This window comes from Leiobunum rupestre, chromosome 3, assembly GCF_980474605.1.
Source record: "Leiobunum rupestre chromosome 3, qqLeiRupe1.1.hap1, whole genome shotgun sequence".
Taxonomy (NCBI): Eukaryota; Metazoa; Arthropoda; class Arachnida; order Opiliones; family Sclerosomatidae; genus Leiobunum; species Leiobunum rupestre.
Window position 1 is genome coordinate 32613011 of NC_143386.1, and position 144179 is coordinate 32757189.

The following is a 144179-nucleotide window of genomic DNA, read 5'->3' on the forward strand; positions in this document are numbered from 1 at the left end:
ATAAGGCTCGCTTTTAAAGAAGAGATTTTCCGGTAATAGAGTGAGGTTAAGCGAGCCTTCATTTACGTGGCATATCGTTAACCTTTTACAAAGCATTTTCTAAAGCTTAATAACTTCTAACTGAGCACCTGTTAGGCTTAAGAGACGTTTTAGGGTAGAAGATAATATGTCGCTTCTTTTTTCAGGATATCCGGAAGTTATTCTCCCCCTATACTCCCATACTTATCGGGAGAAGATTACACGAGGAACAGTGGGTGGGCGTGGTTTTTCTTCGAGGAATCACGAGGCTAAAAGGTGCTGTTTAACTTCTTGTGGTTAATCTTAATTAAGAATGTATTTATTTAAATTTTGAGATAATGACCTTGTTGAGATGATTTTAGCGTAACTTCCAACCCGTTCCCCCTAAAACGATTCAAATCATTGGTTCTCCTTAACTGACGACTTCCAACGCGTTTGAAGCACGCGCTGGTAGAGCTTCCACATTTTATATCGAAAATTTCAATTTTACAATAATTTCATTAAACTAAAAATCCAATTTTTCCCTTTTTTGACTTGGAAATTCCCATTTTTTTCCCTCGCTACATTTTGTAGCTTTTAATATTAATTTATATGAATATTCAGATTAATTCTGAATAAAATTCGAAAAATAAAGTTTTTTTATTACAAAATTACTTATTTTTGCTAAATTATTCAAATGTATATCCTCAAATGTCGCAAATAGATATTTACTATCAAAATGACAAGCATCTTAGGATCGTATTAAAAATATTTTGTGACTCATAACATATCCATATATTAAGTATACAAATAGACCAGGCAATGTGACCAGAAAAGCTAAAAAATCCCTTTCTTCCCGTGCAAAGACCACTTTTCCCTCATTTCCCTTCGCGAAAGGTCGTTTTCCCTCTTAAAGTCATTATTCCCTTTTAGCATTTAGAAAGGTGGAAAAATCCCGTAAAAGGGAGACATTCCCCACATGTGGAAGCACTGCACGTCGGTGTCTGGAAAACCAGACCATGGAACTCTGGGAGAGTCACAGCCAGGGACGTCATTTGGGTGGGGCAAGGGGGGGGGATAGGACCCCCCTGAATTTTTATGGGCTAAAAAAGTTTCTGAATTTTTCTAATACCAACTCAGAATCGGATGAAGTACAAGGAATATCTTGGGAAAATAATTCGTTCTGTCTAATATCAAGAAAATCACTAGCAATTATGCAATAGCTATTTCGATTAAAAATTAAAAAAATTAAATTTCACTCGTTTTTGCCCTTTAAAGAAACTGTTTTCCGGAGCTCAAGTTCTGCCCCATCCTAGAAAATCCTCAAATGACCTCCCTGGTCACAGCATAATCCTATACGTTCTTGGTTTGACGTTTTGGTCTAGACGTTCTTCGTCGTGCTGAACCCCCGCAATTCGTTCTGAGAACGATTCTTTTATGGTGTGTGGAATGCGCGGCAGATGGTTCTACGATGACGCTGATTTAGTCAACCCTCCCGCTTCGTTCGAATACATTTTCTCTCCAATTCAAACGGGACTATTTGTAGTTAGGCTCGCTAGAAACCCGATAGTGTGTTTGGGGAAGACCGGGAAACTGGTGGTTGAACGCTATGACTAAAAGGCGGGACTGATACAATCCTCCCTCGCACTCCCAAATCGTGTCGCCAATTTTGCGGTTTGAATTTTATAAAATAGAAATATACAGGGACCCTCATTTCTTTGGAATTGTAATGAGAACCTGGCTCAGAGAACCAAAGTTTCTTTCAAGCAACAAAAACGTCTTGGAAATAATTGTAGTAAAATGAAATTAATTTAAATTGTTTGAACTAGTTTATTTATGGAAAAAAATTAACTCGATGATCTTCGGGAAAAGTTGATTTATTAAAATAATAGAGCTCAATAATCCTTGGGATCAGTTGATTTGTTAAAATAATAGAGCTCAGTGATCCTTGGGACCAGTTGATTTGTTAAAAAATATTGAACTCAGTGATCCTTGAGACCAGTTGATTTACTAAAATAATAGAGCTCAGTGATCCTTGGGACCAGTTGATTTGTTAAAAAATATTGAACTCAGTGATCCTTGAGACCAGTTGATTTGTTAAGATAAATAAGATGTTTTCCGACTGGCAAAATTTTTATTGTCACTTATACTTTTCCCAGAACTCCACTCCTGGTACCACTCTCAGCCCCTAATTAATTTGTTAGAGCCATAAATGGCCGTGCGACCCATCTTCCTGTGTTCCAAGAAAACTATTCGAAGGACCTCGGTACTCAGGGTGAGAGGTGTGATCCCCGCCCCGGGTCACCGATTGGGCAGAACTAAGGTCAGCCCCTTGTTGCTAGCCTCCTAGGAAATTTTTCCAAAAAATTAAAAAATTTTAAAATGCAAAAAAATTAAATTGATAAAATTTTCCAAGAAATTTTCAAAATCCCATGTTGTTTTCGGCAAGGAATTTTCCATTTTCTGTTGTCAAAAACATTCTCGGTTGCCATGGCAAAACCAATGCCCGTTTTTTCCTTTTGGGAGTTTTCATGATTCATTAAGGCCTACTTAACCCCCGAGTTTGAACAAAATCGGTGTGTTACACCTCGTGTAGTCTCCTTGTGAGTTGGTCGGGTACCGAGTGGGCTACGAACACTCATAAATGTTGAGAGTGTAAATTGTGTGAATTGAGTGTTTTGTAAGTATGTTGTTATTAGGTGTGTTGTTTTGTTTAAAAATTTGTTGGCAATTAAAAGGTGGCAATCCTCATTATATTTAGTAGTATCTGTAAATTTAAGCCCATAAACTCCAGTCACTACCCCAATGGTGAACCCGGGATGTTTTATAAATTGCAGCAGCCTCAAGTTAAGTCGGCAATGGTTTCTAAACAGGGCCGGACTTAGAGATCCTGGGCCCATAGGTAGATAAGTAGTCTGACCCCCTTTTCACGCGCTGCATTTACTCTTATCCGTGGAACTAGGCTGTGCCTGAATTTCCCTGATTCAGCGTAGAAGTCTGAGCTCTACGGTTATTTTTTATTTTTATTTTTTTTAGAAGCTCTTTATGAGCGATTGTGACGGGTGGGACAATTCAGTCCGCTCGTCCATTTGATTAATCAGGTGCGAGATATGTGTTACGGCCACGCCAACGCGGGGATACTTGGGGATGGGGCTGGGACACCCGTGGCTGAAGTATAACAACCACCCGTTGGGGGATTAGTGGTCGTCCTCACACGGCCATCCACAAACTGTGCCTCCCAGACGCTTGGGATTACAGGAGTACGCCACTACTCCCGGCTCTACGGTTATATTACTAAGTAAAAGCTCTTAACAATCGTCGACTAATAATAATAATTATGCAACATTTCGATTTAAGGCTGCGTCCGTAAACTTCCAGGCAGAAATTTTGGTAATTTTAAAACCAAATCTTCTACCTAGGAATTTCTCCAATATAAATTACGATTGATATTATAGATTTATGCCTTCGAATACAGTAATTACGGTCACTGGAGGGCCCCTTCCAACGATGGGCCCCTAGGCCACGGCCTAGGTTGGCCTAGGCGGAAATACGGCACTGTTTCTAAAACGCCAATTAAAACGCGTTGATTTGTTAAAACAAAATAGAACTCAATGATCCTTAAGATCAGTTGATTTATTTAAAACCATACTCAATGATTCTTGGGACGATTTGATTTGTGAAAAATATTGAACTCAGTGATCCTTGGGACAAGTTGATTTATTATAAAATATAGAACTATGTGATCCTTGCAACTAGGTTTTAAGAAATTGGACTCGCTGATCTTTGGAACTAGGTTTTAAGAAATTGGACTCGCTGATCAATGGAACTAGGTTTTTAGAAATTGGACTCACTGATCAATGGAACTAGGTTTTTAGAAATTGGACTCACTGATCAATGGAACTATGTTTTTAGAAATTGGACTCGCTGATCAATGGAACTAGGTTTTTAGAAATGGGACTCACTGATCAATGGAACTAGGTTTTAAGAAATTGGACTGATTGATCATTGGAACTTGGTTTTAAGAAATTGGACTCGCTGATCATTGGGACCAGCTCTGTTGCTCAGCTGTAGAAGCAATGTCTTTCGTTCCTCAACGGTATAATGCAGTCATCACAAGCGAACAATGACTCAAACATTAATTCACATGTTTTTAAAAACCGTTAACTGATTGATTACGATAAATAATAAAAAATATTTACAAAATGTTCTATAAATGATTTGTTTCTGTAGGAATTTTAACAAAATTTCACGTGACAAATAAAAAGGGTTCAGTAGGATCCTACGTCACGTTGAGCAATTGCCTTTCATGAAGCGGTATGTTCTGAACGCAGGCCAAGGGTTACTTGTTCTTCTTTAAAACATCGGCCGAGACACCGAAAAACATCAATATCTAAAATACAGTTCAAGGTTTCTTGTTATAAATTAATTTAATTTAGAGATGTAAATCGTGAATTAAAAAACAGTTTCTGTAGTTATTTCCAATTTAAATCAAACTACTAATAAATTAAAAGTGCTAATTAAATTTATGTCAGTTTAAATTAAATTTCAACATGCACTTTTTAAAAATAATTAATAAAATAAATCAATTTAAAAAAACCTCCTATTTTAATAAAAAAAATACTGGTATGATTTTTATCAGTCAATAATTCAATCGTTTCAAAAGGGCGCTGTTCCACTACACCGCTATTTCAAAACTGAAAGCAAAATCATTTTTTTAATCACATTATCTTTACAAGAACTGTATACGATGAATGTATGTATAAGCCTTCTGCTAAACCTTTTTAAGGCTATTTTCAATATAGTAGATTTATATTAAATTAAACGGATATGTCAACTTAATGCAGATAAAAAACCAACCAAGACAGTACCCTATATTTATAAAGTTAATTTTTTTAAGAACCCCAAAACGATAAGTTGTTTTGGCACAATTGATATTTCAAAAAAAAAAATATTTACAAAAACATTGTCATTTAATTTATTCAATCGCCATGTTTTCTATATCGGCTTTGGCAGTTGCATTTCAAATGGATGAAATATGACGCGAATCGCGTTTGAAACGACCATCACTGCGAATAAATAATCTTCAATAAATGAAATCTGTGAATCGGCAAGCGGCGAAAAAGACTAACTAGCAACCAAGTCACGTAAGCGCTTTATGTAATCGGAGTCTAGCTTTAATGTATGCGCTCTCGACAACAATTGGCAAACAAGGGATATTTGTTGCTCCTAAAACGCCAAACGGTCCTTAAGTGTTCACGGTATAAACCGCTAAGAAATACTTCTGACGATTATAAATGGTTATAATATATTTTCTACCTTACACAATATCAAGAATTTATATGGTGGAAAAGAGAATGTGCAACTGCAACTATAACCTTTTTTTTCATGATTCCCGGTAGATTTTCTCCGCCTACACGGAGAGCGAGTGCACGATCATAGCGGAGTGTCTTCCCCCTTACCGTGGAAAAGGGGTTCCATTTACTACGAAGAAAGAAGAAGGGCGTGGTTTTTCTTCCGGATTTCACGAGGCGAACATGGTGCTGGCTACATATCCTCCGTGCACTTGAATACATCCTTGTTAATATTTATCTTTTCATATATTTTATTGTATTACCGTATACTTTGCCAAGAATATATGGAAATTGTAAGTGTTTTTTGACGGTATTTTTCCTCGTTAAGTGTTATAAAGGCTAAATTATTTATAATTTTATTATTGTTTTTATATAAGGACTCAGGGATAATTGGTTGAATACGGCGATCTTATGGGCGTTCGCCATAGAGACGATAATGTCATGTGATTAAGATTTTTGGGTGTTTAAATTAAAATAATCTGCAATTAATGTTAATTCTTAATTCCTTTTATAATTCCATCAAGGTAATGTCAAATTTCGTTAAGTTAAGCTTAAAATACAGAATATTACAGGGTTTAAATAAATGTTTGCAATAGGAACCATAGGATTCTGAATTTAAATAAAGGTTTAGAATAGAAACCATAGGATTTAGGATTTAAACCATGGTTTAAAATAAAAACCATTGGATTTAGGATTTAAACCATGATTTACAATATAAACAATAAGATTTTGAATTTAAATCATGGTTTAAAATAGAAACCACAGTATTTTGATTTATTGGAAAAAAATGTGTTTTTCTAACAAAAAATAAAACTAAATATTTTCATACAGAAATTTTTTTATTATTTTAATTTACGCACATAAGTTTTGTACTTTTTATACTTCAATTAAAGTTTCGGTTAATTGCGATGGATTATTTACAGTTAAACATCACTTTCAGAAACGACAATAAGTTTAAATTAATTAAAATCAGTACTTGAAATGGAACCAGGTTTAAACCGAAAATCTCTTGTTTCGGTTTTTTTTGTTGAACAAACCAGATTTTCCCCGCAACCCTGGAAATCGAAAATTTTCAAGCTTAACAAATTGGAGAGGAAATAGTTCTTTTTATAAAATAAACTTGGCCATCTTGTTGAAATGTTGCCTCCCCGCTTCAGCTGTGGATCCGTTTTCTCTCCCACTAAAGAGCTTATGAACTCATTCTTAGGCATTAGCTGAACTATTCCAGGGCAACATTTCAACAAGTTGGGCAAGCGTAAAGACATTTTATAAAATCAACTATTATGATTATTTGCTCTAAATTAGCGCCATACTCGTTTAAATTAAATGGCGCCTAGGCCTTGTATAATTAAAGCAAAGTGTGTACGACTATTACAAGGACAGTCATTTTTGATAAACCAGGGTACACGAAGACCAAATGTGTGTTTAGACATCACTCACGCCAATTCTTACGTCACGGTTTAGTACTGTGTTTCATCAAAAATCCCGAAATGTAATAAAATTTTATTGAAAGTAAGCTTAACCTATTTTAAAGAATGTTTATGTACTTTGTCGTTCAGACTTCTAGAGCGCATCGCTTACATTGCCTTGATTTCATCAAATAGACTTGGAAGCGCTGTCGAAGCCTTATCAATTTTCCATTAAAACGTAAAGAAGGTTTGGCTTAATAGTGTAAATATTATTTCATCAAACAATACAATTTTTTCCAAATTGTTATCTATAATTCGAAACGGGTACCGAGTCATTTTTAGTAATCTTGGAGAATTATTCAAACAAAATTGTAATTCTTTTTGTATTCAGAATAAATACAAGGGCAAGGAGAAATTTTAAAATGCACAAAATCGTTGAAATAAAACAAAAATTCACAATTTATTCCAAAAAAACAATTTCCTACAAAAAAACATAACAATCCACAAAATCGAAAAAACAATTTCACAAATTTCTAAGAATCTTACAAAAATCCTGCAAAAACCGAAAAATCCACGAAATCATAAAAAATACAAATTCCTACCAAAGACATAAATATTCACAAAATCGTACAAAAAAATTTACAAATTCCTAAAAATCTGACAAAAACACTAAAATCCACGAAACCATAAGAAAAATAAATTCCTACCAAAGACATATATATTCACAAATTCTTAAAACCATAGAAAAATAACACAAAAATACACAAAATTATTTCTATTTAATTTAATCGAATAAAAAATCCACAAATACCAGGAGAAATTAGAAAGGTAAGAAAAGTAAAAAAAGTCGAAGATAAAATAAAATCCAGTTAAGTTTTTTTTAAATACTCTGGCGCTCCTTTAAGTAAAAATCTCAGTTTTCTATCGTAACGGTATGCCGTTACTAAAAGCTCAGTTGATTCCTTTATGGTAACATCTGGGAAAGGGCTGCACTAGACCCCTATTTTGTAGGGCCAGAGGGTTTGGTATGAATCGCCGCTATAGAAGAATCAAATAATAAACAAAGGCTGCGAGCGAACCCCGCGAAGTTACGTGAGAGAAATTAATAATCAACCCGTTCTTCGAGAGCGGCTTTGGCATCCTCTGCACGCCCGCTTTGAGACCCACTTTTCGCTCCTTACATTCTCTATCCATGAACTTTCACTATCAAAAGTGATTCTCTTAATAGATAAGATCGACTTTTTTTTTAAAAAGTCTTCGTACATTAAGAAAAAATTGGTCTTTAACCCGCTTAAAACTTAAATCCACCTTTTTTCTTTATTGAACTGGGTCAGATTTTGGTAAAAAGAAGTATTTTATTAGGCGCGCGATGCTGTTCCCCTTGATATCAAATGCGTAAAAAGAATTATTATTATTTTTTGATAAGAGGATAGTTTAGTAGTCGAGCACCTGTGTAGGGGTTCTTGGTGGGTTCTGGTTTTTTGGGCTTGTTTACGTTCTCGGTTTTTCTAAGAATACTCCGCGCCTGTGTCACTCGTGTAAAATATGTGGTATAGAGATTTCTCTCGGATGGTGTAGGCGAATTATTTGGAAGGAAATGGAATACGAAGGAATTTCAATGGGAATTTTCATGTGGGAGGTTAAAATTCAATGATTGGATAATATTAAAAATCTAGCGCCTACATTAAAAACATACTACATATATATTTATATATACTAATCGTATATAGCTAAGGTGACCTACATGAAGAGAGTATTTTTCAAAATATAGCATTATTATAAATGGAATATTTAGATAAATGTAAGCGATATCGTTAGTGTGGTGCATACAAGTGTTTGTCTAAAAGTGTTCCCGATAAATGATAAGGGGTTCAAACTTATATCTACATATTTAATATCGAACCAAACCTTTGCCCCTGCATTCTCAAAAGGGGTAAAGCACTCTAGCGAAAGAATGTGGGAATATATGATAAATTTTCCAAAATCAGCACCTACAATAACTGCTAATTGATTGGGAATGGTGGCCAAAGTGAGGGGAAGTATGGCACCCACGTTATAGGGTAATGATTAATGTTTTTGGTTTTATATAGGGGTTATATTTTTAGTGATATGGCTATGGGCTTAATGGCAAAAATAAAATAATTATTTAGTTGAATTTTTATAAAAAGGTTTTATTTTCTATCATTAACTATCTAGTAACTATTTGGAAATTAATTTTTAATGAAATTACTAAATATACGATTTAAATTAAACAATCTAAATAATTAACACATCAACTAGTAAATACTTCAAACATACTCCAAGTCTAAATATACTAGGCAAACAGAATATATTTCTGACAAAAAAAATGATTTTGATTTATAAGTTCTAAAGAAAAGAGTAATTTATAAATATCCTAACCGGATCACATTAAAATTAATTTAATTATTTACGCCGTTAGTGCATTCCGTTCCACATACCATTAATTCTTTCCGTCGTAACATTTGCCCCTTTGAAGTACACGTTAATTGAAAAAATAGTTCACTTAATCTTTAAAATTCTTCGGTAAATTGATATCAATATTCCTTATAAGGAAAAAAATGCAGTTTGAATTCGAAGTAGAAGCTAGATCTTCTACTTACTCGTTACCTCATTTTCAACTTAATCCGTTCAAGTCAGTCGTTATAGAAACCGAAAGAAAGTCAAGTTAACGTGGTAGCTAGCTGGTGAGGCGGCGCCGGTTCTGGTAGCAGTAATAACCGGTTATTTTTTTGAATCACGAGAGTTACTTTTTGGAAAGCGAAAGTGGGTTTTCCGGTCAGTGGAACGGACTCGCTAAAGTCTTAGAATCTCGGCTTATTCGCCGAAGGGGGTAACGGAAAAAAATATAAACCCGAAAAAATATATATTATTTACCGAGTATTTTGATGGCTTTTAGGTGGAGGGGGATTAGACGGGGGAACCGAATTTTCAGGGACATTTAGTTTATATGACGCCGTATATTCATGTCGAAAATGTTTACTTTTTCTGGGTCGAATGTCTCGAGCGGGCATGCACTGATTAGAAAATTATTCTTAGTAGCCGACCAATGTGTGTAATATCTCAGTTAATTATTTGATAATTAAAGATATGGTTTTTAGTGCGCGTGCCAAATTAACTCGAATAAAATGGTCAAACGTACATACAAATTCAAAAGGTCATACTATTCCAAAAATGGAGGACAAGAGTTGCCTTTAAAGCAAAAGCAAAAAGGTCATACCCATTCCAAAAATGGAGGACTAGTGTTGCGTTTAAAGCAAAAGCAGGGCCCCCAGAAGTTCTATAATTCCTATAAAAACCTATATTTTTAGCAAAATTCCCAAAAGGTCCTATAAAATCCTATGATTTTGATATTTTGCAAATTTTGAATCCCGCCACTCACAGTCAGTTAAATTGCTAAATTTAGCTATAGGATACATTCCTGTACAAAGTCATTCTAGTCTGATAATACTTTTTTATTGTTAACATGGTTAGCTACTAGTATATTTTTGTGATAAAATAGTTAAATAGTTTCTATTTTTTTAAATGAAAATCAAAGATTTATTTCACTAAATATAGATTTGGTTTTTAAATGCAAAAAGTTAATAAATGAAATAGCATATATAGTCCGATAAAATCCTTTAATATTGAAAAAAAATTGGTCCTATAAAGTCCTATATTTTTAGAAATATATTCCTATTTTTCCTATAAAAAATTTAAGATTTGAGTGGGGGCCCTGCAAAAGTCAAAAGGTCATACTATTCCAAAAATGGAGGACTAGAGTAGCGCTCAAAGCTTATTTTGAAGCTAAGGTTATACCGTTAATCTTATAACGGGCTGGAGATAAATTAATATACATTATAATAAATTATTTTACATTTTTTAATCAATTTGGAATCAAATTTCAACAGCCTCGCTGGCTACCAATTTTTGCAAATTTATACGCGCCTCTTTTTGCCAAGAACTTACCTATTTTTAAAACCTATAGCTAATTAAATGTACCAATACGATGATATTTTGATCAATGGTCTCCAATTTTTGCTTAACCTTACTAAAACCAAATAATATATTTAGAAAATAATTTTGTGCTTTGTAGATTTAACATTTTATACTTCAAACATTTGCACGAACATAAATATCAATTTCTTAAAGGTGTGTTATAGTATTAAGTTGTCTTTTGCGCCTAGAATTCTAGTTAAATCTAATAAAATGTATAGTCGCCTACTCCAAAGTTGGTAGTTTTACAATTTCTAGTAATTTAAACACCAAATAATCCTCAGTTAAGTGATAAATATGTTTAAAACGCTCAAGGGATTCCGCCTCTGGAATTTTCGTCTGGAAAATTAAGTAATTTCCAATAAATTACCAACTTAACACTGAACTTTCATCTTTTTTTCGGAAGAAATCCTACTAACCTTAATCGCGATGCGCGTGGATATACCAAGAACACCCTCACAAAAAAGACATTATCAAATACAATCCCACAAGCGTCCCAGAAACCCTCAGGTACAATAAATATTAGTTAAAAATGTCCCTTTTCCCGTTAAAAAGACAATAAACCGACAGGAAGGGGTCGTTTTTATTCGGATAATGTATCTGTCACTCGTTTTACGTAAGAGATTGTACGTAGCAACCGGGGAGAATCTTGCAACTAATGGTTCAGCCTCTTGTCTTTGGAGGAAAGGTATTGCTCGTAGGGTCTTCAACCGGCCTTGGTCCACTCTCCATTGGAAGATTCGGTCAATACGGAGATCGCCCTGAGCTGGTGTTGATTGTGGGTAGGAAGCTCTTTTTTCCTATTCGTTGCGAAAGTCTTCCACATTTAGATTTAGATAAAGCCAACATCGCCACGCACGCGCCTGCCTCGAAGGAAATCGACGCTCCCCTAAAAGCAGAATGTCGTAACTCGCAAAAATTCATTTTGTGGGTTTTTTTAACTGTGAAATTCTATAGTAGGTTTTTCTATGTTGCAAAGACTACTCTGAATTTGGCTTAACTTTTAATTGCTATTTTTATAAAACATATTGCCGTATAAGTAATGTAATTCAGCGTAAGCCAAGAACGAGCCCGGGCTCCGATAAAACAATAGTTTAAGGATCAATAGATCCCAGGTAATTGGTTCTTCTCCTATCTCTCAACGGTCTGACCAATAGAAAAACAACTTTTATACTTGTTAATCAACCGTTCTACTTACGATATAAGTATGTTACTTTTGGTTATATACAAATGCACTTATTTGGTTGAACGCACTTAAAATCTAGTTTATCTTGGTTTGAATGCCAGTTTTGACCAATTAAATTTAAATTAACTCCTCATGAAAACTGGTTTCACGCAACGTGTTTCTCGTACAATGAAGAACCATTTTATCAGATTTTTATCAAATTTGATATGATCAATATTTTACTAAATTTTATACGATCAATATTTTATATAATTTTATATGATCAATATTTTTTCAAATTTTAGATGATCAAAATTATATAAAATTTTAGATGATCAATATTTTTTAAAATTTTACATTAGGGCTCGGCGTTCGGATAAGAAATTTTCCGTTCATTTCTTTTGTATCCATATCCGAAAGTTATTCGAATAAAAACTTATTTGTTGCATATTAAATCGTATAACCGTCGCCAGTAATATCCATAAATAAACAGTTAATCGAATTTTTTATGATTAATTGATATTTTGGCGGTGAATTTATCCGTTTCCCCGAGCTCTATTTTTGATGATCAATATTTTATCAAATTTCATATGATCAATATTTTATCAGAGTTCAGAGCTCGAATAATAATTGATTAAAATTAATCTGATAAAAATGTGGTCCATTACGTTTTATAAATTTATAAATTAGGTTTCTCTTAAAATAACAAAAAACCAGACGATTTTTATTGAAAGTTGCTCATTTTATGAATTCAAACTTCTCACATTAAATTGCAAAAAACCAATACCATCATATGCCATAGCTTCCTTAATTGCAGGCTTATTTCGACTTTCAAGAACACCAATAAATAAAAAAAATCGCCTTTTCAATGAGAAGTTCAATTAACAGCAAAATTTGGATCGTTTTTAATCCCAGCAGCTTAGTGAACTTCTCGAATTGACCACCAGTGGATCCTATATTAACTAAAATGGCTAATTCTCAAACAAAGTCGAAACGCTTTAGTGTCAAAATTGAGTTAAATCAAAGTTACGGCATTCTAGCACCAATGCCAGCAAATAATGTTTTTATTTTAGCGAAGCGGGGCGTAAAATCAACCCCATCTCAACACCCCCTTGTACGATCAAAGCCCGTAAACTATACCACGCGCGTCGGCCTCGAAGGTGGCATCGGGTAACGGTTTCCCTCTGGCAGAGGTGAAGGGGGTGCGTTGGTTCCGAAAATCCGCATGAGTGAAAGTTGTCGAGTCGGGCTGTAGCCATGACCCACAATTCTATTCGGCAAAATATAAAAAGGGTATTAATCATTATTTGCCCGGGCCGCGCTGGCCTCAACCTCAATTGCCGACGAGAACTCTTTTCTATTAGTCGGTCACCATTTTTGGGATTGCCCCCCCCCCGCCCTGCCCCCCACACCGCCAAAAAGATCACTTATCAAACTGCGCGGCTCGTTTCACTTTATTTCTTTCGACTCGCTCCGGGCCACACTTTCCCTCCATTTTATTATATCTAATCTAAGATCGGTAATTGGGGAGTGTTATTTGAATATTAATTTCATATCCCTCCATTTCCTATCCCCCTTTTTCCACCGGCGAAGGTGGGGTTTATCCTAAGAATAAAAAAAAATAGCGTTTGACTTTGGTACCATCATCTCATACTTCGTAGCGAAAATTCGTCTGCTTATTTTCTCATACCACATAGTTACATACAGATTTAAAAGTAGACGGAGTTTCGCTACGAAATACGCCGAAGAGGAATTTAAATCCTATTTACATCTATCATAAGTCGGTAATTATAAGTGTGCCAATTGATCGAAAGGAATTACTGAACATTCAGCAATTTAGTGGCTTTCTCGCGTTTGGCGCTAGGTAGCTCACTGTTAACCGAAAAAGGCTAACTACCACTTCCATAAGTATCTCATTATAGTCCATAAGTTTGCCTGCTAGTAAGGAATTACTGAAAATTCAGCAGTTTAGTTTGTTTCTCGCGTTAACTGAAAAAGGCTAATTACGACTACCTTAAAACTGTAATTATACGCCTTAAATGTGTTAGGTAGTAAGGAATTACTGATAGCGATGTGTGGAGTGACGTAGAATCGACGTCGTACCCAAAAAGATAAGCGCCTCTATCGAGAGAAATACGCAACTTTAAGTCTATTGTCCATTAAAAAGTTACGGTCAATCTAGAAATGGCTCTAAGTAAAAATATGGAAGATATAGTAAAGTGAAACACGTACGCGAACCGTATTGATAAACGTATGTTCTAACGTGATGCTATTAAGTTGCGTTTCCAATTGCAACGTTCACGGGGGAGATTGTTCTGATATTATGAGCAGATATTTTTTTCGAAGTTGTTTTCATTTTGGCCACTGTCGGTTGTATTGATTTTTATTTATTTATAGAAAAAGTAATTTGTACATCATCAAAGAACATTGATTTAAAGATTTATGTGTGGGTATTTTGATAAATTAAGTTTTTAATCAACAGGTTTTTTATGCCTTTCTGCCCGCCACCCAAAAATTCAATTTACATACTGAAAATGCTTGCATATCTACCTATTCAAAAACGTTTTAGTAAGAGATGGAAGTTTTCAAAAATTAAATATTTTTAATAAAATGTATTTCTATACGACGCCAGTGAATCCGCTCGTCGCCATTGTACCAACATAATTATTTAATTATCAAGCTGAGTAGTTACCGAATTTCGAACTATGATGTTTCCGTCCGCGGTTTGTCGCAAAATTTTTGTTCATTGGAACTTGTGTTTTATACACTTCAGAATGATTTTCTTGAAAGGGTTTTTTATAGAATATTCTAAAAGAAATAAAACTCTATTAAGTGTATATAGAACAGTATAGGCTACTTTAGAATATCTGTAGAAAGGTTTTTGCTACGGTCGATTTCCATATTTAGTCGTATTCGCTCAAGAATCGGGAATTATTTGGGCGCAGTGCAACCAGGATTTCCTTTCGACGCGTAATTGAAATTCCCAACTTCGCAGAACTAAATAACAAATTATATTCCCCAATATTAATATCTACCGGTGTAGTGCACATCTTATAAAGCACCGAAAAAAAAAGCATCTCCATCCACTGAAACCCACTTCTGAAGAAAAATTTCAAATTCCCATACTAACCCTTTTTATTCATATCGCACTTATAACTTTTCCCAGATTCTCAATTCACCCGTAACCATGGACAGGGTGTTTAGTGGATACATAACTTTGTTGGCCTAGTGAAAAGGTTTTTACATTTTTGTGACTGCTTTCTTGTTTCTAAAATTGAGAATGAATTAATTTACAACTGGCGTTAGGGTCTAAAATTGAGGATTATTTAATTTACAACTGGCTTTAGGGTCTAACATTGAGAATGAATTAAATTACAACTGGCTTTATGTTCTAACATTGATGATTATTTAATTTACAACTGGCTTTAGGGTCTAACATTAAGGACAAATTAAATTACAACTGTCTTTATGTTCTAACATTGATGATTATTTAATTTACAACTGGCTTTAGGGTCTAACATTAAGGATGAATTAATTTACAACTGCTCACAGTATCTAAAATTGAAGATTAACTTATAACTGGCCTTAGGATCAAATTAACTTTAAAAATTCAAAATTGTAATTTCCATAATATTTTCCCATAATTTTCAAATCTAGCCCTCCGAGCATGCGGTCAAAATTCTAGTCAACTGTGACAAAAACCGTTTTTCATATTTACGAAGCGCTGCTTTTCTTGAATTCTTACAACACATCTTGTGGTAATGATACGCATAAATAGTTTAAAGGGCGTATTTTTTAATATGAAAAATTAGTCGCTAACAAACAATACAAGTAGTTTTTTTTAACGTAACTACTACTAGCTGCCAAAAACGATAAATTAAGTGATTCATCATAAAAATGCAACTTCATATTTACTTTAATAATAGCTTAAACGCTTTCGAGTAGTATTTAATTTAATTCAATATCTCTGAATTTATTCTGTGATTTATCTGAGTTTTTTCTCTGATTTTTCTGAATTATTTCTGTGATTTCTCTGAATATATTCTCTGATTTATCTCAATTTATTTTGCAATCTCTCTGAATTTTTTCTGTGATTTCTCCGAATTGTTTCTGTGATTTCCTTGAACTTATTCTGTTATTTCTCTGAATTTATTATCTGATTTATCTCAATTTATTTTGTGATTTCTCTGAATTTATTATAAGATTCATCTCAATTTATTTTGTGATTTCTCTGAGTTTATTATAAGATTTCTCTGAATTTATTATAAGATTTCTTTGAAATTATTATCTGATTTATCTCAATTTATTTTGTGATTTATCTCAATTTATTTTGTGATTTCTCTGAATTTAATCTGTGAACTTTCTGATTATATTCTGTGATTATTTATTCTGTGATTATTTATTCTGTGATTTATTTAATTTAATACATTAAATTATTTATGTACAGAAAACTGTAAATCAAATTATTTTGTTAGACTTTTGTCCATATAAGTTTTGCAATTAAACATTTTTAAAAATTAATTCTGAATATATATAGCCCTCTAAAATGATTTCCCTCGAACAAATGGCGACACCCTGTATGTATGTATTTGTGCCGCTCTCATACATAGAAATTACACCATTGGCGGAAACCCATGAATATAAACATTAGCCGCCCGTTCAAAAACAAAACTGTAAAAATATGGAATGAATCACACGAGCCAGTTCCGTATTCATTACCACAAAATGGCTTTTTGCCATCGGGGCTTAAACACCGGAAGAGCCAAATGAGTGGCCTATTAATTCCATTCTTTATTCAATTAATTAAAGGTGGTAAACCAATGTAGAGAGAATTCGTTTGTCCTTGTGCCCGTAAACACACTTCGCAGTCATGAAACCCCATTGTCACCGCCAAAGAATCACCGCTGAAGAAAATCAACTTGGTTCTTAACTCCGGGTAATGATATTGGTCAATATCCTCCAATTCTCGTATTTTTTATTATCCATTGAGACAAGTTATTGTTAAAGTATTAGTGTCGTGACGTTTGTCTGTTTGATGTTCGACTGGTTGGTTTGACGATGACAATATTTTATTTTAGTCAGCCTTTCTAAACAAGACATTTTGCACGTAGACGTTTCAGACACCTTTATTTTGTATTTTACCGTCTTAATTATAAGACAGTGATTTCAGAGATGGCATCAGTCTTGGTCATTTATGCCTAAGGAATCTAATTGCAAAAACCCTGGCGTATATGTGGATATTATTTTCGGAAATTTTCCCCTAAACCCTGGGGATAGTCACTAATTACCGATTTTCTAATATCATTCTGTAATATTTCCGGTGATTTATCAGAATGATTTCTGTGATTTCGTAAAATTGATCGAGTGATTTATTTCAATTTATTATGGGATTTCTCTCAATTTATTCTGTGATTTCTCTCAATTTATTATGGGATTTCTCACAATTTTTTATGGAATTTCTTGCAATTTATTCTGTGATTTCTCTCAATTTATTCTGTGATTTCTCTCAATTTATTCTGTGATTTCTCTCAATTTATTCTGTGATTTCTCTCAATTTATTATGGGATTTCTCGCAATTTATTATGGGATTTCTCGCAATTTTTTATGGAATTTCTTACAATTTATTCTGTGATTTCTCTCAATTTATTCTGTGATTTCTCTCAATTTATTCTGTGATTTCTCTCAAATTATTCTGTGATTTCTCTCAATTTATTCTGTGATTTCTCTCAATTTATTATGGGATTTCTCGCAATTTTTTATGGAATTTCTTGCAATTTATTCTGTGATTTCTCTCAATTTATTCTGTGATTTCTCTCAAATTATTCTGTGATTTCTCTCAATTTATTCTGTGATTTCTCTCAATTTATTATGGGATTTCTCGCAATTTTTTATGGAATTTCTTGCAATTTATTCTGTGATTTCTCTCAATTTATTCTGTGATTTCTCTCAATTTATTCTGTGATTTCTCTCAATTTATTCTGTGATTTCTCTCAATTTATTCTGTGATTTATCTCAATTTATTATGGGATTTCTCGCAATTTTTTATGGAATTTCTTGCAATTTATTCTGTGATTTCTCTCAATTTATTCTGTGATTTCTCTCAATTTATTCTGTGATATCTCTCAATTTATTCTGTGATTTCTCTCAATTTATTCTGTGATTTCTCTCAATTTATTCTGTGATTTCTCTCAATTTATTATGGGATTTCTCGCAATTTTTTATGGAATTTCTTGCAATTTATTCTGTGATTTCTCACAATTTATTCTGTGATTTCTTTGAATTTATTTCGTGATTTCTATGAATTTATTTCGTGATTCCTCTCAATTTATTCGGTGATTTCTCCACAATTTTTACATTAATTTATCATAAATGTTACAGTGACTACCCACAATTCTTAGAGTGATTTATTACAATATTTGAGTTATTTCTCACAATTATTAGTGATTTTTCATCACTGTATACAGGGATTTCCCTAATACTTGATGTCTTTAATTTTTTTTCATTGACTTTTCTCAATTTTTGCAGTGATTGATCTTAGTTTCTACAGTGTTTTCTGACAATTCTTAAAGTGATCTCTCACAATTATCACAATGGTTTTTCTAAATTTTATAGTGATTTATAACACATGTTTACGTGAATAGTCAGAATACTTACAGTTATTTCGTCAGTGATTTTTCGTTCATTTTGTTAATTGATTTCCCGTGATTACGTACGATTTGTAAGTGATTAGCTATAATAAATATCAGCTAGGCTAATACCCAAGGCACCACCTTAGGCCCAAGTCGGTAATTCTTCTGGTATCGATTTTCGTGAAGCTTTGATACACCATCAATGTTTGGGTTTTGAGATTAAAAAGCACACGAACTTCATATTTTTTTTATTTTTTTTTAGAAGCTCGTTATGAGCGATTGTAACGGGTGGGACAATTCAGTCCGCTCGTCCATTTGATTAATCAGGTGCGAGATATGTGTTACGGCCACTGGCCAACGGTGGGATACTTGGGGATAGGGTTGGGACACCCGTGGCGGAAGTATGACAACCACCCGTTGGGGGATTAGTGGTCGTCCTCACACGGCCATCCACAAATTCTGCCTCCCGGACGTCTGGGATTACAGGAGTGAGCCACTACTCCCGGCACTTCATATTATTCCAATTCTGTGATTGCCATTAAATAGATTATGTCTGGATCAGCAGACTGTTTTATTAGTTTAGTCTCATTTTTAGGAGGAGTAAAAAGGGTAGTCCCCATACTCTGAACTTGACGAAAGGTTTTTTCCAGTTAGGTTAATACCCTTTGGCCCAAGTCATCTAGCGACTTTTAAAGACATTAATTCAGGTGGCCGGGTTACAATCCGTAGGAGGGTGGTGGCAAGCCCTTCAAGCCACGCGAGCCAACAGCTCCCTGCACTAACTATTACCGTTAACCTCGACAAGACGTTCTCGTGGGGTCCTCTTTTTACATAACCACCGTTGATCTGTTTAAACAAAAAATTGGAGGGGTAAAAACCAAACTTATTAGTATAAGCATAAGTAACATAATAACATAAGTATGGCACTGAACGATTCGGAAATCGCGTAACCGAAAACTCGCCGAATTAGTTTGATGGCTACATATATGAACTAAAACGCGTTCAAGTCTCAAATTTGAAAATAACTAATTAATATAATTGTAAATTCAATAGTCAGTATCTATGTCAGTCCTTAACCACATAATGATTTATATGGTCTTTTTCGAAACAGACTATCATTAAAGAAGTTAACGTTGGGAGAATAGGAAGATTAGATTTATAGGCGAAATAATATTCTAATTCCATTGATGGGCTGCTGCAGTGACGTATTGATTTGGGTACATTTGTTCAAATTTCATTCGTCCGAACGGAGCAGTGGTACAATTGTCCGAATGATCATTTGTCCGAATGCCGGAAAACAGGATCGTATGTCCGAAAACGTATTTCATTTGCCCGAAAAATTTATCACAACTTTTGTTGGTGATTTAGTCGTTCAATTTATGTTAACTTTACTGGCGAATTTCATTTGTTCGAATAATCGTTTGTCCGTTTTTTCGAACATTAGGAATGGGTTGTTTTTTTTTTTAAATATTGTTAATATAAGAAAATAGTAACATTAACGTGAACCTAACCTAACCTAACCTAAAATATCCACAACATCCAACGCAATTCCCACTTACTATATCGGCTAATTAAAAATAGAAATACTAATTTAGCGACAGAATTAAGACGAATGACACAAACAAGTTGTCCAATTCGAACAATTGAAACATTTGTTATTTCGGCGGTTCGGACGAATGAAATTCGAACATTTATTCCACCGTTCGGACGATTGAAATTCAAACAAATGTACCTACCCCGACGTATTAAGGTTTAGAATATCATTTGTGTGTTGTTCGTCTTGTTCGTTTTTGTAAGTGAAAAGAGCGTAAGTTTCGTGTTAGTGGGAAGCACGCCTACTTCGCCTTTATCGCCGCTGACTGGAATTTCAGAGGATGTCCATTCAAATACAATGGCCGGATTGACTCCCGCACCTCCGTCTCTCTCCCAACAATGTGTATTGTCTCTATCTGCCCCATTCGGAAGCAATCCTTTCTCTTTTTAACAACGCATTGTTTTTGCGCGCGCTACTGCCTTTCTGTTCGACGGCGGTCAAAGATGTATCGATTGTCATTATCAACGCTAATAAATAAATGTCAAGGCGAGGTTACACCCCCCCCCCCCCCTAGTACCACTCCACACTTGGACGGATGTATCGCGCAATCGGACACAGCCTAATTACGACGGGGTGATTGTCACCGTTTCTGTCTATCGGTCTCCATGGAAACCGAGTCTACTTTTTTATTTTCCTTTATTACGCCACATTTTATTTAATTATTTTAATTTGCTAAACTGTTGTTGCTGTTTATTTTTTAAATTCTTAAATTCTTGTTGTCTTATTTCTAAATTATTTATCATTTTGGGTTGTGCAGTTTTTGTAACCACCTCAAATAGGCTTTGCAACAGTGTAATAAATCTTATAACCAATTATTAATAATTAATCAATATTCTATTAATAATTATTATCAAATAATAAATATTCTAATAATAATTATTACCAATTAATAAGTATTCTAATGATAATTATTATCAAATAATAAATATTCTAATAATAATACTTATCAAATAATAAATATTCTAATAATAATTTTTATCAAATAAATATTATAATAATAATTATTATTAATAACTAAATATTCTAATAATTATTATTATTGATGCATAAATATTATAATAATTATTATTAATCCATAAGTATTATAATTATTATTTTTAATCCATAAATATTATAATTATTATTATTGATCCATAAATATTAATAATTATTATTATTAATCCAAAATATTATAATTCTTATTAATCCATAAAAATTATAATTATTTTCATTCATTTTTGAACTATTTAGGTCAATTATTTTAATTATCAAATGTTAATGAACTTTGTTTGATAGAAAAATCTATTTCTGTCGCGTCTCTTATGGGAATCGATTCCGAGGTATTTCTTTTTAAGGCTGTTGAATTCGAAATTATAGTGGAGAGTGTCCAATAGGATTTAAACATTCGTAAATCGCAGATTTAATTTAGGTGCTAGGATGTAATTTGTCTGTTTGTGTTTCCTTATACTCTTTTAGTTATATTTTGACCTTACCTGATACCAAGTGATTTTTCCTCCCAAGAATATACGACTATGGTATTTCGTGTCATCTAATCTCAAATAACGGTTTAGTTTATTATAAGAAAATTTTTAACGTTAAATTTAAATTTTCCTCATTTATTCAAATGTTATATAACATAAGTGCAAAAATATGATCGCAGAATTTAAGAAATATTGTCAAAGACATCTTAATTTTTGTTTGAAATATTTCTCTACTATTCCAAATATATATCTAAATATATTTGTAATTTACAATTTTTATTTTGATAATAACAAACATTTTACAATCTAAATTGTAAAGAATGCGATAACGCGACACGGCTTTTAATTTTGCACAATGAAAAATATCCATTTTAAAATTAACGCTAGCAGGAAATGCCGCATTTATAAGAATGTTTGAATACGATAAACACAGTCCAGTAGAAAGTGTACTGTAATGAAAATGTTTGTGGCCAAAACATTTTCGATAATAATACAAATCTCGCCCTTATAAGCTAAATTTAAACTAAGGTGTAAACATTTTTCGGTATATACCATAACAAAATCTATCAGGCCTCTCGGCGGAGAGACCTTCTCAATGTGACACTTTTCCCTGAATTCCACGCAAGGGTGCCTTCCCAAAACAGACACGGATGGCGAACTCTTGTTCACAGCCGTTTTTCCATAAGCTTTCTTATACAATTTTTTCACTTTTTCTGTTATGCCACTTTCGAATGACATCGTTGGTTGACTTTAAATCGTACTGACTTTACCTTCAACGAGGGTTTCCCGTATACCGCCATTTAATGGTCGGTTTGATATTGTATTTAATTAGATAAATGCCAATTTTTTCGAGTTTTTTCTTAAATTTTGACGGTGGACATTGGGGATAATGTGGAGGTTATGTATAAGCCCTATTAATTTGGTCCGCTTGACGGTGATTGGAAGCCTTGACTTCGTTTAGTGACTGGCACTTTGATTAGTGGATAAATATATAAGTATTAATTTTAAGGGTATTTTTGGGATAACATCGACTAGATTTTTTATTTATTTTGTCGTTTGGAATTCTCTTTATTAATTTATTTCGTCTAACTATTCAATGTTTGGTACATTTGTTACATTTTTTATTGTATTTGCGAATTATTCGATGGTGTTTCGGAGTTAATATATGGAATAATAAAGGATGAAAAAATTAGCGAATAAGTAGATAGACTAATCTACTTATTCGCTAATTTTTTCATCCTTTTCAATGCGGTCCATAGGTGGTTCCTCTTAACTTAACTATGGAATAATATATCAGTTTATTTAATTTTAATTTTAATTATTATTCATTTTATTATATATCAATATTTTGATTATTTTTTATTTAAGTTAATGATAATTTGGATGCAGCGGTGTTATAAACTAATATTGAAACTAATATTAATGTATTTCAAATAGTAAATATTTTTCACCAATTTGGGAATGTTACAGCATTAAATTTAATTAGTAAAGCAACCATTTTAATGCGTTTTCAAAAATATATTGACTTTTTAAGTCATTTGATATAAACTTAAACTTATTAACAGCACCATATTTTCATATACCATCTACTCATATATATTTCGTATCTTTAGCTGTGGTGTGAAAATTTTTTCATAATAAATTTAAGACGAAATAACGATCTTTTAGAAAGAATTATTTTCGATTATCCTTGTTGGCATAAATTCTTTGATTTATGGAGTATAGTTTAGCGAGACACAGCTGCAGTTTCAGTTGACATTTGTGTGCATTTCCTAGAATTCGTGGAAGCATACGCTCTTTTACAAGATTGTATACATTTTTATCTGGATCGTATGAATGACTTTAATTTTGATTTTGTCAGTTAAAAACTACCGATTTCTTTAATTTTCTTATGAAATTGTCTATAATTAAGAATATTTTGAACTTCGTAAAATTGTTTGTATGATAAAGTTAACTGCGTTCGGCCGTGGAAATTAGATGCTTGGACTCATGCTTGGACCAGTTTATTTCTTCAAAAACTAAGAGACCCTGGGACCAGTTTATTAATTAAAAATGTATGAGTCCCTGAAACCAGTTTATTATATCAGTTTATTAATTTCTTGAACCAGTGTATTTAATCAAAGTATATAGTCCCCGTTACTAAGTTACTAATACAAAAACGGCAGGGCTTTAGCATCATTTCACTATATACTAATACTGGTGGGCCTTGAATCTATTTTTCTAATTCAGAAACTGGAGGTTCTTGGGACTATTTGTTTAATTAGGAAACTGGAGATGCTTGGGACTATTTGTTTAATTAAGAAACTGGAGGATCTTGGGACTATTTGTTTAATTAAGAAACTCCAGGTTCTTGGGACTATTTTCCAAATTCGGAACTGGAGGTTCTTGGGACTATTTTTGTAATTCAGAAACTTTAGGTTTTTGGAACTACTTTTCTAACTCAGAAACTGGAGATTCTTACGAACTATTTATTTAATTCAGAAACTGGAGGTTCTTGGGTCTATTTTTCTAATTATAAAATTGAAGTTCTATAGAGTTTCTGTAGAAACCAAAACTAAAATATTTGGGTTTTTTCAATGTCTATAATGTTTTACAGCTTCAATATAATTTTTGGGTAATTTATATTACTATTTTATAGAATTTCTATAGAATAAAACCACGAAATTTTTATTATAAGAGCATCCTATATATTCTATAGAAATATAGGTAATTTTGCTAACAATTATATAGTATTTATACAGACAAAATCTTGATATTTCTAGGTTTTTTCAATAACGGTAGGAAATTTAAGTACCCTATAGATTCTATAGCAATTAGGTATGTATTCTATAAAATTTCTATATACCAGTTTTGTACAGATATAATCTCTCTATAATTACCCTCTAACAAAATCGCAGCCAGTCAGGCACTTTTCATTTTGAAAACTCCATTAGAATATCAAAACTGCAAAATATCACTTAATCTTAATGGACACATTTAAATAAAAAGTTAATAAAATATAGCCATTGATAGTCCATCCAAATAAAGCTCATTTTAACCACTTATAAAATCATAAATTTAACTTTAATAGAAAAAACAACTTTTATCATTTTATCGTTAAAAAATTTCTAGTTTTATAATAGTACGAGCATTGATGTTCTGAGAATCTGTAACCTTGAATATCACCAGCCAGAATTTAGAACGCTAATTGACGCGGTAGCGATAATGGGCCATTGTGAATGTATACATAAGATTTTTTCCATCTTTTTTCTTCAAATTTAAAACGCGCTTAATTACGCGAGGCTTAGCGTAGGACGACAGTTAACGGCCGGGAATTGGGTACGGGATACGAGGTTTTACCCTTGCTTTAAACATGTGGTTTTTCACTCGTGAGAGATTTCACGGTAACGTACTATACGCCCTATCTCGTAAACATTTTTCATGGTCAAGGTCAGAGTCCCACCCTACAATGAAAATGTACTGTAAGCTTTCGCGCCTAAGGCTAGTATGCTGGAAACGCCGCTTTGAACCGATGCCAAATTATGCCTACCTTCGCGCGTTTTTACATTTTTATTAAAGCGAGGATCCATATTTTTCTGACTTGTCATAATTTGCCACTACATTTGGCGAAAACGGAATATTCGTGCTTCAGAAATTTTCCATTTTGAAGCTCGTCTCTACTAATGGCATTTTAAGACAAACTTATTTCCGGGTTAACATATTGACGCTTTTACTTTTGTTTTGACGGTGATAAGGCTGCTTCAGTATGTTAATTATTTGCTAGTTTATCGTTGAAAAAATAAGACCAAACAGGATGAGAGGTGTCGTCAATATGCTGTACACTAAATTTCGAAACGCGATTCCAGAAATTGGTTTGGAAAATATCGAAAACAATGCTACAATTATCGATTTAGCTCTGCATAATCGAGAATGTGGCTACAAAAATCAGAATCGAGACAACAAACATCGAAATAAAGGCTACAAATATCGAAAACATGGCTACAATCATCGAAATAGAGGATACAAATATCCAAAACGGGACTATAAACATTGAAATAGAGGCTACAAATATCCAAAACGGGACTATAAACATTGAAATAGAGGCTACAAATATCTAAATAGAGGATACAAATATTGAAGTTGAGGCTACAAATATTGAAGTTGAGGCTACAAATATCGGAAACATGGCTACAATCATCGAAATAGAGGATACAAATATTGAAGTTGAGGCTACAAATATCGAAAACATGGCTACAATCATCGAAATAGAGGATACAAATATCCAAAACGGGACTATAAACATTGAAATAGAGGCTACAAATATCTAAATAGAGGATACAAATATTGAAGTTGAGGCTACAAATATCGGAAACATGGCTACAATCATCGAAATAGAGGATACAAATATCCAAAACGGGACTATAAACATTGAAATAGAGGCTACAAATATCTAAATAGAGGATACAAATATTGAAGTTGAGGCTACAAATATCGGAAACATGGCTACAATCATCGAAATAGAGGATATAAATATTGAAGTTGAGGCTACAAATATCGAAAACATGGCTACAATCATCGAAATAGAGGCTACAAATATCTAAATAGAGGATACAAATATTGAAGTTGAGGCTACAAATATCGGAAACATGGCTACAATCATCGAAATAGAGGATACAAATATTGAAGTTGAGGCTACAAATATCGAAAACATGGCTACAATCATCGAAATAGAGGATACAAATATCCAAAACGGGACTATAAACATTGAAATAGAGGCTACAAATATCTAAATAGAGGATACAAATATTGAAGTTGAGGCTACAAATATCGGAAACATGGCTACAATCATCGAAATAGAGGATACAAATATTGAAGTTGAGGCTACAAATATCGAAAACATGGCTACAATTATCGATTTAGCTCTGCATAATCGAGAATGTGGCTACAAAAATCAGAATCGAGACAAAAAACATCGAAATAAAGGCTACAAATATCGAAAACATGGCTACAATCATCGAAATAGAGGATACAAATATTGAAGTTGAGGCTACAAATATCGAAAACATGGCTACAATCATCGAAATAGAGGATACAAATATTGAAGTTGAGGCTACAAATATCGAAAACATGGCTACAATTATCGATTTAGCTCTGCATAATCGAGAATGTGGCTACAAAAATCAGAATCGAGACAACAAACATCGAAATAAAGGCTACAAATATCGAAAACATGGCTACAATCATCGAAATAGAGGATACAAATATCCAAAACGGGACTATAAACATTGAAATAGAGGCTACAAATATCTAAATAGAGGATACAAATATTGAAGTTGAGGCTACAAATATCGGAAACATGGCTACAATCATCGAAATAGAGGATACAAATATTGAAGTTGAGGCTACAAATATCGAAAACATGGCTACAATCATCGAAATAGAGGATAGAAATATCCAAAACGGGACTATAAACATTGAAATAGAGGCTACAAATATCTAAATAGAGGATACAAATATTGAAGTTGAGGCTACAAATATCGGAAACATGGCTACAATCATCGTAATAGAGGATACAAATATTGAAGTTGAGGCTACAAATATCGAAAACATGGCTACAATCATCGAAATAGAGGATACAAATATCCAAAACGGGACTATAAACATTGAAATAGAGGCTACAAATATCTAAATAGATCATACAAATATTGAAGTTGAGGCTACAAATATCGGAAACATGGCTACAATCATTGAAAGAGAGGATACAAATATCCAAAACGGGGCTAGAAACATTGAAATAGAAGCTTCAAATATTGAAATAGAGGCTACAAATATAAATAATAATAATAATAATAATAATAATAATAAGCTAGGCCTAAATCATCAAGCGACTTTTAAAGCCATTAATTCAGGTAGCCGGGTTACAATGCGTAGGAGGGTGGTGGCAAGCCCTTCATGCCACGCGAGCCAACAGCTCCCTATCGAAAACAAGGCTACAAACATCGGAAACATGACTACAATTATCGAAATAGAGGCTACAAATATCGAAAACGGGGCTACAAATATCGGAAACATAGCTACAAACATTGAAATAGAGGCTACAAATATCGAAAACCAAACTACAAACATCGAAATTGAGGCTACAATTATCGAAAACAGGGCTACAAACATTGAAATAGAATCATCAAATATTGAAATAGAGGCTACAAATATAAATAATAATAATAATAATAATAAGCTAGGCCTAAATCATCAAGCGACTTTTAAAGCCATTAATTCAGGTAGCCGGGTTACAATGCGTAGGAGGGTGGTGGCAAGCCCTTCATGCCACGGGAGCCAACAGCTCCCTATCGAAAACAAGGCTACAAACATCGGAAACATGACTACAATTATCGAAATAGAGGCTACAAATATCGAAAACGGGGCTACAAATATCGAAAACCGAACTACAAACATCGAAATTGAGGCTACAATTATCGAAAACAGGGCTACAAACATTGAAATAGAGGCTAAAATTATCGAAAGCAGGGCTACCAAAATCAAAATAGAGGCTACAAATATCGAAATAAACATCGAAATAGTGGCCACATAAATCAGAATCGAGGCTCTAAGGATCGAATTTTGCGGTAATTATCGAAATGAATATTTTGAAATAGAAATATATTTAAATCGGGGGCTTCAGATTTAACAATCAAGGCCAAAATACCTCTAAAATTGGTTTTAAATAAAAATAAAATAATTATAATCCTCGAAAATCTCAAAATATATTTGTTTAATTAGGATTGAGGCTCAGATCTTTCAATTTGAGCACCTGTACGATAATTTATTAATTAATTAATAGGACCTCACGTATATGCATGCGTTGACACCTAACATAAACCGTTAATTATTAAAAATCCCACTTTTTCGTAAATTGTGTTTAAGAGAAATTGGGGATAATAATAAATTACCATATCTAATTGAAGTGTTAATAATTACATTAATAATAAAATCAACATCGACATTTGACACGTTTTAAACAAGTTTTATTTTTTTCAAATTAACTTCCTTAAACTGAATTTAATTTTAAACACCCAAGTGTGAAAATCCTTGATAGGTGTAAGTGAAACAAATCAAATTTACGATTATACCTCAAACATATTATTTATGTCGATTTTTCCTACACACACACACCTTTAAACACATTGTAATGTTAATGTCAAGAATTTATTTATTTGAACAGATAATATAATAATATAATCAGCTATCCTAATTAAGTTTTTCACTCGAAGAACTGTTTGGTTCGAGTTTCGCGTATTTTTGTTCGCTCGAAGACCTATCGGTACGAGCTATTTGTAAGTTTTTTAATTTCCTCAAATTTGTTTCGGGTTTAGCTTTTTATCCCTTTTCATTATGGACTAATCTACTTATTCGCGTATTTTATTTAGGCTAATACGCAAGACACCACCTTAGGTCCAAGTCATCGAGCGACTTATAATGCCTTTTAAACTGGTGACCCGGTTACAATGCGTAGGAGGGTGGTGACAAGCCCGTCATGCCACGCGAGCCAACAGCTCCCTACACTAACTATTACCGTTAACCTCTACACTTTTTATAGGAAAGGGAAACCGAAGGACTGGTATATTCCCGTTGGATAGAATCCTATTGGGTCGAATTCCCAATGGATCGAATCAAAAATATACTTTCCCAATTGATCGAATTCTAATTTTGCAATCCCATTGGGTCGAATCCCATTTATTCGAAAAAGTTTATAGAATATTTTTAGCAATCCAAATCGAAGTAAAAAACAATACCCGAACTGAGAGAAAATAATAATATCTGTTTATTTCGTTAGGTTAGGTTAGGTTAGGTTATTTAAGGTTAGGTTAGGTTAGGTTAGGTTAGGTTAGGTTAGGTAAGGTTAGTTTAGGGTAGGTTAGGTTAGGTTAAGTTAGGTTAGGTTAGGCTAGGTTAGGCTAGGTTAGGCTAGGTTTCATGCTTTCACTTGAGAGCTAACAAAATGTTGGTCGAATGGGATTCGGTTGAATGAGAATCGACCCAATGGGACAAATGCGAAGGACTCGGGGGAAAAACACTTTAAGCAGTGGGGAGTTAAAAAAACGTCAAAAGGTCCTACAAGAGAGGGGGGATGTCGGTACAAATAACCGGGGCCCTTGTAGCCTCGTGGGCCCGATTTGGAACGACCGAGGTTTATTCTTCTCAATTAAAACGTATAGCTATCTCCGGCTCTAATGGGGCCCGAAATTAATGTTCTACCTTTCAATAGCGTCGGTTGAAGTAAGTTTTAAGGGTCGAATGAGATACCACTTTGAACGAATAATTACTTGACCCGAAACCAAATGGCGCGCTTGGTGCTTTTACGGCAGCGCCGCTGTAGGGCCGTAGTGTCAAGTATTGAAAAGATTTCTATCCAAATACTAAACTAAACACGTGCCCAAGATTAGTGGACGACGCTAGGCCTAGCGTTCTTAACTCGTCACTGTCGTCAAAGCTTACACCATAGTCCATGCTTACACCTTTATTTCCATTTTGACTAGGCATTATTAAATTTATGATCTATTTAAACCTTCACACAAACTATATATGCAAAACCATTAAAGCGAACTTCCTATTAATTAAATTATTACTCTTTCATTTTTGTTCCAATACAATTATTACTGAATAATCTAAAGCCTATTAAAATTCCAAAAGCCTCACTTCTATTAAAAACAGCGGAGCAGACGACTCAATGCGGGTCATCTGACATTTTTACGCACGAGGTTTGTATTTGGATATAAATATTTCGCGATTCTCTCGGTAGGAGCGCTGCCAGGCGATGCAAATTGTGGAACCGGCGATTTGGCTTATGTTTCGAGTCCAGTAGTTATTCGTCCAAGATACCACGCTGATATGATTTGGGGGGGGGGGGGGGGCTTACTGTTAGAGCATGAGGATTATTGGGAATAAGGCTGAAAATCGTTTCAACAGAGTCTTTGTCCTTAGGTATATATAGATAAATTTTTACTAAAAGTAAAGAAAAAATCGATATCGTTCGGTTTAAATGCCAGTGTAGTTTTATCTTCAAATCGTATAATTTTCCACGCAATAGAAAACAATATACCGTATATAAAACCAGACGTCAGACAGTACAAAAATCTATACTTCTATCCTTGGAATTATTTACCGTGCTTTTAAATATTCTATTCGCAGTCTTGTAGCATTTCCTTGTTCAGTCGGCGGAACCATTTTAAAGAGCAAAATCAAAAATTCACTTCGCTGAGGTTCCTTTCTAAAACTCTGGAACCTTTCTTTATTTATTGCTTTATTTATTATACAATTCGAAACGGTGTAATGCCGCGATTCCATTTTTGGAAAATCCCAAGGAAACTTTTCGAATTCCATTTAATTGATTCGTCGACCTACCTGCTTTTATTATTATTCATTTCTGACGGTCTATCATCTTATACAGGATAGGTTTTGTTTTCTTTACCCACACACCGAAATTAAAACTATATAAGGTCCATAGTTATTTTAGCCCAATCTTCGTAGGTCAAAGTCTACGATTCGTGGAATAGGCTTTTCTATGGAATAGGCTTTTCTATAAAATAGGCTACGCTTGTTGAACTTTTTTATGTAGCTCATTCGTCACGAAATACGTGGAAGTTCAGTTCAGTCTATGCTTAAAAACTGGGTACCTCATCGAATCTACTCTGATGTCCAGGGCTTTTCGTAGTAAAACGTCATCGATACGTCACCCGTGACGCAGCAGCAACATCAAAACAAGAAGTAAATTTTTACTTTGAAGAAAGACCTATATTCCAGACGATCGGCTTAAGCCACTCCTCGAAAACGTGTATTTTAAACTTGTAGGTTTGAAAGACGTAGCTTTATCTACCCTCAGCTACAAGTTCTCCTTACACGTTTTTGTATGCTGTATCAAAATATCGCACGTTAAATGGCGAATTTAAATTAATCGTATAATTCATATAAAGAATGCTACTGTGGTTACAAAATAATTCAATTTATATAACAGAGGTGTCAAATGTCATTAGCTTGTAACATGTACTTGGGGAGGCTCTCCCTATTTTTAAAAGCAAAAATAGTGCTGGGAGAAATATTGTAAAATTTTGAACGATAAAATATAGGTTAGTAGTAGGTAAATACCTCTACGCAATGTTCTTTTTACCGTACATTAGTTGCAGTAATTATATCTTATGTTGGGCGGGAAATTATCGCCTATTGGAATCTGTTAAAATAAAGTTAACTTTACTCTCCATTCGAAATCTGATTTCCATATTTGATCGAAAAATATGTGATCGACAGTCGATCATTATACGTTGCAATTGATCGAAATTCCATTTGATCGAATCCCATTTGTCATTTGTTTCATAAGATCGAACCTTCAAATGATCGAATACTATTTGATCGAATTCAAAAGTATTTATAGTACCAGTTGGTATGCTTTTATTTTACCGAATGTCAATATGAAGTGCAAAAGGAATAATGATGGAATAATTCATTGCTTAAGTGCAGAAGGAATAATGATGGAATAATTCATTGCTTTAACTGTATTAAGCCACAAAGATGAAGAGATTTTTGCTTTATACACTAAATGATGGAATTTTTTATGACATCGACGATAACGGGCCGTTGTTTTTGATATATTTAAATAGGGTCAGGTTAGGTAAGGTTAGGTTAGGTTAGGTTGATGTACGCGCGCCGTAGGCGCGTATGCACCGTTGTATACGAGGGGTCTGACCACGTTCACGGCCCTTCTATTGCTAAAAATTAGGTACAGAGTTCGTTTTTTTAATAGGTCTTTCTATTAATTATGTCCGAGATAATATTTTGTTTTCTACGTCACGGCGCTCAGGTTTTTTTTTTCTGTATTAGAGTCTACTGTATCTCATTCTGACTAGATGTTGCCTTTTCGATTTACTCCCAAAAACTAGTAGTTTTACCCTACAGTAGCTTTCAATCAAATTTCGTTCGATCAAATGCCATTCGATCAAATGGAAATTCGATCAAATGGGACCCGTTCGATCATTTGGGAATCGATCAAATAGGCTCAAACCGTAAATTAGCATATTTTTAAGCGACATTTCAAACCTTTATTAATAATTAAGGAAATTTTATATCAACTTAATTTTAATTTAAATGTAATGACATTTAACGGTGGGGGTATGAAATAAATATGAATTCATAATTTATTAATAATTATATTCTAATTATAACGACTCTATTATTCAATTGTGCTTATTCGCGACGGCAGAGGCTTTTTTAAATACTAGAATATTTTTTGAAAACACTAGAATAATTTTGAAAACACTAGAATATTTTTTGAAAACACTAGAATAATTTTGAAAACACTAGAATATTTTTTGAAAACACTAGAATAACTTGGAAAACACTAGAATAATTTTGAAAACACTAAAATAACTTGGAGAACACTAGAATAATTTTGAAAACACTAGAATATTTTTGGAGAACGTACACTAGAATAATTTTGGAGAACACTAAGATAATTTTGGAGAACGTACACTAGAATAATTTTGGAGAACACTAAGATAATTTTGGAGAACATAAACTAGAATAATTTTGGAGAACACTAAGATAATTTTGGAGAACGTACACTAGAATAATTTTGGAGAACACTAAGATAATTTTGGAGAACGTACACTAGAATAACTTTGGAGAACACTTAGATAATTTTGGAGAACGTACGCTAGAATAATTTAGAAATAACTAGAATATTGCAAACACAAGAATAATTTTGAAAAACTCGGTTTGTGACTCATGTTGACAAACAAAGATGGACTAATATATTACTTAGTAAAGTAAAAATTTAACTTCATAAAGGAAATTAGAAGGTCTACTATGAGATACCGACTGTTTGCAAATATCTGTAATTGTTAATGATAAGAACACGGTTTTTAACTTCCCGCTGACCATTAGTTTAAAATAAACCCTGCTATCATTTTCTTATGAAGTATATTAAAAATAACACCACGAAATTTCCTATAATTAAAACATTTCTAAAATCGTCAACTCCGCTAAGCGTTGAATCGGAACCACAAATCTGGTATGTATAAGTCGCTTCGTTCACAAGATTTGAATTCTGAAAATAGGTCCTACTTGTACGGAATAATTGCTCCCAGCCTTCGAATGATGTCTCTTCTTAATGAAGCGTTGATGAGGGGCCAATTTCATTTTTACCTTCGATGGCCTCGCTTGGCCACACTTGGATGTAAATAGCTTTTTAATCACCCGCGGTAATCGAGGCTTGTTTGGGGAAGAACAGCACTTTCTGTCGCACCTGTCTCGAGGAGGAGGTGGCACCTCGCGTGGCTTTCCTGAGTGAGAAATAGAAATGAAAGGAAATGAAATGCTTTACCGTTTGCCCCTTTTTGGTATTGAAATTGAAATGGTCGGCTGATACGAAACTGATTTCCTGTTAAATTAACATTTCAAACCTTTTATTCAAAACTAAGGAAACTGTATATCAACCCAAGTATAGTTTAAAGAAACGACATCTGACGGTGGTGGAATGAACTAAATATTAATTACTTTATATCCTGATTATACCAACTCTATTATTCATTTGAGTATTTTTTTAAATACCAGAATATTGTTTTTAAAAAACACTAGAATAATTGAATTGTGAGCAACAGACTAGAAGAATTGTGAGCAACACCCTGGAATAATTGTGAGCAACACAGTAGAAGAATTGTGAGCAACACAGTATGAGAATTGTGAGCAATTACTAGAATAATTGTGAGCAACACAGTATGAGAATTGTGAGCAATTACTAGAATAATTGTGAGCAATTACTAGAATAATTGTGAGCAATTACTAGAATAATATTGAGCAATTACTAGAATAATTTTGAACAATTACTAGAATAATTTTGAGCAACACCGTGGAATAATTGAAAGCAACACCCTGGAATAATTGAAAGCAACACCCTGGAATAATTGTAAGCCACACAGTAGAATAATTGTAAGCAACGCAGTAGAAAAATTGTAAGCAGCACAGTAGAATAATTTTAAGCAACCCAGTAGAAGATTGTGAGCAACCCCTGGAAAAATTTTGAGCAACAGAGTAGAATAATTGTGAGCAATTACTAGAAGAATATTGAGCAACACCATGGAATAATTTTAAGCAACACAGTAGAATATTTGTAAGCATTACAGTGGAAAAATCATGAGCAACGCCCTGGAATAATTTGAGCAACACCCTGGAATAATTGTAAGCAAAACAGTAGAAGAATTGTGAGCCATTACTATAAGATTTGTGAGCAACACTCTGGGATAATTGTGAGCAACACAGTAGAATAACTGTGAGCCAAACAGTAGAATAATTGTGAGCCAAACAGTAGAATTATTGTAAGCAAAACCCTAAAATTATTTTCAGAAGAAAACTAGTATAAATTTGAAAATGAACGCTAGAATAATTTAAAAAATAATAGATCAATTTTCCTAGAAATGAATTTATAAACACGAGTCATTGTAATCTTAGCAACCATTGATCCATTTCTATTGAAAACAATAAAGGTTGAGTCAGGCTGAACAAGTATTGGTTAAATAAACCAATTAACAAAATGCTTAAAGGGAAACAAACATATAGAGCGAAGCCCTTAGATGTTCAATTTTAATGCTTTTATATATACTAGATGGCGCCAGTTTAAAATATATGATGGGAAGGGAATAAATTCTTACCAATTTATTAGCAAAACACTATTATAAAAGATGTTTTATGTAAAAAACATAAACAAAAGTTCAATTCAACATAAAACGATACACGAAAATATTATTGTTCACGGTTTACAAATAATTTAAAATTTATACAAATCAGACCATATGTAACAGAATCGCTCATAAGTATGCCATTTTGCTTGCATGATAACCATTTCAATAGCCCAAAGATAATCAGAATTTACCTTTTTTGGGTTCATTTATTGTATGTGTGAAACAAGGTCTCAATGAATTTTTTCTATGGAAATGTTGTACTTACGAGCGATCATGTCAAATGTTCAGACTTATGGAGCGGCCCACGAGGGGTCGGAGTGTGCAATAACTGGTGGCTTTACCGGGGAGTCGGGGTCCGGCTCTTGTTACCCAGCACGGGCGGTGGCGCACTGGGAGATGTTAGCTCCGTCCAAATGGTCCTATCTCCACCTCCGACTTCGTTTCGGTGTGGGCTGGTAACTGGGCTTCGGCCCAGCCTAACGGAGAGGGACCGGGCACACTGGCCGTCTCGGCGGATTGAGTTGCCTGCTGTGGGGCTGCGGGCCTCCGTATGAGGGCACGGCGCCCATCTCCCAGCCTTTTGGGGTTCCACCGGGATATCCGGTGCCAGCTGTGCCGGGTTATGCAGTCTGCTGTGTGCCCGCCATTCCCCTTTAGGCGCTCTTTCTAAAAGGGCTTGGCTCTCTACCTTTCTAGGTAGGGTGTCGGCTCTTTGGAAGGAGCCGAGCCGGGTCTGGCTCTTGAGCCGACGTTGGCTCCCAGATTTTTAAGGAGCCGGAGACGGAGCCGGAGCCAGCCCTAACAGCCGGAGTTGGAGCCGAAGAGCCGGCTCTATTCTGTTAAAAAAAAAACAATTGAATGGTTTTGAATTTTTAATGGAGTGTAGCTTCTCCGAATGCATTTGTACATTTTTCTTCTATAAACATTGGCGGGAAAAGACTGAAATTTAAACACAGTTGAGGTTCTATAAGCTTTATATGCTTTTAAAATTATAATTTGAGCCTTGCGAAGATTTCAACTGACCAAAACGTTGGAGGGGGCAATAAAATTTGTTGCCCCTTCCAGTAAAATTCTAGGGAGGGGCATTGCCCCCCTTGCCCCCTGGTTCCTACGCCCCTAGCCACAACACAGATTCACAGTTACAGAATAGACTATCAAGTATCAACTTCAGTAACTCGGTACTTCCTCATATTTTTTGCAAAATAATTGTTTATATTTTCATTTTGTAGAAAAGAACATTCCAAGTTTATTGAAAAAGTTGTCGGACAAATGTCCAATGACCCCCCTAAGATTTTGAAAAGTTATCGGACATTTGCAAAATTTATCGGACAATGTCCAGTGTCTTGTACTTATTTCATGCCCTGACTAAATGTAGTAAATATAAACCAAATAACAACACACTACAGCAATTTTAGATTGAAACCGTTTACCAGTCCATTCTGAAATTTTAGACAAATGCACGTCAGTTTCATTTACAATAATGGTGAAAGCATACCGCTAATAGTAGACGACTACTACAAAACATTTCCACTATTTGATGCAAAAAGGGAAAGAGCCGGCTCCTGAGCTGGCTCTATAGAAATTGAGCCGGCTCCTGGAGCCGATCTAAAACTAAGGGAGCCGGAGCCATGGCTCCAGATCCAGCTCCCAAAAACACGGAGCCGGAGCCGAACAGAGCCGGAGTCGGAGCCGTTTCGATCGGAGCCGGAGCCATTATTGAGCCAGCAACGACTCCTGCTCCGGCTCCCGGAGCCGGAGCCGTGCGGAGCACTAGTCGAAGGTGCGACCATCAGTAGTAGGGTTCTGCTACCCATGCTGGTTTTGTCACCTGTCCGGGCGTGTGGACGCTGGTGTAGGGCATTTGATGATGGACCTCCGGTGGTGTGGTTTCAATCTTACCGGTACACCGGGCTATAAATCTGATGCATGTCCAGACTGATGGAGCCATCTAGGACTTTGGTTATTTAAAAATATGCCTCTAATGTCGTTACCCCACTGTGAAATTATCTTCACTTTTGTCAAATGTATATCGGTCTATCAAAAACGATTTCATTTCCAACAAACCCCAAGTTAAAACATTTGTTTGAAATTTCCACCCACGCGATTGAAACCTTCGCCTTGTTATATAATTTTTCAACGAAGGACTCGCGAGAAAAAAGAATCGAAATGGTTTCCAAATAAAACTACCTCATAACAAATCCCTTTGTTTTGATTTTAGATAAGCATTAACCTAAATTCAAGGATTTTAACTTGAACGTAATCGAGTGCTTCGCTTATATAGATAACTATTTAAATTGCTATGAGCGATTTGATAAACGTATAATAATAGTAAGTGAGTAGAAATTTCATCTAATGCAATTTTAACAAAAAACTGATACTACGAAACGATAGGTCATAAACGACAAATAAAAACCATTATCAGGAAAAAAAAACTTGTGACAAAAAGTTTTGTCGCGTTGGATATGCCTATCAATTTCAATAGTGCATTTCAAACTTCGCCCGGTTATAATCTTATGATTTTTATCATTCAATTAATACTGGATCTATCCGGAATTTCTGTTCTATCTTGTTCCGTTTTTGCGATAAAAAGGGGTATTTTTTGAATACGTGTTAAAATGTGGAACTGACTTCGCTAAAGGGGAGGCGGATCTGTCTTTATATATAAGCTAATATTATTATTATTTTGTTCAAAAGCTCTGACGTCTATTTCTTGGAAAATGTCTTGGCTTTCGGGAACTGGTTCCTGGTGTTTGAGAGAGTCTTTCGTAGCCATTATAGATCGAATTATCTCGGCCGATTAACAGTCAATTGGAGTTAGCCAATTTGCGTCAGAAGCAATGTTTCGTCTAGTTTTACGTAATGTGTTTTTCTCATTTCGTGCAAAGTTGGAGGGTGTTATTGGGTTGGGTATTTGGCCGTTTTCGATAAGGTTGGTCTTGAATCACGCTACTTTTCACTGGAATTCCATGATCCGATGTTTGTTGATTCATAACTCTTGCGTTTTAGATAGTAATTGACCTATATTTAATATTTATTGGTTACGTTTTATAAAAGTCTACAGTGGAAATATTTCCGGAATAAATATTTTTAATCTATTACTTTTTTGTTTGTAAAGTGGCTTAAAAACCAATGAATGTTTTTTTTTCTATTTAAAGGGAAAATAAATATCCGTATTTCTGCCCCTGGGTGTAACATATGTAAAGGGTAATTGGCGCTAGTTACGTTATAAAGTAGTGGCATTTGTTAACTGACGATTTATCGATTTGGTATATTACATTTACCATGAACAAATTTGAAAGTAATTATTCTTAGGCTACAAAATTCGTTTGCTACAAAACTGAAATATTCTTGGCAAGAAGTTATATATAAACATACTTGGAATGTTTAAGAAATACTATGATGGTAATAATGAAGGGCGTGGTTTAAAACCGAGATTTTCACTCGCGACGTCGGCCAGCCAATGATTTTAAAAATACGCGCAACGTAATAATAATCAGCTAGTCTAGGCTAATACCCAAGGCACCACCTTAGGCCTAAGTCATCAAGCGATTTTTAAAGCCATTATTTCAGGTGGCCGGGTTACAATGCGTAGGAGACTGGTGACAAAACCCTTAATGCCACCAAAGCCAACAGCTCCCTACACCAACTATTTTCGTTAGATTCAACAATTATTTTATGGAAAGTGGAAACCGAAGAACTCGGTGGTAAACCCCTTTAATTAGTGCGAAAATAACATACAAACTTAACCCGGCTCTTCGTGCTGCGAAGCGAAAGTGCTAACCACTCCGCCACCCCACACTCATATGTAAAGTTAAAACGCTTAAATTTAAACCGGTTGAGCCTGAAGCATAGAGCTAACTTTTCTTTGGTGTTGAAAGAAAATAAAAACAATAAAATAATTTTGAAAACACTAAAATAATTTGGAAAACATTCGAATAATTTCGAAAACACTAGAATAACTTGGAAAACACTAGAATAATTTTGAAAACACTAGAATAATTTTGAAAACACTAGAATAACTTGGAAAACACTAGAATAATTTTGAAAACACTAGAATAACTTGGAAAACACTAGAATAATTTTGAAAACACTAGAATAACTTGGAAAACACTAGAATAATTTTGGAGAACACTAATTTAATTTTGGAGGACGTATTGTACACTAGAATAATTTTGGAGGACGTACGCTAGAATAATTTAGAAATAACTAGAATAATATTGCAAACACAAGAATAATTATGATAAGGTCAATTGGAAAAATTTACATTTTCCACACAAAGTCAATTTGTGTTTAAAAAAAGTTTCTCCAAGTTGATAAAATCTGGTCATAGACTCAACAGGGCAATTTTCACTCCAAATATCTCGTGAATATCTTTTATCTTATATCTTACATAATTATATAAATCAGGTTAAATTATATTATCAGTATGCTTTGCGCATTTCTTATCCAGTACGACGACTACATATTTTCATTAATCTCGATATTACACTTTGATTTTAGGTCTGACAAGGTCAGATATTTCATTTCACACCTTTATGACACGGACACTGTTTAGGTCAGATTGTAGAAAGGAGTATTTAAATTTGGACGGATTGTCTTTGAGAAATAGCTTTTAAAACAGAACCTCATTTGAGTCGCTGGTATAAAAGCCTCGCTTCAATTAAGATTTAAATATTTTGAGATAAGCCTTAGCATAAGAGTATAATAGTGTTCCATAAGTGTGACACTTCCTATTCTTCACAGGCAAAAGTTATTCGCAAGACAGACTGCATTACGGGCTTCGTCGCCGTTTTGCATTGCTCCCGCGTCATACGTAGCCTTTGACAGCGCCTCGCCAGGGGGAGATTTTCATCTTGTGATGGCGTCACTTCATTACTAACTCTCTCTTAATACTTTTTAGTTCCACATCGAGATATATATATCGAAGTGGGACTATTGCTATGGACGGATTGTCGTTAAGTGTTGTTGTTTGTGTGTGTTTGTTGTGGAAAAGCGACGACACGGTAGATGGAGCTGTGAAAAATAATTTATTAATATATTTTATATTGTTGGCCTGGCCGGGGCTCGAACACAGACAGCCGCTCGCCGCGTAATCTCCAAAAAACCCCACGGCCTACCAACCTAGCCACGCCGTCTTCAATATACATTCGCTTGAAATTTTACCTTTGAACAGTTTTTTCCTTCCATTGGGGGCGGGACGAAATTTTGCGTTTACTCAAAAGCGGGGCAAGTAGATTGTGAACTAGTAGTGCCCGTAAAGGCAGGAGAGCGCTGACGGTGCAGTCTGCGGATCGGACTGAGGATTTGCGGACAGCCATATTCCGTTCTCTTTTCGAATCACATAGGCTTTTTCGCCCGTCAATTTTCTCCCTCGCCCCTGAATCGCGAGGCCCCGCTGACGGTGCGGTCTGCGGGTCGGACTGGGGATTTGCGGACAACCATATTCCGTTCTCTTTTCGTATCACATAGGCTTTTTCGCCCGTCAATTTTCTCCCTCGCCCCTGAATCGCGAGGCCCCGCTGACGGTGCGGTCTGCGGGTCGGACTGGGGATAATAAGTGTGGCACTTTCTTATCGAAACCGTGTTTGGTCAAAAGTAAGAAGTGTGGCACTTTCTTATCGAAACCGTGTATGGTCAGAAGTAATAAATAAGTGTGGCACTTTCTATAGCGGTACAAGTAGATTGTTAACTAGTAGTGCCCGTAAAGGCAGGAGAGATAGATCCGTTAGACATTGCAGCAGAGAGCATATAATATTATATAATAATAATAAGTGTGGCACTTTCTTATCGAAACCGTGTTTGGTCAGAAGTAATAAATGTGGCACTTTCTTATCGAAACCGTGTATGGTCAGAAGTAATAAATAAGTGTGTCACTTTCTTATCGAAACCGTGTATGGTCAGAAGTAATAAATAAGTGTGGCACTTTCTTATGGAAACCGTGTATGGTTAGAAGTAATAAATAAGTGTGGCACTTTCTCATCGAAACCGTGTATGGTCAGAAGAAATAAATAAGTGTGGCACTTTCTTATCGAAACCGTGTATGGTCAGAAGTAATAAATGTGGCACTTTCTTATCGAAACCGTGTATGGTCAGAAGTAATAAATAAGTGTGTCACTTTCTTATCGAAACCGTGTATGGTCAGAAGTAATAAGTGTGGCACTTTCTTATGGAAACCGTGTATGGTCAGAAGTAATAAATAAGTGTGGCACTTTCTTATGGAAACCGTGTATGGTCAGAATTAAAAAATAAGTGTGGCACTTTCTTATCGAAACCGTGTATGGTCAGAAGTAATAAATAAGTGTGGCACTTTCTTATTAAAGGGAGAGTGACCGAAAAAAAACAGTTGGTCTCATTCGATAGAACCCTTTAACGCGCACGCAGTGCCGTTAATTTCCGCCCCCTCCGACCAACCCCCTTAAAGGGAGAGTTACCGGGAAAAAAAGTTGATTTCATGAGGGTGGGCGGTGGCCACTCTTTAACATAGGATGGTGAATTTTATTTCAAACAATAGGAAATCACATGGGCCCAACAGATTTTTTATTAGTTTGCCCACCCGGGTCAGCTGATGGTGGGCGGCATCCACTCTTTAACTTAGGGTGGCAATTTATTTATAAAAAGACAATAAATCACGTAGCCTCATTAGCTTTTGTATTAGTTTGCCTACCTGTGTCTACTAAGGGTGTATATATTTGTCCACTCTAATACACTATGTGGAACTAATATTACGGCCTGGGCCGACTTGTTTACAATAAAAGCGGTATGTTAATTGTTTACTGAGATCGATTTCAAGAATGACCACAAATTTTTGGTGGATTTTAAACTATTACATTAACTGTGATAGAGTGCTGGGAGGCGTAGGACCGATTCGTGAAAAATTGTTCCTTTAGTTAAGTATTTTTATCGCTAGACACACCAATTAGGTATGACGTCAATTCTCCACATATCAGTAGTTGTCTAGACTAACTTACGCACTTGTGGATTTTATTATAAACGGATGGTACTACTTTATAGATATAACTCCGTGAAAGTGCAAATGAAACTTAAACTTGGAATGAAAGTGGAATTTTAGGCGAGACGGTGCAGTCTTCTTAAATCAATTAACATTCCTCGTACCGCCTTCGTATCTAATTCACTGAATGCATACATATTATCGTCTCCAATTTGCCGATAAAGTTTTTGTTTCGCAGTGTTCAATTTCCCAGAAATTTTGTCTGCCAAAAGTTTTATCACTCTTTTATGTCTCTCTATTTCCTGCATTTTTATAGAGTTTGTTTCGCGAAAAATACCGGAGGTTGACATTTTATGTTGCCGCCCGCCATTACACCTTGCTTTTAGTAGATTTAATAGATTCTTCCTACCAATCCTTCTATTACGAAATATGGATAAATAAATCTATTTAGCCGGGTCCTACTACAGGCATTTTACTAGAATAAATTTTTTTGTATTTGAATTCCCAGTTTTAAAATTTTGATAAAACTGTATTTGAATTCCCAGTTTTTAAAATTTGGATAAAACTGTATTTGAATTCCCAGTTTTAAAATTTTGATAAAACTGTATTTGAATTCCCAGTTTTAAAATTTGGATAAAACTGTATTTGAATTCCCAGTTTTAAAATTTGGATAAAACTGTATTTGAATTCCCAGTTTTAAAATTTTGATAAAACTGTATTTGAATTCCCAGTTTTAAAATTTTGATAAAACTGCATTTGAATTCCCAGTTTTAAAATTTTGATAAAACTGCATTTGAATTACCAGTTTTAAAATTTTGATAAAACTGTATTTGAATTCCCAGTTTTAAAATTTGTATAAAACTGTATTTGAATTCCCAGTTTTAAAATTTTGATAAAACTGTATTTGAATTCCCAGTTTTAAAATTTTGATAAAACTGTATTTGAATTCCCAGTTTTAAAATTTTTATAAAACTGCATTTGAATTACCAGTTTTAAAATTTGGATAAAACTGTATTTGAATTCACAGTTTTAAAATTTGGATAAAACTGTATTTGAATTCCCAGTTTTAAAATTTGGATAAAACTGTATTTGAATTCCCAGTTTTAAAATTTGGATAAAACTGTATTTGAATTACCAGTTTTAAAATTTGGATAAAACTGCATTTGAATTCCCAGTTTTAAAATTTTGATAAAATGGAGCGGCAATAATGAAACCATCATCATGGAATTTTTTTTACCAAAATTTTACGTCACTTAATTTAAGTTTCAATAACTTATAACGTTAATAAATTACTCAATCTAGACAAACCCGACTAGAGAACGAAGCCCGTGTATACTGCTGGGCCCCAGGTTGTAACTTTTCTCAATGTATCCCCAAAACGAGGGGCTGATCACTCCGCGTAATCGGTGTACAGAGCCGTACCTTTGACTGTACTAATGGGATTACGCGTAATCTTTGAAGTCCCTGCCTTTGGCAGTGCTAATCTAAGCGTAATCCGGCGTAATCGGTTTACAAAATTTAAAGAAGTGGTTAGCCCCTCGCCCCAAAAACGTATATTTAGTAGTAACGGCTCTATTAGGGCCAAAATTTATGGTTTTATTTGGGCCCGGGTCCGAGCAGTTTAGGAGCCCGGGTTCCTACCGTTCTACAAGTATCTTCCTGAAAATAGTTATCTATATAATAGCCGTTCTCCTGAGGCCAGGATTTATTATCTTACCATGGCCTGGGCCCACTCTCTACGGCCATAAGTCTATATCAACACTGTTGACAACCTCCTCCTGCGTTGTCACTCGATCTTTTACTTCTATGATCTGCCTTTTCATCTAGAGAAATTTCATCCCATATAAAAATCAGCAGGATATTTCCTAGAAGGTTTCATAGTAGGTGAAGTGTTGCCAAGCCGCGGATAATCAAAAGTTTATACACGATCTCTTTCCAAGGAAAAACACGGCTGCCAAAAATTATGAATAAATAAAAAAAAAAGTAATAGCTCCCGGCGTGTCTCCCAAAACCCTTTTGACGTCGATTTTACGTCATTAAATATTTTTGGCCCGGGACTCGAATCCTAACCTAGTGTTCGCCCATCACCACTTGACGCTTAACAGCAGCGTAATTCGTCGTCAACTCTACCCCAAACCCTAGCCCTCGAGTGCAGTATCGAGTGAGGTTGAACTAAAATGTACATCCTACTCCTTCTCAAACCGCGGGATGTTCCTTATAACTCTTTTTTTATTGCTTGTTGCTAGCTCACGATAGCGAATTTTGAGGGCATCCTGGTGTTGGAGCTTTCGTTTCAAATTAAACTCGGTTGCTGTTACAACAAAATTTATTTCTCGATTGTTTTCAAAGGGTTGATCATCATTTTTAGGTGCTTTTAATTTTTAGAACGGTAGACGCCTTTGAACTTCCTCGAATTGAGGTCTTCTTTTAGGTTTGTACCTTTTTATTTTATGGCAAATCATTGAATCATCACGTTTTTATCTTCCACGTGATCCTATCGCGTTATTTTGTATCTAAATCGCTGGATGGTTCTCACTGCCATCTACAGTAACTTAAATGAAACAAAATCATCCTCCCAGGAAATCGCCAAGAAGTAATATTTCCGAGAGCCAGGACCCGCAAGGTATTGTTTATAAAAAGCTTGTGGAAATATGGAAACACAACGTCGTATTTTTGCCAAGCCTTAATATGTCGAAAAAGGTAACTGGTTAAAAGGGAACGCCATGGGGAACGCTTGCTGCTGCCGTAATGTTGTAAAATTTCCATTATTTAACAAGCACTATATAAACAGTGACTCGCAGGTCCTGGATCTCGGAAATATTACTTCTTGGCGATTTCTTGGGAGGATGATTTATTGAAGCGTCTATTCGTAGCTTGCTCGTGGGTTGTCATGGTAACGCTTTTATGTCAACCATGACACTAAGACGCCTATGGTACTCGCGTTATTATTTGCTAAAGAGGATCGTGTGGTATTTGGCCTCGTGATCAGTTACGTAGAATAATGTCATAGTGGCTGTTTTAACAAATGTCTACGACACTACGAGCAAGCACCAAATAATTACTTTCATCAACTGAATAGTCTCTTCAAACTACGTTTGTAAATCAACCTTTAATGTCAGAATATTAGTTAACTTTATTATTACCCAAAGTATGTAGTATATGAAACATGAACCTTTGCAGTCTTCCATTGATTTTATAAATATTTTTCATATATTGATTTTCTAATACTATTTCACCGTTAATTTCGCAGTGTAATTTTTTACATTTATTATCTTTAAGCCAAGTAATAGAATCGGTAATTTTGAGCTGTGATGCGGTGTATACGTCGAGCTGCATACTTATCAAGTAACACTTAAATTATAAACTTCTGTTATTACTTATTCCTAATCATTCATAATTGGAAAAAATCATTTTGAAGCGTTTGTGGAGTCATTGTTTTTTGAAAGAACTATTATTACACTCTTTTCATAGCTTTTATTGTGCGCCGCCATATTTCCGTCCGCCATTTTTATACAGCAAAACGTGGAGCGCATTAGAAAAACGCTTTAGTCCCATTCGACTGAAGGCGGTTTTTGAGGTGTCCCATTCGACCGAATTCCGCCGAAACGTGCGGTTTTTATGTGTCCCATTCGACCGAACGCTGCTATATAAATTGGCTTTAGCTATGCCATTTTAATATCTTTGTACTATGCATTTATTTGAAAATAAAATGGAATGAGCATGAATTATATTTTTATCTTCACCTAGTCAAGAAAAGTAACTGAACCAAAACTGAAATAGTAAACTTAACCAACTCTAACCTAACCTAACCTAACCTAACCTAACCTAACCTAACCTAACCTAAACATGGATCTTCGATAGTACATACCTTATAAATAAAATACCAAATCACCCCGCCAATTGGGCTACATTTTAAAATTCCATTTCACCAAAAGTAGTTCTGTATCCCCTACCCTAAGTTCAGTAAGACGTCCTCAGTGGTGATTAATGAAATTAAAAACGACTTCGTTATATTTGCATATTTAATAAAATATCATAAATATTTTAGTAAATATGCAAATATAACGAAGTCGTTTTTAATTTCATTAATCATCAACTACGCATATTGAACTTGCAAACCTCCTAAGCCTTAGTCCTCAGTGGTGTAATAATTTTAAAAGCGTGTGATGGTGATACTTTGCTTTGTTTGCTATGGGACGCAAAAATTACTTTATAAATATTGTGCAATTTGCTGACTTTCCTCTTAATGAACAAAAAATTGTCAATTTGGTCGTTCTAGGGCAAAGCTAGGGGCGGATGCCTATAACGAAACCAACAGATCCAGTTTTCGAAATATATATATTAGATGGTACAGCACTCAGCAAGAGAGAATTTTGATCCCGTGGAGAAAATTTCCTTTGATAGCCTCAAGCGAACCACGGACCAAAAGCATATACGGCCCATGAGAACCAAGTTCGTGTGTTAGGTTGAATGGGTCGAACGCCCATGCACAAATAGTGCAATTCGCTTCCTTGGACCATTAAGAACAACGGGGCGAGGTTTGGGTGCCCTAGGTGGAACGGGGCGGTCACTTATCGCGAGACAGACAAACAGACAGACCGACATTCAGAAATAAATAGTAAATGTCATGATAAATTTATAAAATATGTCCCGAAAATTTATAAAATATGTCCCGATAAATTTATAAAATATGTCCCGATAAATTTATAAAATATGTCCCGATAAATTTATAAAATATGTCCCGATAAATTTATAAAATATGTCCTGATAAATTTCTAAAATATGTCCTGATCAATTTATAAAATATGTCCTGATAAATGTATAAAATATGTCCCGATAAATTTATAAAATATGTCCCGATAAATTTATAAAATATGTTCTGAAAATTTATTAAATATGTCCTGATAAATTTATAAAATATGTCCCGATAAATTTATAAAATATGTCCTGATAAATTTATAAAATATGTCCTGATTACTTTATAAAATATGTCCTGATAAATTTATAAAATATGTCCTGATAAATTTATAAAATATGTCCCGATAAATTTATAAAATATGTCCTGATAAATTTATAAAATATGTCCCGATAAATTTATAAAATATGTCCCGATAAATTTATAAAATGTCCCGTTAAATTTATAAAATATGTTCTGAAAATTTATAAAATATGTCCTGATAAATTTATAAAATATGTCCCGATAAATTTATAAAATATGTCCCGATAAATTTATAAAATATGTCCTGATAAATTTATAAAATATGTCCTGATAAATTTATAAAATATGTCCTGATAAATTTATAAAATATGTCCTGATAAATTTATAAAACATGTCCCGAAAAATTTATAAAATATGTCCCGATAAATTTCTAAAATATGTCCTGATAAATTTCTAAAATATGTCCTGATAAATTTATAAAACATGTCCCGAAAAATTTATAAAATATGTCCCGATAAATTTATAAAATATGTCCTGATAAATTTATAAAATATGTCCTGATAAATTTATAAAATATGTTCTGAAAATTTATAAAATATGTCCCGATAAATTTATAAAATATGTCCCGATAAATTTATAAAATATGTCCTGATAAATTTATAAAATATGTCCTGATAAATTTATAAAATATATCCTGATAAATTTATAAAATATGTCCTGATAAATTTATAAAATATGTCCTGATAAATTTATAAAACATGTCCCGAAAAATTTATAAAATATGTCCCGATAAATTTATAAAATATGTCCCGATAAATTTATAAAATATGTCCCGATAAATTTCTAAAATATGTCCTGATCAATTTATAAAATATGTCCTGATAAATGTATAAAATATGTCCCGATAAATTTATAAAATATGTCCCGATAAATTTATAAAATATGTTCTGAAAATTTATTAAATATGTCCTGATAAATTTATAAAATATGTCCCGATAAATTTATAAAATATGTCCTGATAAATTTATAAAATATGTCCTGATTACTTTATAAAATATGTCCTGATAAATTTGTAAAATATTTCCTGATAAATTTATAAAATATGTCCCGATAAATTTATAAAATATGTCCTGATAAATTTATAAAATATGTCCCGATAAATTTATAAAATATGTCCCCATAAATTTATAAAATGTCCCGTTAAATTTATAAAATATGTTCTGAAAATTTATAAAATATGTCCTGATAAATTTATAAAATATGTCCCGATAAATTTATAAAATATGTCCCGATAAATTTATAAAATATGTCCTGATAAATTTATAAAATATGTCCTGATAAATTTATAAAATATGTCCTGATAAATTTATAAAATATGTCCTGATAAATTTATAAAACATGTCCCGAAAAATTTCTAAAATATGTCCCGATAAATTTCTAAAATATGTCCTGATAAATTTCTAAAATATGTCCTGATAAATTTATAAAACATGTCCCGAAAAATTTATAAAATATGTCCCGATAAATTTATAAAATATGTCCTGATAAATTTATAAAATATGTCCTGATAAATTTATAAAATATGTTCTGAAAATTTATAAAATATGTCCCGATAAATTTATAAAATATGTCCCGATAAATTTATAAAATATGTCCTGATAAATTTATAAAATATGTCCTGATAAATTTATAAAATATATCCTGATAAATTTATAAAATATGTCCTGATAAATTTATAAAATATGTCCCGATAAATTTATAAAATATGTCCCGATAAATTTATAAAATATTTCCTGATAAATTTATAAAATATGTCCCGATAAATTTATAAAATATGTCCTGATAAATTTATAAAATATGTCCCGATAAATTTATAAAATATATCCTGATAAATTTATAAAATATGTCCTGATAAATTTATAAAATAAGTCCCGATAAATTTATAAAATATGTCCCGATAAATTTATAAAATGTCCCGTTAAATTTATAAAATATGTCCTGATAAATTTATAAAATATTTCCTGATAAATTTATAAAATATGTCCCGATAAATTTATAAAATATGTCCTGATAAATTTATAAAATATGTCCCGATAAATTTATAAAATATGTCCCCATAAATTTATAAAATGTCCCGTTAAATTTATAAAATATGTCCCGATAAATTTATAAAATATGTCCTGATAAATTTATAAAATATGTCCTGATAAATTTATAAAATATGTCCTGATAAATTTATAAAATATGTCCTGATAAATTTATAAAATATGTCCCGATAAATTTATAAAATATGTCCTGATAAATTTATAAAATATGTCCCGATAAATTTATAAAATATGTCCCGATAAATTTATAAAATGTCCCGTTAAATTTATAAAATATGTTCTGAAAATTTATAAAATATGTCCTGATAAATTTATAAAATATGTCCCGATAAATTTATAAAATATGTCCCGATAAATTTATAAAATATGTCCTGATAAATTTATAAAATATGTCCTGATAAATTTATAAAATATGTCCTGATAAATTTATAAAACATGTCCCGAAAAATTTATAAAATATGTCCCGATAAATTTATAAAATATGTCCTGATAAATTTATAAAATATGTCCTGATAAATTTATAAAATATGTCCTGATAAATTTATAAAATATGTCCTGATAAATTTATAAAATATGTCCTGATAAATTTATAAAACATGTCCCGAAAAATTTATAAAATATGTCCCGATAAATTTATAAAATATGTCCCGATAAATTTATAAAATATGTCCTGATAAATTTATAAAATATGTCCTGATAAATTTATAAAATATGTCCTGATAAATTTATAAAACATGTCCCGAAAAATTTATAAAATATGTCCCGATAAATTTATAAAATATGTCCCGATAAATTTATAAAATATGTCCTGATAAATTTATAAAATATGTCCTGATAAATTTATAAAATATGTCCTGATAAATTTATAAAATATATCCTGATAAATTTATAAAATATATCCTGATAAATTTATAAAATATGTCCCGATAAATTTATAAAATATATCCTGATAAATTTATAAAATATGTCCTGATAAATTTATAAAATATGTCCTGATAAATTTATAAAACATGTCCCGAAAAATTTATAAAATATGTCCCGATAAATTTATAAAATATGTCCTGATAAATTTATAAAATATGTCCTGATAAATTTATAAAATATGTCCTGATAAATTTATAAAATATGTCCTGATAAATTTATAAAATATGTCCTGATAAATTTATAAAACATGTCCCGAAAAATTTATAAAATATGTCCCGATAAATTTATAAAATATGTCCCGATAAATTTATAAAATATGTCCTGATAAATTTATAAAATATGTCCTGATAAATTTATAAAATATGTCCTGATAAATTTATAAAACATGTCCCGAAAAATTTATAAAATATGTCCCGATAAATTTATAAAATATGTCCTGATAAATTTATAAAATATGTCCTGATAAATTTATAAAATATGTCCTGATAAATTTATAAAATATGTCCTGATAAATTTATAAAACATGTCCCGAAAAATTTATAAAATATGTCCCGATAAATTTATAAAATATGTCCCGATAAATTTATAAAATATGTCCTGATAAATTTATAAAATATGTCCTGATAAATTTATAAAATATGTCCTGATAAATTTATAAAATATGTCCTGATAAATTTATAAAATATGTCCTGATAAATTTATAAAATATGTCCTGATAAATTTATAAAATATGTCCTGATAAATTTATAAAATATGTCCTGATAAATTTATAAAACATGTCCCGAAAAATTTATAAAATATGTCCCGATAAATTTATAAAATATGTCCCGATAAATTTATAAAATATGTCCTGATAAATTTATAAAATATGTCCTGATAAATTTATAAAATATGTCCTGATAAATTTATAAAACATGTCCCGAAAAATTTATAAAATATGTCCTGATAAATTTATAAAATATGTAACGACAAATTTATGTGATGACAGTTTTATGATTTATTTCGTTAATAATGTTATAAAGTAATTAACGGATATTTTCAGAAAATAATTAATATATTAATAAAAATCACTCAAAAACAACGTTTTTTCATACACTAGTTTTATAGTGTACGAAAAAACGTTGTTTTTGAGTGATTTTTATTAATATCATATACACTAGTTTGGAGTATCAAGTTATAATTAATATATGCTTTTCATAAAATACCTAAGATCATAGATAGAATTTTGAAAATCGGGCTTCGTCGAGACCTAGTACCTGGGTAGATCTAGGTACGGGCAATCGGTGGATGTTTACTATGGCTACGGCGATGACAAACATCCTATAATTTGATACGAAAACTTATCTTGCATTTCCGGGGCCAAATCCGTCAGCTGTATAGCGGAAAACGTTAACGCACCCGGCCCTTGTAGCGTTATTTTCTTTCGTGGCCCAAGCATTGTAACGCGCGCTCAAACCGCATTCCATTCGGTTGGGCCTTGTATCGAGACAAGTTCCGTTGAGACGTGCTAAAGAGCTCTCAGCGATCGACAGAAGGCCGAGCCGCGCGCGCTGGTTGATTGGCTGGAAACGTTATGTCATTCGCGCGCGAGAAAGAGTTATTTCATAAAATATCGCGAGAGAGGGGCTTTGACTCTATTTATCCTTGGCTGTTATGTTTTCCCGCTAATCGAGGCCCGAATCTGCGACAACCTTCGCCAAAATATGGAAAATCCCTCTTGATGCAACATACCGTTTTATCAGTCGTCTCGATCGAAATTGCTCTTTCTACATGGTCAAGGCTCAGACGCGAGATGAAATTAGAGTCGTTTAATCTTTTAAACGAGTTAGTTGTGGTGCGGGATTTTCCTAATGAGACGTTTTTTACTTACGAATTAGATTCACGGATTCTTTGTTGAAGTGTCAGGGTTTGATGATGCTTCCCTGCTTTCAAATACCATCTGTTTTCTAGATTCGCTTTCTTTTGAAATTATAAAATAATTTAGATTTCATTATAAAATAATTAGTTGACATTTTAATAAAATAAGAAATTTTTACATTTATAAAATAATTAATTTTTACATTTATAAAATAATTAATTTTTACATTTATAAAATAATTCAGTTTTACATTTGAAAAGAATTAATTTTTACATTTAAAAATAATTAATTTTTACATTTAAAAATAATTAATTTTTACATTTAAAAATAATTAATTTTTACATTTAAAAATAATTAATTTTTACATTTAAAAATAATTAATTTTTACATTTAAAAATAATTATATATATTAAACTTATTATTTACCATGGTGAATATTAGTAGAAATTATGTTTAATTCAGAGAAAACGGCATGGTATTAGAAGATAAAACTTATTTTATACAAGACGTTTCGAGCCGAGGCTCTTCTTCAGTCGTTCGTTAGTTTTAATTTGATTTAAAATTTTACCACGCGCCATATTCAAGTTCTAATATCACGCGAGCAGAAGGTCAGCGTGTTAAAAAATAAACAAAAGTTTTACTGATTTTAACAATTTACGTGTGTAATAGAATCAATGTAACCGATAAATCCAAAGTATATGTAAGTCAGTGTGAATTATTAAAATATAAATATAAAATAAAATAAAATTTTAGATCACAATATTACCCCAATTAGTTACTTCTTGACATCCTTTATCTAAATTTAAATTACCTAGTTTACGAATATACAATCCTTCATAGAATTTTCTTTTGTACCAATTGGTTTCCCGTTTTAAAATTTTGTAATCATCCCATTTAATAGAGTGGTTTAACGTAGACCAAATATGTTTTGAAATTCCGTTATTCATATCGCCCTTAGCCACGCAGGATTTATGTTCACGTATCCTGTCTAAAATGGAACGTTTTGTTTCACCAATATACGTTTTTCCACATGAGCAAGGGATTTCATAAATAACGCCTCGAATGGCGGAATCTTCTATTTTAGGTTTTAAATGAGAAATTTGATTTTTTAGTATATTAGTGGTTTTTGATACTAAGTTTATTTTATAATTTTTCAAAATACGTTTAAGTTTCTCTGTGGTTTTAGGTATATAGGGTAAAACTAAAACCTCCTCTTTAGGTTTACTTTTCATATCAGAAGGCATGCTGATTAAGTTTCTGTCAAATATGGTTTCTATAAGTGTTTTTGGATAATCTGATTCAATTAACTGATTTTTAATTTTTAATTTATCCGCAATTGGGTTATCAGATATGGATTCAATATGGTGTTTTAAACCTTTTACGACTGATGTTTTTACATATTGAATCCATATCTGATAACCCAATTGCGGATAAATTAAAAATTAAAAATCAGTTAATTGAATCAGATTATCCAAAAACACTTATAGAAACCATATTTGACAGAAACTTAATCAGCATGCCTTCTGATATGAAAAGTAAACCTAAAGAGGAGGTTTTAGTTTTACCCTATATACCTAAAACCACAGAGAAACTTAAACGTATTTTGAAAAATTATAAAATAAACTTAGTATCAAAAACCACTAATATACTAAAAAATCAAATTTCTCATTTAAAACCTAAAATAGAAGATTCCGCCATTCGAGGCGTTATTTATGAAATCCCTTGCTCATGTGGAAAAACGTATATTGGTGAAACAAAACGTTCCATTTTAGACAGGATACGTGAACATAAATCCTGCGTGGCTAAGGGCGATATGAATAACGGAATTTCAAAACATATTTGGTCTACGTTAAACCACTCTATTAAATGGGATGATTACAAAATTTTAAAACGGGAAACCAATTGGTACAAAAGAAAATTCTATGAAGGATTGTATATTCGTAAACTAGGTAATTTAAATTTAGATAAAGGATGTCAAGAAGTAACTAATTGGGGTAATATTGTGATTTAAAATTTTATTTTATTTTATATTTATATTTTAATAATTCACACTGACTTACATATACTTTGGATTTATCGGTTACATTGATTCTATTACACACGTAAATTGTTAAAATCAGTAAAACTTTTGTTTATTTTTTAACACGCTGACCTTCTGCTCGCGTGATATTAGAACTTGAATATGGCGCGTGGTAAAATTTTAAATCAAATTAAAACTAACGAACGACTGAAGAAGAGCCTCGGCTCGAAACGTCTTGTATAAAATAAGTTTTATCTTCTAATACCATGCCGTTTTCTCTGAATTAAACATAATTTCTACTAAAAATAATTAATTTTTACATTTAAAAATAATTAATTTTTACATTTAAAAATAATTAATTTTTACATTTAAAAATAATTAATTTTTACATTTAAAAATAATTAATTTTTACATTTAAAAATAATTAATTTTTACATTTAAAAATAATTAATTTTTACATTTAAAAATAATTAATTTTTACATTTAAAAATAATTAATTTTTACATTTAAAAATAATTAATTTTTACATTTAAAAATAATTAATTTTTACATTTAAAAATAATTAATTTTTACATTTAAAAATAATTAATATTTGCATTTATAAAATAATTAATTTTTACATTTAAAAATAATTTATTTTTACATTTATAAAATAATTATCTTGTAATTTAAAAAATAATTATCTTATAACTTAAAAAATAATTATCTTATAATTTTACAAATAATTATCTTATAATTTTAAAAATAATTATCTTATAATTTAAAAAATAATTATCTTATAATTTTGTAAATTTTTTTATGATGGTTTTGTTAAACATTTTATGATGATTTTGTTAAATATTTTAAAATGATTTTATTTTGATTTTTGATATTTTTATAAATTATTTCTCTGATTATTATTTGCTTATATTGCTATGTACTAGAAGTAGTAATAATTAATAAATTTTCATACAAAATTATCAGATATGTTTTTAAGTTTTTGTGTAAAATCATTTCCTAAATTCACCACCAGCAAAATATCTCAGGCTTTCGGGATTGATGACATTTTCGCAAATTACATAAGCTTCCCCTAACACCCGGATCATCATGAAAACTAAATTGTTCGCCGCTCCCTTTTTCATAACTCATTCTACGCTAATGGATGGCGGACCAGCCCGTGCTTCTCCGCAACACGCCAGTGCATTGAGGGGGAAAGAATATTCAAGGCTCAAAGTGGGAGGCAGTATTAGGTCTTATATAACGTCGCCATTTTTACACCTAATAGCAAAAGTGTATGACATTTATCTTACTAGAGAAGTATCTAGCTATGTCAAAAGAGAAACATGTATTACATTCGCTGTTTAAAGGGGGAAGAATACAGTAAAAGCCTCTTTTTAGTTCAAGCTGAACGTTTCTGTTTTAACAATTACATCATTGAATTATATTTTTATTATTATTCTGAACCTTCCTCTAGTGCTTAAAATAATTTTGATAATTATAATATTAATAGTTAACGAGATATAAGGTCCTAACTAAAGAGTAGTTTGGGCACTGGCCCAACTTGTTTAGCTTCGGGGGTCCGAATTAAAACGTAATAACTTAATTACTTTTAAATTTTAAATTGTCAAAATTATTTTAAGCACTAAACAAGAGGCTGTTCTACACTGAAATATTAATTTTATGAGTTAAAATACAAAATTAAATGAGTTCAGCGCAGTGGCGTAGATAAGGCCCCCGCAGACCCCGCGGTGCGGGGGGGGCCCGGAGCTTTAGGGGCCCCCTAATTTAATATCAAAGTATATACTAGATACCGGATAAAATTCCAAATATTGTTTTGCGGGGGGGCCTCGCGGGTCTTAGCTACGCCACTGGTTCAGCGTGAAAGAAGACAATGGCCACTGTAGTCTTCGGCAATTTTTAATGAGCTCTATTTTTCCTGCAAACCGTGTAAACGCACACATAAGGATGTAAAATGTAAATTTTACTTTGTGTAAGTAGACCATATAATAGTTTAGAAGATCTTACTACGTAATAAAACCAAGTTTAAGTTGGTTTGAAGGTCAATTTTGATCAATAAAATACGGAAACTTATCTCCTAAGAAATATAGTATGTACTTCTGCTTACAGCTATGAATTTGATACTATATAAACGATAATAGTTTCCTGATATTTTTTTTTCATCATAGACTGACTTTATTTTCGGGAAAACCCTATATTATGTGAAACAAACCATCGTTAAATAAAATGATGAATAGATTATAATCGTTTCGAATTAAGAGCAACAAATCCACAAAAATATAAATTTAGCTTGCCCAATTTTTCTGTTGTAAAAAGCACGACCTTATTTCATTTCATTTCCCACTCAGAAATACAGGCAATAAATGCTCATTCACTTTTGAAAAAGATAAAACTACTTTTGAAACCCGGCTGTGGCCAATTGCTCACTTCTCTTCGTAACGTCTCCGTCCTAGCTTCCACAAGCCTTTGCTTCGTAACGGAGACAATGCCTTGTGGAAGGCAGGACGGATACGAAACGGAGAGCCAGTGGGCGCCTAGCCTGTATCGTAATGATGCCCAACACGCAGGGACTTATTTTGAAGCTTATTTTACTCCACGTGATTGAAAGGTTAGTGATTCTCCATACGTCTAAGAAGCACTGTTAAAGCCTAGACGTTCACGTTTCATATTCTCATATGCTTATTCTTTTTATTACGAGGAAACTCTTGTTTAAAAATTTAGAATTAAGAAAAATTCACAAATTCCCAAAAGCTTCAAAAAGAAATCCACGGATAAATTCCGCAGATAAATCTAAAATTTAAGAATGATTTTTTAGTTTTTTTTTAAACCACGAATTTTTAACAATTCAGGAAAATCACTAAAAAAAGATTTCAAAAACCTCAAATCCATAAACCCCTCCCAAAAAAATTACCAATTCACAAAACTTTAACAAAAAAATTCACAAATCTACAAATTACTCTAAAAACTTACCAAACTCCCCAAAAACAGTCCACGGGATCGTTTTGAAAATTCTGCTCAATTTTTGTGTACTTTACAAATCCTGGACTAATCCTAAAATTGTCCTAAATAAATCTAAAAAATCCCGAAAATAATTCAAATTCTATGAAATTGTAAAAATACTGTTGAATTTTTGAAAGCCACAGATCCTCCAAAAGAAAAGTACCAAATACAATGTAAGAAAAAATTAGAAAAATCAACTGGATTTGCAAATGTCGTGCATTTGTTTGTCTAAGCGTTCTCACTACACGTTATATGATACGTGCTTAACCTCTCTATGGTCGTACAGTTAAAGTAACTTTGAATTATTATTTATAATCCAGAACAGTGAAACAAATACGAATATTCGTGCAACCATTTGTGCAGTACGGTAACTATCTTCGTACAACTCTTCCTATAAAGGTGCCTCTTACCTAGTACTTGATTTTAAATTATTATAGGGGGTACCGTTTGCGTGGATCATAGTTGCACCGCGCCTATAAATTGTCATTGTATAATCGATTACTATAAGGTATTGTAATGGAGAGGTATTTGGGGAAACTTTCTGTGGGAACCTATCAAAGTTTTATGACAAAAGAGCTTTACATTTTCTACCGTATTTATACTCTATTGACTTGTCACGAGAGATTAACATTACTAACAACATAAGTGGTTATACCTTAAGATTGATCCGTGAATAACTTTAGATTAAGTATGCGCAATTCAGTTTTTCCGTGAAAAAGGTAATGATAATAAGTACTAATCATAATAGTAAAATAATAATAATCAGTTAAGCTAATACCCAAGGAACCACACCGGCCTAAGTCAACTAGTGTTTGGAATCCAATTACCGGTGACCGTATTTAATAGTGTAGGAGGGTATAGTGGCAAGCCCTTCAAACAGCGCGAGCTAACACTAACTATTACCGTTAACCTCAGCAAGTTTTAAGGAAAGTGGAAACCGAAGAGCTCGTGGGAAAACCCTTCTAACTAGCAGGGAGAGAACTTACAAACTCAACCAAGAAGGAGGTTTCAGTCAGTGCTAACCTCTTCGCCACCCCACCTTCGAAAGTATTATTAAGCTTCCAACTAACGTCAGACATAATGGCCAAATGTCTGTTATTATAGATTTTGAACTCGCTTAGAACTCTTTATTGTAGTTTTCTAGTGCCTATTTCTCCAGTTTGCAGATTTTAATAACAGAATGCCTAAAACAAGAATAGAAACGTCCATTTCGACAATCAAAATGTTTAAACATTAAGAAACACCCATTTGTTTAGTACGTTTTAAACTAACAAGTTATCTCCATGTTTTCTAGCTCGGTTTAACCTGTCTAAAATTAATTGAAATAATTTTAGTTTTAATGTTTTAGATTTCAGATTGTTTCGTTGTAAATATTGATTTTTTGAACCATCCATGAAAATCAGATCAAGTAATGAATGCGCGATATATATAATAATAATCGGCTAAGCTAATACCCAAGGCACCACCTAAGTCTTAAGTCGTCAAGCGACCTTTAAAGCCATTAGTTCAGGTGGCCGGGTTACAATGCGTAGGAGGGTGGAGGCAAGCCCTGCATGCCACGCGAGCCAACAGCTCCCTACACTAACTATTACCGTTAACCTCAACAAGTTTTTATGGAAGGGGAAACCGAAGAGCTCGGGGGAAAACCCCTTAAACCAGTGTAGAAAGAACTTGCAAACTCAACGCGGAAGAAGTTGTTCCGAGTTTTCACCCAGTGCCACAAGCTTAGATCGAACCCGGCTCCACTTGCTGCGAGGCGAAAGTGCTCACCACTCCGCCACCCCACTATTTGAAACTTTATTTTAAATTTTTTAAATTTCTTCGTTGTATTGGCGATTTTGCACGGCTGAATATTCCCATTGATGACCATAACCTTGAGACGGTGTGCATACAGGCAGGACCACCAAAATGGTTCGTTTTTAATAGTCTCTCACCTAAACCGGTATGTCCCATTTCTGTTTTATTTCGTGGCACCTGTGGATTTCCTCCCATTTTGTCGGCCTAGAAATTGATTTCCCACTGCACCCCCATTCACTTATCTCAGGGGGGTTTCCGAATATTCAATTTCTAGGCTACCAGCAGCACCGACTCTAACAAGCTATCATTAGTCAGATTTACGGGTTAGATTTGGGATAAAAACAACTTTCTACCTCCAGTTCGTGGCTCGGTTGGGCTGCCGACAAGGAAGTTTGATCGGTAGTAATTCCTTTGGACTGCATCCACGTCGATTGTTTATTCGACGCTTTCTCGATTAAGGTCAGCGTTAGATTTCTCCCCTTTCAATTTTATAGAAAGTGCTAAATATTCCCCAAGATTGTTTCCGAAAACAATGCGACAAATAATGCGCCTTTATAACCGCTTTTGAATTAATACTGTTTTAAAATCGCTGTAGCCGAGGCGCATTGAGGGATAAATATTTTTTTTATTTTTAATCTTTTAATCGCGCCAAACAGGGTTGCCACAGGTCACTGAATAGTCGGGGAATTTCAAAATAGACATAAAAAGTCATGGAATATCAAAATAGACGTAAAGAGTCAGTGAGTTTCCAAATAGAGTTTAAATTCAGGGAATTTTAAAACATACATAATAATTCACGGAATTTCAAAATAGACATAAAAAGTCATGGAATTTCAAACTAAACATAAAAGGTCTTGGAATTTCAAAATAGACATAAAAAGTCATGGAATATCACAATAGACATAAAAAGTCATATAATTTCATAAAAGACATAAAAAGTCACGGAATATCAAAATAGATATAAAAAGTAATGTCATGAAATTTCAAAATAGGCATAAAAAGTCATGGAATATCAAAATAGACATAAAAAGTCATTCAATATAAAAATAGACATAAAAAGTCATTAAATATCAAAATAGATATAAAAAGTAATGTCATGGAATATCAAAATACACATAAAAAGTCATGGAATATCAAAATAGACCTAAAAGTCACGGAATATAAAAATAGACATAAAAAGTCACGGAATATCAAAATAGATATAAAAAGTAATGGAATATCAAAATAGACATAAAAAGTCATATAATTTCATAAAAGACATAAAAAGTCACGGAATATCAAAATAGATATACAAAGTAATGTCATGAAATTTCAAAATAGACATAAAAAGTCATGGAATATCAAAATAGACATAAAAAGTCATTCAATATAAAAATAGACATAAAAAGTTATTAAATATCAAAATAGATATAAAAAGTAATGTCATGGAATATCAAAATACACATAAAAAGTCATGGAATATCAAAATAGACCTAAAAGTCACGGAATATAAAAATAGACATAAAAAGTCACGGAATATCAAAATAGATATAAAAAGTAATGGAATATCAAAATAGACATAAAAAGTCATATAATTTCATAAAAGACATAAAAAGTCACGGAATATCAAAATAGACATAAAAAGTCATTCAATATAAAAATAGACATAAAAAGTCACGGAATATCAAAATAGATATAAAAAGTAATGGAATATCAAAATAGACCTAAAAGTCACGGAATATAAAAATAGACATAAAAAGTCATATAATTTCATAAAAGACATAAAAAGTCATGTAATATCAAAATTGACATAAAATGACATGGAATATCAAAATAGACACTATAGTTCGGAATAAGCTCATTTTCTGCAAAAGTTAAGTAACATATCAATTGTGTTACCTTTCTCTGCAATACTGTTTTCGTGTAATTATGCAACGTATACTTTTTTTAAGAACGTAAATTAACTAGGTTGTCTCTCTTGAGACCCTATACTGAAGCGAAGTAAGCTAATTTGTAACCTGGATAAACAATTTAAATTGTCCTGTTATTAACCTATGAATTGTCGAGCACAGGAACTGAGGAAAATAAAAGAACCAAGTAACAAGGTAGTACAACGAAAGTTAATATAATCCAATTTCAATTTATTTTCTGGCACGCGGAATTAATAGAATTCACATCGTTTATGAAAACAATTTTTAAACGTGAATATTTGAATTAATCGAGTTTTTACATAAAATCTCGTTAAAGTTTTGAATGTATTTAATGCGCGCCTAAGCTTTTCCATTGGGAATCAAACAACCATTTATACTAAAACCATTTAAAAAATGAAATGTGTGTCCTCACCTTTGCTTTACTTAAATTCCTGAAATTAAACTTCTTTAAAGAAGCTGAAAAATTTAAATTTAATACAAAATTTGTTATAACTCAACAGTTTGCCATTTTTTCCCCCGAGTTTTAATTCTTGAAAGTTAATGAAACCTTGCTGTTGCCTAGGCAACTGGGTCAAGATTCGAAATAACCTAGATACCAGATTTCCGAATTAAAATGCAAGAATTGAATTGGACATTTATAATAACGTAGGCAACGGTGCTATAAACGTCTACCTCAAATATCTCGCAAAAAATATAAAAATTTTAATTTTAATTCCTCAGGACCTAGCTATGGCCAAAATTTCATTCAAACCGATTCACTTAATTATGAAAAATTAAATTATTACATAGTAATTACATTTAATTAAGATTAAATTTAGGTGAAATAGCTGATTGTAGGTGTAGTGCCCATCGATTGGACAGAATAGGTGCTTCTATAAAATTCTATAAAATACGGGAGGTCACGTGTGTATGGTTTTTCTACGTCACTAGCTATAGTCATTCAAGATAGAGAGCACGCGCTGCAATCGATCAAGATTTTGGAATTTGAAGTCCACGTGCGAAACGCGCGTGCCAATAAAGTACTAAAAATTTTAAGCTCGTGACGCGGACAAAAACATTTCATACTTTCATTTATTTATTGTTTTATTTTATGGAAACATCTATTGAAGATATTGTTTATAAATGATTAAATTCAATGAAATAAAAAATTAGAATTTAATTTAAAAAAAATTAAAAAAGTGGTCACCCTAGTTCACTAATCGCCTCTATTAGAGCTCGTTCAATCCATTTATTTTCTGGTTCCGTTCTTCATGGCGTCCATAACGAATATTGGCTGCCAGCCACGTGAGCTACATCACCTGGAAACCCCGATTTGGCTCTTTCCTAGAAGAGTACGCGCCGAGTGTCTTGTCCCCCCTTTCGGGGCGCCCGGCTGCCGCGTCGATGCCTTGCTAATAATGAAAAGACACCTCGTCTCGAAGTCCCCATTCCGAAGAAAAAAGTTAGAATAAGTTGGCCACAGACATAAGCTAGCTTCACCCAAAGTATTGGTTTTGAAGTCTTCGCGCCGCATGGTATGGGGCTGGTCGGAAATCGAAAATTAAAGGTTTTTAAAGGAAGTTGGAGGTGGTAATTGTGTGGCTAGCCAAATCTGCACTCTTGTGTATTACGATAGGTTTTTTCCCCAAGTTTACGCGATGAGTGTTTTGGCAGAATCTTCGGTGGAAAGCCCACAGGATAGGCGCTCGTGTTCAAATTTTACATAAGGTGGCAGCAGGAAGCCATACCTCTACTTGGAATGCTTATCGCGGCAGATTTTCGTCTCGATGTGGCTGACGGTTTTTTTGACGTCACTATGTGAACTTAACAAACAACAACGTGAGAGGGGGGGGGGGGGGCGCGCAGAGGGGATTTTTTCTCTCGTAGACCGGGCCAAAGCCGTAGAGTGATCTTACCATACGCGATACGGATAAGCATTCCAAGTAGAGGAATGGATTCCTGGTGGCAGATATAGAAGCTCAGATCTTTCATCCTAAAACCAATCAACAGCGCCTCCAGCGGCAAAAAACGTGAGATTCGTTGATTCACCATTGAAAGTATAAGCTTCTCTCCCTTTAAAGGAATATATCATCTAGTATTTCTGTCGTTCCAAATGGTTCCAATATTTGCCACTCCCTCCTTCGGCTTTTGATTAGCGGATGTTGCCATGGTAATCCCTAAAATTGTTGGTTTCTACCGTAGTATATTTTCTCTATAAAATGAGGTATTTGAAGGGGAAATGAAACTTAAAAACTAATAAGATATGAAACTTAAATACAACTGCCACTATAGTAAGATAATTTTAAATTTACGCTACTACCACAACTCCAACAACTACACCATATTAATAAGCTTCTATCTGGTATCTTCTTAGCCTTTAAATATGTGGGGAAGGGGGGGGGGGTAAAACATGAATCAATTTTTCCGTCGTTGCCTTCCTCCCTCATTTTAAATTCCAGTTTCTGCCTGTTTCGTCCGAACAGGGAAGAAAATGGAAAGTGTTTTTTCTCTTCAAGGAACGGGGAATTTATCTCTGCATTGCGCCTTGTCGGATCGAGAGTAAAACTCACGCTACTGTTTGTTCCACTTTTCTTTCGGCGTAGAGTTCGCCCGAACGCCGGTAAATCACACAAGACCCCAAATTTCACTTTCTAATATTTTTTGCGGCATATATAAATAATTTTTAATGCATGGGTGGGTTCCATTTTGTAGTAAAGTGGTTTAAATTAACGGTAAAATGGTTTTGAAGACTGTACTTTTTAAAAATAAAATTGCGGTACTTTAGAAGAATGCCATCTATGGCACTTTTTGATAGTAGATACCAGGAAATTATATATATATATATATATATACTTGGAATGCTACCATTCCGTCTACCAAAACGGGCGGGGCTTAAACTACGTCAAAAGTAAGACGTTGCGCGTATTTTTAAAATCATTGGCTGGCCGACGTCGCGAGTGAAAATCTCGGTTTTAAACCACGCCCTTTTTTATGAAAATCATTATTACCATCATAGATTTTCTTAAACAATCCAAGTATTTATATATAATTTCCTGCAAAGAATATTTCAGTTTTGTAGCTACGACAGAATAGGAAATTACACAATAAGAATGTATCTTTTCTGATGTTAGATGGCGCTGTGAGTCACTGTACAGTGATACATTGGGATAAGGGTAATGGTGCACATTTACGCTTTCCGATGAGGCTTATAAAACGGGGTTTCGCAGGGCTTAGTGGCAGCTAGGAGCAACAAACACAACACCCCACACAAGGGGAACGCAACCCGTCAAAAGTCGTGGATTTTCTTGCGTACGTTTTTCATTGGTTAGATGCTTTAGCGCCTGCTGCCGTCGGAAGGAGGAAATTCGGAAATTGTCTTCCCCCGTCCGTAAAACATTCAGCGTAAAGGCTTGTCCAATGAAAATTGTACACAATACTGCGTTAGCGTGTTTAAAGGCTAGCTGCGTTCTCCTTGTGTTTGTTGCTCCTAGGTGTAACTAAGTTTAACTTTTCTTTCACATTTCAGTAAAACCCGGTGAAATAAGCTTCGTCTGAAAAGGGTATTAGCGTGCATAAAGGCCCGTGCAACCTAAGCCAGGTTCACACTTACCCTTAAAATCGCTTCGTTTTAGATAATTAGTTTTCAAAACCAGCGTGAGAAATCGCTTCGTGTTGGTTCGGGAAGCAACTCGTCCAAGTCGGTTCGCTTAGAATCGCTTTCAAAACGATAAGGCGTGGAAGTAAAATTGCTCGTATTTTCCAAAATAATGGGAATAAAATTCGAAATAATATCAAATAATATTACTGTATGTATAGTACACAAGATTAACTAATTGTCTTGGGATACATTTTAATATTTTCAAAGTTCTGGTCATTATTTGAAATGGCATTAAGCCTTGGCTATAAGCGAACCGGGGTGAAGAGATTTCGCGCGTGTGAACCAAGAATTATCGTCGGCTGTCAAAACTGGCATTCAAACCGACCTAAACTGGGTTTTAAGCTCTAGTGTGACCGTGGCTCTAGAGGGCCCGTGATTAACTTATGGTTATTTTCAGTTATAACGACTCTCCTGGGGCGCAAAAATTATCACTCTACTGGGGCTCAGGGCCGCTCTCCGTCACCCTGGTTATATATCTAGAAACCCTAAGTGTGAAAGGAATAGTCAGTATTTTTCCTCGCAAAAAGGGTTTTAAACCTGACACGGGAAATTACCATTTAAGCAGCTAGCCAAATTCATAATATGAATATAACGAGCCTCCAAATTATCACACCTCTCCACTTTCCTCGACGGTGTAACTTGAAAATTGTACTTTAAATACAATCAGAAGTAAATACAGCAACACGAAACTAGAGTGCTGAACTAGAATAATACGTAGAATCATAAGTATGCCTCTGTATGGCATATCCAAATGTAATTTTAAAATAAAACCTTGTTTTACGCAGAACATAAAGGTTAAAACTGTTATATTCCTTGTACCTATTGGAAACTGACATCCGGTTGCTACGGAAACCAGAAGAATTTAATTAAAATTTAAGCATTTATTTTTCTCAGATTTATTTATATTTGGGTATTGTTTTAGGACATATTTTCCATTATTTATTTATCTATTGAAATACATTATGTTATTTGAATCAATGATTTAAAAAAAGTAACTTCAGTCAAATCTTGATTTAAATCATAGTTCCTTTAAGGAAAATACCAGAATATCGTTCTTAATAATGGTTAAGTAACGTATGGAACGATGTTTTCTAAATAACTTAACCCTAATGACAATTTGATTTCCCTCAATCTCACTCTCGATAATAAGCAGGCGGCTTGTTGACCATAACATTGCCCTCCATTCAAATTAAACTAGTTTTGAATCTAATCTTTAATTAAAAGGCGTTTCTTCCATGTAATATAGAATATCAGACGCATATAATTAAACATGTTTCCTTATTTTTCCTTGCAACTAAACCCTAGTTCATTCATCATATTCTCTGTTAACCTTCATAAATTCCTAATATAATATATAATCTTCAAGCTAGGAGCAACAAACACAAGGAGAACGCAGCTAGCATTTAAACACGCTAACGCAGGGTTGTGTACAAATTTCATTGGACGAGGCTTTAAACTAAACGATTTACGGGCGGGGGGGGGGGAGACGATTTCCGAATTTTCCCCTTCCGACGGCAGCAGGCGCTAAAGCGTCTAACCAATGAAAATTGTACGTCAGAAAATGCACGACTTTTAACGGGTTGCGTTCTCCTTGTGTGGGGTGCTGTGTTTGTTGCCCCTAGCTTAAAGTTCCTTTTTTATAGAATATTTGTAAAAATTATTAAAAAAAACCTTCTATATCACCTAACTGTACTCTAGATAGCTTTCATGTGACGTCTTCAGCTGTGTAGTTGAGGGGTAGTGTTGACTCTTTCATCCTGCCTTTGAGTCGTAGACGCCATCTTGAAAATTTTCTCACGAAACCTTCCTATAACAAGCCTGTTAAAAGTGACGTTTTTGTCTATTAATAATTTTCTTTCGTTTCGAACAATTGGTGCCCATTGAAGCGAATCAAACAAATTCGCCCTCAAAATTCCGCACCACCAAAAAAAGGTCGCCATTTTTTGTGGTCTTGATCTATATAATAAAGCGATTACGACCGTATAATAACGTGTAGATACTACGTGTAGTCGTATTTTTAAATTGGATTTCGCATTTGATTTGTAAATGATGAAGTCTCGCTTTTCTACGCGTTTGAATGTCTACGTTTACCGGCAGACGTCGAAGAGGGAGCCACGTCGGAAACTATTCCTCTAATATATCAGATATTTTAAATATTTATAAAATTTCTAATATTTAAGATTCTTTAAAATATTTCTAATATTTAAGATTCTTTAAAATATTTCTAATATTTAAGATTCTTTAAAATATTTCTAATATTTAAGATTCTTTAAAATATTTCTAATATTTAAGATTCTTTAAAATATTTCTAATATTTAAGATTCTTTAAAATATTTCTAATATTTAAGATTCTTTAAAATATTTCTAATATTTAAGATTCTTTAAAATATTTCTAATATTTAAGATTCTTTAAAATATTTCTAATATTTAAGATTCTTTAAAATATTTCTAATATTTAAGATTCTTTAAAATATTTCTAATATTTAAGATTCTTTAAAATATTTCTAATATTTAAGATTCTTTAAAATATTTCTAATATTTAAGATTCTTTAAAATATTTCTAATATTTAAGATTCTTTAAAATATTTCTAATATTTAAGATTCTTTAAAATATTTCTAATATTTAAGATTCTTTAAAATATTTCTAATATTTAATATTCTTTAAAATATTTATAATATTTAAGATTCTTTAAAATATTTCTAATATTTAAGATTCTTTAAAATATTTCTAATATTTAAGATTCTTTAAAATATTTCTAATATTTAAGATTCTTTAAAATATTTCTAATATTTAAGATTCTTTAAAATATTTCTAATATTTAAGATTCTTTAAAATATTTCTAATATTTAAGATTCTTTAAAATATTTCTAATATTTAAGATTCTTTAAAATATTTCTAATATTTAAGATTCTTTAAAATATTTCTAATATTTAAGATTCTTTAAAATATTTCTAATATTTAAGATTCTTTAAAATATTTCTAATATTTAATATTCTTTAAAATATTTCTAATATTTAAGATTCTTTAAAATATTTATAATATTTAAGATTCTTTAAAATATTTCTAATATTTAATATTCTTTAAAATATTTATAATATTTAAGATTCTTTAAAATATTTATATTTAAGATTCTTTAAAATATTTATATTTAAGATTCTTCAAAATATTTATAATATTTAAGATTCTTTAAAATATTTATAATATTTAAGATTCTTTAAAATATTTATAATATTTAAGATTCTTTAAAATATTTCTAATATTTAAGATTCTTTAAAATATTTCTAATATTTAAGATTCTTTAAAATATTTCTAATATTTAAGATTCTTTAAAATATTTCTAATATTTAATATTCTTTAAAATATTTCTAATATTTAAGATTCTTTAAAATATTTCTAATATTTAAGATTCTTTAAAATATTTCTAATATTTAATATTCTTTAAAATATTTATAATATTTAAGATTCTTTAAAATATTTATATTTAAGATTCTTCAAAATATTTATAATATTTAAGATTCTTTAAAATATTTATAATATTTAAGATTCTTTAAAATATTTATAATATTTAAGATTCTTTAAAATATTTCTAATATTTAAGATTCTTTAAAATATTTCTAATATTTAATATTCTTTAAAATATTTATATTTAAGATTCTTCAAAATATTTATAATATTTAAGATTCTTTAAAATATTTATAATATTTAAGATTCTTTAAAATATTTATATTTAAGATTCGCCAAAATATTTATAATGTTTAAGATTCTTTAAAATATTTATAATATTTAAGATTCTTTAAAATATTTATATTTAAGATTCTTCAAAATATTTATAATATTTAAGATTCTTTAAAATATTTATATTTAAGATTCTTCAAAATATTTATAATATTTAAGATTCTTTGAAATATTTATATTTAAGATTCTTCAAAATATTTATAATATTTAAGATTCTTTAAAATATTTCTAATATTTAAGATTCTTTAAAATATTTCTAATATTTAATATTCTTTAAAATATTTATAATATTTAAGATTCTTTAAAATATTTATATTTAAGATTCTTTAAAATATTTATAATATTTAAGATTCTTTAAAATATTTATAATATTTAAGATTCTTTAAAATATTTCTAATATTTAAGATTCTTTAAAATATTTATAATATTTAAGATTCTTTAAAATATTTATAATATTTAAGATTCTTTAAAATATTTCTAATATTTAAGATTCTTTAAAATATTTCTAATATTTAATATTCTTTAAAATATTTATATTTAAGATTCTTCAAAATATTTATAATATTTAAGATTCTTTAAAATATTTATAATATTTAAGATTCTTTAAAATATTTATATTAAAGATTCGCCAAAATATTTATAATGTTTAAGATTCTTTAAAATATTTATAATATTTAAGATTCTTTAAAATATTTATATTTAAGATTCTTCAAAATATTTATAATATTTAAGATTCTTTAAAATATTTATATTTAAGATTCTTCAAAATATTTATAATATTTAAGATTCTTTGAAATATTTATATTTAAGATTCTTCAAAATATTTATAATATTTAAGATTCTTTAAAATATTTCTAATATTTAAGATTCTTTAAAATATTTATAATATTTAAGATTCATTAAAATATTTATAATATTTAAGATTCTTTAAAATATTTATATTTAAGATTCTTCAAAATATTTATAATATTTAAGATTCTTTAAAATATTTCTAATATTTAAGATTCTTTAAAATATTTATATTTAAGATTCTTTAAAATATTTATATTTAAGATTCTTCAAAATATTTATAATATTTCAGATTCTTTAAAATATTTATATTTAAGATTCTTCAAAATATTTATAATATTTAAGATTCTTTAAAATATTTATAATATTTAAGATTCTTTAAAATATTTATAATATTTAAGATTCTTTAAAATATTTCTAATATTTAAGATTCTTTAAAATATTTCTAATATTTAAGATTCTTTAAAATATTTCTAATATTTAAGATTCTTTAAAATATTTCTAATATTTAATATTCTTTAAAATATTTCTAATATTTAAGATTCTTTAAAATATTTCTAATATTTAAGATTCTTTAAAATATTTCTAATATTTAAGATTCTTTAAAATATTTCTAATATTTAATATTCTTTAAAATATTTATAATATTTAAGATTCTTTAAAATATTTATATTTAAGATTCTTCAAAATATTTATAATATTTAAGATTCTTTAAAATATTTATAATATTTAAGATTCTTTAAAATATTTATAATATTTAAGATTCTTTAAAATATTTCTAATATTTAAGATTCTTTAAAATATTTCTAATATTTAAGATTCTTTAAAATATTTCTAATATTTAATATTCTTTAAAATATTTATATTTAAGATTCTTCAAAATATTTATAATATTTAAGATTCTTTAAAATATTTATAATATTTAAGATTCTTTAAAATATTTATATTTAAGATTCGCCAAAATATTTATAATGTTTAAGATTCTTTAAAATATTTATAATATTTAAGATTCTTTAAAATATTTATATTTAAGATTCTTCAAAATATTTATAATATTTAAGATTCTTTAAAATATTTATATTTAAGATTCTTCAAAATATTTATAATATTTAAGATTCTTTGAAATATTTATATTTAAGATTCTTCAAAATATTTATAATATTTAAGATTCTTTAAAATATTTCTAATATTTAAGATTCTTTAAAATATTTATAATATTTAAGATTCATTAAAATATTTATAATATTTAAGATTCTTTAAAATATTTATATTTAAGATTCTTCAAAATATTTATAATATTTAAGATTCTTTAAAATATTTCTAATATTTAAGATTCTTTAAAATATTTATATTTAAGATTCTTCAAAATATTTATAATATTTCAGATTCTTTAAATTATTTATAATATTTCAGACTCATTAAATTATTTATAATATTTCAGATTCTTTAAATAATTTACAATATTTCAGATTCTTTAAATTATTTATAATATTTCAGATTCTTTAAATTATTTACAATATTTCAGATTCTTTAAATTATTTATAATATTTCAGATTCTTTAAATTATTTATAATATTTCAGATTCTTTAAATTATTTACAATATTTCAGATTCTTTAAATTATTTACAATATTTCAGATTCTTTAAATTATTTACAATATTTCAGATTCTTTAAATTATTTACAATATTTCAGATTCTTTAAATTATTTTAAATATTTATAATATTTAAGGTTGTTTAAATTATTTCTAATATTTTTAATATTTCAGATTCTTTAAATAATTTATAATATTTCAGATTCTTAAGGTTCTTAAAATTATTTATAATATTTTAGATATATAAGATTCTTAAAATTATTTATAATATTTTAGATATATAAGATTCTTAAAATTATTTATAATATTTTAGATATATAAGATTCTTAAAATTATTTATAATATTTTAGATATATAAGATTCTTAAAATTATTTATAATATTTTAGATATATAAGATTCTTAAAATTATTTATCATATTTTAGATATTTTAGATATATAAGATTCTTAAAATTATTTAGAATATTTTAGATATTTTAGATATATAAGATTCTTAAAATTATTTATAATATTTTAGATATTTTAGATATATAAGATTCTTAAATTATTTATAATATTTTAGATATTTTAGATATATAAGATTCTTAAAATTATTTATAATATTTTAGATATTTTAGATATATAAGATTCTTAAAATTATTTATAATATTTTAGATATTTTAGATATATAAGATTCTTAAAATTATTTATAATATTTCTAATATTTTAGATATATAAGATTCTTAAAATTATTTATAATATTTTAGATATTTTAGATATATAAGATTCTTAAAATTATTTAGAATATTTTAGATATTTTAGATATATAAGATTCTTAAAATTATTTATATTTAAGATTCGCCAAAATATTTATAATGTTTAAGATTCTTTAAAATATTTATAATATTTAAGATTCTTTAAAATATTTATATTTAAGATTCTTCAAAATATTTATAATATTTAAGATTCTTTAAAATATTTATAATATTTAAGATTCTTTAAAATATTTATAATATTTAAGATTCATTAAAATATTTATATTTAAGATTCTTCAAAATATTTATAATATTTAAGATTCTTTAAAATATTTATAATATTTAAGATTCTTTAAAATATTGATATTTAAGATTCTTCAAAATATTTATAATATTTAAGATTCTTTAAAATATTTCTAATATTTAAGATTCTTTAAAATATTTATATTTAAGATTCTTCAAAATATTTATAATATTTCAGATTCTTTAAATTATTTATAATATTTCAGACTCATTAAATTATTTATAATATTTCAGATTCTTTAAATAATTTACAATATTTCAGATTCTTTAAATTATTTACAATATTTCAGATTCTTTAAATTATTTATAATATTTCAGATTCTTTAAAATATTTACAATATTTCAGATTCTTTAAATTATTTACAATATTTCAGATTCTTTAAATTATTTACAATATTTCAGATTCTTTAAGGTTCTTTAAATTATTTCTAATATTTTTAATATTTCAGATTCTTTAAATAATTTATAATATTTCAGATTCTTAAAATTATTTATAATATTTTAGATTCTTAAGGTTCTTAAAATTATTTATAATATTTTAGATATATAAGATTCTTAAAATTATTTATAATATTTTAGATATATAAGATTCTTAAAATTATTTATAATATTTTAGATATATAAGATTCTTAAAATTATTTATAATATTTTAGATATATAAGATTCTTAAAATTATTTATAATATTTTAGATATATAAGATTCTTAAAATTATTTATAATATTTTAGATATATAAGATTCTTAAAATTATTTATAATATTTTAGATATTTTAGATATATAAGATTCTTAAATTATTTATAATATTTTAGATATTTTAGATATATAAGATTCTTAAAATTATTTATATTTAAGATTCGCCAAAATATTTATAATGTTTAAGATTCTTTAAAATATTTATAATATTTAAGATTCTTTAAAATATTTATATTTAAGATTCTTCAAAATATTTATAATATTTAAGATTCTTTAAAATATTTATAATATTTAAGATTCTTTAAAATATTTATAATATTTAAGATTCATTAAAATATTTATATTTAAGATTCTTCAAAATATTTATAATATTTAAGATTCTTTAAAATATTTATAATATTTAAGATTCTTTAAAATATTGATATTTAAGATTCTTCAAAATATTTATAATATTTAAGATTCTTTAAAATATTTATAATATTTAAGATTCTTTAAAATATTTATATTTAAGATTCTTCAAAATATTTATAATATTTCAGATTCTTTAAATTATTTATAATATTTCAGACTCATTAAATTATTTATAATATTTCAGATTCTTTAAATTATTTATAATATTTCAGATTCTTTAAATTATTTACAATATTTCAGATTCTTTAAATTATTTATAATATTTCAGATTCTTTAAAATATTTACAATATTTCAGATTCTTTAAATTATTTACAATATTTCAGATTCTTTAAATTATTTACAATATTTCAGATTCTTTAAGGTTCTTTAAATTATTTCTAATATTTTTAATATTTCAGATTCTTTAAATAATTTATAATATTTCAGATTCTTAAAATTATTTATAATATTTTAGATTCTTAAGGTTCTTAAAATTATTTATAATATTTTAGATATATAAGATTCTTAAAATTATTTATAATATTTTAGATATATAAGATTCTTAAAATTATTTATAATATTTTAGATATATAAGATTCTTAAAATTATTTATAATATTTTAGATATATAAGATTCTTAAAATTATTTATAATATTTTAGATATATAAGATTCTTAAAATTATTTATAATATTTTAGATATATAAGATTCTTAAAATTATTTATAATATTTTAGATATATAAGATTCTTAAAATTATTTATAATATTTTAGATATATAAGATTCTTAAAATTATTTATAATATTTTAGATATATAAGATTCTTAAAATTATTTATAATATTTTAGATATATAAGATTCTTAAAATTATTTATAATATTTTAGATATATAAGATTCTTAAAATTATTTAAAATATTTTAGATATATAAGATTCTTAAAATTATTTAGAATATTTTAGATATTTTAGATATATAAGATTCTTAAAATTATTTATAATATTTTAGATATTTTAGATATATAAGATTCTTAAATTATTTATAATATTTTAGATATTTTAGATATATAAGATTCTTAAAATTATTTATAATATTTTAGATATTTTAGATATATAAGATTCTTAAAATTATTTATAATATTTTAGATATTTTAGATATATAAGATTCTTAAAATTATTTATAATATTTCTAATATTTTAGATATATAAGATTCTTAAAATTATTTATAATATTTTAGATATTTTAGATATATAAGATTCTTAAAATTATTTATAATATTTTAGATATTTTAGATATATAAGATTCTTAAAATTATTTATAATATTTTAGATATTTTAGATATATAAGATTCTTAAAATTATTTATCATATTTTAGATATTTTAGATATATAAGATTCTTAAAATTATTTATAATATTTTAGATATTTTAGATATATAAGATTCTTAAAATTATTTATAATATTTTAGATATTTTAGATATATAAGATTCTTAAAATTATTTATAATATTTTAGATATTTTAGATATATAAGATTCTTAAAATTATTTATCATATTTTAGATATTTTAGATATATAAGATTCTTAAAATTATTTATAATATTTTAGATATTTTAGATATATAAGATTCTTAAATTATTTATAATATTTTAGATATTTTAGATATATAAGATTCTTTAAATTATTTATAATATTTTAGATATTTTAGATATATAAGATTCTTAAAATTATTTATAATATTTTAGATATTTTAGATATATAAGATTCTTAAAATTATTTATAATATTTCTAATATTTTAGATATATAAGATTCTTAAAATTATTTATAATATTTTAGATATTTTAGATATATAAGATTCTTAAAATTATTTATAATATTTTAGATATTTTAGATATATAAGATTCTTAAAATTATTTATAATATTTTAGATATTTTAGATATATAAGATTCTTAAAATTATTTATCATATTTTAGATATTTTAGATATATAAGATTCTTAAAATTATTTATCATATTTTAGATATTTTAGATATATAAGATTCTTAAAATTATTTATAATATTTTAGATATTTTAGATATATAAGATTCTTAAAATTATTTATAATATTTTAGATATTTTAGATATATAAGATTCTTAAAATTATTTATCATATTTTAGATATTTTAGATATATAAGATTCTTAAAATTATTTATAATATTTTAGATATTTTAGATATATAAGATTCTTAAATTATTTATAATATTTTAGATATTTTAGATATATAAGATTCTTAAAATTATTTATAATATTTTAGATATTTTAGATATATAAGATTCTTAAAATTATTTATAATATTTTAGATATTTTAGATATATAAGATTCTTAAAATTATTTATAATATTTCTAATATTTTAGATATATAAGATTCTTAAAATTATTTATAATATTTTAGATATTTTAGATATATAAGATTCTTAAAATTATTTAGAATATTTTAGATATTTTAGATATATAAGATTCTTAAAATTATTTATAATATTTTAGATATTTTAGATATATAAGATTCTTAAAATTATTTATAATATTTTAGATATTTTAGATATATAAGATTCTTAAAATTATTTATCATATTTTAGATATTTTAGATATATAAGATTCTTAAAATTATTTATAATATTTTAGATAGTTTAGATTTTTTCCCAGTATTTCTAAAATTTCTTTTTTTCTTGTAGATTTAAAGAAATAAACAAATCAGTGCCTAAGTCTTACTAAAATAACCTGCAACAGACAGACTCCTAGGTCACCACCATAATCTACCCTCCCCAAAAACCAGGTCGCGAAAAAAAATGTTTTTTTTACACTTTCACTATAGAATAACTGTCCTCCCCCTCTCGGCCCCCTTTCTCTTTCTGGTCGTCACCGGGGGGGGGGGGGGAGGGGTGGCAGTCCATTAAATGACGTCACACCGCTTCACTCGTTACGCGCCAATTTCTTTGCCATTTTATCCAGGCATCCAATCGTGTCTAGGTCGCTTTCCCTTTTACGTTATTATATGATTATTTTATTATTGTTTTTTTTTTATTATTACTATCCAACGTTTCCCCCCACCAGGGGTTATTTTGTTGCCGGCGCCGCGCAAAGGTGACCCGCATATCGTAGTCTATTGTCCATTCATAGGAGCTTCAATCATTCGAAAAAGAGCAACTTTGCAAAAGTCGTCATCGTCAGTTTCAGTGGCACGCCTAAGAAGGTTAGCGGGCCTGGTTTCCGTCGCGCGCATTTTTGGAGGTTGAAGATGTATTCTATTGTTTATAAGGTGATGCCTCGGATACGGACCGGTTTCTAGCGTATTAGCTGCCCGGACATTTTCACTCTATCCTATCTTAGATCGTGATGTTGATTAAAATTTATCTTTGCGGGTCAACCGCGGGTTATGCCGCGGATTGTATGCTAAACAGTAACTAACATTTATTAGGGTTGACGAGGAACTGCAGCCTCTGTTTTCAAGATCTCTGGAAAATATTGTCCTCCTATTTAGCCCGCTATAGTACTGGAGTGTCTTGTCTTACCAGGGTAAAAGTTACACGTAGAAATACGGAGGGGCGTGACTTTTCTTCCGGGAATCACTGGGCGAACAGTAGTTACCAATCTTAACGCGCTTGAATATATTTCTACTGATGGAAATTTAAATTGTTTGTGTTGACTTTTAATGCGTGTCTTTCGTATACGGGTAATTGTAAATTGTAATTGGTTCATCGAAATTCCTGTTTTAAATCTGAGGAGATTGAAAAGGGTGTAACACGTTTAGTAAAACTTCAGAAATTTTTTAAAATTTGGCTAAGAACTCCGGGAATTTTGTGAAATTGCTGTAACCATAGAATATAGACCTCTATATTCTATGCTCTAACTGTCAGAGAAATTTCGAAAATTTGTCTAAAATGTTAGGGAATTTAAAACTTTACCTAAAGGTCAGAAAAATTAAAATGGACCTTAAAATTTCGGCACTTTGATAATTGGCCTAAAAAGTTTAAACTTTTATAATTAGGCTAAAACCGTTGAACTTTGATAATTGGACTAAATATTTGGACGTGTTTAACAAATGGCTGTCGAAAAAATATTTTCGTAAAAATGTATAGTCAAGAAAATTGACCCTTAAAAATATTTAAAACCAGGGAATAGCTAGAATTAACGTAGTTTAGATATTTTTACTGTTAATTACCTCTGATGTTTACTGTTTATTAATATAAATTTGATATCACTCTTTAATCCGAATCCAAAAAATAAACAAATTAATTCACCAATTAAATCAAAACTTCGAAAACCCAAAATACCTTTTTATAACTAGTTTAAACGTTTATTTATTTTTACATTTCATTATCATTATCATTTATTACTTAATAAAAACAAAACTTTTTAATAGAAATCTGATACGATTCAATAATTTAAATTCAAGAAATATTAAAATTAATTAATCAATTAAATAAAATATCTATCAAAACTAGAAAATCCAAATATTTCCCTTCATTTACCCATTTCCCCTCGTATGAATAGGGAGCCATTATTTTTAATTATGACCAAACAATATACTTAAATCCTATAATTTAAAATAACACACACACTAGATCCTCCTACTCACAGACGGGTACTCTTTATAAGCGTAAGGTAATAACGTTATTTTATTTTCTAGTTCATGTTCGCTGGCGTTAGAAATCGAGTTTGGGAAGAAAATTTCGACTATAATTAGCGCCCTGAACTTTGAATTTTCCCGGTTTGCCCATTAATGGCTTAAAAACCAGCTTCACTCCTTTTGCACCGGTACCCTTTTATCTCCGTAGAACGATAAAATCTATTTGTTTACCATTAACCCATATTATATAATAAGTCTCGAAAGTGAAAGTTAGGGGGACCGAAATGGGTAATTTAGGATTAGCATTATGTCAAGGTTCTTCTAGCGCCGTTTTCTTTAAACTTCAAAAATTGATATTCTCTTTTTTCCCGAAAAGGGGAACCGCTTCTGACTTACTTTAAAACAGCCGCCAGGTTTTCATTTTTATAATTTAAAAGCTAGCCCGGTTTCTAATTAGAACGATCGCTTTAATTATCCGAACTTGATTTTGTTTTAATTCGAATAAGCGCGCCTGTAGTTATAATAATGGTAAATTTATAGTTTTATGTTTTGAATTAACTGCGATATGTTGAAATACGATATTTCAGTATTAAATGTGGCGCCATCTACGGCGGTTTGTCTCCAGTAGGTACTAATCAAGTTTTGTATACAGCCTGTACCTTTAGTTACTGTTCTTACGCAGAGAGGGTTACTTAAGTTTTTTGTCAATTGTAATCTTGTTAAAAATTTGTCTAGCTTATTATGATAATTTAATTAAGTGCAACTTGTGCACAATATCGGATATCTAGCTTATTATGATAATTTAATTAAGCGCAACTTGTTCACAATATCGGATATCTAGCTTATTATGATAATTTACTTAAGTGCAACTTGTGCACAATATCGGATGTCTAGGTTATTATGATAATTTAATTAAGTGCAACTTGTGTCCAAAATCGGATGTCTAGCTTATTATGATAATTTAATTAAGTGCAACTTGTACACAATATCGGATGTCTAGCTTATTATGATAATTTAATTAAGTGCAACTTGTACACAATATCGGATGTCTAGCTTATTATGATAATTTAATTAAGTGCAACTTGTACACAATATCGGATGTCAAACTTATTATCATAATTTAATTAAGTGAAACTTGTGCACAATATCGGATGTCTAGCTTATTAGGATAATTTAATTAAGTGCCACTTGTGTACAATATCGGATGTCTAGCTTATTATGATAATTTAATTAAGTGCAACTTGTGTACAATATCGGATGTCTAGCTTATTATGATAATTTAATTAAGTGCAACTTGTGCACCATATTGGATGTCTAGCTTATTATTATAATGTAACTAAGTGCAACTTGTGCACAATATCGGATTTCTAGCTTATTATGATAATTTAATTAAGTGCAACTTGTGCACAATATCGGATGTCTAGCTTATTATGATAATTTAATTAAGTGCAACTTGTGCACAATATAGGATGTCTAGCGTATTATGATAATTTAATTAAGTGCAACTTGTGCACAATATCGTATTTTATTTGTGCAGCGGATAAACAAATAAAAAGGAAAGTATCTAAATGAATCTAATCCGATTAATTATAACAGATAGGTTCACATGATCATTTACTTTGAATACGCCTTTAAGGAGTCATATACAATATGTGATCAGATTGTTGCATGGATGAGGGAAATATATAAGATATTCGATAATTATAACCTGAATAACCTGATAAACTTGTCATTGGAAGCTCTGTGCCACAGTATATCCAATTTAAATTTTGGACGTGCTGATATTTGTTTCATAGCTGATTCGATAAAAGACGATTATCATAAAAATTAAAAAATATAAATTTTAGTACAGTCAAAGGTAGGGGCTTGTACACCGACTAGCCCCTCGGGTAATGCTCAAATTCCAAACATTTTGGAGAAATCGAACGTTACCTTGGAAACAAAAAGATTTGAGTCTACTAGTAAAGTCCTAACTACCTGGCTCGCTCGTCCAACAAGCTACACATATCGAATACCCAGAACCCAGCCGTGAGAATTAGCCTAGTTCACGAAATTTGAAGAATAATTTTTAACAACGAATAATAATCGTTTGAAGTAAGGTGGAATTAAAAACGAATAATAATCGTTTGAAGTAAGGCGGAATTAAAAACGAAAGCACTCGGTGAAAGTGCGAACGCCGAGCGCGCACTTTTCGGAGCCAATCCATCACCCGCTTAAAAAGGAGGCAATTGTATCAAGCTATTCTCCAAATTCCCACGTAACTAGTCACGTCTCTCCACCAGTTTATGAACCAAGTAATCAACCATTTTTCCCAAATAAAAAATCTCTCGTATACAATGTGAAAAATGTTGGTTAGCGAGAGCTCGCGCGAGGAGAAAGATACGTCTAGATTACCCTTTGCGTCAGCTATAGCTCGACGCTGTTGACCCAAAGCCCAAGGCGCGTTTCTGTCGCGCGGTTTTACGGCGATTGAAAGAAAGCGGGAGATTTCTTTCCAACCACTTTTTACCCGCGGATTATTCGCTCAATTATTAGCGTCGCCCCCTGGTGGGTTCCCGGGCGAATCGGCTCAGTGGGTCAATGCAGTCTCCTTTCACTTTCTTCCTATTCAGGAGACAAGTACTTGGCCGGGACCAGCTGCGACGCTGTACAACGTGACTACTATCTCGTCTAGCTCTTCCGCCCAAATTATCCTTTTTGCTTTAATATCTGCATTATACATAACCGAGATGCTGCTGGGCCTTTTACAACACGTTCTCTTACGATTCGTGTAGATGGTTTTGGACTCGCGGGGGACGTATTGCCGTTAATTGACTCGCTGGGTCTTCGTTCCCGACTCTTTGGGTGTTTTTTCCCCGACGCGTAATTGTAATTACGCATTTATGCAAATAAGGGTATCCGCATCTTGTTGCTTTTTGACTAGCGTTTATTTTAGACAGTTGTAAATTATGGTAAATTTAAGGAATGGTTTGGTACGCTTGAAGGCCTATTTTCTCGACTGAATTTAGAAATTGGGTTCAAACGGTCTCCCGACCTGGATGGAATTTCTTCCGTAGATGCGGGGTGATAAGAAATTAAGTGCCCACGCGCTCGCCCTACACGTTTCCTCGACGCTGAATCTCTCTATTAACCACGAACCTAATGAATTATTTATAAAGGTACTGTCTTTTCCCAGATAACCATTTGCCATTTACCGTTTTGTACTTGTGTGAAAGAAGAGATGGGTATCGAAGGTCAATTGTTTGTATGGAAGAAGTAACTGTTAATCGATAATAGCGCTGGCGTTGATGTAGCTTTGGACCACATCTGGTGATATTGCCTTGTTTGAAAAAGACTACTGATCATCGATGTCTAAGCTCTTGCATAAATCAAGCTACTGATAACTTATGAGTAACAGAAGCTACTGATCATCATTGTCCATTTGCGCTGGCTTGAAAGAAGCTACTGATCATCGATGTCCGTTTGCGCTGGCTTGAAAGAAGCTACTGATCATCGATGTCCGTTTGCGCTGTCTTGAAAGAAGCTACTGATCATCGATGTCCGTTTGCGCTGGCTTGAAAGAAGCTACTGATCATCGATGTCCGTTTGCGCTGGCTTGAAAGAAGCTACTGATCATCGATGTCCGTTTGCGCTGGCTTGAAAGAAGCTACTGATCATCGATGTCCGTTTGCGCTGGCTTGAAAGAAGCTACTGATCATCGATGTCCGTTTGCGCTGGCTTGAAAGAAGCTACTGATCATCGATGTCCGTTTGCGCTGGCTTGAAAGAAGCAACTGATCATCGATGTCCGTTTGCGCTGGCTTGAAAGAAGCTACTGATCATCGATGTCCGTTTGCGCTGGCTTGAAAGAAGCTACTGATCATCGATGTCCGTTTGCGCTGGCTTGAAAGAAGCTACTGATCATCGATGTCCGTTTGCGCTTGCTTGAAAGAAGCAACTGATCATCGATGTCCGTTTGCGCTGGCTTGAAAGAAGCTACTGATCATCGATGTCCGTTTGCGCTGGCTTGAAAGAAGCTACTGATCATCGATGTCCGTTTGCGCTGGCTTGAAAGAAGCTACTGATCATCGATGTCCGTTTGCGCTGGCTTGAAAGAAGCAACTGATCATCGATGTCCGTTTGCGCTGGCTTGAAAGAAGCTACTGATCATCGATGTCCGTTTGCGCTGGCTTGAAAGAAGCTACTGATCATCGATGTCCGTTTGCGCTGGCTTGAAAGAAGCAACTGATCATCGATGTCCGTTTGCGCTGGCTTGAAAGAAGCTACTGATCATCGATGTCCGTTTGCGCTGGCTTGAAAGAAGCTACTGATCATCGATGTCCGTTTGCGCTGGCTTGAAAGAAGCTACTGATCATCGATGTCCGTTTGCGCTGGCTTGAAAGAAGCAACTGATCATCGATGTCCGTTTGCGCTGGCTTGAAAGAAGCTACTGATCATCGATGTCCGTTTGCGCTGGCTTGAAAGAAGCTACTGATCATCGATGTCCGTTTGCGCTGGCTTGAAAGAAGCTACTGATCATCGATGTCCGTTTGCGCTTGCTTGAAAGAAGCAACTGATCATCGATGTCCGTTTGCTCTGGCTTGAAAGAAGCTACTGATCATCGATGTCCGTTTGCGCTGGCTTGAAAGAAGCTACTGATCATCGATGTCCGTTTGCGCTGGCTTGAAAGAAGCTACTGATCATCGATGTCCGTTTGCGCTTGCTTGAAAGAAGCTACTGATCATCGATGTCCGTTTGCGCTTGCTTGAAAGAAGCTACTGATCATCGATGCACATTTGCCCTTGCGTCATGGAAGGTACTAATCATCGATGTCCATTTTCTCTCGCGTGTGTGAAGCTGCAGAACATCGATATCAATTTGCGCTTGCTTGAAAGAAGCTATTAATCATCGATACCCATTTGCGCTAGCGTCAAGGAAGCTATACTAATCTTTGATGTCCATTTTATCTCGCGTGACCAAAGCTACAGAACATCGATGTCATTTTGCGCTAGCTTGAAAGAAGCTACTAATCATCATATCCATTTACGCTTGCACGAAGGAAACTACTAATCATCGATGTTCATTTTATCTCGCGTGAGCGAAGCTAAAGACAATCGAAGTGCATTTTCGCTTTCGTGAAGGAAGCAACCGAGTATTGACCATCTATAATTTTTTACTCTTTTACAAAAACTAAACTTAAATCAAATTCAAGTTCAAGTCATGACTACCCACACCGATTTCCGCTTTCTTAGTATAAAATACACTTATAAGAATACTTATTCGGAAAATTAATAATTTATATTTCATAATAACTATGATTAAAAGGAATATTTCTTTATAATACTTTATTAATCGATGAAACGAAATTTGAAATCGGAAAGTGACTCGGTTTTCGTTACTCCGCATTTATCCATTCAGGGCCAAAAACGTGAACGGCGCCATCAGGAAATGCCGATGATAAAAAGCTTCATTTATCACGCTCTCACTTCGTACAGCGGGATACGAGCAAAAAAAAAACCCTCGTAGGTGTTCCCTAGCCAAATAAATTAACCGTACTTAATGTACTCTTCACTACTTAGCAACGGCGGACGTGCTGGTAAAGTCTGTTAGTTTTTGTAACTAGCTCGAGGTCGAGTCGTTGGGCTGAACGAAGAAAGGGTTCCACGAAATTAATTGAACATTGTTAAGGAGTGAAAAACAATGTATATTCTATCGCGGTATTGAATGGCTCGGAGAAGGAACCGGCAACCGCCCACGCCGACTGAAAAAGATCTTCTTCTGGATTTTGAATGCACCCTTTCACCTTCTCTATATGGTAGTCTTTCTCGGTGTTATTTCGGCTACCACCCATCGCGAAGTACTTCCAAAAAGACGGTTATACGCGGTACGGTATTGAAGCGCCGTTTCTTTCGGGTCGCGTACGTCGAAGCGCTTCTTTCAAATTGAAAACCAAGTTGTCGCGTTTCTCATGATTGGAGGACCACACCGACGTTTCAAACATTTGGTCTGAAAATCGTGTATAGCTCCGTATCTCGTAATAGAAACTAGGAAAATTAGGAGATAGACAACTACGAAAATTAGGAGATAGACAACTACGAAAATTAGGAGATAGACAACTAGTAAAATTATGCGATAGACAACTAGGAAAATAAGGAGATAGACAACTAGAAAAATAAGGAGATAGACAACTAGGAAAATAAGGAGATAGACAACTAGGAAAATTAGGAGATAGCAACTAGGAAAATTACACCCTTTACGTTAGGATTGACTTTTTCAAATAGTATTTTTTTATTTTATTGATTTTTTAGCTAATAAATTGAAATTGTCTTAGAATTTCTTTTCGTTATTTTCATTATTTATTTGATTCAAATATTTTAAAATATTTATTAATTTTTTAATGAGTTAATGTCGAAAATGATAATTGAGTACAATTATTGTTGGTTATTTTATGTGCACGCTTTTAAGTGAAAATTGTTTCTTCATTACTAAAAGTTAACAAGTGGTATATATATTATGTATTTTTCGTTTTAATAAGCCTAATTTAGTGATTATGTTTGTTGCTGCCAATTACCTACGCATCTATAGCACCTATAATAGTGAAAATAATTATGAAGAACGAATTTAGGTTATTGAGAACCTACGAGTACCGGTTCGCTACTGTGGTCCACTACCTAAGATCATCTCTCAAATGAAAACTTTCCATTAACGAAATTGTATAGCGCCGTCTAGTAACGGGAGAAAGAGCTTTTTTTAATTTTGAGAACATATTTTATTTAAATACGAAACTGTTCGATTTCACTCTAAATTTAGTTCGTACAAATTTAATAAAAACGAAATTAGCAATTTCATTAATTTAATCATTATCAAAATAATAGTAGGAAAATTATCAATTAAGTAAAGAAAAACATTCAAACAAGTATCCTTCAAAAGGTGCTACTGTTTAAACTAGCTTAGATAGTACGTTCTTGGTGGTATAGACCGACTCCATAGAGCTGATATAATGAAAAATGTAGTCATAAATGTATAAGTTATTGTTGTTATTGAATAATATTAAGCACATTCGAGTCTACGAGGCTTGGGTCAAGTAGGATAGACACAAATTATTTAACAAAATAAAGAGCTTAAATTAATACCGGACGGACTATTGAATCCGCAGTCATAAGACCCTCGTTATGTTTTTCGTTCCAGCCCCTTAACAGGTAAAGAAAGTTCACTCCCGTACTTTTATTGTCGACATTTTAAAAAAAGGAAAAAGGTAATTAAGTGGAAACTACTTCGTTCTTCGGACGGTAATCTCGAGTGCACTTGACATCGTTAATTCGCGGAGCATTGGGCGAACCAGTTTGACTGGGAAGCACGGCGGAAGGCTGTTTCTGTTTCTCTGGCACTTCGCTGTACGTCCGCGTTATAAACACTGGGTACTACGTGTGTGTGTGTGTGTGTAGGGTTCTTTTTATTCCCGGTTGCTGTTTAAAGACAGTCGGTCGTCCTTGACTCTTACTTCGCTATCCGCGCATGCGCTAGTTCCTGCAAGGTGCGAATCGCCTGGCGACAAGTAGGTATGGTAATAATTAACCCTTTACCTCAGTGGGCGTATTAATGTTGCTAATTTCAAATTGTTGCGACGTCAATAATTTGGCATTAAATTATTAATTTTCTAATGGTATCTGTTGTTTATTTGCATATATTTTCGGTTAGAATTGTGATTTTTACCCGCGTAAGATTGCTATGGAAAAATTACATAATTCGCATTATGGTATATTTACCAATTGAAACGTGTAACTCATAAAATTGGTTCAAAACGTTTACCTTAATAGTTTTAACTAGAAGATTTTATCCTCACAAAATTGAATCAAAAATTTTACACGTGCAAAATTGAATTGAAGATACTCTCACAAAATTGGGACGAATATTTTACAACTCAAATTGGAATGGAAATTTTTACCATTCAAAATAAAATCGAAATTTTTTACTATAGCAATAATGTAATTGAAATTTTACTCTCGCAAAAATTAAATTGAAATTGTTACCTTCACAAAAATGAAATGCAAATTTTTGCCCTCATAAAATTAAATTGAAACCGTTACCCTCACAAAAATAATTTTCTACCCTTACGAAAATGAAATTAATGTTTTTACCCTCACAAAATTGATCCAAGATTAAACCACACAAAAATTGAATCAAAATGTTTACTACTCAAAATGAAATAAAATTTTTTCCCTCACAAAATGAAATCGAAATTTATACCCTCACAAAATGAAATGGAAATTTTTACCCTCACAAAATGAAATCGAAGTTTTTACCCTCACAAAATTAATCCCAGATTAAACCACACAATGTGTTTACCTTGACATAATTGATACCAAATTTGTACCCTCGCACATTTGTTTAAAACGTTCACCCTCACAAAATTAGTACGAACATTTCAGACTTCTAAAATTGATTTAAAAATTTTTACCAACTCCAAAATCGGCTCAAAATCTTTACCCTAACAAAATTGTTTCCAAATATTTGAGCCGTAAACTGTTAATAATAGTTTTAAAAAAAAGCTGGTTTTTTTAAACTGCAATTGAAAATTGCTTAATATTAAAAATAAAACTCCGCTGAACGTATGGAGTTATGAATAATGAAATGAGAAATCATATCCGGTTGAAATACACACTAGGAATCTATTAATGAACCGGAACCAAAATTTACCAAACCCAATCATTACCAAATTTTATAAAATTCAAGGATATGTCACTTAATACTAAATAATGAAGTGATTAGAATTGATATATTAGAATTAAATGCCTCTTAAACACACCGATGACTCGTAATAAAGTGATTACCGGTATTAGAACTATGAAATATCGCATTAGGAAGTCGACGAGAAAAATCCTAACCCTTAAATATACCATAATGGGTAGTTTTCGTAAGGACTATTTAAGCCAAGATTAATATTAGTATCCTAATTAAGAATTCAGAACGCGAAAGCGATTTCGCTACCTTATGCAAGCTAGTATTCCACATCCGACTGGGGAAAAAAATCTTATTACGATTGTGGTTAACGTAGCTATGAATGAATCAAAACCATTATGAATTTTTTTAAATGAAATTTAATAAAAAATTACGCTTGGCCGATTCATAATTATATACGCTATGTAATAAAGGATCGAAAGATTTATTGGTTTTGATGGCAGTAGAAATAATGGATAAGAAAATGATTTGGGTGTATATTTGATTAGGCTACGTGGGATTATCCCAATGATATTCGTGCCCGTTGCTGCAGCCCTGTATGTAAATGGTTTCCGTTTGGTGATAATAAATTTTTATTACTTTGTCCCTGATAGATATTTTTTCAGCGAATTTAGGTTGAATCGCGCTGGAATGCCGAGCCGAGGCTTCGGAAATACGTCTTCGCTAAGATCGTTTGCTTTGACTACATATCTGCTGTTTATAGTGTAATTCTTACCTGTTTTTCACAGGGGCAACGCCATTATAGAACGATTTTTAATTACCTAAAGTCTCACCAGATGGCACCAACAGTAGATATTTTAAATTTAACTAAAAAAACTACATATTAATATTTTCGTATTGGTCTTTCACTTGTGGTTTAAAGAAAATATTGTTAAAATTGTTTTATTAATAAATGACTAAGTAGTTATTATCTTGTCGACAAAATGTGTATAAGAACGGCATCTAGAATACTTAAAAGAATTGAAATTGAAACTCTAAGGCCCTCGTTCTAAAAGTTTGTTTCCTTGTTGTGAATTGGTCTATTGTGATTAGTTCCATTGCGAGAAATAAAGTGAAAGGCTTTTGTGCAGGGCCGTAACCAGATGGGGGGGGGGGGGGGGCGGTCGGGCCGTGCCCAATCTAAACCGTATGGTTGTATGTACAATTTTTTATTTTATTTTTTTTTCCATTGCGTGCCCACCCTGAAATCAAATCCTGGTTACGGTGCTGCAGTTTTGTATTTATTAAGCTCCCTTATAACCGACTCAAATCTGGAAATTAAGCCACTTGAATGAAATTCAAGAAGCCGGATCCTAAAGAAAGTCATTTTTTTTTTACATTATATACGTTAAAGGGGAACGGTCAAGCTTTAACCGGTTAGATAGCCCTATAGCCCATGAAAAACTAAAATTTATGGCGAAAACCCCATCAAAAAATATTGAGTGGTTAATTTTTAATAAAATAAAGTTAATTTCGGGAAATCGAAAAGCGCGCGTCCGCCGCGACACCTGGTGAGAAGTCGGCGAGACAGAAAAACAACGTAAAAGCGCGCGCTGCTGAAGACGCAAAAAAATTGTTTTGCACGCGCGGCGCGTTCCAGTTATAAGAGACCTAAGCCGAAATTGCGCGATTTTAAAAGTTCGCAAATCGCTCATACGGGGTTAGGGGCGCTGGCGGCAGCCCCTAAGATGGCGGCGAAAATTCAAACCCAAACACTTGGCGTTATTCTTCGTTTCAACTTTTTGGGCCAAAAGCTATTTTTACAAGACAAAAAAAGGTACGTGTAAGTATATTGAATGTCTCGTCAATCTTTTGATACGGAAATAAGGCCATATTTGGAAAAGCTTGGCCGTTCCCCTTTAAGGTTACCGTGTAAAGTCAATAGGACGCTATACGATCATGTAGAAAGCATGTCTTTTATTGATTTGATTAATATTACGAATATAAGAAACCACTTTTGGCCTAATACATGGGAAATAACCCTCAAGTCATCAGCCTATTTGAATAATAATGATGATAATAATCAGCTAGGCTAATATCCATTGAAGACACTACCTTAGGCCAAACTCAACGAGCGACTTTTAATGCCCTTAATTCAAATGGCCGGGTTACGAAGCGTGGGAGAGTGACCACGGGAGCCAACATCTCACGATGCACTTTATATAGTGGAAATTGTTAGCATTTGAGATTCAATAAAAATAATTATAATTTAGATGACGATACAAATCAAAATTTGGGCAGATCAAAATGTGATTTCGATTGAAAATTACAATTCAAAATGGGTTATATTTAATCAAATGATATTGTGTAAAATTCAGGTTTATTCCGATTTGATTAAAAATATTTCATCAAACAAGGTTTGAATTCAAACTGGATGTATCTACATTGATTTGGGTACATTTGTTCCTATTTCATTCGTCCGAAAAACAGGGTCGTATGTCCGAAAACGTATTTCATTTGCGCGAAAAATGTATCACAACTATTGTTGGTTATTTAGTTGTTCAATTTATGTTAACTTAACTGGCGAATTTCATTTCTTCGTATAATCGTTGGTCCGTTTTTTCGAACATTAGGAATTGTTTTTTTTTTTTTAATATTGTTAATAAAAGACAAGTGATGCTACCGATTCGGACGAATGAAACAAACAAGTTGTCCAATTCGAACAATTGAAACATTTGTTATTTCGGCGGTTCGGACGAATGAAATTCGAACATTTGTTCCACCGTTCGGACGATTGAAATTCGAACAAATATACCTACGCCTCTACAATTTATTTGGATACAAATTTGGACCTTGGATCATATAATTTTCTACGATTGTTTATATTTAGACAGTTTATTATCTTTGCACCTTGAAACCACACGTTAAGTAATTTTTAATTTGGTATTTTCTAAAAAACCAGTAGGTTTTAACGCGAAACAGTCAATACCAAGTAATCTACTATGTACTTAACAAAATATTTTCGAAGTAAGATTAAAAGATTAAAAGTTTTATTTAAGATTTTACAGAACTAGACCAGAACCTAAATCACAAAGAAAGGTAAATCAATTGATGTATTGCTGAGCTTTGAATGTTTTTGGATAAATCTAACGTTAGTTATAACGTCATAAGTTTAACACATAAGCACACGCACAAAAGATTTCGAATCTACATATAATCGTCACGAGGCCAATGAAATATCTGACAATTATAATAATAATAATAATAATAATAATAATAATAATAATAATAATAATAATAATAATAATAATAATAATCAGCTAGGCTAATACCCAATGCACCACCTTAGGCCTAAGTCATCAAGCGACTTTTGAAGCCTTTAATTCAGGTGGCCGGGTTACAATGCGTAGGAGGGTGGTGGCAAGCCCTGCATGCCACGCGATCGAGCCAACAGCGCCCTACACTAACTATTACCGTTATACTCAACAAGTTTTTATGGAAGGGGACACCGAAGAGCACGGGGGAAAACCCCTTAAACCAGCGGGGAGAGAACTTGCAAACTCAACGCATCGAGAAATGTTCAAGGTAACTAGATTTTAAATGATTTTTTACCTAGAAATATTTAAAAATTATTCAAAATGTTTATTAACTAGTGTTGTTAATTTTCCGGAAAAGTTTCCAGAAAATTTTCCGGAAGTCGGAAAAATAAAAAATTTAAGCATAAATTACTTTTTTAAGGTTTTTAATTTTGTAAAACTCTTTATCGATATAAAATGTCCTATAACAGTAAACATACTACAAAACATTAATAGTGTTACATTGTTAATCAGTTCAAAGCTAGTCTAGAGTTTTTTTTACTTTTAGATTCGAAAAAGTTAGTCCAAAATGCCACTTTATTTAAATTTGCAAACGTAATTAGACTAATCATGGAATGAAAACGTTTTTTATAGTTTTCGGAAAAATACGGAAAATTGTCCGACTTACAACATTAGATAGAACCAATATATTTGGCACTCTTCTTATAATAAAATTTATCAACTGAAGCCAAGTCCTAACCGCTGTTAATCTTCCACTTTTCAAACTTTATAAATTGCTTTTCAGGGTTACCTTTCACAATTTCCAAAAAAACACCTTTTACAGTCATTTTAATTCCAAAATGAAAAAAACACCGATATAGGCCTACTAAACGAGATGCAGAATCTCTCAAATTCTTCCACTCGTCTAAACTATTGATGCATTTTGGAACAATAATCGAAACAATTAAATTTCACGATGGAAAGTAAAAGTGTAATCTTCAACGGAAAACCTTTTGTTGGAATTCGATATCAGTAACGGAAAAATCTATCTATTGACCCTCCAGTGATGTAGCGAAAATTGTATATTAGGATTTTCAACCCAGCAGCGCGGCTAAAACCTTGACTAGCGAAAGTACAATACGTTCGAGAGAAAACGTTCGGAAATTATAGATAGTCAAATTCGTCATCGGTGTTAATGAGTCGTTGACCCAAAAATATCGGGAAAAAAGCGAGTCAACAATGTGATTTCATTAATCTTTATGGGTGGCTGCGTGAGGTTGAAGTGTTCGTTATCACTGTGCCTATACACTGTCTGCTCTGGTTCATCAAATATGTCCGAAATTACGAAACCGCGAATGTTATAGTATTCAAAGTGTTAACGCTTTGTCCCGTTAAAACTAAATGTTTCCATTTTTGTATTTTTCGACATTATTTATAATATTATATTTTTGCCGTTCTGTAGATTATTTTTGAATTATGGGGATAACAGAATGAACAGTCTGACGTTAATGTTCCCCTTTGATAGGAAATGTAGTTAAGATGTCTCGTTTGTAGGGAGATAAAAATGTTGGATATAATAATCCTGACGATTTGATAGGAATTGAATTGGCCCAGACGATGCGATTTGGAACATATTTGTAGAAAACGCGCTTGTCTTTTGATATTTCTTTGAAGATTTAATGTGTTTGTGTCGACATTTTTGATTGCTTAATACATGTCTCATTTTTCAACCAATCGAAATTCACTAAAAATTCATTTCGTGTTTTCGATCCTCCTAGATACACACTTTACTGGCTAGCGTAAGTAAAATAAAAACCATAAGTATGACACTTCCTATGGTTTTAATTTTCTTATCGAACCTTTTTATCAACACTTTCGCCCAACTTCAGTTTGAACTTAGTATATTTAGCCTATAGGGAACTCTGTTTTGAGCTAATATTTGCTGATTGTCATTTTTCTATGGTTATGTTACTTATGGTATTAGTAAAGGCAGAAGCGTATATCTTACAAGAGACTTATCTATCTAGGCCATAAAAGTAAAACATGGCTCTTCGGAAACAGGGCTGTCTATACATTACTGTGCCAAGGAAACATGCCAACGTGGCGCCCCGTTGAAAATTGACTGACGATGTCATAATTACACTGTTTAACTTTTGTTATTGATTTATAATTTTTATTCTATGATCTTCTACTATATTTCCCAAAAGTCATAAATGTTTTCAGCCAATCATAAAGACCTATTTTTCTAAAAGTAGCTGAAACTAGGCCCGACGAGAATAGGGGTACCGGTACAAATTTCTGGGGCCGGCCCGTGCAGCGTGGGGCCCTGGTTTGAAGCAATCTCCTGATTTTATGCCAGAAAACGTATATACAAGAATGTATTTATTTATACTCAGGGAGAATGAATATGTCGAGATTATTTTTAGCGTTTCTCCAATTCCACCCGTTGTGGCCCCCGGTATGCTCCTCCACTTTAATAAAATCAAATAATACTGCAATCTCATTGGTTCTTAAAAATTACGTTTTTCGACGCGATTAACGCTGCTGTGAGGACGCAAAAACTAAGACCGCCTCCTTTTTTCACCCCCCCCCCCTTTAGCGTGACGGGGTTAGGCCCTCAACGTGTCCGTTGACAGTCTCGACAAATTAATTCTCCCTGAGTAGAAATAAATACATTCTTGGTATATATTTACGCTTAATAGTATAACGGCTCTCGCAAGGTTGATTTCTCGGGGCTCTGTTTCTAGATCAAAATTGTGGAAAACTTAATGTGCCGGTATGTTAAGCGCTTAATATTAAATTAACATTACTAGAATATAAAGACTGATATTTCACTGATAGATCATTCGTAATAAACGTCTGGACACAGCTACACCGTAGTTGATAAGTCAAACTGAAACGTGATTTAGAAAGTATACAGATTAGAAATTTCCCTTAAGTGTTCCCACGCCTTATGAATGAAATGAGTAGTTTATGAAGTACAAGAGCCGCGCAGACCTATTAGAGGTCGTTAAATTGTTTAAACGAAATTAAGATTCTCTGGGTCAGTATTGGACACACATCTACCTCGGCGTATGTAACAAAACATTCGCTATAATAAAACATCAATGAGAATATATTTAAAAGGCGAGACGTCGGGCTCGCTTGTTTAGAGTTCTCCATGCGTGGCGAATCCATGATAAGAATTACATTCTGAAAACGAAAATACAAATATGTCTTTTGGCTAGTCTCGGGATGGTACGAAACGTCTTCAAGAGCTCGTGTACCTGTCACCGTACTTGGCACCCTTCTATCCATCGGACACGCTACGATTGCCAGTGCCGAATAAGGCGGGGAGATGGTACAGTCGACGTTGTTTCTCGAAGAAGAGCGGGCCGTGAGTGTTTCGCAGAAAGGATTCATTGTTCCAAGGCTTACGAAACCTTGAACCCTGTTGCGTGGGGTTGAGAACATTTTTGATTCTTGAGGCCGTGCCAAAGCTTTCCACGCACCTATCTGTCTTTTTTAATTCGTAAAGCGCTCATTTGTTTAATTGTTTTTCTCATTTTGTCATTTTTTTCCAGATTCTTCAGTTTATTTGGTTTGTATTTTGAATGTGTCAATGTCTCAATATGGAGTTGATTAGGCGCAGTGGCGCACCCAGGGTGGGGGCAAAGGTCAGAAGAAAAAAAGCATCACCGAATCCCTCACAACACGTTTTTTGGCTTATAATTACAAGTGGTAATTATAAGCTAAAACGTTGGCTTAACCTCTATTTTTTCGATTGCTTTAGTTGCTCGAAAAATGTAGGTTAAGCCAGATCTTAAACAGGGTAGAGAAAACATGTTTAACGTGTAGATAATAATAATAATAATAATCAGCTAGACTAATACCCAAGGCACCACCTTAGGCCCAAGTCATCTTGCGACTTTTACTTCCTTTAAACAGATTGGCTCAACCTCTCTATTAACATATTCTGGCGAATGTCCTGGGTGCGCTACTAATTAGCGAATTACTTAAAATGTATGGTTTGTTTTGGGAATAGTGTATCTGATTTTTCTTTGATGTGGGAATTTTGTTTCAGAACAAATTAGTTTATAAATCAGTTAATATACCTACGCTGTTTTACATTTATACTTCAAGTTGGCCGATATGGTGCACAAATTTGCAGTTTGCCAGTAAGCGAATAGTTCTTTTTATAAAGTAACGTGGCGTTCTTGTTTTAATGTGGCTTTTACGTCACAGTCTCTTACTTTTACGAGTCTAAAGAGCGCGCGCTAGAATATAGGTTTTTCTCGCGAGTGCAAATCGCTCGTGCGAAGAATGTACTAATAAAGTTGCGTCTTGTGACGTAAGATCAACATTTTAACAAGTTGGGCAAGACCACTTTTTATTTTATAAAATCAACTATTAAGTTCGTAGAACCTTTGACGGTATTATCAATTTTTATGGCGTAGAAAGAAATATTACAAAGTATCTGGTATGAACAAACCTCACTTCGAAACGAAACTTGCGAAGTTATTTGTTCATGTTGTTGTTCGTTCATTTGATAATAAATTTAGAATTCTATCCAGGTAATTTCTAATGATTCAATATGACAGCACCGTTGGCTTCTCTACACATACGCAGTGGCGGATACATATGGGGGGTGCTCTCCCGTTGACCCTTAAGCTTTGCGTGTGACTTGATGATTTGTTATTACACTCATAGCTCAAGATGTCTTTTAGCGCCCCCCCCCTTGAGTTTTTTCTGTATCCGCCACTGCACATACGACTCTCTTTAGGTCAGCGATTAATTTTTCTTGTGTTAGCATTGTTTTTAAAAAAAATCCATTAGTTTTTTTAACCAAAATTGGCTAATCTACAAAAATAACCCAAGTGTTATTAAAAAATTATATATTTTATAACAACAAAAGTCCAACAAACAAAAATATTAATCCCTGGTTTTTTAATATTGAATTTTTAAAAAATCCCCCAAAAATTCAAAACCATATACAAATCAAGGAAAAAAGATCTAAAACATAAACTGGATTTGCAAATATGAATTTCCGATTCCTCGAGGTCTTTTACATCATGTTTGATAATAGAGATATTAAGGTCCAGTTGTTGAACGTCTTCCCCAACTCTTTTAGACTTTTCTGTAACTTGTAAAAAAAATGTCTGTATTAAAAGCGATTCCGTTATAAATAATTGGCCGTATAATACAAAAATAACTTTTAACTTTCCAAGTAATCGGACAATTTATTATTTATGAAATTTCTTGATACAATCCCACTTCGCGTGATGTAGTAGCCAGTGTAATATTTGCTCTACAAATGCACTCAATTTGATCCTACCCTTATATGTTTCTTTCGTGTTTCAGTTAATGATAAAATGCCTAGCTTTTTCGAATATCGGCTTATTTTAGTTTTGAAAGATAAGATGAAAAACACATTAAACTACAAAATCGTTTAGATACTTCAAAATTTGAATTCTTTATCGGTGTCAATGCTCGTAAACGTTTCAGAAGAGGGTGCTGCTTTCGCTGGGAGATGAAGAAATTAAATTTTAAAAATTTATTGAAAAACAAATGTTCATTACTCTATAAAAAGTTTTCATTGTTTATATTATTCTAGGTGGATATTTATCACTTGTTCTGGAACAAAAGGTGTACCCTTTTAACGCTAAATTAAACTTATCGTTTGTTCTGTTGGAGATAATTAAAGTTGTAGAGGTTAACGGTAATACTAAGTGTAGTCAGCTGTTGCGTGGCATGATGGACTTGCCACCACCCTCTTACGCATTGTAACCTGGCCACCTGTTTAAAGGCATTAAAAGTCGCTCGATGACTTGTGACAAAGGTGGTGCCAAGGGTATTAACCTAGCTGGAAAACATCCTTTCGTCAAGTTCAGAGTATGGGGACTACCCTTTTTACTCTTCCTAAAAATGAGACTAAACTAATAAAACCGTCTGCTCCAGACATAATCTATTTAATGGCAACCACAGAATAGGAATAATAGGAAGTTCGTGTGCTTTTCAATTCAATTTAATTAAATGTTGGCTCGCGTGGCATGATGGGCTTGCCACCACCCTTTTACGCATTGTAACCTGGCCACCTGTTTAAAGGCATTAAAAGTCGCTCGATTACTTGCGACCAAGGTGGTGCCCATGCAGGGTATAAACCTAGCTGGAAAACCACACAATCGGAATAATATGAAGTTCGTGTGCTTTTCAATTCAATTTAATTTATTTAACATAGGTGTATAAGGGGCCAAGTCATCTTTGAGACTTATAGGCACACAAAACCAAAACATATATGGTGTATCAAAGCTTCACGAAAATCGAGAGCACACGAATTACCGTCTCTACAGTTACATATTGGTACCTGAATTAGTTCTTGATGTAACTAGAGCTTGGTGATTCCTTTTTAAATACAAAGAGAAGACTGTCACGAGCGATTCTAACTGGTAGTTGACGGAAAAACGTAATTGAAAACTCGCGAATCCACTTATTCCGGGAATTCTTTTCGAGTATCGGGGTCGTGACTGAAAGCCTAATCGATAACCCTGGAAACGAGAAAATCCTTTTGGCTTTTGCTACACTCGTTGTACGCATCAATTAATTTGATTAGGACGTTTCCCCTCATAGTTATTAATAACCGTGCTAAATTACGCTTCTATACAGGCGTCTGCTTATGAACGCATTTTTGTGTATTGTATTTCATCTTTTACGTCATTAGGCGTTGCACCAGAAGTATATAACCAATATCTTCCGTGAGAAGTATGCTTCTACCTACACCTTTAAAGTTTTTTATATTTATAGCAAATTTAACTACGAAGTGGTAATTAAATGTACCTAGGATTAATTTTAATTTTACTATACATTTTAAACGTTACAAAAAATTACATTAAATTAAAATAAACGGTAAAAAGACAAACAAAATGTTTAAATTAAATATTTATAAGAAATAAGAAATATTTATAAGAAATAAGAAATATTTATAAGAAATAAGAAATATTTTTAACAAATAAGAAATATTTATAAGAAATAAGAAATATTTATAAGAAATAAGAAATATTTATAAGAAATAAGAAATATTTATAAGAAATAAGAAATATTTATAAGAAATAAGAAATATTTATAAGAAATAAGAAATATTTATAAGAAATAAGAAATATTTATAAGAAATAAGAAATATTTATAAGAAATAAGAAATATTTATAAGAAACAAGAAATATTAATAAGAAATAAGAAATATTTATAAGAAATGAGAAATATTTATAAGAAATATTTATAAGAAATAAGAAATATTTATAAGAAATAAGAAATATTTATAAGAAATAAGAAATATTTATAAGAAATGAGAAATATTTATAAGAAATGAGAAATATTTATAAGAAATAAGAAATATTTTAACAAAATACTTTGTTATTTAATATTTTGTTAACTTTAAAGGCCAGCATCATCTGTAAATTGTTAATTGTTCAGAGTCTTAAATTATAAGTATAAAACCACTTCAGCATTCAAAATAACGGAATGTTTGCCTTTCAACCTAGCCCCAGATATTTGCTAATTTGCTCCATCAAAATGGCAAAAAAGTCGTCGACTTTAGGGTAATTATCGTGAACCACTATTATTTTCTTGTCAGGCGCGGATTTAATCCTATAAATCAAAAGCGTTTATTAAACCCACGAAATATTGGGCGTTTCACAATAATTAGTTAGTTTTCCGAATCGGTATTTTATTTTGTCGTCATGAAAGTCAATAAACGAACGGTGGAATAGATGGCAATCCTCTCCGTTTCGCTTCATTGGCGCCCAAATCCAAAAAAGGTACAATCAAGCAGGGCTTAATGGACCTTCTGTCTTTCACCTTTCACACCGCTCGACATGTACTCGCGCTCTCTCACCCTGTTGCCCATTAGCATTTTTTTATTTTTTCTTTAGAATTCTATTGTTTTTCGGAGTTCTCTCGGCACGCGAAAAAGTCTTCAGATGTCGCACCAACATTGAATTATCCTACTCTGCCTTCCAGTTGTATTCGTATAAAATAAAGTTAATATTGAGACAGAATTGTGTTAGAGTAAAAAGGTCTTCGTTTGAAATGGAAATCGTTTGAAGGGGACTTTCCTTCTGGTTCCCGATTAAATGGATTTTTGCATTAGCGCACGTGGATTTTTCCCTCGATTTGCATATTGACTGTTTGACAACGAAAAGCTTTTTTGTCCGGGGTCGGGTTTGTGTGTACACGGTTTTTGTCTCTTTGTAAGTTTGCCGAAGAAACCTTCAGTGACATTCGGTTAACGGATTCACGATACGTTTATACAAGTTGTTCAGGCAAAGATGTATGACCAAAAACTCGAAAATTTGAAGATGAATTAATTTTGAATGAAAACGTAGGTCAGTTCATCCTGCTTTTAATAGTTCAATAGTCATATTGAAATCAATCAAATTTAATCGTTATTTAATAGTTGTTATTCTTATTTAATAGTTGTTATTCTAATTTTATCATCTTATTCGTAATTTTATCATCTTATTCGTAATTTTATCATCTTATTCGTAATTTTATCATCTTATTCGTAATTTTATCATCTTATTCGTAATTTCATCATCTTATTCGTTATTTTATCATCTTATTCGTAATTTAATAATCTTATTCGTAATTTAATAATCTTATTCGTAATTTAATAATCTTATTCGTAATTTAATAATCTTATTCGTATTTTTATCATTTTATTCGTAATTTTATAATCTTATTCCCAATTTAATAATTTTAATTGTAATTTAATAGTTTTAATTTTAATTTAAAAATCTTATTTGTAATCTAATCATTTTAATCGCAATTTAATCATGTTAATCACAATTTATCATTTTAATAGTCATTTAATCTAATACTTTAATTAAATTTTAATATTTTAATCAGGATAAATTCTTTTAAAAGAAGTAATTTTCTAATCAATATTTAATTGTAATTTAATTAAATTGAACCATATTTATCTAATCAGCATTTAATCACAATCTAATCATTTCAGTAACATTCTTATTATCAGGATCGTTTTGAATGTTTTAACCATGATATAACTAAATGATATAACCAAATAAATTTGATTTCGCCGATTGAGAGTTAAATAATAAAGAAAATAATTTTTCGAGCTCGCAAGCACTACTTGTGAACCACAATTATTTTATGCCCTGACTAACGCTAGATTTATCCAAAAAGTTCGAAATATAAGCAAGATATCAATTGGTATAGCTTTCTTTGCAGTACAGATTTTGTTGTTATTCTGTAACAGACTTTATAAAAAACGTTAATAAAACATTTATGTGTAGATAGACACTATATCAAAGTGTAGTATCGTTTCGTATCAATTAAGTAGATGAATTCCCCTATATATTTAAATTTATTACTAAGCTTCTTCTATTGATTAATATTAAAGTGTAGTATCTATATTAGCATCAAGAAAACCAATGATTTTATTTGGCTAAGATCAAAGTGTAGTTTTTTCCGCATCAATTGTTAAACATATCAGCTAGGCTAATCACCCAAGGCACGACCTTAAGCCTAAGTCATCAAGCGACCTTCGAAAGGAATTACTGAACATTCGGCAGTTTAGTAGCTTTCTCGCGTTTGGCGTTAGGTGGCTCTCTGTAACTGAAAAAGGCTAATTACTAGAAGAATCAGCTATAGCAACAAACACAACACCCCACAAAAGAGAACGCAACCCGTCAAAAGTCGTGAATTTTCTTGCGTACATTTTTCATTGGCTAGACGTTTTAGCGCCTGCTGCCGTCGGAAGGGGAAAATTCGGAAATTGTCTTCCCCCCGCCCGTAAAACGTTCATCGTAAAGGCTCGTGACGCTCGTCCAATGAAATTCGTACACAAACCTTCGTTAGCGTGTTTAAAGGCTAGCTGCGTTCTCCTTGTGTTTGTTGCTCCTAGGTGCCACAAACTGGGATCGAACTCCTCCACCCCACCTCACCACATACAGCAAGAAAATTTAATATATTTATATACGATGTATTCAACTAAACCCATAATATAATTAAAATTTTCAATCGTGATACTTTAACGAATTTCTGTGAAGCGAAAGTGAAACGTACGTTATGTAAAAAAAAACCCCTATTAACCAAGAACTATTTAGTTATCGTCCGGGTTTTGGCGTCGAAGCTGCGACGATAAAATTGTAGCTATCGAATTTCAAGAAACCAGGCGGATGCGTTACTTCCCTCTCGCTTGTAAATAATTCCTCTTTCTACTCGAACCGGAATTTCGTTATTTCCGAGGAATTCGACGCAGTTTCCCGAAAGTACCTCGCGAAGATAATTCGCAATTTATTGACACTTCCATAATGGAATCGGCAACTTTTGTTCGAAAACTGGCTGGGAGCCTCGTAAATAAGATCAACACCGTGTAGGACTGAAATAAAATTCTCTTCAACCTCCCGGAAAAAAAATTTAATATTTTTCCGTGACTCTCCCTTTAAGGGGTTTAAAAAATCTAAATGACCAATTATTTTTGTTAGTAACGGGGGCTCGGGGTTATGGGGCCCAAATGTGACCGTCCTTGGATGGGCTCCCGTTTCTAACATATTTAAAGGGATTCCCGCGTCTCGATTTTTTTTAACTTGGGAAAGTTTTCGCTTTGAACTTTCGGATAGGGTGTAGCTATGGGGATGTTACGCTTATAAGGCAAAGAAGGTTCTTTGATGGGGACTTTTTGCCGCGTGTGTACGGTTATACCGTTGAATTGTGGACCAAATATCCTTAAACGTACTTAAATATATGGCTACATAAATTAAAATGTCTATGCGAATATAAAGATTACAAAATCAAAAGGGCTTTCACAATATAGGTGTATCAAAATCAATAAGTCTCATGATATTTAAGGACCATAAAATCAAAATGTCGCCTGTAATGTAAGAATCCATAAATTTAAAAGGTCTCTGAAAATGTAAAGAAACTAAATTATCCATAAAACAAAATCTTTCTTGAAATATAAGTATTACAAAATTAAAAAAAATAAGATTCCCGAAATCCAAAGTTAAGGATTACAAAATGAAAAGGACTGCTGAAAGGTTAAGTATTACAACATCAAAAGGGCTCATGAAAGGTAAGGATTACAAAATTAAAAGGTCTCCTGAAAGGCAAGGTTTACAAAATCAAAAGGTCTCATGAAACGTAAGGGTTACAAAAACAAAAGGTCTCATGAATTATAAGGATTACAAAATCAAAAGGTCTCCTGAAAGGTAAGGATTACAAAATCAAAAAGTCTCCTGATAGGTAAGGATTACAAAATCAAAAGGTCTCCTGAAAGGTAAGGATTACAAAATCAAAAGGTCTCCTGAAAGGCAAGGTTAACAAAATCAAAAGGTCTCCCGAAGGTTGAGTATGACAAATCAAAAGGTCTCCTGAAAGACAAGGTTAACAAAATCGAAAGGTCTCCCAAAGGTTAAGGATGACAAATCAAAAGGTCTCCTGAAAGGCAAGGTTAACAAAATCAAAGGTCTCCCAAAGGTTAAGGATGACAAATCAAAAGGTCTCCTGAAAGGCAAGGTTAACAAAACAAAAGGTCTCCCAAAGGTTAAGGATGACAAATCAAAAGGTCTCCTGAAAGACAAGGTTAACAAAATCGAAAGGTCTCCTGAAAGGTTAAATTAAATTTACAAAATCAAAAGGTCTCCTGAAAGGTTAAATTAAATTTACAAAATGAAAAGGTCTCCTGAAAGGTTAAGTTTAAAAAATCAAAAGGTCTGCAGAATATAAGGACGACAAAACCACTATGTCTCCGAAAAAAATTACATCTTCTCCAATTTAAACGATGTTTTTGAAATATAGAACTCATTGTCTCCGCATACCACCATGACATTAAAAACTTAGGCCTTCCAAAAATTTTAAATGTTTCTTGAAATGTGATCCACCCAGAAAGGCCTTTTCTATAATTTCTTACAAATCAGGAGACTTTTAAATCTACGATCCACCTCATTAAACAACGTTTTTAATTAAAACTTATACGCAAAGCTTCGTATGAGAAAGTTAAAAGAACCTAATACGGTACACTATCGTTCGAAAATATCTGGACCAAAATATTTATGGCAAAATATAAAATTCAAAAATGGGACAACGGGAGCCGTACCTTAAAAACTCCCTCTCCCTTGTAACTTATCAGGGCCTCTTATTTTAAAGAAAATCCCCTTCTCCCGCACGCGGGGCTCCATAATACTCTCAAAAGGGGTAGATTTCGGGGGAGGGAAATCGAACTCGTATTTTATCCAGGCGAATCGTTCAGAAGAAGATTTTTTTCCGAGATGAAAAATATCGGAGTAAAAAGCTTTCGCTTTCTCGCGTTTTTGTTATGGATGGCTCCCTCCACCCATTTAAAAGACCCACTTCTGGCGGGGTCCACGCGCGCCTCCCCGAACGCGCCACGTGCCCGATCGCGGCCCCCACGTGCCGACCACGTGCGCCGTAAGCGTGACTTTTGTATTCGAAGACCCTTAAAATATAACCTGCGGAATATCTACGATAAAGTCTTCTTTTTAAGAGATAAAGGAAAATGTTTCAGCTGGAAGACGTTAAATTTCTACAATAGAGACTTTTTTCTACTTTAACAAATTTCGCAATTCCCTGTTCTAATGTAAGGTTTTTCGGCTAAGCGCGGGTTAGTCTATTCACGTATGGCTGGAATATCCAGATTGACTGGAATTGTAATGCAAAGTAGATCGTGGGGGGTTGAACGCACAACCAAATACATTTTTACACTATGTTTGTCAGATCCTGTTTATGGTGGTTTATTAAGGTATCAATCAGTCTGATGATTGAGGGGTAGGCATACGTCGTAGCCCACCATGACTTTATTTCAGGTCACAGATAACTAGCTAAACCCTACACGAAATAATTACGTGACCACCATGGGCATCTTAATGTCAGGGTTGACCGTAGCAACGAACACAGGCCACATCCACGAGCAAGCAACCTTTCTTTCTTAGTTTACCAAATATTTTTCTTTGAATGGGTGTTTAATATATGTGTATCAAATTTAGTGTAAATTCTATGAAACGTTTAGCATATTTTTTAAAGAATTTTAATCTTATTCTCTGTGTTCAAAGTCGAACGATACCATTCTTTTCAACTTTCAACGCCGAATGACGACACTGGGTAATAATAAATAAAAATAATTAAAACGTAGGCTAATACCCAAAGCACCACCTTAGGCCTAAGTCATCAAGCGACCTTTAAAGCTATTAATTCAGGTGGCCAGGTTAAAATACGTAGGAGGGTGGTGGCGCCACTGTTTTTCAACACCCCACGCAGAACGACGCCACTCATTTCATCGTTCAACGCCGAACGACACCACTCAATTTCCAAGCTCAACGCCGAATGACGCCACTCGTTTTCCAAGTTCAACGCCGAACGACGCCACTCGTTTTCCATGTTCAACGCCAAATGACGCCACTCATTTTCCAAGCTCAACGCCGAATGACGCCACTCGTTTTCCATGTTCAACGCCGAATGACGCCACTCGTTTTCCAAGCTCAACGCCGAATGACACCACTCGTTTTCCAAGTTCAACGCCGAACGACGCCACTCGTTTTCCATGTTCAACGCCAAATGACGCCACTTATTTTCCAAGTTCAACGCCGAACGACACCACTCGTTTTCCAAGTTCAACGCCGAACGACGCCACTCGTTTTCCAAGTTCAACGCCGAATGACGCCACTCGTTTTCCAAGTTCAACGCTGAACGACGCCACTCGTTTTCCAAGTTCAACGCCGAACCACGCCACTCGTTTTCCAAGTTCAACGCCGAACGACGCCACTCTTTTCAACGTTCAACACCGAACGCCGCCACTTCTTTTCCAAGTTCAAAACCTCTTATTTGCTGTCGTCTTCTCTTAAGCTTGGAAGAGTAGGAGAGCAGGTCGGGACTAGTGGCGTAGTCCTGTAATCCCAAGCGTCTGGGAGGCAGAACGACCACCGATCCTCCGACGGGTGGTTGGTTGTCATACTTCCGTCCGGGTGTCCTTTCCCTATCCCCAAGTATCACCCCGTTGACGTGGCCGTAACACATCTTATCCCTGATTAATCAGTTGTTTGAGCGGACTATGTGACTAAAGACATTACCGGATCAAGACTAAAAATTATCTAATGGAATTACGTTTAGCGCATTCAAGTGTTGCAACCCAAGACCAACCGTAGTTCAAAAAAGACTCGAAAAAAGAAGACATCGTACTTATCGCTGACCAGTATCTTCCTCGTCCTAATGTCTAGGAGAGAAGACGACGGAACAGACGACGTTGGCAAAGTGAATCTCCTCAAGATAGTGGGAATTAAATTTTCACCCACTAATTATCCAAATCAACATATTATTGGTTTAAAAAATTTAATTACTGATTTCGATTAAAATACTAGTGGATCAAACTACATTAACTAATTCCACGAACGTTTTAATACCGACATCTATCGGCTTTAAGAACAATATTGCATATCATTAAGAGGTTGGTGTGATTTAAGAGGACAGAGACTCCCGTAAGATGTCGTAATAAGTGACGTAGCTATGACGTCCCACAAATCCTGTCGTTTAGGGCTTGACAATACAAGTAGTGAAAATGGTTATATCGCTATAAAGTTCCCGAATATCCCTTCGAAATAGGCCTAATATAAAAAATCTCGATCCTCGCCTAGGCTAGTCAGGGTTTCAAACATAATACGGGAAAACTGCGAGTCGATTTTACGACGAAACCGGTTTGGTTCGAATTTGAAAGAGACGCGTCCGAAGATTTTTGCATAAAAATCGCGAAACCCTCCTCTCGCCATTGAAATCCACTGGACGATCATCTAACATTTCCCCGAACGATGGGCCCACTAGTCCCTTAAAAAGATAAGGGTCCCCGCTGCGGAATGGATCCCACCTGGGTTTCCTATGGCGCACGTGCATCAGAGATTCTCTATCGAAGCGGCCATTTAGAAAACGTACGTCTCTGAAAAAATTCCTTCGACATGCCACGCATAGTACTTTAGTCCTCAAATTCATTCATGAAATTCTTGTTCGCGTAAATTCAGCCAACGGGTTACGCGGAGAGAGAGAAAATGAAGCCCCCTTTTTACAAATTTAAGCCCCTTTGGACCTCGCCTTTGGCTACTATTAGTCGTAGCGAGCCTCCCGGTTGTAAAAAAAGAACTATGATGTAGTGGAATCAATGAGAAAAAAATCAGCTGTAGAGAGCCTCAAGAATGAAAGCGTTGACTGGGTGACGGGGTGCATTCTACCCCTTAACGGAATCCTACCATTAAAGTCGGGGTGGGGGGTAAAGTGTTCGACGAGTACTTAAACTCGATTTTGGGTGATGTTGGCAATGGGTTTAAAGACGGCGTTACTTTTTCGCGAAGTGTTAGGTGGTAAGGATTTGATAGATACGTACAACCAAGGCTTAATTTTAAACTTTAATGCTTTTAATGTAATTTAATTTTAGGTAAAGTAAAAGTACTAAGTTGTCGTCTTGGCGCAATTTCAAATTTATCTTTGTTCGAATATTGAACGGTCTCGGAGGATACACATCGACAAAATGTGTTTTTATTTGCCAAATATTACTGTAGAAATAACCTGACTTTACCTTAAAACTTAATGATTGACTATTACCAAAGTATACTTGTCCAAATTTTGTAGTCGTGTTCTCTATTTCATATCAAAAGTCAATTTGTAGGGCACTCTAAACGTAAACATCGGTCTCAACATTCAATTTGTGTAATTTTTAATAATCACTAAATATATTTATTGTTGAAAAGATAAACGAATTTGGTCTCTTTAGTGCGCTCACAAAATTATATTTAATTAAATTTTTCTTAATTTAACCGGTTTGAATTTTGTATACCTAAAATCGTACCTTACCTGAGAGTAGTCAGCGAAGTAGAACACACCTCCCAAGCCTACTGCCTTTTTTGGGTCCCCTATCAGCTGTGGGGCAAAAACTCCCCAGCTGAAAGAAGCCAACAATAGACGGGCAAAGTCAGGTCCCCCTGACGTAGATTATCGCTATTTCGCATAATGTCCCCTTTTAGAATGGCGGGCATGAGACTTGTTCTTAATGATTAACCAGTAGATGAATGATAAGACAGACCGGTTTCTTTCAGAGAGCAACCTTTTCCTTAGTGAATTTATTTTTTTTTACTCCGGATTTTTTTGGCTCCCCATTTATATTTTTCCCTCGGAGCCCATCAGCCAGCGCCGAAGAAAGGGGTGTATATGTCCATTAAAAATTGACACTGGAGACTTTTGGTACCAGTCAGGGGGACACATTTTGTTAAGACGACAGAAATCAGCTGGGTTTATCTTGACGACTGGGCCGGCGTAGGGCGCCGTTGAATGAAAGGGTGGCGGCTGCTTTCGATGAAAGGGCGCACTGCTTGCACCTTTGCGAGGGCCGTTATTAGTTAAGGTGAAATTCGGTTATTTCGTAATATCACTTTTTTTGGTACGTTGCGCCGATTTTTGTAAAGATTGTAATTGGATTAACGTTTCGGGGATGTTTTTCAGGTCACGCAACCATTTTCGTTTTTGGAGAATGGAAATGATCTACGAATGACTAAAAATGTTCGATTGTTTCAAGACTAAAATGGTTCATTAACGTCGATCTATTTAGTCTTATACGTAATTTTATGCCATTCGAAAATACCTAGCTAGAACAGTCCAAATCTGGAAGTTTAGGACAACAAGACACCATCTACAAGTTTAAAAAAGCAAGACGATGTGCAACTTTAAGACCTAGGCACTTCTCCCGACAAAGTAGTTACATTTTAACTTTGCTTCTGATTGACGAAAGATGGCTCTCCTGTCACAGAACAGATATGCTATGACCCACTCGAAATATTACCAAAGGGGCTAAAATATTTTACGCTTCAACTTTTCCAATGAAACAAAACAATTTTATTAAAACCATTTAAATTATTTAAATATGTGTTCTCACCTTTCTTTTTCTTAATTTCTGGGAATTAAACTTCTCTATAGATGCTAAAAGAAATCAAATTGCATCCCAAATTCGCTATATTGCAACAGTTTGCTTTTTCTGGGTCTTGACTTTTGAAAGCGGAAACCTTACGGTTGCTTAGGCAACGTAATTCGGGTACGAGAGAGCAAAGCGGCCGGAATTGTGGAAATAAAATGCCCGAAATTATCGGAAGAAATTTTCCCGTGCGCGGAATTTTATTGTAACGTAAGCAACGTGAAAACCCTGAAATACAACCTACAAGTTTAAGCCTGTGAGCAAGAATCAAGCAAGTCAAGATAGGTGACATTACCTAATTTTTAATATTTATTTAAACCTTCTTTTTTAGTATATATATTTTTATATTATAAATATATTAATGTTTTTCTTACTTACATGATTTTTTCGCTCACGTAACGAAGATTATTAAAATTGGCTCGCGCAAACAAAATAGTGAAGTGCACGTGACTCGATTTCCAAATCTAAAAACGTCTTGTATCGTCGCACGCCCTTTCAGTAGTTCACAATTTTACTTCATTACTTTATTTCACGCATGAAAAACCTCACGTTAGAAGGGTATGCTTACTTTGTAAATTAACGCCAATTGTGCGAAGCTCAAATGCCACGAATAGCTGATTAAATTAGCTCCAATGCCACAAATAACTGATTGAATTACGATCAAATGCCACGAATAACTAATTGAATTACGATCAAATGCCACGAATAACTGATTGCATTACGATCCAATGCCACGAATAACTAATTGAATTACGATCAAATGCCACGAATAACTGATTGAATTATGATCAAATGCCACGAATAACTGATTGAATTACGATTAAATGCCACGAATAACTAATTGAATTACGATCAAATGACACGAATAACTGATTGCTTAACGATCAAATGCCACGAATAACTGATTGAATTACGATCAAATGCCACGAATAACTAATTGAATTACGATCAAATGCCACGAATAACTAATTGAATTACGATCAAATGCCACGAATAACTAATTGAATGACGATCAAATGCCACGAATAACTGATTGAATTACGATCCAATGCCACGAATAACTAATTGAATTACGATCAAATGCCACGAATAACTAATTGAATTACGATCAAATGCCACGAATAACTGATTGAATAATGATCAAATGCTACGAATAACTGATTGCATTACGATCAAATGCCACCAATAACTGATTGAATTATGATCAAATGCCACGAATAACTGATTGAATTACGATTAAATGCCACGAATAACTAATTGAATTACGGTCAAATGCCACGAATAACTGATTGCTTAACGATCAAATGCCACGAATAACTGATTGAATTACGATCAAATGCCACGAATAACTGATTGAATTACGATCAAATGCCACGAATAACTGATTGCTTAACGATCAAATGCCACGAATAACTGGTTGAATTACGATCAAATGCTACGAATAGCTTATTAAATTCAATGAAATGCCACGAATAGCAGATAAAATTCGTACAAATGTAACGGATACGTTTTAAAATTCTATAATTAACGAGCTCACCGGCTACAAATGCGCGAGTAGATAGGTCGCTTGGAGGAGAACAATATATGTAAAAAACAAGATGGTGGCGTGCGCGGATTTCGAAATATAACCCGCTAAAGTATTCACCAATTTGGTGTTGAAATTCGAACAAAAACAATTGGTGTTTTTATAAATTAACGTGGCCTTCTTGTTTGAATGTAGCTACTACGTCACAACTTTAACTTTACAGACCACGCGTGTCCAAACTATTATATTAAAGCTACGACATCGTGACGTAAGAACAACATAAAAACAAGTTCAGCAAGCGTAGCTGAATTTATAAAAAGACTTATTCTAACATTTTCAAAACCATTCGAATGATTGAAATTTTAACATGTTTAAACAGGAAATGTATGAATTCTGGAATGAATAGGAAGTCTTATCGTGACGTCATTATCGCTTCGTTACATCAGTATAAACAAATGCTTCGTATTGGGTGCTTGCTCGTAACGTCGTAGGTATACGTCATAACTAAGCTTCGCCTTGCAACAGCCGCCATGACATTAATTCACGTCACAGATCACGAAGCAAAACGCCACACGATTCTGCAAAATAATCACGTGCCCTTTATGGACGTCTTAATTTCATAGCCGACCTATCAGCGATACCATGGCAACTAGGAGCAACAAACACAACACCCCACACAAGGAGAGCGCAACCCGTCAAAAGTCGTGGATTTTCTTGTGTACGTTTTTCATTGGCTAGACGCTTTGGCGCCTGCTGCCGTCGGAAGGGGAAAATTCGGAAATTGTCTTCCCACCCGCCCGTAAAACGTTCAGCGTAAAGGCTCGTGACGCTCGTCCAATGAAATTCGTACACAACCCTTCGTTAGCGTGTTTAAAGGCTAGCTGCGTTCTCCTTGTGTTTGTTGCTCCTAGATGGCAACATACACAAGCAAGCAACGAATATAATAATTGTTTCTATAAAATATAATAAATAAAATTTAAGTAAGCAACTTTTTAAATTTGTTTAAATTTGTTTAGGGATTAGCTTTTTTGCCCCTCTTTTCAATATGGACTTTTCTACCTTTTCGCGTGTTTTGCCATTCTTTGCATTGCAGTTCATAGTTGGTCTAACTTTTGCTGTGTTATATGCCGCTTGGTAAAAATTATCGAGCATAGGATTTGCCTGGAACCTTATCTCTTCAGAGTTATATTATAAACTTTTGTCTGTATCTAAGGATTTCCGCTCATTCCAAGAACTTAAACTGTTTGGCTTTGAGATTTTCCGAAACACATAAAATTACGAACCACGGATTTCTTAGTCTTCTCAAATAAAAAGAGGTGCCTAGACGATAAAATTTATTTCGTAAAGTGAACCAAACTCATAGAGGAAAGAATCCCTGTATTTTTATAAACACGGTGTATTTTCAATGTCCAATTCTAATAAAATTTTGGGGTGTTTTCGTGACCTATTATTAACCTCGACGGGTAATTTCCCCACGTAACCGTCCGGGGAATTTTTGACTCCCCGATATAATTTCAAAAAACCCGGAAAATTGGGATTCGATCTAAAACCTTGGAGTCGAGGAAGATAATCGAAAAAAGTCCCTCTTAACTTCCGAGAATATCGGTTGAACCGCGTGTGGTGATCCCCCAGTGCCCAAAATATTCGACGAGCCAGGGACAAAATTTCATCTTTGAAGTTTATAAAGGACTAAAGAGTTCATAGTACGAAGTACTTCGGTTACCCGCTAGTGAGATGAAAGATGTCGACGTCTCCGTGTAGCGGCGACTTCGCTCTCCGGTGAAGTCAACTCCCCGACGTAGGACGGGTTAGATGGGGTTTTCTCGGAATCTGAAATTATTTGGCTCGATTCCCGAATTGACTTTGCTTCTTTGTTGTCAGGGGAGCCGACATTTCGGATTTTAACCGCGGTGGAAAGACCGGCTGAGATGTTACTGTCAAGAGACGCTAGATGGAAAAGTCTGTTGACGACGATTCTGGTTAAAGGCCGTGGTTGTTTACAGATGTGATGTTTGTCACGTGGTTCATTGTTGGGGACTTTGGGAGAGCTTTTTGCAGATAATTAAAGTGTGGCCGTTTTGACTGTAATCCGCGTCAATGGCTGGATGAAGCTTATGTGGTGGTCGTTGATTGCTTGGCGATAAGCGTAAATTATTCGCGTGCCCTGGCAGGTATATTACGTTAGGAGATGATGTCAGAGTGTATCCTAAATACTCTGAAGCAGACTACATTTAACCAGGAGTAAATGTGACGATTTCTACCAACATTTAGTTGATAAACCTATTAAATGAATTATACATAATTGAGAATCTCAATAAATTGATTATCCATGATTGAGAATCTCATTAAATGGATTTTCTTGGATTATGAATCTTATTAAATGGATTTTCTCTGGATTATGAATCTTATTAAATGGATTTTCTCTGTATTATGAATCTTATTAAATGGATTTTCTCTGTATTATGAATCTTATTAAATGGATTTTCTCTGGATTATGAATCTTATTAAATGGATTTTCTCTGGATTATGAATCTTATTAAATGGATTTTCTCTGGATTATGAATCTTATTAAATGGATTTTCTTGGATTATGAATCTCATTAGATGGATTTTCTTGGATTACGAATCTTATTAAATGGATTATCTGATATTTTTTTTAAAATGTTTGTTTTCGTTTGGTGCCTTAATTTTATCGATAGTAATATTTCCTCAGAGGGAATTTTGTTTTCAAATTTCATAAATTTGGTAAGAAAACCAAATATAATCTTTTTAAAATAGTGTTTGGAACTCTAGTTGCTAGACATATTAAAATCTTTGGCTGCGTTACAGAAGACCTGATTTGGAAAGTATTCTATAAGTGAAAAATCATAAAATTGTTAGTTACATTTCACCGAAATTTTTCGTGTATCACATTCCTGTTAATTTTTTTAAATTTGCTCAATTAAATTTTCCCCTTCACTTGTATTTTTTTTAATTTGGTCAATTAAATTTCCCCTTTTACTTTATTTTTTTTTACATTTGCTGAATTAAATTTCCCCTTCACTTAATTTTTATTTAAATTTGCTCAATTAAATTTTCCCCTTCACTTTTTTTTTAAAATTTGCTCAAATAAATTTCACCTTCAAATTATTTTAATTTAAATTTGCTCAATGAAATTTCCCCCTTCACTTAATTTTTTTTAAATTTTCTCAATTAAATTTCCCCTTCCCTTTATTTTTATTTAAATATGCTCATTTAAATTTCCCTCTTCAACTTTTAATTTTTTTTGTAAATTTGCTTAATTAAATTTCCCTCCTTACTTTTATTTTTTTAAAATGCCCTTCTTTACTCAAATTGTTTTAAGAAAACACCCCTCATGAAAAAATTTCGACGAATTATTTTCTAACATAGCTAAAACTTTTAACTTTGAAACGCGAGAGATAATAGGGTGCAACTTCCTTTTAAACTTGGACATCTTGTTCGGCGCGTTTTTGTGTTTGGTGACCGGGAATTCTGGAAAACGGCGTGTCCAATGACTAAACGCTAAAAATCTGCAGGGGACGCCATTCACGGTGATTTTTGAAGAAATCGGGTGTTTTTCCCCGTATTATTTAAGGATAGAAACTAAAATGAAAAAAAACATCCAAAAAAACCAAGAAAATATATTCTCCAAGACGAGTTAAACCACTTTCAATTGGTATATTAATTCGTAATAAAATATCGTTTACTCCAGTTTCCATCGCGGGTCGTATGATGTAACGTAAAAATATGCCCCCAGCTTATCCCAGAGAAATAAAGTAATTCACAACGTCCTTGAAACTCTTTCCTCCTAAAGCGCCGCTAATTTTAATGTTCTACGCTCGACTTAATTACGCAAAGTCCTAAAGTATCGATACCATTTATTTGTTTATTGTTACGGGTATTTTTTTAATTTTATTTTTAATTGAATAAAAATTTCGGTTTCGTTGGCGGGCGTATTTAGGAAGTCAAGGACACAATTTGAGCGGCTTGAAATGGGTTTTTAGGAACTGGGCTAACACCTTGACCGTTTTCTCCCTTTAAAATTCTTACCTTTTTTAAATTTTATATCGATTAAGCGGTTTTTTTGTTGTAAATTATATAGTGTGATATAGGTATTAATGGTTTTAGCATAATTCGTTGTTTTCAAGCGGTCCAAATACAAAAGGGAACCCTTTGACCTCAAGAACGTTTGTGACATCTTAGGTAATTTCACCCTTAAAGCTTTACTCTTTGCGCGCTTTATTAGAGGATTTTAACCGCTAGCAGGCGTTCTCAATGTGAGTAGAATTTGCATTTTAAAATATCGGCCAAGTCGATAGTTTTGGTGTTTTTTGCTGTTATATCATCTAATTAAGATTGGTTGTTTGATTTAGAACGAATATTATGATTGGTTGTTTGATTTAGAACGAATATTATGATTGGTTGTTTGATTTAGAACGAATATTATGATTGGTTGTTTGATTTAGAACGAATATTATGATTGGTTGTTTGATTTAGAACGAATATTATGATTGGTTGTTTGATTTAGAACGAATATTATGATTGGTTGTTTGATTTAGAACGAATATTATGATTGGTTGTTTGATTTAGAACGAATATTATGATTGGTTGTTTGATTTAGAACGAATATTATGATTGGTTGTTGGATTTAGAACGAATATTATGATTGGTTGTTTGATTTAGAACGAATACCCTGATTGGTTGTTTGATTTAGAACTAACATCCTGATTGGTTGTTGGATTTAGAACGAATATCCTAATTGGTTGTTGGATTTAGAACAAATATCCTAATTGGTTGTTTGATTTAGAACGAATACCCTGATTGGTTGTTTGATTTAGAGTAATTACCCTGATTGGTTGTTGGATTTAGAACGAATATCCTAATTGGTTGTTGGATTTAGAACGAATATCCTGATTAGTTATTTGATTTAGAACGAATACTCTGATTAGTTGCTTAATTAAGAGGTCGTTCACAAATATGCTCTGTGGGAATTACTATGAAAACGCCATGATTTAAATAAATCAAATGATTTTTCTTTATAAATGCTTTATCCTAAAAACCCTCACTTCACTGAATTTATATAAAATAATTTCTGTAACAAAGCCATTTCACAAACCAATTTACAGTAATTTAATTTAATTAATTTAATTTTAATTTTGAATTTAAGATTACTGGTACTGTATCTATCAGTTAGACAGGAATAGTGGTGATTAAACGTTTAAAAACGATCAATCAATTTTTAAAAAAATTAAGAAATAAATCTTGATTTTTTATTTTAAAAACATCACGTGTAATCCTATTTCGTTCTGACCCACATATTGTATATAAGTCAAATAATTTGACTTTAGTTTATTAATTTTATAAATGTCTTGAGTCAAACATTCATAAAAGCCAGTTTACTATAACAATAACGTATTTATGTTACTAAGGACGTACACAGAAATAAGAAGTACTATCTTAACAGACAGAAATTTATTTCTAATACCACTAGCTAAGGTAGCCTACGTTAAGATAGTTTATTTCAAAATATAGTAAGTCCATAACTGAACTATTTACAAAATCAACGAGATATAGTTCATTAACTATTTATAATGGTTTGTATAAAACTATAACCGTTAAATGAGTAGGATTTTGATAAAATAATCCAATATTTATCTAGACAACTGGGTTGGCAAGTTTGCCAGATAATCTAATTTTGAGCCTCCCTGGTTCATGGAAAATCAGGCCAAGCTTTCAGCTTATCTATACACAAAAGTAAATAACCACATAAGTAGTATTTTATAGAATGGTCTATTATCTTGACATATTACCTTCGCAACTTGTTTCGTGCAACGTTTGCTGAAACAATAATGTGTTACACTGAAATATAACATCAATGGAGACATTTCTTTCTACTTATAATGATTTTCTAAAACTATTGCATATATAATATTTAATATAATAGGCATTTATTGACATTTTACACTGTTCACAGGGGCTCCGAGAATTCGCAGCGCGGCCATCTTGGATTGTGTCAAGAGTCTTTTAAGATAAGTAACAAAAATGAGTTGGGGGTCCGCCAGAATTAGGTGGGAAATTTAGCCTTCTATAGCAAAAATAATTGATGGATACTTTTACAATATCTTATAAACCTCTGTGGACACGTAAACCCAATACCGCCTTTTGTCTTCACGGCAGAGCAATTTATATCTCCTCCCCTCTTTTCAAAAATGGTTTTAAATAAAAACTTTCGAAGAAACCGAAATAAATGAGTGTTAAAAGAGGATAAAGAAAACGAGGTCCGTCATAAATTAGGAACAGAATGAGAAAATGTATTTCCTCTAGCTCTTTAAACGGTCTACATTTTGAGGCGAATGTTGACGATCGATTCTGTGTCGTCGTCGTTGGTATCAGGCATCTCGAAGCGGGGTTTGTCAGTCGCGGATCAAATCGCCACGGGACACCGTTCGGAATAGAGACATTACTTCCGAAAGACGAATGGCGGCGCATCCCATTACTCACATTCATCGCTGGTAGCCCACTTTGCCGCCAACTCAGCTATTCCGCCCGGATTCTTGGAAAAACGGTAAAGCGTGCTCGGGTTTAGTGTCTGTCTTTTACGGTAATAGTTAGTGTAATAATCATAAAGTTAATAATCCGCTAGGCTAATGCCCAAGGCATCACCCTAGGCCCAAGTCATCGAGTTATTTTCCATGCCATCAATAGGCGCTAGTATAAAGTCGGATATGCTTGCTGAACTTATTAAAATGGGACGGCGAAATAGTACAGTTAAAGCCTATGGATGAATTCATAGGCTCTTTGGTGGGGAAGCTAATGGAAGCATAGTGAAAGGTAGTCTTTCCCATCAAAACAAGAAGGCCATTTTACTTTATAATATCGCCTATTCAACGCGTAGGAGGGTGATGGCAAGCCCTTCATGCCACGAGAGCCAACAGCTCCTTACACTTACTATTATCGTTAACCTCTACAATTTTTTATGGAAAGGTAAATCCGAAGAACTCGTGGTAAAACTCTTTAACCAGTGGGGAGAGTCTTGTAATACAGAGTAGTAAGTCCGCGTTGCATGAAGGGCTTGCCACCTGCCTCCTACTTATAAATAAATTGTAATTAACCAAGACAGTAGGTTGAGAAAGGAGTCTCAAACCCGAAAGCTTGCAGATTTTTAAATTCAAATAAATATCTTATGAAGCATGTAGTATCAGTCGTTTGATTTCATTCAAATTACTATAAATTTGAACCATGGTCAATAATTAGAAGTTTCATTTAAATCAAGGAATACCTCTGCGTATTGTTCCTTACCAGAGTGACTGAGAAAAATCGTATCACCTCGTGTAGGAATCGAATGATTTTTCTCAGTCACTCTGGTATGGAACAATACGCAGAGGTATTCCTTGATTTAAATGAAACTTCTAATTATATTAATTCCTGCGTAATTATAAAAAATGAATTCTCCATGGTCAATAAATTTTACTTATATGAATAAATAATATAGTTCACATATCAGATTATCAGTATTTGCACTCAGATATTATCTGATTAGTTGATATTGGTGAAAATGCAAACCAACTAGTTTCAAATCAGATTGCTAGAAGAACTAAATATGAAAGCACCACGGTGGATAATATTGGAAATATTTCCTCTCAGATATTGCGCAAGTGCCCAAAATAAGCCTAATATTGTTAGCTGAACGTCCAGATTATTTATTATAGAAGATGATGAAATGACGTGATATTAAAATATTTAAAAATTAATATCTTAATCCCAAAGGAAAGTGTTAGGCTTTTCCGTTGCGCGAAATCTTGTTGCGTCTACAAGATAAATTACTGCATCGGGACGGTACGTGAAGGTAAACGTATTAGGCCCCTGTTCCAAACGAAAAGTAATGTTAACTTCAATTTTTTTTTCATCCCAGATGAAATCAGTTTTTGAAAGACGGGAGCCTACGATGTAGATAGGGATTGTAGAGAGAGTCGAACACACGTGCCCGCTGCTAACGGAGGTTTGACGTCAAAGTGACAGGACGATGACCGGATTAAGCGGGGGAGGAGTTGGGAGAACGGTATCAAGCCTCAAACATATTATATCTGGAACAACATTTTTCACCCACTCAGCAGGATCGTCTTTTTACGCGCGCTATTTCGTACTACGTCCTTTTTACGATTTATTGACGTAGCTATAGTTCCATTTCTTTGCCAACTGTGTCTTGATCTAGTGGCTGAGTTTCTTATAAAATAGTTATCTCCTCATTGGTTTCAGGGGTTTTCTCCGGAGCTCTTCGGTTTCCCCCTTCCATAAAAACCTGTTAAGGTTAACGGTAATAGTGAGTGTAGGGAGCTGTTGGCTCGCGCGGCATGAAGGGCTTGCCTCCATCCTCCTACGCATTGTAACCCGGCCACCTGTATTAAGGGCTTTAAAATCGCTTGACGACTTAGGACTTAGGTGGTGCCTTGGGTATTAGCCTAGCTGATTATTATTTAGTTACCAATTCAAAAGTCTGTTCATTTTCCCAAATTTTATTAAAATAAAATATCAACAAGTGTCAGTATATTTTGAGCGACTGAATTCTTCAGATTTGAGATTTTTTAGGCAGATTTTACTGGGAAGTGTGTGGCATTTTCGTTGGACTCACGGGCGCAGTACAATTGCTTGTTTTTTATTTTTAGCAATTGCGTAAATTTCCCGCAATTCGGAATTCCGGAAAGGTTTCTGGAAATGTTTCCGCATTTAATTTTCCCAGTAAATTAACAACCCAAAGATTTTTATACTACGACGAATGAAAATGACAATATTTTTTAAGATTTTAAAGGACAATTTTGTTTTTAAAAAGACCAGATTTTTAATAAAATATAAAAAAATTTAAATTTTGTTTGGAGTATGAAACTTTTTCAAAGTAGCCATTTTATACAAAAGAGCGGCCTGTGTAAAAATCCAGTAGCGCCTCGACCTTCGTACCTTTAAGAATTCAAAAGCTAATATAACCTCTATTTCTAATTATAACCAGCACCCTATAGTCACCTCCCTAAGTATAAATATCCCTACAATATAAATAAATACATTCTCGGCAGAAAATGACAATTTAGCTCGCCTGTCTTGTTTTTCCTGGCTCTCAAAGGCTCCCAGTTATCTGAGAACCGTATCCTCAAGGCGACATAGCAGTATTTACTCTCCCGCCACGTCACATCGAAGTATCTGTTGATCTGTCATTTTTTTGACTCCTGGTTGCGTTCTCAGAATGGTAGTCCGTCTAGCGGAGAGGAAATTTCATCTCGCGCGTGTCCTGGGAAAGGCCTATCTATTGGAAAGGAAACGGAGAAGGTAAACGCTCGGAGGAAGCCCGGAACCGGATTTTTCCGGTGCCTTTTTCCGACACAGTCCTCCGCCCTGTAATTCCGATTGTTTTAAAAAAAAGGGTTTTTCGCGTTTTTTTCAATAAATGATAAATGCACGAACCTTTAACGATGTTTATAGGTTAACGCGAATTATGGGATACACTAAAAACATTAATTTGACTGTTGAATCAATAATGCTATACATTTTTTTAATTTAAAAAAATAATAAATTGGATTTTTTCATTAAAGGGAGTAGAACCCTCCTTGTTTGGTAGGGTGCGCCATAGCTTCTCTCTTTTCTCGCTCATGGCGCTAGTCTACAACGAGAGTAGAAACACCCAATTCTTCTATTAAAGGAAGCGTGCCTGCCCTGAAGAGGTTTTGTCACTTGAAACCTTTATTGTTTCATACTTAGTGTTTATTTTTTAAATGTACCCTTAATTAACATATAAACAACAATATCCGAGCTATAAATTAATTATTGTCATTATAGTTTGGATGTTTATTCAGATATAATTTCTTAATAACGAGGTACGTGGCTTTAGATTCACGAAAAGCGTTCTAGTAGATATGAGAAATTAAAGCACTACCAAAGCGGGGATACTTTTAGTGGTATTATTCCTCAAAAACCACTGTTTAATGTATTTCACACTACGTATAACACGTGGTTAGAAAAATGAGGGGAGGGAATAATGTATTGCCCCAAATTCCTGAAAAGGTTATACTCTTTTTAAATATTTGATTGAAAACGGTGTATAATTTCAATTTTTATTTCAATGAAAAAAATTGGGTTTCTTTAATTAATATTCTTTAATATTATAATTAAATCGAATATTTAACTCATATTATTTATTAATTATTTTAAAACATTTTATTTATTAAAGGTCTAGATTTTCTTCTGCCTGTCCCCCTTTAAATTAGGCGAACATGTTCAACGGTTGGCCTACCACCAGGGTATTTGTGCTCCACTAAGTTAATTTAAAGGGGGACAGGCAGAAAAAGCCTAGGCCTTTAATTGTTTTAAATTATATTTTCAATTAACTTAAATTACATTTATTTTTGGGTTTGATTTGAATTGGCTAAATCTATCAACTTTTTAATATTAATTAATTTTGAAATTAAATAAAAATATTTACTTGCATTATAATAAGCGTACAAATATAATTTTTTATGAATAATATCACAACAATAATTCGTTAAGTTTAAATAGCTTGTTTAAATAAAAACGTATTCCAGGAAATAATTTCAAAATTTAGTAGACCAAAAAATAGGTCAAACGCCTGTAAATACGTTCAACACGCGATTCCACTATGCATTGGAAGTAAGCTTACCTAACCCCTTATATTTGAAATAACACGTGATCTGATTTGTATTAACAAACAGCTAGATAACACTCCCAAACCCCATATTATCAAAACTATCAAATATAGTAAAAAACTTTCAATGTCATTTCATTCATCGACATTTGCGTAACTCTGAAAAACAAAAAGTTTATTCGTTTGTCAAACAGAAGCGGTTGTAAATTATGCAAAACCTTTCGAAATTTTATTGATCGAGTCTGAAAACTACATTCAAATATAGTAGCCTTTTTCTTATTAGGAAAATATCAAAAATTACAATACATATTTAAATATTTTCGACGAAACTGCGACCACACGTCAAATTTCGAAATCAATATATAATTGTGGAAAGGCGTTAGTTTTTATGATGTTAAAATCAATATATATCATATTAAGAACGCATGTAAGTTACTGAGAACATACAAGTTTATCATTTGACACACGCGTATAATTACTTATGGAATAGGGAAATTTACCGATATAATTAAATTATTCGTAAATAACAAAATAGTTAGGATATTATCAATTATTGAGTAGATAAAAATATTTAAAATCGAGCCCACTACAGATGGCGTTCAATCTTTTCAATGTAATTCGGCGAAATTTTATTTCCTTCCCACCACTATCTACTGGCGCCATCTAGTATAAATAGAAGAATAGGCGAAACAATAAAGTCCAGGTGGCCGAAAAGATGGTTATTATTTAAAACATCTTGTAATAGAAAGGTTTAAGTTAATTATCTTTTTGCAGTATCTGAAAGGAATCATTTTTTTCTTTACCGTCGTACGGCCAACTATGAAAACGAGTTACCCCATCGAAGTTGGCTGTGATATGGTAGTCGCGTCATTATGTTTTCCCATTTTAACAAGTTGGTTAAGACTAAATTTACTTTATAGTTTCGCCTATTAAAAAGTAACCCTTAAGGCCTTCGCTGTAATTGTTAGTTTCCCTTTAAGAAATCTGAATCGGTCTATCGCGTTAATGGACTGATTCTTGATTCCGAAAACGGGTTGACTCGTACGTTCTCAGTAACCTAAATACGTTCTTGATATCGTATCAACATCTTGTTTGCGTAATATAGGTCACTTCTGGCGGGATGTCCATTGAGCTTCTCCTCACGACCGCCAGGGGAAAGAGACCGAGATCTCGGCTATTGACTTTTGTTTAGGGGGCGTTCGCTGTTAGTTGGTTGTACAGAGTAGTATGTACGTTGGCTGATTCTACCCGCATCCAGGCTCTATACCCTGCTTCGAGGTGAGAATGTAGTAGGGACGATACGCGTGTCGGAAATTCTCGGTTGAAGGCTAAAATGTAAAGGATTCTTTTGAGCAGCCTGTTGATTTTTATGCCATGAAAATGCAACATATTATCACTAGGGGTCATTACTAAAGGGGTGTATATTTTATTTTGTTAGAAATGAGAACTTTAATCTGTGTATTCATAGCAGGGTTGACTTTCATTTATTATAAAATTGTTTTTTTCGTTTTAAATCAAATTTTTGTTTTATTTTATTTTATTTTATTTTATTGTTTTCATTCATTTCTTTTCGATTCGTATTTATTTTATTTTAATTAATTTTATGGTTTTATTTTATTTAAATCTGTTTTTATATTATTGTTTTAAAAACAATAGTTTTATTGCGGTACCAACAATTTCTAAGCCTAACAGCGAGTAAAAATCTTATTTTCAGTAGGCCTATGTTATACTTTTGAAATTAAAAGTTTTGGTTGATTATATTGTAGTTGAAATTAGACAACGGACATACAAAGGCTGACCGTTGGGGATCGCAAAGGTCTTTAGAAATAATTTAGCCCAGGGCCCCAAAAGGTCTTAAGACGGGCCTGATGAAAGGGTGTATAAACTTTAAACTTTAAAGGAAAGGTCAAACTTCTGCCTGTACTCCTTCGTGGCGACAGTCTTGAAAGAATTGGCGAATGTCACGAGCAGTGTTTCGCTTCGTGATCTGTGACGTAGAGTAATGTCATGGTGGCTGCGTGAAGGCGGGGCTTAGCAATGATTTTACGAGCTGTTGCGTTACAAATTGCCTTCGTACGTAAATAAAATACTTCAATAAAACGCAAAACATGAATAAATTAAGCTGGCTAATTTCGCCTCGAAAACGACGTAGCCTATCTTCGACTGTTTGATGCCAAGAGCGACCTCTGTCGTCAATATTATTAATCATTTGTTTTAAGTTCGCGAGTATAGTTGAGACGAGACAGCAGTCGAAAGATTGTTTGGCCGACTTGGCAATTCGCCAAATATCGGCGGCGTGGCCCCTCGTATATTAGAGAAAAAATTATATATATATCGCGTGACGTCAGCGGAGCAGCGTTGCCAGATTTAAAATCTGAAATTATCGTATCTAGGCCAAAAAATGATCGAATTTCCTGAAAAATTATCGCACATTTCTTTTTGACGCTATATTTGAATTCATACATAAATGCGTTGAATTTAGATGATTTTTTGAAAACACTACAGGAGTTTTATTTCAGGGAATTAAACAAAATGCCTATTATCATTATTAACTAAACTTCATTGGCTTAAAAATGTATTAAAAAATGCGGTAACAGCTAGGAGTAATAAACTTACACTCGGACTACGCAGCGCGTTCGGCAGAAAATTTATATTATTCATTTTTAAGTAGAAGTTAAATAAATAAATAATAAAATTTAAATCGTTCGTAGGTTTTTTAAAAAAAATCGAAAAATTATTGTACATTATCGTACGTTGAGGCAGAATTATCGAAATAATGGTACGATATCGTACGCCATGAAAATTATAGTACACCCTAAAAATGTCGATGAAAGTATCGCACTGTGCGATAATTATCGTACGTATGGCAACGCTGCAGCGGAGGTCGCGATGATGGAACCCCTAGGGACCTACTTCTTCCCCCGGATTTGTAAAAGGAAAATGTTTCGAAGGGGTGGGACCGATGCCCTCCACCCTCCTGCTTAACTCGGCAAAATATTTTCGTTCCTACAACACCCTTACGGAGCTCTAATCTCCCTTGACCTTAAAATTTACGCGTTCCGCTGCCCGGGGGGGGGGGGGGGCTATCAACAGTACTCTCACCGCCCCCCGAACACTTTCACTTTTAGGAGTGGTGGAAATTTACCCTCCGCACCGCGCGCGAAATACCGCTACTTTCAATTATTAGATCCCTCTGTGTGCCCTAAATTTCGGTTTGCGAGCAAAAAACTGGTTGAAATGTGGGACTGGCTAAGTTTTACTTTCGCGAAATTTAGAGTTATGATAATATCAGAAGTACATTACATATTTTTTACGAAAGAAGTATCCAGCCATCTATGCATTAACGATAGTTTGAAATAAATTAAAAAATTGACTGCTAACATCAATGTGTTTGACATTCTTACAAATCCCGTAATTCTAGGAAAAAAATGTTTTTAAAAATCTTGAAAATGGTGAAATCTGGGCGAAAATCAGTTTCAAAATCACAAAATAAGCCTAAAAACCCAAAATCAACACGAAAATCGTGCTCTGAAATCCCAAAATAAGCCTAAAAATCCAAAATCAACACGAAAATCGTGCTCTGAAATCCCAAAATAAGCCTAAAAATCCAAAATCAACACGAAAATCGTGCTCTGAAATCCCAAAATCAACACGAAAATCGTGGTCTGAAATCCCAAAATCAGTTTCTGGTTTCCGAAACCACTTTGAGATTTAAAATCCTGTACGCCAAATTTGCAAATGTCAATAGGGAGCTAACACTCCGTAGCTTTGGCTTTGTCCGCCATGTTGGGTAGAATTTTTTTTTCAATTGGGAAAAGCATGGGTGACGTCGTGAGACGTATAGAACTATTAGCTCCCTATTGGTGGCAGAAACGTTAATTCGTTGGTCCACCATAAACATGGAAATTCTCTTCAAGGTTTTTCATTTGAAAAATGCCGTCTTTTACGTTATATTTGAAAGTGATTATTAAAATAGATAGGATTTAAAAACAGTTGTAATAATTTATTTTTAGTAACAAAAGTGAGGCATACCTAATTAAATTCCGTTTGGCGAGTCCAGGGTAAGTATAAAACGGGTTATATTCGAGATTACCACGTTGACGTGCATAAACGTGTGATTTGATGATTGTGTAGGAGCATACTACTCAAATTACTCTATAATGAAGCTTAAAAATAATAATCTACATTGAATATTTATTGATCACTTTGAAATTTAAGCAATATACATTTCTAAAATGGATTAATATAACACGCGCAGGAACCTTTAGTAATTCAACAGAAAATATGCGAAATTCTAAATTCTGGCCCCCGATTTACCGGAAATTCGTGCTAGTATCTTTCCGCTAAATGTACTAGATATTTTGCCTTTTTTAACCTACAACTCAATAATCTAATTATAAATTTTTTTAAATTTTTAAATTGAAATATTTTAATACCTACGCCGAAAGTTAGCTTTGAAAATTATTTCCCCCAATCTTGAGAATTATCACTTCCCCTACGTCATTAAAAGTCGCCAAGCGTAAGGGCAGACAACATTATGACGAAGGGGAAGTGAAACCAAAAGTATATAATTTATCTCGTATGATCCAGACAGTAGTAAATAATAATAATCAGCTAAGCTAATATCCAAGAAACAACACAGTCAAATAGTGACTTGTGGTCGGGTTCAATTGCGTAGGAGGGTGGTGGCACCACCTCGCTTTTCACATTCAATGAGTGCTAATTTTCCGTCGTATCGCGGAAGGGTACACCGCAATCAGTGCCGTATTTCCGCCTAGGCCAACCTAGGCCGTGGCCTAGGGGCCCATCCTCGGAAGGGGCCCTCCAAGGGCCCTCCAGTGACCGTAATTACTGTATTCGAAGTCATAAATCTATATTATCAATCGTAATTTATATTGGAGAAATTCCTAGGTAGAAGATTTTGTTTTGAAATTACCAAAATTTGTGCCTGGCAGTTTACGGACGCAGCCTTAAATCGCAATGTTGCATAATTATCGCATATTTAGTCGACGATTGTTAAGAGCTTTTATTTAGTAATATAACCGTAGAGCTCAGACTTCTACGCTGAATCAGGGAAATTCAGGCACATCCTAGTTCCAGGGATAAGAGTAAATGCAGCGCGTGAAAAGGGGGCCCAGACTCCTTATCTGCCTATGGGCCCAGGATCTCTAAGTCCGGCCCTGACCGCAATGTGACCGCATCACAGCTCCAAATTTTCCTCCTGTATTAGTACGCAAACCAACGTCTAATATAAAAAAATATTTCTTATAAAATAATAAACAATATAGTAATGTAATTTATTTATATTGTCAGAATTTTTTTCATATATTTTTATATTTTTTTATTAAATTCATATTTTATATTATAATATTTACTTATTTATAAAACATTTTTCCCTCAATAAAAGTTTTAGATAGCCTGTAGCTATTATTTCTTACGAAACGTATTTTGAGTATGTACACGTTTAAATCCAATATTAAGCAGTATCGAACGTTGGCAACTTTTCTCGTACGAACTATTTTATTTACTGTTGATAAACGACGCCCTCTTAATTATCTTTAAATCAAATTGTTAATGGATCTATTAAAACATCCTCCTTTCTAAGTGATCCATTTAATATTATGTTTATAATTTCACAGTTTGGCGGTCGAAGACTTCATAAATTCAAGCCACAACGGGGTTAGAAATGTGGCGTCGAACCACGTACCACTCGCACCCCGACAGTGGCCCCAGTGGCGTTGCTGAAAAGGGGCCCCATTGTGATTTTTGTGGGGGGGGGGGGCTCTGAGTTCTCAGCTACGCCACTGACAAGGAGACGACCCGAGGTGTAACGCACCGATTCGGTTCAAACTCGGGGGTTTGGTAGACCTTCATGTACCTTGAAAAACCCTAAAATTGTTCTTGACAGCAAAAAATGGAATTTTTCCCATTGAATATAACATGGGAATCTGACCAATTCTAAGGGTACCCCCTGTAAAAATTTTAATCAATTTCGAACTTTTTAATTATCTTTTTAATTTTATTTTCTATTTTTAGTATTTTCAAAAATTTTACCCTTAAAATTGGTCAGATTCCCATGTTATTTTCAATGGTAAAATTTCCATTTTGTGTTGCCAAAAACATTTTTGGTTGCCATGGCAAAACGGTTGCCTATGGAGAAATTTCCCTTCAGGGTTTTTCAAGTTACATGAAGGTCTACCAAACCCCCGAGTTTGAACCAAATCGGTGCGTTACACCTCGGGTCGTCTCCTTGTGAGTGTCCCATCCACCTCCGCGGATATATTATTTTTCTCTGTATGGAATAAATATGGTAACTAGGTCACAGTGGGTCAGCTACTTTCCTCGCGTATTGAAGGATTTTATAGCGTTGTATTATCCCAGCTAGCCAGTTCTTGGCGCCAAAAATCTCGTGTCTTGCCGGCGAGCCACCCACACACACGCGTGCGGTCTTTGTATGACGCTTTTGATGCTGGCCAACAGTGTTCAAAGCACGCTCCGGAACGCGTGCTTCCTTTTTCGACACTTTTTTTTGCTTCCTCCGCTCCACCGATTCTATCCAGGCTTAACTTTTTGCTTCAGAACCCTTACAATCTCCAGGTACGTTATGATTTCGGTATATTGTACGACGTGGTAAAATTCTACATTTGGTTATTTTTAACTCAAGATCAAGAAAGTATTGACGTAAAAGTCTTGTACGTGATATAAATTTAATTAATTTGGAAATACAACTATTGTATTTATTTAAATTTAATAATAATAACCGTACCATATTCCGACTTTTAATGCCTTTATTTCGAATGGGCGGGTTACAACGCGTACGATGGTGGTGGCAAGCCCAGCATGCCACGCCAGCCAACAGCTCCCTACACTCACTATTACCATAAGTGGATAAGAAAAAAAGTATGACACTTCCTATTCACCCTATGCAAATTTTTTAATGATAGTCTGTTTCGCCAATGACAACGTAAACCATAAGTTACCGACGAACTGACAACTCTTCACGAACTGCTCCTAGTATTTGGAGGATGCCCGGACAATCGGTGACGGTCCGCCGGCAGCCTTTTCGACGGACCAGCCATGGCCTATTGAAAACTGAAATGCTTTCTAAAGTGTAAACAACGCTTTTTTTATTTTTTTTTAAATAGAGCTAATACCCACATAAGCAATGTTGCTTCTGCGTGACACGTAACAGGTGGCCGGGTTACGCTGCGTAGGAGAGTGGTGGCAAGCCCTTCATGCCACGCGAGCCAACCGTCAGCTCCCTACACTTACTATTACAGAATAGAAACGTCCATTTCGACAATCAGCAGTATGCAACGTATTGTACAAAAGCGGTTTACAGTTTTCTTACACAATAGTGGTATTTTCAAATTAGTTTTACTAAGAAATGCTATCTATTTATACTTTAGGGTATCGTATCGTGGTCTAGTTTTCCCCGGTCAAGAGAAAAGGGGGAAGGAAAACCGTCCACCACGCGTGCTCCAATGACGTCAGTTTTAGAGAACCAATGAGACACCGAGCTGATTTGATTTACTTTAGGGGAGGAGCTTACTATTCGAGCGTTAAATCTCGTCTCAATAAAGTCAATATCCCTATAGCTGAAAAATAAATTAATTTTGGTGGTTCGTTGGATCACGGCCAACTTTGATCTCTCGCGCTATAGCGGGCAACCCATTCGCCAAAATTCCGTGAACCAGTTTTTATATTGGCTTCATTGCAAAAACCGTTATTAAGATAATATTCCGCTAGGGTTGCTCAAACCATACAGATATCTTTTGCTCATAGGTTACCATAGAAAATTCAACAGCGCGTGATCAAAGTTGCCCGTGGTTGGACGAACCGCGGCAGATAAAAAGTGGAGGCACTGAGCACTTTTTGTTGAGGTGAATCTGTTATCCAGACAAAACAACTTTACTCCTACTTTATCTTATCTGGTCAGATGAAATCAAGGGCTGCGTTCGGTCCGATTGCTTATCATTGTTGAACGCCAAAACGGGCAAATTCCGTTTAAAATGAACAATTAAAATGGCTGCAAACTGAAATCTTCTACGTGCGCGTTGCATTTACGATACATATCAGAAAAACCTGCTCGTAGAACAGGTTAATTTGATAGCTTTCCGATACCTATCGTGCCGTTACAACCAGAAGCGGCAAAAATCGTTCAACAACAGTTACTGTTTTTCTCGTACATAATCGGGAATGAATCAGAAGGTTTTTGAAGGCAGCCAGTAAGATTTATACGAAATTTTTAACTGAACTGATTTTTGATTCAAAAATACGATAAGCAAACTGCAACTTAAGGGAGCCATGAGATCGTGAGGTGAGCTGCACATTGAATGAGTACAACATTCTTACCTTGAACTGACTCCAAATCAATGGTTGTTGTCCCTCACAAGACGTTGCAACATGGAAAATATCGAAGATAAGGCTTTGAAGTGTATTTCAAGGTCTCAAAACTAAAGGAGCCGGGTTCGATCCCAGCTTGTGGCACTGGGTGAAAACTTGGAACCACTCCTTCTGCGTAGGGTTTTCCCGTGAGCTCTTCGGGGTCCCCTTCCCATAAAAACTTGTAGAGGTTAACGGTAATAGTTAGTGTAGGAAGCTGTTGGCTCACGTGGCATGAAGGGCTTGCCACCACCCTCTTACGCAATGTAACCTAGCCACCTGATTAAAGGCATTAAAGGTCGCTCGATGACTTGGGCTTAAGCTGGTGCCTTGGGTATTAGCCTAGCTGATTATTTTATTACAATAACATAACCGTAAGTTAATAGACCTAAAGTACCCTACGTTTCTATTCCTCTTTTATATTTTCTATGGTAGTTTTGGCGATTGAGGACTGCGTGGTGGAACCTGGAAAGAATTCGGAGATTCACATTTTACGAATGGGGATGAAGTGACCTATTCTACCGAAATATTCAAGCCAATATCCTTTTAGGGATAAATAATTTTCACCTCCCAGCCAGACCTTAATTACAGTAGAGCTATAATTGCAACTATCGCTAATTTTTAGTAGAAAGATTCCGTAGAGTAGGAGTTTCCTACAAACGGACCAAAGACGAGTTTGTCAACGTCATATCGCTAAAATATATTCATCCGCCCACTTATTACTACTTATTCTGAAAACGTTCTCGAAAGATCTCACTAATAATAAACATGTTCTTGGTTATAATGACGGATTAGGGACGATTTTTGTCAAATATCGGCAAAAAATATTTCTTCTAGTATTATAGAAAAAAGTCCCACTCGAAAGTTCTCACTATTATAAACACGTTCTTGGTCATGATGACAGATTGAAAAAGAGTTTTGTCAACGCCATATTAGCAATAAATATATCCCTACGCCGAGGTATTATTACTCAGGCTAAAAAAGGTTTGTCTCGAATGTTCTCGCAAATCATAAGCACGTTCTTGGTGATATTTAGCGAGGGAGTGCAACAGTGTTTGTGACAGACCGTGACGTTCTTGTTCGAAGCGGAGGAAATCTCGAACAAACAAGGCCAGCCTCCGCGTCACTGAGGATGATGGTTGGCGAGCGCCCCCTGCCGCCGGAATTTCGAGTCGTTTCTTCGCGTGGGAATCCCGAAATCTCGGAGGAAAATTTTTTAATCTTCTGGTTCTTTAAGAAGGGAAGGACGATTGTGCTATTAACGTTCTTTTTTAAAGTCCTCCCTTCAAGTTGTCAATTGACCGCCAAGTCTCAATAATTATTGACAGTTATTAAGCGCGCGAGCCCGTTTTAGCACCATCCTCCCGCACCCCGAGTCAATTCGCGCTAAATTTAGACTGTTGGACGATCCTTGGGACTTTATTTTTTTCCTCGCGTTGACACTGGTGCCACCAATAAACACTAGTTCGCACTACGACATTTCTTATCAGCCAGTTTGGCTAATTGTTAACGTTTTTATGTTCAACATTTTGCGATATTCATTGATTTTCCACAATTTTATAATTTAAATTTATAATTACTTGTCATTTTTTTATGGTTATTTCACATAATATATCTGTGATTTCCGTTGATTTCTTGTAATTTTTCTGTGATTTCCCTCATTCTTCATTGATTTTTGTTGATTTCTCAGAATGTTTTGCTTATTTCCAGTGCTTTCCGTTGATTTATCACAAATGTTCTGTGATTTCGGGTTACAAATCACTATTTTCCGGTGATTTCCCAATTTGTTTCTGTAATTTCCTTTGATTTTTCATAATTTTTTAATGAATTCATATACTTGTTCTATGATTTCTAGTGATTTCTTACAATTTATTAGTGATCTCTTGAAATTTCAGTAATTTTTTTCAGTATTTTTTTATTTATGTAATTTTTTCAGTAATCTTTTGTGATTTACCTTAATTTTTGTGCGTTACCCAGTTATTAACCCTAATTTATCTGCGATACCCAGTGATTTACAATATTTTTTTTTGTGATTTTCAGAGATTTTCGTTTGAGAATTCTTGCGTTTACCTACAATTTGTACACCTGAGAAACTTTGACGTAGCGGAATTAAGCGATAAATTTTGTATAATGCGAACTTGTCCTATTTCGGGGAAGGCTTACACTGAGTGTTGGACGGGGTTTGTTTATTTGTCAGAAAGTGTTTCAAGTAGAAGATGTGACTGGAAATATTTTGAGAATTTTTTTGGCGTTGTTTATGTAGTATTGAAGTGACAGCTTAAATGCTTTATTAAGTTGCGTAAATTTTATTTACGGCTCCGGAAGTTTTAGAAAATGCTTCATAATTGGTATTGATTCTTCTACCTCGCAATAAACAAATTTTAATAACATATAAGGATATTAGAAAATGTTTTATAAAAGGGATTACATTTCATGTTTTTTTAGAGATAGCAGAATTGGCAATCGGTTTTTGGGACGAAATAGTATATTTTCGAAGTTAAATATTCCATTTTAATGACAATTATTTAGCGACATCTGGTATCGGTTGCGATAATGTGTTCTTTGTCTTTCGAAAAAATCCCATCAAAATGTGTATATAACATTAACTCTTAATTTAGTTCGTGCAAAAATATGATTTAATTAATTATAAATAGTTAAATATTTGATAGATTTCAAATTATAGTGTCAAAATGGAGCTAAAAAATCGTCTCAATGGGCATAAAACTACCTATTCCGCTAGGTGGCGTTCGTAACACAAATAATAGATTTAATTCATGCTGAGGTACATACTGAGGGCCCCTCGTGTGGACAATTTTCGTACTATCGAGACCAATAAAAATTGACCATAAACTTTAGACCAAAAAAAGTAAATTCAAACTTTGTTTCAAACCACAAAGCAATGAATCAACTCCTATTAGCAAGAACCCATTAGGGCCCTTTTAGTTGATCTAATTTTAAACATGAGCCATTCACGACAAAATAAAGAATTTCAGAATGCGAAATAAATTCATTTCAAGGCGTTTTTTAAGGACTAACAACTCGGTTAAGGCTTAAGGAATACGTTATTGAAAGCCCGATACGTTAGACGTTTCCCAAGACGGCGCTTAACTTCAATCTACATCGGCAATTACGGGGGGGTGCGATAAATAAAACTGAAGACTATTTAAAACAATGACAAAACAAATCGGAAGGGAGATCTAGCCTTCTTAGCCTTGACGCCTTCCTCGTGACGTCCAAAAAAAACTCAATTGGTAAACAAACTCGCGAAACGTTTCCGCGCAGGAAGAAAAATCTTTCAAAACAAGCGCGTCGTTTGACGGAAATATACTTGTTTCTCATTAATAGACTTTGTTGTCGCCGCCGTCACCGCCATTACTGCTCACAATTGTGATAATAGTAGTGATTGTAGATCTCACAAAATTCTACTGTAATTCTACATTTGTTTTGGTACATTCCAGTCGATGAGCTGGAACCCGGCCACCTGAATTAATGGCTTTAAAAGTCGCTTGATGACTTAGGCCTAAGATGGTGCCAATGGTATTAGCCTAGCTTAGTATTATTATTAATATCATTATTATTATTAGGTTGATTTCTACTACGTATCTAAGGTAACCTACCAGACTGGATTATATTCCAAAATTAATGAATATTTTAAGAGTAGTATTTTCTTATCTTCTTTTAAGGATATGTCACCGAGATGGACTTTCTCTTGTATTTACGTTCTTACTCTACTTGAAAACTTATCGTTTTTGAAGACAGTACTAAACTCCACAGTAAGTAGCGGCGCCAGCAATAGGCCGGAGTAGGCCTGGGCCTACTTGAAATTTTGGTAGGGGCCTCCAAAAGTCGTCTTAAGGGGCCTCCAAAATTTAATATATGCGCCTCCAAATTATTTAATATAAAAAATTCTGTAATTTGTTGGCGAAATAATTTATTTATTTATTAATTTTCCATTATTCAAAGCGAGTGATTCGCTTAACGACACTGCTGTTTTTATTCTTTCAAAGGAAAGGTACGAGTAACTTTTCTTTGACAGAAGTTTTTTTTTTAGTTTTAATTTCTCGCTAGCGCTACTATATCCAAATTGTATCTTCAATTTTATCTTTACAAATAAATTCATTTTCTTAAAGTTGTAAGTTCTGTGTAAGGGATGTACACGCAAAGTACCGAAGGAATGAATTTAAATTTATAGACAGGAATTTAGTCGTAGAAATTAGTAAATAACCACTCATTTGTTAAGGGTTATCGTTACACAAAAGAGGATCAACACACTCAGTTTTTATTAATAATTAACTAAAAATTGTTCGTCGCGTACCCATTTTACCCAAAAATTTCACCACTTGTTTCAAAAAAATTAAATAATCCACGTGGACGGATTTGAAAAAATTGTGGGGGGGGGGGGCTCCAAATGGTTGGCCCACCTCCCCAAAAATTGTGGGGGGGCCTCCAAATGGTTGGCCCACCTCCCCAAAAATTGTGGGGAGGGCTCCAAATGGTTGGCCTACCTCCCCAAAAATTGTGGGGGGGGGGGGGCTCCAAATGGTTGGCCTACCTCCCCAAAAATTGGGGGGTGCTCCAAATGGTTGGCCTAGCTCCCCAAAAATTGTGGGGGGGCTCCAAATGGTAGGCCTACCTCCCCAAAAATTGTGGGGGGGGGCTCCAAATGGTAGGCCTACCTCCCCAAAAATTGTGGGGGGGGGCTCCAAATGGTTGGCCTACCTCCCCAAAAATTGTGGGGGGGGGGCTCCAAATGGTTGGCCTATCTCCCCAAAAATTGTGGGGGGGCTCCAAATGGTTGGTCTACCTCCCCAAAAATTTGGGGGGGGGCTCCAAATGGTAGGCCTACCTCCCCAAAAATTGTGGGGGGCGGCTCCAAATGGTTGGCCTACCTCCCCAAAAATTGTGGGGGGGGCTCCAAATGGTTGGCCTACCTCCCCAAAAATTGTGGGGGGGCTCCAAATGGTTGGCCTACCTCTCCAAAAATTGTGGGGGGGGGGCTCCAAATGGTTGGCCTACCTCCCCAAAAATTGGGGGGTGTTCCAAATGGTTGGCCTAGCTCCCCAAAAATTGTGGGGGGGCTCCAAATGGTAGGCCTACCTCCCCAAAAATTGTGGGGGGGGGGCTCCAAATGGTAGGCCTACCTCCCCAAAAATTGTGGGGGGGGGGCTCCAAATGGTTGGCCTACCTCCCCAAAAATTGTGGGGGGGGGGCTCCAAATGGTTGGCCTATCTCCCCAAAAATTGTGGGGGGGCTCCAAATGGTTGGTCTACCTCCCCAAAAATTTGGGGGGGGGGCTCCAAATGGTAGGCCTACCTCCCCAAAAATTGTGGGGGGCGGCTCCAAATGGTTGGCCTACCTCCCCAAAAATTGTGGGGGGGGCTCCAAATGGTTGGCCTACCTCCCCAAAAATTGTGGGGGGGCTCCAAATGGTTGGCCTACCTCTCCAAAAATTGTGGGGGGGGGGCTCCAAATGGTTGGCCTACCTCCCCAAAAATTGGGGGGTGTTCCAAATGGTTGGCCTAGCTCCCCAAAAATTGTGGGGGGGCTCCAAATGGTAGGCCTACCTCCCCAAAAATTGTGGGGGGGGGGCTCCAAATGGTAGGCCTACCTCCCCAAAAATTGTGGGGGGGGGGCTCCAAATGGTTGGCCTACCTCCCCAAAAATTGTGGGGGGGGGCTCCAAATGGTTGGCCTATCTCCCCAAAAATTGTGGGGGGGCTCCAAATGGTTGGTCTACCTCCCCAAAAATTTGGGGGGGGGGGCTCCAAATGGTAGGCCTACCTCCCCAAAAATTGTGGGGGGCGGCTCCAAATGGTTGGCCTACCTCCCCAAAAATTGTGGGGGGGGCTCCAAATGGTTGGCCTACCTCCCCAAAAATTGTGGGGGGGGCTCCAAATGGTTGGCCTACCTCCCTAAAAATTGTGGGGGGCGGCTCCAAATGGTTGGCCTACCTCCCCAAAAATTGTGGGGGGGGGGCTCCAAATGGTTGGCCTACCTCCCCAAAAATTGTGGGGGGGGCTCCAAATGGTTGGCCTACCTCCCCAAAAATTGAGGGGGGGGCTCCAAATGGTTGGCCTACCTCCCCAAAAATTGTGGGGGGGGGGCTCCAAATGGTTGGCCTACCTCCCCAAAAATTGTGGGGGGGGGGCTCCAAATGGTTGGCCCACCTCCCCAAAAATCCTGGCGCCGCTACTGTCCACAGTACTTCATAATCAATGCTTAACCGAGGCTTAAGACTTATCCGAATTTAATATCGAAATATAAAGAAATAACCAGATTTATAATTATTTTCTTATATAACTAAAAATATTCTGAACTAGAAAATATATTAAATTACCTGAATTAATAAAAACATTTAATGTAAAGAATCTTACCAGCAGCTAAGCTAGCAGACAAATAACTTTATCCAATAAAAAGCTTGAATTTGTTATCCATAAAAAAACTGACTCACACTGCCATCTATACCTAGAAGCATTCAATAAGAAATTGTCGTATATTGTTAATGCCCCTTAAGTTCACTTTCCTGTAGGTTATATATACGTATTGTACTTATGCTTTGGTTATTTATTTAAAATAATTCCTATAATAATTGAGAAATAAGTGTTAAATAAAAAAAAAGATTTGTTATGACTACGGAGATGGTGATAAATTATATTTGATTTGCCGTTACTACGTGCAAATTAAATATATTGATACAGTGTTGCACATCGTGTTTTGTTTAACATGAAGGCGCCCACAAAGTGTCTAGATCTAGCTGTAAAATATTTCATCTTCCGAATGTTTTTCTACGTCACTAGCTATTATAAAGATTTTAAACTTAAGTTTAAAAAAAGCTTTAAAAAACAAGAGCGTCATTGAACGGAAATATATTAGTTTCTCATTCATTTTCAATACATGTAAACCCTATATTTTGGGCGAGTACAAGTTTAAAAAAAAAACCCAATGTCGTATCAATAGTCCTGAGGAATGAAGTCACACCAGAACCATCCTTAAACCACGATGTGTTTATATACAGTGAAGTAACTCTTATGACGTATAAAGGAGGCTTTATATATATAGTAAATAAATGGCAAAGCCAATTTTTGTGCTTCAACTTTAAATTCGATTTTTTAATTTTAAAAATTGGTGCACTAAAAATATTTAAGAAAAATTAATAATAATTAATATTAATAATTATTGACATTTATTAATAAAGGTATTCCGTATAAATCTGGATAAAAATGGAATAAACAATAAAAATAAATAAAATGAAAAGTTCTAAATAGATTTAATTCCAAAAACAATGAATCTAATATATATTCAGAGTGCCCTACATATGTATATTAGTTTTACTGATATCGGCAGATTTACGAGTAAAACCAGAGTTCCTGCACAGTACTGATTAGCCCCAAAAGGCCGAAACCGGTCTACTGTTGGAATCTCTGGCTGAAATTTTGACTTTTGATAACACTGAATCTCATTTTAAAAATTTGCAAACAAAAATAAACTATAACTAAATAACTGTATTCGTAGCTCGCTCATTGGTGTGGCCTATTTTGGTTGCCATGGTAAAGGGTTTAATGTCAGCCACCACATTATGACGGCGATGACGGGCACGCAAATATTTGCCACGTGTATCTATGTCGTAGAATACCGTCATGACGTCTATTTTAAGGCCTATGACGCTACGAGTAAGCGCCGAATAGTATAGGAAAAAGATATAGTTTTGACGCAAAATCGTTTATCAGTCAACGGCACGAAATTGGAACCTGAAAACGTGAACAAGTTGAAAGTGTTGTTGAAATCTATATCGGCCACAACTGTATCGGTTTGGTAAAAGTTACGCAAAAGCACCCCTTTAAATCTGTAGTTTTTGAGAAAGAAACTAGGCCAAGTTGCTCACGTGGTCAGATTTAGTTTGGAACCTTGGCTTGCCAGTCTTTAGCTGGGGCTGGGTTCTTCTCTGCAAAAGTTATGTGACCGATGACGGCCTTGGAATTCTTTCTAAGACATGCCCGCTCGGAGCTTGTTAGCAGTGGGTAAGAAAGAAAGTTTTCTTGGCACATTTCTCGGCGCCCGAAGAATTTCGAACGGGACATAACCCTCGGCTATAACCCACTTTCGGAATTTTAACCAGTAATGATGTTATATCATCATTTAGGAGGGAATGCTTTTGTTACTTTGTATAATGCGCATACTTTTTCTACGTACTTTAGAAAGGTGGTAATAATGTACCATCAAGAATAAATTTATTTATATGTAAGTGCGTCAGGTTCCAGTACAAATAAATACAATTTTATACACTCTTTTACGAAGTCGGCCATTTCATTACAGGCCTAATCTAAAATAGTAAAGGCAAGGGCACCTGCACGTGCTCATCAGCTCGAGACGTCGCGTGCACTTGACCGCGTGAAGTGACCTTGCATGCCCTATTTGAAATCAGACCTGTAATAAAATGGCATATCTCACAAATAAGGATATAAAACAGTGTATAGGCTTGATATATACATTTTATCGTTTTTAGTGGACATCCTGTATATATATATATATATATATATATATATATATATATATATATATATATATATATATATATATATATATATATATATATATATATATATATATATACAGGATGTCCACTAAAAACGATCTAAAGCTCATAATTGAAAAGTTATTTTTCTTGTAATTTTGTATTTTCCGATCGCATAGCACGCGCAGGAGGTTATTAGATGAAACAAAACCCAATGACCTTGAACTATGTCTTCAAGGTCACTAAAAATCTATCTTGAGAACCGTTGGGCTTAGAGACTCGGTTCAAATTAGAAAGGTGTGCGCCATCGCGTTTTATGCCCAAGTGACTCTGAGCCGATGTAAATTGGTCAATTAACTCCAAAAACCAGAAGGTCATAAATAAAAATGTTCAATGACTAATTATCAACATTAAAATTTATTCCAATTAAGCTCAGATTAGGTCGGTTAAAATAAATTAGGATCTAAAAAGTTATGGCGAACACTTTTCGAATTGGAACCGACCTTCCAAACCTAACGGTTTTCAAGAAGCATTTTGAATGACCTTGAAGACATGGTTCAAGGTCTTATCAGAGTGATTTTGTCCTGTAAATTAATATTACCTATGCATGATCTCTTGGACATTTTTGTTTATGACCTTTTGTTTTTGTGTTTATTTTCTTGGCTTCCAATTGGGCGATTGACATCGGTTCAGAGCCATTTGGGCATAAAGCGCGATGGCGCACACCTTTCTAATTGGAACGGAGTCTCTAAGCTCAACGGTTCTCAAGATAGATTTTTAGTGACCTTGAGGACATGGTTCAAGGTCATTGGGTTTGGTTTCATCTAATGACCCCCTGAGCGTCCTATACGATCTGAAGATTTGGGAACGTTTGTTCGAATTTCATTCGTCCGAACGGTGGTACTTAGGAGCAGCAAACACAAGGAGAACGCAGCTAGCCTTTAAACACGCTAACGCAGTGTTGTGTACACATTTCATTGGACGAGCCTTTACGCTGAACGTTTTACGGAAAGGGGGAAGACAATTTCGGAATTTTCCTCTTCCGACGGCAGCAGGCACTAAAGCGTCTAACCAATGAAAAATGTACACAAGAAAATGCACGACTTTTGACGGGTTGCGTTCTCCTTTTGTGGGGTGCCGGAAAACAGGATCGTATGTCCGAAAACGTATTTCATTTGCCCGAAAAATTTATCACAACTTTTGTTGGTGATTTAGTCGTTCAATTTATGTTAACTTTACTGGCGAGTTTCATTTGTCAATAATCTTTTTTCCGTTAATAGTAACATTATCGTGAACCTAACCTAACCTAACCTAAAATATCCACACCATTCAACGCAATTCCCACAAAAAACAGCAATAAGAAATACTAATTTAGCGACAGAATTCGGACAAGTGATGCTACCGATTCGGACGAATGAAACAAACAAGTTGTCCAATTCGAACAATTGAAACATTTGTTATTTCGGCGGTTCGGACGAATGAAATTCGAACATTTGTTCCACCGTTCGGACGATTGAAATTCGAACAAATGTACCTACCCCGATCTGAAAATATCAAATTCCTAGGAAAAATATCTTTTCAAATACTAACTCTGCGTTGTATTTTTAGTAGACATCCTATAAATTTTAATATAGAAAATTCTAAATACCGCAAAATTTATTAAAATCTAAGTATAGCCGGTAGGGTTACTTCGAGTAATAGTGTTAATTTACATATACTTTTTCAATTTAATTTAGAGTTGGTGTTACCAGAAATACCTAACATATCAATTTAGGAAATAAAATTTAATAATTTAATTTAGAAATGAAATTAAATGGCTCGAAACAAAAAATTTACCGCGATAATTACTCCAACTAACAATGCAAAAAGTTAAAATTTAACTACGTAGGAATATTTTCTTATTTATAAACAAAATCTTATAAAAAATAAAATAAGCAAAATGAGAATCCAATAACTCCCCTAGAGGTCGGCGGAACGAATAAATTAACCGGCAAAATTTCGATTAACCATAAAAAGTTGGGTAAACTGTTTTTTATGAATATTTTATACGAATAAACAACGATTTAACATGCAAAAATAATCGTTTTTTTTCGTATATTTTTTGTATAATTTGCGGTTATGAATAAAAATAAATAATTGGATAATTTCTTATTCAAACGCCGATCTCTAAACTCCCCTTAAATAACATTTGATTTTTTAATTTAATACGTTAATACGACAATTACTTGTGTCAAGATAACATTTTCAATTGTTATACGTGTGTAAATCTAATAACAATTTAAATGCAGACTTGTATGGTGTTTTTTACGCCCCCTTCCATTTGTATTTATCAGAAAATATATATAACACATGTGTTTTAGCGTGGAATCTAAATCACAAATCCTCAGTTTCAGCTCGCATTGCAGATGTATAGAATGTGACAAAATAATAATTCATTTCTTCTATATTCAATCCAAACTTGTTTTTATTTCTAGAGGTCGGTAACGGTTAATCATTATCCATGATTAAATTGATTTTTTTGGGAAAAAAATGTAAACAAAGAAATTTACCGGTTAATATTTCGGAAAATGATTAAAAAACATGTATTATTCGTAAAAGTTGAGCTTTTTATCGAAAAAAACGTCGTTTTTCCGATAAATTTTACAAATTTATCGAAAAAATTAATCGGATAATACAGAAATATAAATTACTTGATCAAAACATTTTACGAATAATTTTGAGAGCTTTATCTATTGAATAAAAGTTAACCGTCCCTGACCTCTGTTATTTCTCCGAAACACCTTTTGTGGGAACCTGCGAATAACGTTAATTGCATAGGGAGATAGAAACTTCTGGCGTAAAAAAATCCCCTTAAAATGTGTATACAACGTTAACTCTTAATTTAGTTCGTGCAAAAATATAATTATTTATTTAATTATAAATAGTTAAATATTTGATAGATTTCAAATTATTGTATCAAAAAATATTTTAAAACAAGTTTTCGACAGAATTCAAGTTCAATTGTGATTTCAAGCTTGCTTAGGTAGCACTTCTTTCATCTTTTAACTGCTCGACTTGTTCGTTCTCAGTAATCTGTATTTGTTCTTGGTAGTATGGCGGAAATAAACGTATTTTTCCATATCCCAAACAGAGCTCGTTAAATAGAAATTAATTTAAATCACCATATAATAGGTAGCAAAATCACTTGATATTGCGTAATTTTAATGCATAACACGTGATAAAATCAACTTAAACCAAAATTAGTTATAGTTTAAATAAAACAAAGGATCGATAAAGCCTGACGAGTTTTCCTTCTTAACCATTTTTCATCGAAACCTAAATATTCTTGTAGTTAATTAAGCCTAAATTCGCTACAAAGGCTTAAGTAATGCCTTGATAAAGCCTGACAAGTTTTCCTTCTTAACCATTTTTCATCGAAACCTAAATATTCTTATAGTTAACTTAACTGAGCCCAAATTCGGTAACCCTATAGTTACAACGATTTAAACTAGGCCGAAACATTTCCGCCGGCGAGTTTTCAAGCAGCGACATTTTCCAGTTTTTTCTTTTTTACTAGAAAGACGTTGGCCTTGGATTTTCACTTTCAATTTCTTTAAAATAATTCAACTTTTTTTTTGTCTTGAAGCCGCTTTGCCGATGTAACATTTCCACTTATCTGTTTCCCTTTTTTTTTTTGGTTTTTGAGTTTGCCAGATCGCGGCACGTGCTCCGTTTTCCAGCCAAGGGTTAAAAATGGCGCGTGACAGTCGCTGCCATGATGGAGGGCGCGCGCGCGTTTTGGCGCCAAAATAACGCACGTGTTCGTGGGCCGCCGTCGCGTTGTGCGCGACTTATACATTTGACGTGATCTGCGAAATGTATCGTTGAAAGATTTGACCCACTTTGGTTAATATCGACTCCGCCCCTTTTTGAACGCGCCATCTAGCGGCTGAAATCAATTCTGAAACGAGAGTAGTGTATTAATTTGTAAATAACACGACTGATATTTCATGGGTTTAAAAATATTTTATTTCGGTGATCTTGACAAGGGTTCACGTAACCGAAAGCTCATAAAATTAAAAATTTTACGTTTTTAAATTAGAACATTGAAATAAAATGTTATTTACAAATTATTATCCGCTCAACCATGGTCATGAATTTTTATTTTTACGAGAGTAGTGTAGATTTAATATTAAGTTTTGCCTTTAGTATTCAAGTTATCCGAAGTATATGATATATCTCTTACTCGAGGGTCGACCAACTTCGTTAAATGTAGACTCCGCTCCTTTTTGAGCACGCCATCTAGCGGTTTAAATTAATTTGGAAACGAGAGTAGTGTAGCTTTTAAATTACGTTTTCGCTATTATATATCTCTTACTACTTAGGTTATTTGGTTAATTAATTTAAGACGCTTTAAGTAAAACTCAACCTAAAAGCAATAGACCAATACATACTTGAAAAGGGAGAAGATTCTTTAACAAGGGTAAAGCCATTAGAGCCCGATTTTTAAAAATTCGGAGTCATACGAGATGGCGCCAACTGTCTGAATCATATAATTTTTTAAATATCTAAAAATAGTGAAAAATATTATTTTTCTTGTGTTTCTTTTTGTGCCGAATTTGTTTATAGTTTTTTAATATTTTAGGTAAAATGTTTTTCAGTAATAAATTAATAAGAGTTTATTTCATCCACATCTTTAAGTTTGCATTGGCGCCATCTAGTATAAATAAAATCATTAAATACGAAATCTAAGTACTTTCTTCTAAATATTTGTTTCCCTGTAATAAATTAATAAGTGTTAATTTCTTGACCGCCATAAAGTTTACATTAGCGCCATCTAGTATAAATAAAATCATTAAATACTAAATCTAAGTACTTTCTTCTAAATGATTGTTTCCCTGTAATAAATTAATAAGTGTTAATTACTTGACCGCCATAAAGTTTACATTAGCGCCATCTAGTATAAATAAAATCATTAAATACGAAATCTAAGTACTTTCTTCTAAATATTTGTTTCCCTGTAATAAATTAATAAGTGTTAATTTCTTTACCACCGTAATGTTTACATTGGTGCCATCTAGTATAAATAAAATCATTAAATACGAAATCTAAGTACTTTCTTCTAAATATTTGTTTCCCTGTAATAAATTAATAAGTGTTAATTACTTGACCGCCATAAAGTTTACATTAGCGCCATCTAGTATAAATAAAATCATTAAATACGAAATCTAAGTACTTTCTTCTAAATATTTGTTTCCCTGTAATAAATTAATAAGTGTTAATTACTTGACCGCCATAAAGTTTACATTAGCGCCATCTAGTATAAATAAAATCATTAAATACGAAATCTAAGTACTTTCTTCTAAATATTTGTTTCCCTGTAATAAATTAATAAGTGTTAATTTCTTTACCACCGTAATGTTTACATTGGTGCCATCTAGTATAAATAAAATCATTAAATACGAAATCTAAGTACTTTCTTCTAAATATTTGTTTCCCTGTAATAAATTAATAAGTGTTAATTACTTGACCGCCATAAAGTTTACATTAGCGCCATCTAGTATAAATAAAATCATTAAATACGAAATCTAAGTACTTTCTTCTAAATATTTGTTTCCCTGTAATAAATTAATAAGTGTTAATTACTTGACCGCCATAAAGTTTACATTAGCGCCATCTAGTATAAATAAAATCATTAAATACGAAATCTAAGTACTTTCTTCTAAATGTTTGTTTCCCTGTAATAAATTAATAAGTGTTAATTTCTTTACCACCGTAATGTTTACATTGGTGCCATCTAGTATAAATCTAATGTATAAATACTTAGCTCTGAATGATTGTACGGGCTTTGTGAAACGGTCTATGGCACTCGCGGCCGTCTTGTTTTCATCCATCCTCGAGCGTGAGTTATGTGTAAAAGTGAAATGGCTGGTATTTCCGATAAATTCTAAATTTAAGGGTGCTCCTATTTTTTGTCCTCTCGTTTCGCCAAAGTGGAACTCTCTTCCTCTGTTGTTTCACGTTTACACTTTGTACTTGATCCACTTTCTAGCTCCACCAAGTGACGTTTTTATTGGCATTTTTAGCGTTATTCAAACTTTCAAACCACCACGGAGAAAATTGTATTTTTAAACTTTTCATAAAGTCTTTATCCGAGTCGAAGGTTAATGGCTAAATTCGCAAATCGACAACTATCGATTTTTATCATCAAGTAACAATCGTATCGTTGGCTTCGTAATTTCATTGTAAAATTTCATCAAGTTTGCAACTTTTGTATTTAAATTTCTGGGTCGCGTATTTAGGTTAAAAATATATTTTCCTGGAAACAAAATGTTTTTATATTTTACAACCAGGGTGCCCAAATTTCAATTTAAAAAAAAACCTCAATTTTTAAGGTCGAGATCGCTTTTATTTATTGAAATGAATAATTATTCTTAAATTTTAGTAAATTGTCGATAAACTTGAAGGTCGATATCATAATTTTGGCACTGATTTGGTAAAACCAACCACTCTAAATGCCACGGGACGATATCATTCAGTGTCGTACTTACGATAGTATGCTACTTATGTTAATAAGTGACCTATCACTGAGAAAAACAACGGTTTTTCCCTCAAATCTCCTCACTTTACTTTTGAGAAAAAATCCTGATATATTTTATCAGTTTAGATTTCAAATTAAAACCACTTTAAAAAATAAATTTAAAGTTGAAATACATTAATATTAAAACTCTACATTTTGCTAGGCTCAATATTTTAATAGTTACACCACTGGTTATTCCAAAACAATTCCGGTAATGGATATTCGTAACTAATTAATCACGGCACGTTTTAAATTCAAACAAATAAAATGAATGAATTCACCGATTAATAATACATTGCACTAGACGAAAGCAACCTGGTTTTCGAATTAATTGCGGTGAACCGAGCGAGAAACGCCCCAGGCTGGAAACGAAAACCGAAATCCGATGTGGTGGGTTCATTTAAACTCCTTCGTTTATATCCGAAATTCGCGATAACTGTGTTTCAATTATAATTGGGAGGTTGAAAATAGAGAAATCCGTTGTGCCCGTTCGATCTCTTCGGAGAAAGAAACGCTATTTCAACAAGTAAAGAAATTTATGATGTTATCACGAGACGAACCATACTTTCAATAAAAAGCCTTATTTTTATTCATAAATTTAACACTAATAGTAATCCCGAACTAACTTTTTAATTATTAATTTTAATATTAATTCATTTTAATTCAAATGTGGTTTTAACCCGTAACAAATACTTATAGTGTTACGGGCTTAAATTACTTCGTTTGTGTGACATTAAGCCTTAACTTTATTAAAAATAGCTATGTAGTTAATTACCAGTTAAATTTAATTTAATTATTAGAAAATTACTAAAAATGTATAACTATAATATTATTGCGGTGTTTATATTATACAGGATTTACATGGCTATATATATATATATATCAGTATTTACATTTAAAATTACTTTTTTAACGTATACAGTGGCATAAAATAATAAGTAATTAATAGATAGTCCATAGTTATTAGTTAGTTAATTAATAGTTAATAGTTATTTAGCTATTTATAAATAGTTAATTAATTAATAGTTAATAGTTATTTAGCTATTTATAAATAGTTAATTAATTAATAGTTAATAGTTATTTAGCTATTTATAAATAGTTAATTAATTAATAGTTAATAGTTATTTAGCTATTAATAAATAGTTAATTAATTAATAGTTAATAGTTATTTAGCTATTTATAAATAGTTAATTAATTAATAGTTAATAGTTATTTAGCTAATTATAAATAGTTAATTAATTAATAGTTAATAGTTATTTAGCTAATTATAAATAGTTAATTAATTAATAGTTAATAGTTATTTAGCTAATTATAAATAGTTAATTAATTAATAGTTAATAGTTATTTAGCTAATTATAAATAGTTAATTAATTAATAGTTAATAGTTATTTAGCTAATTATAAATAGTTAATTAATTAATAGTTAATATGTATTTAGTTATTTATAAATAGTTAGTTAATTATTAGTAGTTAGTTAATTATTAGTAGTTAGTGAATAATTAATAGTTAGTGAATAATTAATAGTTAGTGAATAATTAATAGTTAGTTAATAATTCATAGTTAGTGAATAATTAATAGTTAGTGAATAATTAATAGTTAGTTTGTTAATAATTAATAGTTAGTGAATAATTAATAGTTAGTTTGTTAATAATTAATAGTTAGTTTGTTAATAATTAATAGTTAGTGAATAATTAATAGTTAGTTTGTTAATAATTAATAGTTAGTTTGTTAATAATTAATAGTTAGTGAATAATTAATAGTTAGTGAATAATTAATAGTTAATTTGTTAATAATTAATAAATACTTGCTAAAATACCATTATTTAGTTAACTACTAAACAAAGAATATATTAATAAATAAAAGTTAGTTAATTCATAATTAATAGTTAATTTGTTAATAATTAATAAATACTTGCTAAAATACCATTATTTAGTTAACTACTAAACAAAGAATATATTAATAAATAAAAGTTAGTTAATTCATAATTAATAGTTATTTTGTTAATAATTAATAGTTATTGAGTTAATAATTCATAGTTATTTTGTTAATAATTCATAGTTATTTTGTTAATAATTCATAGTTATTGAGATAATAATTCATAGTTATTGAGTTAATAATTCATAGTTATTGAGTTAATAATTCATAGTTATTGAGTTAATAATTAAGAGTTAGTTAGCTAATAATTAATAGTTTGTTTCTTAATAATTAATAATTACTTGCTGAAATATAATTATTTAGTTAACGACAAGAATAAATAGATTAATAATTAACAGTTAGCAATAAAATTAATAGATTAAAAATTTACAGTTAGTACTAAATCATTAATATATTAAAAATTTACAGTTAGTACTAAAACATTAATAGATTAAAAAATAAACCTTTAGAAATAAAAATT

The 144179-nt window shown here is 33.0% G+C and overlaps 1 protein-coding gene across 1 annotated transcript; it reads left to right on the plus strand.

Annotated features, from left to right (window-relative positions):
- The first annotated feature begins 113986 nt into the window (after positions 1-113986).
- On the plus strand, positions 113987-115652 carry LOC149951520 (uncharacterized). Its single transcript, XM_090169570.1, has 2 exons — positions 113987-114250; positions 115598-115652. Exons 1-2 carry the CDS (start codon positions 113987-113989, stop codon positions 115634-115636), a joined length of 303 nt encoding a protein of 100 aa, XP_090025696.1. The 3' UTR covers positions 115637-115652.
- Positions 115653-144179: the final 28527 nt, after the last annotated feature.

Bases quoted from the DNA above. Each gene is read 5' to 3' on its own strand.
- LOC149951520 (XM_090169570.1), top strand. From the start codon at position 113,987: ATGAGAAAATGTATTTCCTCTAGCTCTTTAAACGGTCTACATTTTGAG. The intron at 114,251-115,597 runs GTAAAGCGTGCT...TTTTCATCCCAG, and splicing joins CCCGGATTCTTGGAAAAACG to ATGAAATCAGTTTTTGAAAG.